Raw genomic sequence first — 144179 nt, 5'->3', positions numbered from 1 at the left:
TGGCTAAAAAACAGGATGAAGCCCACAGTGTAACACAAGACTCCGTGGCATTATACTTCCTGTTTACAGCCTCCAAATTAAGGAAAGTGTAGTTACAAAACTGATAGCATACTTTTCCCCAAAATAGAAGTTAGACAATGAATAAGAGTTACAAAATCCATAAATATTAACTTTTTTACATGTACCACTATCATATATTTGCCCAGTCGAAAACCAGCTCCAATAATCCACAAGCCTTCAACCAAAGACCACTGAAGACCAGCAGTCTGCTTACTCATTGATACTTGGGAGTTTAAAAAAATCAAATAACAATTAATAAGGTGATGGTAATTACTGATCCTGATATGTCTGCAAAATGGTGATATCGGCCGATATATCAGAACCAATTTGTCAGTCTAGCTCTAATAGGTCGGCAGAGGAGATTGGATGAAAACGAGTATTAAAAATGTTCTGTATCTGTATCTCTTGATACTTATTCGTTGCTAGTGCTTTTTAACCAGTCAAAGAACCAGTGCTTACTTGTATTTTCCTGGCCCCTCATAAGCACTATCAACAGATTATCAAGAATAAGGTAAGCCTATAAGTACTCACACAGTCCCATGAGTGTGAGCATTTCTGTGGAAACACAAACGAGTCTCTGTTCACTCAATTTGTTGACAGGCTGGAATGGAGGTGCATTTGATGAAGTGAAATAAGCTCCACCCGTGACCTGTCAGGAAGGGGGTCCGGTTAGACTGGGGCAAGACAGACAGGAGAACCCGTTTGATGTGTCCGCCATAGGGGCATGACGCCTGAAGGCCTGGGCCAAAACTGGAACTCTTGTTGTTTGTGTTTGTCAGTTTTTGATTCCCCACCCAAGGAGAAATGACCCTATGGGCAAGCTCAGGTTTCACAGTCAGAATTTAAACACTTCTGCCTGGGAGACTAGACGCCCTTGCTGCAGTAGTGCCAATTAGGATCAAATGTCAGTCCGTTGACATGTGAAGGATGGAATGTGCGAGTGGTTGGTCAAACAAGGACAGGGAGGTAGTGTTGGTGGTGACAAGCTTTGTCACAGACATGGAGGAAGGATTTAAAACACATGGCAGCTTTGCCACCACACGGAAACTTTCACTCCTGTCCATGCTGATTGGATAATGCAAATGCCTCAGGCTTTATCTATCTTTCTCTCCTTTTTTCTGTCTTGTATATTCTTTGGTTGTCTTTTGCTTCTTTCCTTCCTGGTTGATTTGTTGTTTGAGTTCATAGAGTAAAGTTATGACTCCTGCATGTTGTACTGCTGGAGTGCTATTTTGGGTAATGTCTCAGATTATCTTTGACACAAGTAATTAACTCCACGTTGAACCTGAACAAATATAGCTAAAGAAGGCTTCACCAGCTAAACTTTCTATGCTACCCAAACTGCATATAGTTGTATGCTCTATATTAATGAGAATTTTTAAGTTGCAGCTGGTAGAGATGGAGTTAATTATAACTAATTTTATATACTGTTGGGTTTTTTAAGCTACAATATAGCATTATGTCTTACTTGGTCATCCTATGTTTTGTATGAAAAATCCAAAATTAAGTAATAACTAAAGTACTTAGATAAATGTAATGGGGTAAAAAAAAAAGAAAGAAAGAAAGAAAGAAAAAGCGTAAAAATAGCAGAGATTTAAGATAAACAAGTAAGTTACAATTACCTCAACGTTGAACTTAACCACAGTACTTGGTTAAATGTACAATTCCACTACTGGAAAACAGCATTGCAGTATGTGATTAGCCAGGATTATCACCAAGCCCTTTGCCTTTTGCGCTTTGCAGTCAGTGTTTTTTTGTTTTTAGTAAACTTAGTGTTGGAGATGGGTTATATATCAGAGAGTATATGGAGTTCAAGTGATATAAAGGTACTTTTAATATTAATGGTACCCAACAAAAAATTTGAGAGTTTATGAAGAGTGCTAGATTGTCAATGCATTGTCCCTGCTTAAAATCACAATTAGAATTATCGGTAAATACCATTTGCAACTTTACTACAAGGCGTACTGTCTTTTGCCACCTGATTTTTGATTGATGTGCAAGTTAACTTCTTTTTAGGGTAATAGTGACTGTAAATCAAAATAGAAATTAGATTATTACATGGTGATAAATTATTTTTTAACCAAAACATGCAGAGGAGAAGGCAGTAGGTTTTTCAGCCCTAAACAGTGTCTGTGTCTCTTCCTGCTTGGCCCTGAACCAAGCCCCCACAAATGGCACTAGGATGTGAGGTGATTTTGGCATAGTGGCTGTAGGGGGTATTTCAACTTCTGTGTTTACCACATGTTGCACACTGGCCCAAAAAGCATTGTTCCCGCATATAATCATTTGAAAAGGAGCAGCTGTAAAACGGTGAATACATTTTTTAGAGCGTCACTAAGCCCCTGAAATTACTATTTTTATCATCAGAATTTGATTCATTCAGTTCATGTCATTGGAAAGTATAGAGAAGCTGTATGAATAAATTACTCTATCCCATTCATGTGCGGGGAGCCAACAGGATGTCAGCCGACTCAGATAGCGCAAGTCTAGGATGTGCATGTTCTTCGACTGAAGAAGGAATTTTCTGGGGCATGCTCTCTGAGCCAAAAAACAAGGAAGTGTGAGGAAGCCTGTGGAAGCCCGCGGAGGGTTTTTCAGCTTATGCGCTCAGCTAGCAACTTTCTGGGAAAGAATCAGCTACCGTCTTTGAACATGCCCCCCCCCAACTTGGACCCTGTGAAATCACTGCTTGGTCTGGTTACAGCTGCAACACAAAACTATTATAACAGTACCCAGCCACACACATCATTGCTGCTGAGAGTGGTCAGGGGTGAGACTGTTACTTAATGTTAGGTTATTGTGTAAGCTTATTTCTGTGAGCACATGTAACGATTGCCAGTGACCCACATAAGGATATCAATATTTTTATCAACAATTTGAAAAGTGAGAGGCATATGTTTCCCCCATCATAAGTGGAAATTCTGCCACAGTCACTGTGGATGCTGCAAACTTGCCATAAACACATCGTGTTAGCATCAAAACATTGTCAAAATTTAAACAGCAGCCATCTTGAGCATACCAGGAAACGACCCTTCAAGAATGCAGATTTGAATGGACACACCCATTCTGCGCATATTAATCTTGTGATTGGCCATTGGCGTAGTCAATATCGGCCTTCCCGGGCTTTGGCCAACCTTTGCTGCTGCCTGTGTGTGGATGTAGAGAGACTGAGGGAGTGGGCGGGGCTGGGTAGTGTCCTCTTGCGTACAAGCTCAGTCAGTCCTCTGCAGTCTTCTCTTGGCATGGATGACGTGCAAACAATGCTCCTTTTGCTCGGCTGTTGGGCTCACGCAGCAGCAGTAACAGCAAAAGGTAAGGTATAAACCACTCGTTTATTGTCTAATGTCAGCTAAGCAAACCCTAACTACTGTAATATCTGCTGGTGCAATCTGACATGTCGGAGAACGTCATCTCCAGCAACATTAAGGGCAATCCTCGATGTTATCAGTAACACCTGTAAGTCCTTCCTACTATGACAAGTTGAATTGTCTGCTGTGAAAAAAGTCTATGGAATGAAAAAGTAGTATCCATTGCATGGACTTTCCGCTAACCGTCCCAAAATGCAATCCATCACATTTTAAAGATGCAAAGATGTTTTGCAGATTTACAGATGTGCAACATGATACCTGTCTGTAACTGTGCAAATTAAAGATACGTGTCTGAATCACACTCTACTGCACACTGAAACTACTGTTTATTATATAGGCAGTAGTGAATGAGTGAACACAGCTTATATTTCTAAGCTTATAAGCTTTATGTATAAATAGCCTTATATAGTACTGCCATCAATAAACATGAAACAACATTCTTTCTAACATGAAATGGTAGCACCTTAAATTTTGGCCTTAAGTTTAGTTATGCTTCTTTACTGGCACTACTGCAGATGTGAAAGCAGACACTTGTGTTTGGCCATAAATGTGTCTTCACCACCCACACACTGTATTGTTCCCATAAATTTAGCGATACAATAGACAGACAACAGGGGTTTTATCTCTGGTTTCAAGCAGCTGCCTGGTGGTTAGGAGTCAGGTTAGGGACTGCTTTCTCTTGCATCCAGAGCAGCGGACAGCATTTTCCTCCTCAGCTGGGGAGTGCACCACAAGGCTGTCATATCTGATATGTATTGTAAAGGGCCTGTTTAAATAACTTAATCTAAATATTAAAGGTCTTTGCCTCTCAGTTTTACCGTTTTTTGACCTTGATTAACTCCTGGGACAAATTAAGGTGAAACAATGTTAAACTCTTGATTTAAATGTCACTGTAAAGTTAGTTCAGAGAAATTTGACTAGACTTAAAGTGGAATAAAAAGTTTTTAAGTTATGCCTTTTGTCCATACACAAGGATCTAGTGGGCCAATGAATGCAGTACTTACAGAGTAAGATAATAAATCAGTTCTGAAATTTACCTCAGTACTGTATGGATGATTCTGAAATGGTAATAGCTAGACTCTCAAAACTTTCATCTGCTGATTTTGAAAGAAATGTCAAAAGGTCTACATGCTATTTACAGACTAATATGACAAAGTCAAACATCCAGCATACAACCAGTGATTGCTCAACCAAGATAAGCTTAACCCTTCCGTACTCTTAACATTCTGTACTGTACACTCCCAAGGTCAAAAATGACCTGGCTTCTATAAACATCAAAATAATGCATCTTAATTGAATTTTAAACCCCAGATATATTTTGCATGAAGATACAACCTGTCGTTCATCACAAACTTTGTGTACTGTCTTGAACTTTTTTGGCAACATAGCATTACATTCTTACATACCGTACAATGAAGAATTCAACTAAAAAATACTACTCTTCTCCCATTTTTGAACCAGTACCCCCATCCACAAGATGTATAAACAAAATCAATAGATAAGAATAATAAAAATAGATAATATATAAGATAATAGATACAAAACAACACGTGATCCTGTCTTCAGGATCACTGATCTCAGCTGTTCATAAGAGGTAGGAAATTGTCGCGTGTGACATTGTGCCTCCTCAGTCCATCAGCTCAAGCACATCCTGCATCCCCTGGCTCTTCTCTGGGCCTCCACGGCTCGGCTTCCTTGTGTAGACTTGCATCTTTCAAGCATAGCTGGATTTTTTCATCACAGGCCGCCCATATCTTGATGACGTACTTTGCTAGCTTGCTGGGCATATACTGCTGGAAAGGACAGCAACCTTTGGACAAAAGAGATTACTATCAATATTTACTATCAGTTTCACAGAAAACAACAATCTCATAAATCAATGATATTACAGAATTACACAATAAAATTAAGACAGAAAATCCCTTGCATTACAGATATGAAAAGAAAAATTTACCTCCGGATGGAACTAGCTGCTCATCCACTTTCACCTCAGGCTGAGGGTTATAGAGTTATGGCAGATGCTCCACCCACTTCTTCCAGACCTCTCTTATAGCCACCAGTTTGTCTCTCACACTTCTTGCAGGGTTTGAGTCATGGTGATAAAATCGTAAAATCTTTGAGAAAGTGTAAAAGACTTTCAGTGGCATCTATCCACGTTCTGCATCTCAGAGACGAGATGTAACTTCACCTCGGGACCTAAACTCACCCGCTAAGATTAGAAGCCCTGTATAGTCTCATCCATCATTTACCAGTTGTCTCCATATTTATGGAAACCCTCCAACTTTGTCATCTCCATGATGATTTCTTCGATGACTGGTGGGTGAACATGTAGAATGTTGAGGCAATGTCCTAGGCATTGGCAAATGCTTGTCTTGTGGGCCCTGGGGTCATCCTAACGACATTTTGTGCTGCCATCCTGCCATGGTTGTCATATGTGGACAATTACCATGTTATTTCCCTGTCCTTTGACAAAAATGTCTCTTTCAGCTTGGGGGATTTCTTCTTCGTCTGAAGATGATGCATCATGTTATGGGTTGTATTCCTCCCCATCCTCTTCTTCAGATACCTGCTCCTCTAAATCATTGTTCTCTTTTTCCTCCTGGACATCTGAAAAAATCCGATCTACGACCTATAGGGCACTGAGGTGTGCATTCAGGGCTTCAGCAAAGAGAGAAATTGGGGTACTGTCATCTGCAGCACCTTTATAGCCTCTGAATGCATTCCCCATTAGTAAACAGTGCTTTCAAGAAATTTTTATTTTGTCTGAAATTGTTTTTATTTTGTCTGAGAACTAGAGTAGTGTGTGGGGTCATGGAAGGGAGATGCTGCACATGCACATGAAAGTTTTAGTTTAGTCTGAGCGGCAAACATAATCTCAATTTCTCATTGTTCCCCTTGTGTGTGTGTGTGTGTGTGTGTGTGTGCGTGTGTAAATTATTTTATAAATGCCGGGTCAAAAATGACCTTAGACAATCTTTGTAAGATGGTGGTGTACAGCTTTCACAGAAATATGAGCAAAGGCGATTTTTGACTTCTTCTGGTCTCACTCTAGAAAATATCATCAAAGTTGAAAAAAAGGTCATTTAAGGTTTTTTTTCTCCTGTTAAACATAGTGGTGGTTCATTTTTGACCATTAAGACAACACAAGGGTTAAAAGTTACAAGGTTTTCAAAGCCATGCATTTCCATTTGTTACACATGAGTACTCAAGGTTCATCAAAGAAAATGCAGTGCGCGAGCACACACCCTGACTTCGCCCCCAGATGGTTTGGGCTTAGCCACAGACCTTGTCAGCTCCTACAAACGCCCCTGTGATTTGTCCATTGTTAATGGTGGTGTTTCATTATGCGGAATACAACCTGCTGATGCTCTGGCTGGCCTCTCCTCCTTTGTCCCGGCATGTTTTTTCCTCTGTGCTCAAACTGTCGGCTGTATCATTTAATGAGATCAGACTTTATTAAAGAGAGCCCCTCAGAACCTTCCCCAGGTCTTTTAGCACAAACGCTTCAATTAGCCACAGCAAATGGCATATATGAGTTTTTAGGTACAGAAAGATAAGAGAATAAGAAAATAAGGGAGGAGGAGATCCTAATGAAGCTAGAGTGCTCTGAAAAATATGTGTTGAATAAATCTTTATTTGCACGTGTGAAACTGTCAACACCGTGAATGTACAGTAAGTGTGCATACTAGAATACATAAGGGTGTCTATGTACTGTATGTGTGTGTGAGTGTGTAGTGCTGCGTTGACTGTGTGTGTATATACATTAACATTAAAACTCATTAATAAAGTCAGTTGTCCAGGGGAGGCTTTTCTCGCTTTTGGCATATAAAGAAATGTTCTGTGCCTGAAAGGTTGTCATGGCAACAACATGAGGAAAATGTCTGCTATGTCACTATGGTGATGGATTCCATGAAGTCTCTGCCATGTTAACAGACACATCTGTGCAAAATAAATACTGTATAAAGGTCATGCACACAAATATACAGTATTTATCATTTCTAATCAGAAATAGTAAAATGTACAATAGGAGTATTTTTACTTTTCTATTTTTTACCTCAGAATCATGAAGCAGCATTTGTAAAGCCAGGCCTTGAAGGAAAATCAGCCTCAGTGCAGTCTGAATGCTGTGGTTTTAAGTACAGGATGACAAACACAGCCTCAAGGTGCTGCATTTTGAGTCAGATCAACAACCAAGCACGGTAGCTTGGAGATGAGTCAGAGAGAATCCAAATAACCTGTGTTGCTCATTTGAAAGAGGAGAGACAGCAGTGTTGATTTTGGCCTAGGGGACACTGTCCAAACACTGTTCAAACAGGGTTGTCCATTTGTAGTCTTGCTGTTTGGACAAAACTGTGGTCTGTTTTTAATCCTCTTAATCTTTTCAGAGCTGTGGCTTTCTAAAATGACTTGGCAGATTTTCCCTATTACAGTAGGGCCCCCTTCAACATGACATCACCAGTGTTACTTAAAGGGAAATACTGCAGAAATACAGCGCATGAGAGAGAGTTTTACAGTACTATGCTTACAATCCCTGATTATACATCCTTACTAATGATGATGATCAGTTTGAATACATAATAGATAATATAATAATGAATATCAAGTTTTTACTTTTTGTTTTTCTTGCAACAAGTGCCAAAAGTCATTCAGATTAGGCTGGGATGTATGGTTGTGGATACAAAGCAATTATTAAACCATTTTGTAGGGCAAACAAATGAAATATGTTGTCAGAGAATGCTTTGCTGACACCTTCAATATGTACATTTTACCTTGACAGTCAACATTTTGCAGACACAGGTAGGGCTTTCGTTATCAGTTAAGCTACCAATTATTTTCTTGATTAATTGTCTGATCTGTAAAATGTCAAAAAAGTCACAATTTCTCAGAGCCGAAGTGGTTTGTTTTGTAGTCACTCACAATACTATAATACAGTGAAACGCAGGAAATCTCATTGGAAAACATTACATTACATTAAGCAAATGACTTCAAATGATTGACTGATTATTCACATAGGTACCAAATATTTTTCTGTCAGTCCATTAATCATTTCATCATTTAAGCTGTAGATCTGTGTAACATTAACATTTGTTAAAAGAATAAAACAAATCCTGTATAAGCATGTAATGTAATGTTTTAGGTGATAGGGTTGTCACAGGGCATATTTTAATATAAGTATCAGAAAATAGTTTTACAAATAATATTTACTAAGGATTTCCATCTTTTCTCTACTTGCTGAATATTGCATTTGTCCATATTAAAAGCCTGGACTGAAATACAAACAAACTGGCTCAGCTAAAAAATGTGTTTGGGCTCATGTAATCAATATGTATTTTAAGGAGCTCATGATTATTAATACCAACTGACCAGTGCTGCAAAGGGAAGCCCACATCCTGGAATCCTGAATTTTGCAACATGACCATTACTACACTACAATACATTAGTATTGATGCAAAGGCTTCCTCAGACTATCCTTCAACTTGACCCTGAAATTTAATGTTTGGGAAAGCAGGTGAAAAACCTGCAGCAGTGTTTTATTTGACACACAGAGGGAAAGAGACTATAGCCAGGGAGATACAGAGAGACGGAGTGATTAGGCAACGTTCATCAATCTTCAGTAGTAGTTCAATAGAAAATGGAAAAACTTAAGTGACATCAGTACAGAATATTGAAGCACAGGCATGTAAGGCCACTTCATAGGACCTGTCCACTCAGCACTACAGCACAAGTCAACTTACTTTTCACACTATCATATCTGTTTCCCTGTGCATCCTCAAGCTTGAAATGATCTTTTTCCTGACTGTCAATGGCTGTAGCAGGTCAACTCTGGAGAGGCATGATTGTTTGATTTCTTTCTTTCTTTTTTAAATCTGTCTGAAGTTCCTATTTTTTTTAAATTGGAGTAGGCATACGAAATATCTCTCAAAATTTCAGCATAATGGCAATGGGTTTTTCGGCTTTCTTTATTGTATGTATCTGCCAAGACAGCCTAGATTGCCTCTCTGCGGTTTCGCTTTCCTTGTGAAATCTCAACTTGAGGGGGCGTGTGCCCCTTATAAATCCCTTTTTGTCTGTTTTTTCTTATTATCTAACTAACTAACTAGTATCTGGGGTACTTGTTTCTTTTGTTTGGAGTCATATGTATTATCGTCTGCAGTTGTACACAGTGTACCCAGGGAGTGTTGGGTATGAATGGACAACATGAAAACAGTATAACTTTTTAAACTAGACAACACTTAGCACTTTAGCACCTCTAGTTTTTCGGTCGGTTTTAACTAGTAGAAACCACATCTAATTAATGTTGGACCATAATTTTTCAGTCCTGAAATGGCATAATAAAACAAAAGACATGAAACAGACTTAAAAAACTGTGGACGGGTTAGAACAGACAGATTTTAAGACAGGACCACAAAACACTTGATGACATGAAACACTGTACTTACAGTGAACGTCTGGGACGCTGCAAGTTTATCGAGTTCATCAAATGCAAGATAAGCTGTAGTAAGTGTGTATGTATGTATATATGTTTTTTTGCAAATCAACGCGTGTAAGGGGGAAGATTAATAGGTTAGGACAAAAGAAAGAGAGACAAAGAATGAAAGAGAACAAAAACATTGGTTCTAATAAAATAAAAAATAGAAAAGGAACACTCTAAGACCAATGTGTCATAGACTTTAGTTTTGTTAGGGGCTTACTGTTCAAAAAACAGAAACACCCTCAACCACACATAAATTGGGTTTTTGACCCCTTCAAAACACTTATCAAGGTCCACTATTGTATTCCCCTCAGTTTTATTGACACAGACAACCTTAATTCACACAAATTAAATCATTATAGTGTTTAGGTCCTCCACTACCCGGATCAGTGTTAGTGTTTTTATCTTCATGATGTGGTAAAACTGTTCTTACCACGTGGTATTTGTACGTCATTGCGTACAAATAGCACATCCCTCTCAGGACTTTTAGTGCCGTTAGGGTTAGGGGTTAGTAAGTAGAGAAATGACGTGGCGTGAAATGACACGTGAAAAGCAAAAGATGACTTAAGGAAATTGGGTGAGACCAGACTTGTGTGAAAATGTGGATGCGTGATGCACAGTTTACACCAATTTTGCATATTCCTTCCTGATGCCCAGGCACCCGATCACAGCCTGCACCTATAGGCATACTTTATGAATAATTTACAGCGTGTGTGAAAGAAGGTCACCCATTTTTCTAAACTTTGTGTAGATTAAACCGCGTTAGCAAAAAACATATGAGGGTCATATCAGTGAAGAAAACCACCTATCCTCTTCCCTCTAACTGTCCATTTTGTCTGAAAGCCAGATGGCATACTACACTTCTCTAGCAGTGAACCGCCTATGTCCTCATGTGGAGAGCTCCTGGCCAGGGGCTCAGCACTCAAAGCACATTTCAAACCTCACTAAGTCCAATTTATGCTTGAGCGTGATCAGAAGGAGAGCGTTTCTACTATTGCACATGAGGAGTCCATCCTTGCATTTCTCCGACTGCTCCCTATCAAATATTAATATTTCTGTGAGTGCAGAGTAAATGTGGATTATAAAAAGAAAGGGCAACAGGACTTAGGAAATGTGCTTGAGAGGCGAGCTCAGAGAAATGCACACACTAATCGAAAGACCTCCAGGTCAGCGCAAATATCTCGGAGAAAATGAGGATTTCATTTTGGGTGTTTTTTTATGAAGCCCCACTCACAAAAACTATAAAAACATCTATCTTAAAGTGTCAAAGGAAAAGCACTGATGTTCACGTCTACTGTCTGAGGGGAAAGGCGGTTGTGAGTCAAAGATAAGCACTCAACCTGAACTTCAGTTATTCTTCTTTTTGTCTTTATTGGTTTCTTGTTGTTATTACTATTTTATGTTCTTTCATGGGATGTCCAGGGTTGCAAGTGGTCAGTGAACACAGCTAAAAAATAAATATTTGGATAGAAAAGTGACATTCATAAAACTTTAAGTATCCCATTTCGAGATTGCAATGGAACACAAATGAGAAAATGCAGGGCCATCAGTCTCTGGTCACTGGAAAATAACAAAAAAACCCCCCCCCAAAAAAAACAACTCAGCCTGAAATTTTGGGAGATGAGGGTGAGAAGACAGTGTCAGCGAAGCACACTAAAAAATCCTGAAGTGATGTCAACAGTCAGACAAACAACAGACGTTTATCCTGCTCAGCCGTATATACAGTATGTAATAAATAAACACGTGCAGAAGAGAAATCTGTTAAATCGTCAACAACAACTGTAAAAAAACAGACAAAAAAAACCCCCAAACATGTTAATCAGATCCAAATTTCTCTTACCTTTGTGTAAGCCTTTGAATCACAATTACAACCAACCCCGTGGGCCACGGTGTTAGTTTGCTTCACATCCACTTTGTGCATGAGGAGATAAGCCCGGCCTGTGCTTTTAAAAAACACAGCTCGAGCTGTTTGCATGTGGCTATCTGTGAGGCCCGTGTGCGGGAAAGCTTTGACTTTGTAAGCCATATTCAAACACAGAGGGGATTACATCTCTTCTTCCAGCGCCAGAGAAGCGTCCCGCTGAGCCCACGGGCTTATTTAACACAGGTTCGACACCACAGACACATCTGTAGACAGCAGAATGGACAGAGATAAGGGGCAGAATATACTGAGCTGATCAGATATGGAAATGGTGGGGACGTGTCGAAATGGTGATGAGATGAAGCGGGGCTGTGATTGACAGGATGGTGGGAAGACGAGGAAGAAAACGAGACAGAGGCAGATAAAGAGAGAGTGAAGAGGTGGTATAAAGAAGCACTGGTGTTATGTAGTAAAAATGTTTTCATCTTCATTAACTCTGTATATATAAACACATCAGCCATTTTCTCCTGGCAGGCAGTAGTTATCAGCTTGATACCCAATTTCCATTAAAGAATATTAAAGGAGGATATTCTCAGTTATTCACTCAATGAAAAGCAAACATTGAATTTTTGGAAGGATGGAGAATCATTCTGCACTTTTGTTATAAGACTCATGATATACTGTATATTTTGTGCATTTTTTATTCAATATCTTGCTCTGCAGGTTTGCAATTCTGCAGTTGTAGTTTTAATCTTAATTCTGCTGTTATTTTTTTAGTCTGCTGTAACATGACAATTTCCCTCATAGGATCAATAAAGTCTGTCGATCTATCTATCTATCGATTTTGATTCGCATCACACACTGTTGCCCATAGTGCCATGACAAGCAAATCACTCGTGGCCCATAGAAAATGAATGGGAACGATGCTTATCGACACAACAATTTCAGTACGTTGCCACTGCTGCTGGGCCAAACGAAGCCAAAATTAGCTGAAGAGAAGATAATGGTACTCTAGCTCAATTGAACAGCCACTTTTAACAGCAGCCTCACTTAAAGTTATAGCAACCGAAAACAGCTTTCACTACAAATGTGAGGTTAAGCAGTATCCTGCACAAGTGGGAGTGTGTCTGTTAGTTTCCCAGGTGGACACCTTTCCCTTTCTCAAATACAAAATTCCTTTGATCTACTAGAATCACAATGGTGCCATATTAGTGATTCAAAACAAGGGTTTTGGTTACATTTTTGACTGGCAGAAAAGTGCTGCAACCACTGCATTCAAATAAACATAGTGACATGGTATACAAAAAAAACACGCAAACCATCTCACAGTCGCAATACATAAAAATATGGGGTGGCTATGCCTTCCAAGCCCATACCATTAAAACACAGTTAAAACACCTAAATTCACATAACAAACAGTTTAAAATGTGTAGTTAATTTGCCCCATTGTTGAAACCTTCCCCCCAGGGTCTAAGCTTGGGAGGCTGCTCACTCCCCAGGGAAATGACTTTGGATTGTGAAAAGTGGACTCGGTCAGGCCTCAGTCTTGTGCCAAACATCAGGGAGCAACAGGGAGCAGTTGTAGGCACTGTGGTGGCCCTCAGTGTCTACAGGAGGCAGCAGGCCTCCGCTCGCAACGCTGGAACAACTAACCACCTATTATTGCTGCCATCAACAGCAGCAAACGACACCCTCCCTCCCAGAAGAGTGCCGAGCCGCAGCAACAAGATGCTCCAACTGTAAATACAGTGCCTGCTCTGTCTATTGTCTCTGTGACCCAGATTCCTTTGAGGCACTTGCACTTAGTCACACTTGTATTTAATTCAGTAAGTCAATTTGTATACCAGGTACCATAGAGATAATTATCTCAATTTAATCATTCTACAAAAATAACCAGTCTGTTAGACACTATAGCTTAGACACTGTGTGGTCTAGAACATCACATTCTCAATTGGTAAACAAATCTCACAAAGCTTTTAGCAAAACTTTTAGTATCTAAATGTATTTTTGAGGAAATAAGTTGGATTGGCAGGTTAAACTAAACACTTAAAAATAATTTTTGTATATCAGGATACTTGCCATGTATTACAACATGTTTTGGATCTGGCTAGTTGCCGTTTTGTTTTTAGGCAGACCAAAGGCGCGGCTCTGGGGATGGCTATGTTAATGTTGGATTACCAGGAAATTTGGAACAGACAATAAAACAGCCATGAACACAGGATGAACTATCATAATTTTAGGTGCAATTTGACCAGCACCTTGGTCTATGACCAAATAAATGCCATCAGCCCCCGCTGTACTTTGGTTTTGGTGCTAACTTACAAATGTTAGCATGCTAACACACTGAACTACAGTGAACATGGTAAACATTACTTGCTATTAACTTTGCCATTTAGAGCATGTTAGCACAACCACTACAATGCCAACTGTATAATTTTTTTTTACAGCGAGTATTACAGAGTCACAGAGTTGCTAGCATGGCCTTAGACTCTTGCTTGTTTGTACCTGTACGGATGAAAAAAAAATTAATATATGAATAAAAATCCAATGAGAAAATTGCAGTTAATGGCATATATACAAGCCAATCGGACAATTTATTTAGCTTTTCTTGTCTACCGATGAAAGTGGCAATCTTGAAGATTTTAATTTAAATGAATGTTGATTCAGCCAATGGCCCACTGATGAAAGTATTGCAATATTTATACATTTGCAGTGTTATGAATCAAGTGTCTGTGAAGACCTTCCCAGCAAAAATGTTGTATTAAGTTAGTGCTAATGGAAACCGAACATTTCTTACTGCTGCAGCTCCACAGTAAACTGGCAAAACGGGTGTTCACTTTTATTAAGAAGTAGTCACAGGAAATGCAATGTGTTTGTCGGTGGGATTAGCTTTTGCTCATAAAAAATGTGTCTACAAAACAAGTCAATGGTAATTTTAGGCATTTTTAGACAGCGGGTCAGTTTGAAATATTCAAGGGAGTGATAGAACAAGAAGGAGCAGCCACAGTGAGCTGGTAGATGAAGAGCTGCAGGCAACAGGCTGCACACCTCCAACCTCTCAGCCAGGTAACCAACTCCTTTCACTGTGCCCTGCTGGTCACAGACTCATGCCGTGTCCGGTATAAAATCAGATCACAGAATGATGGAAAAAAGGCCAATTATTGCCTGACTTCTTTATTAAAACGACCAGTTTGTTTTGCTTCCTCCAAGAAATCTGAGACCTGTAGTATTAAACCACAAGTGCCGCAAAATCAATGACGACTGAAATCTTTGAGACTCTCACTTTAACTCTAAGCTTTTAATGCAGTACAACTATTGAACTGACTCATAAACATTTCTATTTCAGCTGACTTTCAAGGCAGCAATTTACGGTGCCTTCATATTTTCAAAGAGGGAGATATAGCAGCCGAGAGCGTATATCTGTGTGTACATTAATGAATAAGCATTTAACAGCAAGAAGGAGACAAACTGAGGGAAGAAAAAAATCCCATTCAGTGAGCAGGGGCACCCAGAGGCATGAATCATTCCAAATGACAAGGAGACAAAGGTCTGAAACATGTAATAACTCAACTCTTTCCGGTTTGAATTTTATGCCTGTGTGCGTTTGTGTCTATGTGTGTGAGATGTTAAATTCTCCACTTAGATGAAGGGCACCTCTGTGGAAAGAGGGATGGGTAGATTTGGCCCCTGTGGGATGGAGGGATATTTGTCAGCGATGACGTCCTGGTCAAAATAATTCCAAGCCGATAGCGCTGGAGGAGATGTGAAGGAGAGAGAGAGAGGCGGGGCAAGAAAGTGGATGCAAGACAAAGGCAAAAAGAGAGAGTGAGAGACACAAAGGCAAGCCAGGAGGAGAGAAATCGAGACGGTGAAAAAAAAAAGGACTTGGATTGGGATTCTTACCTCAGCTTGCTACTCACCATGAGGCTGTGCCGCTCCAAAGGTGTCCTGTTGTATTAAATGCAATATGGCATCAGAAAGAATAGTCTATGCTTTGCAATTGAGTGTTGCATGTGTGTGCGTGTGTGAGTGTGTTCCACTCCTGCAAATGTGCATTAGGTTCAAACAGAATTCCCTTTTGGGCAAATGTATGTCTCCTTATCTCTATATGGATTTGTACACAAGTGCATGCGCTTGAGGGCATCCTAGCACATGTCAGCACAAACTGTAGTATGTTAACACACACACACACACACACACACGCATGCACACAACCCTTGACACTGACGGAAGAAATATCTCCCAAGACCTGCATCGGTCAGGAAAGGCTCAGAATTCCTGATGCAGTCACTGATACAACACACTGTGACCTTGAGAGCAGAGAGCAACACTTGTGCCGACGGCTCAGATTTTCAGGCCTGATTTAAGAGTCTGTGCATGTATTTGCACGTGTGTGTGTGTGTGTGTGTGTGTGTGTGTGTGTGTGTGTGTGTGTGTGTCTGTGTGTCTGTATCTGTGTGTTTGTGTCTCTGTCATGGGCTACTTTTGGGGACAAATTCAGACTAAAGACCAGTTAATTAGGGGGCGCCTTGTCCAACTAGGGACAAAAGCCATGAATCCAATTGGTTAAAAGCTTATTTTGGGGTGAGTGCTTAAGAGTTGGTTAAGGTTAAGGTTAGACAAGTAGTGGTTATGGTTACGGTTAGGGTAAGTCTGTGGGAAATGGATGTAAGTCTATGTAATGTCCCCAAATGTGTATGTTTCATATATGTGTGTGTTATGTGTGGCACATAAGGAGGGCAAGGTATTTTATTTACACCTCTGAGCATGGCATTCAGAGTTCAATGGTATAAATAAAGAAAGGATTCAAGGAAGAAAACAGATTTGTCCATTTACATTTAAAATCTACATTTTTTTTTTCATTTTTATAATAACAGTCCTTCTATGTATTTTGTGCAGTGATCACAGGCTAAGCAAAGTAACCAAGACACTGTTCTCCCTAGCTACTTCCTCCAGCTCCTCCAGGGAGATTCTGAGGTGATCCAGGGTCATATGGGATATATAATCCCTCCAGCATGTTCTGGATCTACCCGGGGTTTCCTCCCAGTTGGACGTACCTGAAATACCTCTAAAGGAAGGCAACCGAGGGGCATCCTAATCAGATGTCCAAACCATCTCAACAGGCTCCTCTAAATGCAAATGAGAAGGGGATCTACTCTGAGATGACGCGCAGCTCCCCCCCTCATGTTGTCTCCCGAGGTGAGCTCTGAGACCCTGCAGAAGAAACTAATTTCAGCTGCTCGTATCTGCTGGGTCATTCTTTCAGTCACTGCTACAGTGGGTTAAAACATCTGCTAAGAAATTTTAATAGACACACTGACATGCCGACTCATACGTGTGCAGACACTCAAAGCGTGAGCACATGCTATGCATTCACACACAAACACACTATGATGTCTCAGCCTCTTCTCTGCTAGTAGAGAAACACACCAACAGTGGCACTTCTGCTGTCTCAATTGATTTAAGCCCCATAACCGCAAAAGCAATTCTAAACTGGGGCTTGCCAAAAGTGGAGTGAAGTCCCAATTTATTTTGTGGTAAATGATATGTGTCCAGCAATTACTGTTTGTGATAAATGTTTTGCTGTTCAGCCAAAGGCCTCCTCAGCTCGGGTTGCATTTGATAATTTCATTCTGTCTGTCAGCAGAGCATCATCTTTTTCCCTGACACACTCAAGAATAGGCTTCATAAAGATTCTCTATTTTTGGCTACAAACTGAATGTTTCTTTCCTGTACAGGCGCTTACTTACATTTTATCTGCCTGTAGATAGCAAACATGTCTTACGAAGGGCTAATCACGGCTACAGATGTAGGAGGCATACTGTATGTCAGGTCTTTACATATTTTATGGACAATATCATACTCTGTCCAGGCCATGTTTCTGTATGTTAATAGACGGCAAGATTGAATTTTTCACAACCTCAAATGGTGAAAACATCAATATCTATCCCAGAAAAACAAATAGACACCACTCGTGCAAAAGAACAAAAAGGTCAAGAGGTACATCTGTTTAACATTTTCACCTTCTCCGATATCAGTCACTGTCAGGGGATTCAAACAATGATACCACTGTCAAAGAGGGAGTCAGGCAGGATGAAATACAGACAGGCTGTCTGACAGAGAGAGGACAAAAAGAAAAAGGCTGAGTGAGAGCGGAAGAAAGAGAAACGCAGCTAAAGTATAAACTGGTTACATCAGTCTTAGACTTGACACTGAGCATCCCTTGAGGCTATTTATCTGCTGCTGTTTACACGGGGAATTAGGTTGTACAGAAGCACTTCTGACACGTTTTTCCCTCTCTCTTAGAGTGACCCATTGTGATTCCAGTAAAGCCTAGATTTCATGTGTGCATGAAATCTACAAAAAAACAAAGACACATGCTGCTTAGAGAGGAAGTTCCAGGACCTAGATAATAATAAATGCTTTCCCACAATTACCCAGAGAGGCAGGGTTGTTGACAAATTGTCCTAGGAGAAATCAGATTTAGAGAACTGGCAGAAATATTGTCAGCTACTGATAAAATTAAAGGCCCAGAGAACAAATATTTCTTGATGACTTTGTTAATATGAGTGATGGGATGCTACATGCAAACAGTATTTTCTACCAAAGTTGGAGGAGTTTTGGTTATTTCACAAGAGTAAAGCTGCAATGAGTAGTCGAGAAAATTAATCAGCAACAATATGGACAATTGATAAATAGTTTTTTAAAGGCAAAAATGCAGAAATGCTCTGGTAGAGGCTTTTAGAATGTGAATATTCCATAATTGTAAAGTGAATTTTTTTAGGGTTTTGGATTTTAAAGGGTTTTTGTTGGTCAGACAAAACAAGACATTTGAAGATGTGACCTTGGGCTTTCGGAAAATCTGATTTTTTTCAGTTAATCGAGAAAATAATTGATTTATTAATTGATAATGAAATAATCCTTAGTTGCAGGCCTACAAGAGCGAAATGTCTTTTTAATTTGTACTGTGCTTTTCCCAGCGCTTTGAAGTGGGCGTGGCTCAATTGGACAAAGGTGATAAGGTCATATAGTTCCATCCACCAACTGGACACACTTAGTAGAGCCGAGGTGGGAAAATCGAATTTCTGTGACTGATGGCACGCCATGAAAAACGTATATGTTTCCTATGAGTTTATTCATTTCAGTTATAAAGAGCTTAAAGAGAAATTGTTAATTATGAGCATTATTAATTGAGAGGACAACTGGTCCTCAGATGCTATTAATAATGATTAACAGGCATAAGCAGGATAAAAATATGGTGTTTTGTATCGTAATATATGGTGGCGGAATGTATGAGTGGTTCAGAGTAAGTGAGTAAAAGAGGGAGTTTCAACAATGTAATTGACCTATTATTATTATATTTGACAAATTTATTTTGACAAAAATAAAATAATATGCAGCCAGGTAGTTCAGTGGTGGCATGAGCGTAATGTTAAGTGAGAGATGTGTGAAGGCAAAACACAAAATCTTCACTAAAAAAGCTGGTAGTAGGAAAAGAGAGAGACGTTAGAAAATCAAGCCACTCAAATATACTCATGTCCCTACTCCGCCTTTTGGTTCTTGAGCCAGGAAGCCAAACCAACCACACAAGCAGCACACAGATGGGAAAGGGATGTCTCACATGTTACCACATAATGTTTCAATATCATGAAGTTCACTTACATGCATTGAAGAGGAGATTATTTCCTTGTTATTTCCACAATCCTTAGATTGGCTTTCGACTAACGCAGCGCAGGTTGGAATGACACCTGTGAAGTCTCTAGAAAAACAACAATTTTATCACATTAGCTTCCTGAATCATCATCATGGCTACTGTACCATGACTAGTTCATTGTTAGGTCTGTGCTACGGGTGTAATCTGATGCACATCAAGTGTCTGATAAAACCCTCTCCCTGCTAGAATTGCCACAAGTTACAGTTGCCAGTTGCAAATTACACTGACCAACAAGTCAAATTTTCAGAATAGGAATGAATAAATTAATAAATAAGATGGTAAATTATAAAAATTCTAAACTGTAGAATATTAATAATACCCAGTAGTATGGTCATGTAGGACCACATCATGTCTTTCACTATGGAGTCACTGAAAAGAAAACAGACTAAGCAATGGAGACAGAAGTGGCAAGTATATGGCAAGTATGAGAAGAGTTTGTAAAAGCATAGACTGGAACAGTTGCTTCAAAGCTTTTTGCTTCAGTTGTCACCCCTTGCAAGCCCTGAAAAATGATCTCAGCGGAATGATTGGGTATGTTTTTATAACAGCAAATTTTGACTAAATAGGAAGAAAATCAAAAGATTGATTAAAAAAGTCCTTAATTATTATTTATTAAAAGTTAAACACTTAGAAACTCATCTAATCTTCCTCACCAAGATGATGGTAGTGTGGTTTTACTGAAAATGGCATCTACCTAACAGTAGAAGCAAAGAGCCAGACAACAGTCATCAGATTCAAATATAACAAAATTCTGATTGGTACACTGAACTACACGACATCATGTTTTTCTAAATGACCCCGCCCACTTTAAACTGTCATGAAAAGCACAGGGAAACAACAACAGCAGAAATCTCTGATGTGAAATAACCAAAACTGCTGGCAACTTTGGCAGAAAATGTTGTGATCATGTGGAATGATATCACTAAGGGTAAGAAGTTGATTGAGAAAATATGTTTTCAGGCCATCAAAACAAATCATTGTCCATTTGTAGCTCCTCTGCAGTATTTGACCAGAAAACTGCAAATATAAGTCCAAAATAGACATAGCTTAATCATCTTGCCACCCGTCAGTTGTATCTTGTGAATGTTTAAGAGGGTTTGCCCAAGCTGGGAACCACTGGACTGGAACATGGGTAAAGAAAGAATAAATCTAGTTTCTCCTCTGGATTGAGGCCAACGACTGAATAAGCAACACTGAGGCAGTATGTTGTATATGTCATCTCCCATAATTGCAAGCACTGTGAGGGCAACTGCTGTTGTGGTTGAGCTGATTCCTAATTAACCAAGAGTCTTTGCTTACATAGTTTTAAGTATTTTCCTATATTCCTATGTTTACTGTTTCGATTCTTTTGTCCAAATCTCTTGGGGTTCATGCAGTAGCTGCAGTGAATGATACAGCTGTGCATGATATACTGTAGTTAAACTGCATAGGCCTGGTTGAGGGTAAACACTAGAGGTAAAAGAATAATCTTGCATCTGAAAAAGCAGCAACATGCGATGAACCGATTAAATAAAAGTGTCACAATCCCTTAAGGTTAATATCTCTGTCTAACGCGTAACAAACACAAAATTTTGGACTTCTAAGTATTACTACAACCACACAATCCTCCTCTGTCAGCGGGATGCACACACTTGTGTCTCTAGGGAATAAAATTGATTTTTTTATTGGTGTTGTTGGAGAATTACATTTGAAATAGCTTCTTTGTTCTGTTTTTTTCTCTTTGCTGGAATGGGGGGGGGGTTGATGGTGATAGTGAGGCTGCAGAGACATTTGGGTGATGGAAGACTTGGTTCTTTTTGTTGTTTTTACCTCCCCCACTCTTTTGACAGAGCTTCTGTCTGCGGTATCACTTCAGATCTCGGTAGGGGACCCCAAACAGGCAATCTTTTCATTACCAATGTCTGAAAAGCGATTTGGATATTACAGTACCATTTTATAATAGATATCTATATGTACAACTGTTTGTGTGCGTTTGTGAAAGTCAATACCAGAATATTTACATTTCACATTCACTATTTAGACATTTAGCTTCGATTGGGTGCAGCATTAGAATATATTTCAGTTCCTAGACGACCATTATCATTAGTAAGCCATAATGTGGACTGAAGAGGATCCATAGAGGCATAATTCTCGTTTCTTGTCTTCAAAATAATTTAACTTATGAATTATGCCTGGTCCACAGAAAGGTCATTAATATAACTGCATGCAGTGCAGCCAATCTTTGTTCAGACCTTTCTAAACATTATGCTCTGGCCTAAGGGAATCTGGACATAAATTATGAAATTAAAGCCTAAAGTTGCCTTTTATCTTTCTGCATGCAGACAACCATCAACTCTCTTGGCCCATCTGTGGCCTGAATTGTGAAGTGAGATTAGCCAGATGTCTTTGGGCTTAACTCAGTTTTTCCACTATCACAAAGCTGGAGCAATCAAACTAGGTCCATTCACCTTTGTAATCTACACTGTATGGCTCTGAAAGCAGTTGGAAACATGTGAACTTCTGCCCATTTAGCTCACTGGGAAAATGTAGACATCATTACATCAGGATCCTGACATGAACAAAAGTACATAATTTACAAAACAAAGTGAAACAAAGTGACGAGTAAGTTTACTTGTCAGCTTCATAACTTTGCCTTCTATGACAATTATATTAGAAATACAAGAAGTGTTTGCTGAACAATCGTGGATCCACTTTGAAAGAACACTGACTGCCTCTAAAATGAATGAGGATTATACTGTGGTTGCATATTTATTGTGCCCAACTCCCAACCCTTTACATATTATTCATTTGCTACACAAGGTTTGAGGAAATCGCAATCTTTCAACAGAATATGTTCAGTGGCAACAGAAGTTCTAAAGAGGTGGTTAGGTTTAGGCAACAAATGCACTTTTAAACTTTTAAAAGGGAACTTTACATGTCAAAGTCTGTTGACAGTTCTTGGACAGTACTGTATATTTGAAAAAGGTTGTATAAAGCATTTTGTTACTCCAGTGGGAGCTGCATGACAGCAGATAAATTGCCTCAAGTGATGTCACGTCTGCTGGGTGTGAGGAAAACAAAAACAAAACAAAAAATAACAAAAGAAATCAAAAATCTGGGAGTGTGGAATTAGAAATAAGGCCTCTTGCTGTAGCACGTTCGTCATCTGTGCTTGAGGCTAGAGGTTCTAGTCTACATTAACCGCTGATGGCATAACACATCCCAATCTCAGAGAAAACTTGGGTGATCTACTTGCATTGTGGGTAATGTAGACCCGAGGTTTTGAGGAGGAAAAGGAATCGATGAAATAAAAAAGACAAAATCTCCGGTTTTGCTATATCTTTTAAGGTTACAGAAAAAGTTTCAGTTATATGTTAATAAAATAAACAGGAGTCTCAACAGGTGTTCCGCTTTAATATATAACTAAAACCATAATTTCCCTAGGGAAATTATGTTTTTTTATTTATGGTAGGGAAACAAATGAACTACTTTGTCAGGGGAAGTTTTGCTGATAAGGTTTTGCCAGAACATGGCAGGACTCACCACAACTGATGTGTATAAATGACAATTTGTGGCCTCTTTTTTGTGCAGATTAAACAAATGAGATATATCGTGTCAATTAATGAGCTTTAGAGATGCTAGTGGTTGGATTATAGCCTATTACTTTCGGACACAGATAAGCTAGCTGTTTCTTGCTGCTTTCAGTCTTCACGTTAAGCTAAGCCCGCCGTCTCCTAGTGGTAGCTTCATATTTAGCATACGACAACTGGTACATATTTGTTTATGTGCAGACTGAAAAGCACTCTTCCAGCCTTGAGTTGGAGTCACTTCTTGATACAGGCCCCTTATCACACAGTAATATAAGCTAATAGTGTTTTCATTGGTAGCCAGAGTGAGTGTGAAGCCTCAGAGTGGTCTCTGTCATCAGGTCTTTGTTTTTATCATCCATGGGCCAGTCAGCAGATGGAACACAACGCTGCAATCATTTGAATCAGTCAGTTAAATAAGACACCTCCTGCAAGTCTTCCACTATAAGAACACTACAAGCTGGTGAAATGTGATTTTAGGTTTGAATTTCTACTAAAGTGTATATATATAATATGCTAACATAGTGTTAGATAAAAGATAAAGATAAAGAAGACATGTTTGGTGTGGAATTTGTGGAAAAACAAATGTTAAAAAACTAAGAAGATGAAACTACAAAGGTCTTGTCCTAGAGTAGTTGCATGAGCGTATACTCATTTGCAATTAGATGTTAATGAATGTGTTCCTGTAGTCGTATTTCCATGTTATATCTTTATCACACTTGAAGACCCCATGTGGTGCTTCATCACTTAATCATATATGCATTTCCAAATACATGCTTTTCATCAACCTTGTATGCACCATACCTAATGGGGTGAGCATGTTTTCATGCATCATTTTTTTGCCAAGAAAATTACCTCTCTCTGTCTCTCGCTCTCTCTCTTTCTCTCTCTCTGTCACACACACACACACACACACACACACACACACACACACACACACACATGCACGCACACATTATAAGCAGCCTTTGTGTTTGTAGCTCGGTCAGGGGTATAAAATGCCAACATCCTCAAGCTACATCTTATGGATTAATGTATGTTACGTTTTCTTCAAACTTCCTCTTTGTCAATCAGCAGCTGATCATTTACATTATTTCCTCCTTCCTCCTCCATGTAAAAAGTAGTAGGGTTCATAACAACTGTGATGTTTTGAGCATGCAAGTTCATTGTTGATCTTGGGAACAGAATTTTTGAAAAATAATCTTATAAAATTAAACTTACCTGGTGAGTTCCCAACCACATTTAACATTCTGCATCACTGAATGGACCAAACTCAGGTGTCACCCTGTGAGCTGGGTGTGGAACTTGAATAACATGATAAGTTTTCAAGAGACTGAATGAACATTAGACACAGTTAACATCATCTCTCTTTGAACACAAAACCAAAACCAATCACAACAGCCACAAGGAAGGGGTCTGTCTTTGAACCAAGACAGAGGTTATGATCTCCTCCCATATACAACCACCTGTTATCATGTGATGACAACTGAACTATCTCTATTTGCAGAAAGTTCCCAAAAACTAGTAAATGGACCTTTGATCTTAAATTGTTTTTTTCACACTTGTCTTATTCGTAATTCTACTTTAGCGAAAAAAAAAAAAGAAGCAAAAATTAGTTATATTAACCTAAAGATCCCCTCCAGACGTGTTTAAAGATTTATAAAAATTCTCTGGAGGGGGCTGGACATTTGAAGGGTAGATACAGCATGAGGATAAATTCGTCAAAAATCATACTCTTTCTAACAGCCATAACTCAGTCAAATCTTAACACACATATTGGTATCATTCAGTGTGCCATACACTTTCTGAGGATAAAATTATTTATGAAGTCAACAGTGAATAAACTTCTAAATCCACTTAGAAATCGCAAAATTAAGACGCTTCAAAATTTGCCTGACAATCATCACGTTTTTAAGTTTTCTTCTGTATCAAATAATCCAGAGATACATTTGTGTACATTCATGGGAATATTACAGACAGGAACTGCTAATAGCTAATTCATCATACATTTAATGGTGCCAAAATGAAACAAATATACACTACAAAAATAGGGCTCAATTGAATGAGGTGACATTAAAAAAGCCCATTTCATCTCTTGACTTCTTTCTGTGGTCATACTGGTTCCCCATCAGGCCTATATTTTGGTGTTATCATGTTTCCATCTATCAGGTTACCAAAATTAGAAGGAAAGTAGAAAGTAGAAAAGTAGAAGGCTAAGTAGCTCTTCCCATGGAAAGAAACTCAGAGGACCAGTGAGAACACCAAAAAACAGTAGGTAATTGAGGTTTTAATTATGACTGGGGTGGGAGTGACTGCACTATGGACTGGGAAGAAGCTGTTGCAAAGCCTGGTAGAAGTCAGGATGCTGTCAGTGGTGCCTCTGTAAAATGTGGTGAGGACGGGTGGAGGGACGCTCACCTTCTTCAGTCAGTCCAGGAATCGGAGACACTGTTGTGCTCTCTTGGAGATGGCTGTCACGTGTGAGTTCCAGGAAATATTATATATACTGTAATACAAACTGTAACAACCAAAACAGAAAGTGAATATTCTGTACTATAAGTATATAAAACAGGTCTTTGTGATTCTTTAAAGAAAGACTGTCTCTAAAGAATCAACCAGACCAACTCAAGTCTGGTCTGCTTGTGTTATGGCTGAATGCGCTTCAACAGTGCCATTGACATGTGTATTACTGATGCACAAATGACATCCCACAGAGACTAAGATTGTGACAGCCTTCTCAGAATAACTCATTTAGATAGATGGATAACAATTCTGCTGCACGCTGAAGGAAGCAAATAAAGGGGGTTGGGTAAATAACTAAATTTAATTGCTATTTCTTTGTGGTTTTGGAGTGGCTGCATTGATTTGTCAAGAAGTCTGAGTGTGTGTGATTGCGATTGCTGGGGGGTAAAACAGTCCCAGCAGCCTATCATCAACTGTAGACAGAGTTGAAGGTGCAAATTATAAGGGCTAAAGAAAAAAAAGTAAAAAAAAATCTCAGGGCTATGAGTCCCAATCAGTCAGCCTATAGACATAAAATTACCTTCAACTGATGAGCTACCATAAGTGGAGAGGTATATGAAGGCCAGTGTCCCCTGCAAATGATAATAGCATATGCAGTAAACGTGATGGTAGAGCCTGCAGCTCCACACTCAACAGTCTGGCATCTCCCTGTAGGCTTTGTCATTGTAGGTCTTTCAAATAATGAAATACATAACCTGACCCTTTCTAATCGCTTCAACGCTTCCTACAATATAACATGTTCTAATGTGATGTGTAGATCTTGTGAATGAAGCAGTCACATACAGTAAGTTTAAGCTGCTTCATACACTGAAGGATATTTGTGGCTAAATCTTGAATTTCACTGAGACGCTTAGATTTTTACTTGTGCAGGTTTGATTATAATTAGAATACATTTTCAAAGATAATAATATGGCAAAAAAAAAAAAAGCGACATGGCAGATGGCTGGCTCTCGCAGCAAGTGGATTCTGAAACTAACAGTGTTTCACCTGCATTTTTTAGTCGTCTTTCTCATGTGCATCTGACGCAACAGATACGCTTATACTTTAATCAATCCATCTGTCTACACAGGCTGTGTAACAGCTCGCATTTTACTCACACTATACCCCCGCAAACACGACCTGAAGCATATTTTTACGCCTCAAGTCCATTTTCCTATATTTTATGTGCGTAACAGTGATTGTGTATTGGGCTTTGAACACTTCCAAAACACGGATGACCTACAGCTCAATGCAGTGCCTGAACGCCTTCTGCGTAGAAACCAGGGGCTGGTGCTGCCGTAATAATGTGCTGCTCACGCTACGCCTTCCCCGTGTAGACACTGTGTAATAAGTAAACCAGCTAATCTTATACACTTCCCAAAAAGCATAACCCAGTCATACTCAGCATACTCTGGCCTTTAGACAAGTGTCAGTAATGAGCTTGTAAGGGTCAGATCGAACCCTATCAAACACTAACCCATCACTCAAAGTAGAGATTTAAGGCTCTGTTTTTGTGGCAACAAACTGTTAAGTTGATATCATCTTCACCACATATTTTCTTCACCACATATCAATAAAAACAGCAGACGCACTAAAGGACACCAACACAGTCATACTCATTGAAGTTAGTGCTTTATGCAAGACTTGACTGGCTGTACTGAAATAAGGTCTCTGTCTTTGTAGATGGATACCTAACAGCATTTGAATTAATGCAAAACTAGGGGTTGCAATCATGAAACCAAAAAATATGACATATAAAATTCTCCATTTGTATTACAGATTTTTTTCTCAAAGGGGAACACAAGACACATGATCTACAGCAAATCTGAATGCTACAGCAGACAAAAAAAAAAAAAAACAAAGAAAAAGAAATGCAATTTAATTTCAGTTGGACTTTAAATAGGGCCCCTAGACCAAAGGCCTGTTCACACCAGCTTATAAAATGGCTAACGGTCGATTCAATTCTTTTCGTCGGAATCTCCGTGATTTTTGGGTTTGCTCACTAAGTAAATCTGCACGCAATTTTTTGCAAGGTCAAGTTCAGCAAAGCTGAATGACCTTTGAGGGGACAAAGAGCCAAAGAGTCCAAATTTGCAGATGTCTCCTAGCTTATTAGCTGTGTTGCACCATTCAGTTTCATTTTACCTCCCCGTCAGAGTGTGAACTGCTTAACAAAAGAGCAACGGTTTGCAGACAGTTATGAGAAAGGAGTCGAAAAAAAGTTAATGTAAACAGTATAAGAATGCAAAAGTTTGTCTTAAAGAGAACATCTAGGGGGAAAATATAAGAAATAGATGAAAATGCGTGTGGATAAGAGTTATTGTGGTGTTCCATTGGGCAGTAGGGTGAAGCGGCAAGGGCGTGTGTGTCTTGTTATGGCTGCCTTTCTGACAGCCATTTTGTCTGAGCACTGACGGTTTCCACGCTCTACCGACTGGCCTGAGCTGCACCCTGTTTGTTTAGGTCAAAGGTTGGATGCAGCTGCTACAGTTGTGTGGCAGAAATGAAGCTTGACGGTTTACTTACTACTGTGGAAGCATCGGACAGATTTTTTGTGTTTCATTTGTGTTTCATTAAGCAGTTCCGAAAAAAAGAAACACACTTGTGAGGACACTCCCTATTCCCTTTCCCTAACTTTAACCATCACAACTAAATGCGTAATCCCAACATTTACCTTAATCTAAACATAATTCTAACCTGATCCTTAAAACCAAGTCTTAACCCTCATACACCCATTTAAAATTGTTAGGACCAGCCAAAATGTCCTCACTTGTTTTCATTCCCAAGGGCTAAAACTCACAGTTTTTAATTTTTATTTTTTTTTCATTTCCTCTGTTTGAGCGTTGAATTGACCAAAAATAAAAAAAATAAAAACAGTCTTTCTCAGAATGTCTTTGCTCCAGTTCATCGCTAAACCATAATTTAGATTTGACCACATCACAGAAACAACAGTAAAAGAGCTGCAGATGTAAAACGAAAAATAAAATCAATGCTTGGCACCCAAGATTTGTCCAGAAACAAAGAAATGATAGCTCTCCCTGAGTGGTACCTAACCAAATACAAAATCATTATGATTAATATTTAGAGCCCCCTAATTAGAATGGAGTTACATGTTGAAAGACCTATCTGATGTGTCAGCAGCCCTGTAAGAGTATATCCTATTTCAGAGTGAGAAATTAAGTTAGTGACACACTGTCTGCATGAGCAGGATGGAGATCATTTAGCAAAAGGCCTCAAAGGTGAGACTATGTCCTGTGATGATGCCTTAGCAAGAACTTTGACATTTTTAGAAACGTTGGTTAAAGCTTTAAAGAATATGTTTGGATTATTTTAAGTTGTGTGACCAGCCATACACACATTCCATTGAAAGAGTTACTGCGGTCTTGTCCATACTGACTGTGAAGTGATCCCTTGCAATGACTTTTGCACTACAACACCACTGAAGGAGATGGGAGTCAAAATGCATTTGAAAGTTCAGCTCAAGCTAATAAGTGGCTTCAGCAGTCTGGGTTAGCCAGATCAAGTTGGTATTTTCTTAAGTTAGTCATTTTAGTCCAAATTGTCCTCTTCGTGTCTCTACCCACAAATGCTCTACTTTGTGGCATGTGAATCGACTGTACAATTAACCTTCATTATTTAGTTGGCATTGCCTTCACTTCCTCATTGTTTGGGTTCCCTCAGATTCCATAATGTATGTGTAAACTGTATGCGTAAAATCATCAAAATAATTTGTACATCAGCCTTGTTTGACCCTATGAAATTGTAAGTTTGTGGAAAATATGAGTGTTATTTAAGTCATAACACTTCCACATTTGAGAATGACATACATAGATTACCAAAAATAATAATTAGCATTCACCAAATAAAGACATATTTCATTAACTATTCATGGACAAATCTCAGACATAGAGCAATCTTTTTTATTTCACAGCGTTTTACTTCTCAGGTCTCTGATACCCCATTAGAACATATGTGTAATCTTATGTAGCAAACTTTTAAAAATTGTCATCAATTAAAAATAATGTTTTTTAGAAAGTTCTCACATAGTTAGTAAAAGTCATGAAAAACTGAGTATGAACATTAACATTATTAATTAACATTAAATTAACATTAATTAACATAACATTATATTAAGTATTAACATTGAGTATGTTTTTGCTATTAAATAAGGTGTGGGGCCCCTAGGACCCCAAACAGAACAGAAGAGTTCAGCCATGTGAATATAAAAAAGTCTGACATACATACAGACAAATGGATAAAAAGAACCAAGCTCCTTCTGAGCAACTAATACCAAAAAAATATACATTACGCTTCAGTCTGGTTCTGACCTTGACCATGGCTTTTCGCTGAGCTTTAAGAGGTCATGGGTCACTGGCACAATATAAGTGGACACAGCCAGCGGGAAGCTGGAATGTTGAGTTATCAGTCACAGGGAAGACACATTAAAATAAGAATAGAAGAAGTCAGCTGGCGATGAAAGAAAAGTGCAAAGCCAGATAACATGCAGCAAAGACACAGCAGACAAAACCTGTTCAAATACAGTCTTTAATAGCATTGCTTTTTTTAAATTGTAGATTTCCTGCAATTGCATCATTGTTTTTCCACCACGTCTGGGTGCCTTTGGAGTGTTGACATCTCAAGATCGACAAGTAGATAGTGGGAATAATAATGGAGTTAAATCACACAAACACATATTGTAGCTTTAAGTAAAAGTCTCATTAATTCACTTGTCCTTTCATTCCTAAAATCTTTGATCTGAAACAACACATTTCCATTGATTACTACCACTACACTGTCAATTATAATTGACATGTGATTATAATAATGGGTTTCACAGACAGCTCCAGATCTGATATCCTCAGCCCAACACCTGCCTAATGCATGTGCTGACAGCCCCATATTGTAATAGCCTTCAAAATTCATTAGGAGAGTGAGTATACCCAGATATTTCCAAGCTAGTAATTCTCTCTACTCATTCGTTTATGCTTTTAATGCGCTCTTGTACACATATTTACTTAATGATATTGTAGCAGCATTTTATTTGTCGGGATATATGGACACACTTGTTAACAAGGAAATTCAATTAGAATAAACCTAAAAAAAAAGTAAAGATAAAAAGCCAGTTTGGATATGAGCTATAAGAATGTGTGAAAATCATAAACTTTGTAGTTACAATGTGCTTTTTAAAGAAAATAAAGTGGTAAAGTCCTCTCAATAACCATTCATGGTGGTGGTTGTTCAAGATGAACATCAACCATAATGCATATAGTAAATGTCGACAATTGAGAATATAAAACAGACAGCAGACTTTCCACAACCTCTACATTAATTCAGTATCAGTGAGATCCTGTTGGTCTTGCAAATTCCCTTAATGTCAGGGGAAAAAAAAAAAAAAATCCATGTTATCCAAGTGCTGCTTCTTATCTAGCAAGTTTAAATTTAAATTTACTCTAAAATGTCCATTTCATATCTGTCATTGTCATATTTATATCTACCCAATTAAGATCTTAATTGGTTGTCTTTAGATGCCTAAAGACAACGTTGTTGCTTCATATAAATAATTAAATGCTTTATTTTTAATTACCCAGCTCACTCAAAGCTGTTTTTTTTTTTTTTTACAGGCAGTCAAACTATTACACTGCACTGGTGTAATAGTTTGACATTAAACATTAAATCCAAAGTTTCTGTTGGAGTCTTAAAAACTAGCCTGTAGTCATTTTTGAAATCATTTCTCTGGCTTTTAAAGCTGCACTAGCAAATATATTTAACTAAACAATGTACTGAATTGCTATGTGGAATGTGAAAGGTGATACTCATAGTGACAGGGCCATGGGAAATTATCACCCAAAAGACCAATGTACAGTACCTGTCCAGCACCAAACATCAAACAGTTATGGCAATTAGCTGGTGAACATAATGGAGCATTTAGCAGCTAAAGAGCAGGATATTTTTCTCAGGATGTGGTAGAGACTAAAAGCAGTGCAACAAAAGAGTTAATATTTGACATATACTGTGTATTCCTCAGGTGGTGCTAATGCTAATATTGCTCTTTGTCTCTGCTCTGTGTATGCTGGATATGTGAATACTTTCTTGCTAATACCTTGCTATAGCACCTTTATAAAGTGAAAATATACCAATGAAGTGTTTTCAATTTGTTCTGTCGCCTCCAAGTGGACAAAAAGTCATTTAATACAGCTTTAATATTTTTTTATACTTCTAGAAATTGTCATAGAAATTATTTTAGTGTTTTTGGTTATTATTATTTCATTTCTTTTCTTTTTATCTCTGTTTTCCTTTATGTCTGTTTTTGTATGCACCACCTACATTACAGGAACATTATGTTGTCAGAACTGTTAAATGATGCGTCTCACGGGGCTTGTCCTGTTAACAAAAGAAAAACAAAAATTGAAATATAACTAAACAGTAAGCCATAACTCAGTTAATGAAAGCTTCTTCCAGCTGGCTCTTTGAGGAAAAAAATCTACTGAGTTAGAGAATGTGATACTTTAAGTTTCTAAAAATTTTAACATTGTTTATTTAACTTTTAGTTGATGTTGAAGCAAGTTGCATTTTGAGGTAATGGTGAAAGAAAAAAATCAAACTCCACAAGTGGCGATACTCAGTCAGTCATGGACAGACATCGTTTACATGGCTGGTCCCTGCGGTTTTTAGATAGTAATGTAACGTGCGCCTTGGGTTCGAATAACTGGGCATTTAGTAATAAAATACTAACTGTGGCATAGAGATGTAATACAATGAACAGCAGCAACAACTTCTTCATTTTGCCCAACACACGTGTCACAAGTGGGACTCTCCAAAGTGTGGGATCATTTCGAGACGGTAAAGGACGACCCCAAGAAGGTGACCTGCAAACTGTAGGCAAACATTTTCCTATGATTCATCAACCTCAAACATGGCCCATCATTTGAAGCATGTTAGTAGCCTAACGTTAGCCACTTAGCATGGTTGTTCGCCCTAACATTCTCCTTGCTGGTTGTTTCAACAAATTCAGAATCATTTTGCCATTGCTGTTAACAGGTGGCTAGTGTCGCTCGCTTTGCGTGTGCGCTTGTAAAATTAATAATTTAAAGTCTCATTATAATGTTTCTGTATTTCTCTGTAATGCAGCCCAGTATTAACAATGTTATTCATAATATTCTCTCTCAGCCCTGGAACTCAAACCTTTTTCTGATGCCCCCCAAATATATTTCAAGAACTAAATCAATATCATAAACATGTGACGAATAGTTGACTAATGGCCTGAACTAATGACTACTAGTCGATTAGGAAAATCTTTGGGCTTGGGGAGCCCTACAATTGACTGACCTCCTTTGAGAATGCTTTCTTCTGTCTTCCGTTGTTCACACACAAATACACTCTTGGGCTGCACACACACACACACACACACCTCATTTCCTCTGCTCGTTACCCATGCATGTGAGTCAAACTACCAGTTAAGCCTCCTTGTTAAAAAGATACAAATCAGCATAATTGAGAGCAGATGGTGTGGAAGTATGTGTGTGTGCGGAGGGGGGCGCATTGCAGGACATTTGTACCTGAATGAGGCCTGTGTTAAGAGGTGAAGTGGGCACTCCACGGAGCCAGCTGGCGGCTGATAATAAGGCAGCCTGGACTGTTCCTAGCTGAGGTCTTCAATTAAACAGCCTTTGCACCAAGCACAGGTGGGGAAGAAGCCTGAGAGCTTCTATAAAGGCCCAACAATAATGAAGAGTGACATTCAGCCTACAAAAAGCTGTGTTGACACTGAGCCCTGCCAGTGAAGCAATACGTTGACAGTGTTAACAGGAAAGGGAATAAATAGCTGCCTTTCTTGGGTGCCAAGAATGCTGACAGTATTTTACTGTCATGATGAATGCAAAGCTGCGAATACTCACCAGGCCCAGACGTCCATAACCATTACCATAACCTATGAGCCATGGAGAAATCTGAAAGTCAAATGAGGTGGACTGGTTTATGATATGCTTTACAATGTATATCCTCTTTCTCAATGTGATACTTGCTGCCATCTCAGTCTGAGTAGCTTCTCTGAGTGTGAAATAGCCTACTAAAGGACGCACTAATGAGCATTTAGCAATTAAAACCACTGATTTATTTGGATATGCACTGTTACCTTCAGCCTTAAAGGAAGATTCCAGTTGATGTCAACCTGGTGTATTACCCATAAATGTGCCTGTTGTGGCTCTATTGGCCATACTAACTCTGCACTTGCTTCCTAGAGATTCGCAGAAATGACGACTCGCAGAAAAGGGCTCGCTGCGTTAGCCTCCTGAAACCTGATTTTGACATGAACCGTTTTAAACATGAGGATGATCATTCTCAACAGAGGTAGCAAACGCGTGACCTATAGAGTCACAAGAGCCAGATTAATGATAAATATGCCAGGTTGAAATAAGATTTAAGCAATGCCTCAGACTGTGTCAGAGGGGAATTAATGAGGCAATCAAAAGAATAAGATCATTATATTTTTTTCATCTGCATCTCCTATTTCAAATAGTTTCCTTTGCAGTTGTGATGATGTGAATGTCCAGCACCTGATTGTCATTTGCCTCCTCTTCAGTTGGGGACAAGGAAAGACTTATTTAGCCAGAGATGAAAGGTGAGGTAAGACCAGGGATACTTCAGAGGGCTCTCTGTGTGATGTGCTGTTTGAAGCGGATGCACGTGGACCATTTCAAAGACATCTGGAGACCGAATGACCAGTGGCACTGCGTTGCCATGGCAGCCACATGCTGCACTATCCTCCACTCTTTATCCAAGCAACCTCTGGTTAGAATATAATATAATATAATAAGAAAGCTAAAGCAGCTTCTACCCCAATATTGGATTGGGGTAGGAGATGGTGAAATTATGGTATGTTACCTCAAAAGGTCATGTCTCCAACTGTCTCACTTGCATTTGAATAACTGAATGGAAAAAATAGACCATTACATGGCAGGTATTTTACACTGGACGGTGCTCATGAATCTACATATACAATGATAGACACTATGACTACGTTTTTCCTATAGGTTTGTTGGTATAGAAACACAATAAATGGTTAAGTTCCTGAATCTTTTTGATTCTGATGACGCTGAAATTTAAATGTCTTCCCTCATTATGCACACGTGCTTGTCCTTGAGGCTATAGTTCAAGATTTGTGTTGTACGAAAAATGTTTGACAGTGTATAAAAACATGGCAGCCTTTTAGCATGTTATCAAGCTTTGGCAAAGCTTCGATAAGGAGATTTTTTATCTCTCGTGTTCTTAAATTCTAATCTGCTTTGTCATTTTTGCTTACCAGTCAAATGTCAAAGTCCCCCTCATTCATAATTCTGATGTCACAATATCTGACCAATGATTAGCAACACACCTGAAGGTTATATTGATAATTTTTTGTTGATTCTGTTTCAAAGAGGTGTGGATTCAACTGTATGATTATTTTGAAGGATGTGGTGCCAGCGAGAGGTGCTAGTATTGATGTTAATGTGGCCTACCATCATTGATATAAATGGAGTGGACAAAATAATAGAGGCACGGTCAGTATACAGCAACACAATTCAACAGCAAATTGGCAACTGAGTGTAGGTTCTTTACATTGATGGAGTCTAAAAAAACTTTTTCTGCTGCTAAGCTAAACAAATATTGTTGTACACTTTCAATTGTTCTCTTATTATTTGTAAGTAACTGTATATATTGAACGTATTTATCAAAGTTGCCACTCACATCTGCCACTTAAAAGAGGATAAATCATCAAATTTTTTAAATTGTATTTTGTATTTTGATATTGTAAATAAATAGGTACTGGACTCATTTCTTCCAAATTCAGTACATTTTACATTAAGATTTGAGGTTTAAATTTCAGTGTGTGCAGGTGGGAAAACAGTGAGGGATCATGTCCATGTGCAGGGGTCTCTGTTTGTTGAATTGAGTCTCTGACTTCTGTAAACCCTCTGATGTTTAACTAAGAGTTTTATGCCATTCAGTGTTTATCAAGAGACACTGTCAAACCATCCCCAGACCAAGAGCAGGAATGCAGTTGAAAGACAGATTCAAAACTACTTGGATTGCTATCAACACTCCTGTGTACTAGTGTGATGGACAGAGAACTTACTAGTGAACACTTTTGTCACAGATGCACACAAAACACAGTTGCGAATGCGAATGCTAAAAAAAAGCACTGGCATACTGCAGACATGCACACATCTCCTGTTACTGAGGAAAGCAGTTGTGAATTTGAACTCTGTCAGCAGCCTGACACAGACATGTCTTGACATGAAATCACAGACAGCCCTTCTGGAGCAGATGTTATTTATGTTTTCTATTGTTTCCTCCTGTGTAAGAATGCATACACGTTCAAATTTATATTTTTCTGACATAAAAAAAAAGCCATCATTCAACATGTCATGCACAAAAGACAGTGAAACGCTGCAAGGACACTAACACAGAGATCTTTCCTTTACTTAAATGCATACTTTGTGTCAAGGAGACTCTGCTCTTGATATTATAATTAGCTTGCACCCTCAGACTTGTGAATATTGCTAAGCTATTTCCTCATACACTTTTGAAAAATCATGACATAGCAGTGCCTCTAGCTTTGGAAGACATCCAATAATTATGATGTAGTGAGGAATAGACATCAGGTGGGGAAGCATCTTTACCAAGAATACTTTGACCAAAAGGCAACTTTCTTTTTCCTCTAGATGTATAGTAAGCTAAATAAGAGTAGAAGGTATAAAGAGGAAGGTATAAAGATCACACTAGTGAAACCAGCCCTTAGGAACTAAACGTAATCCAGAATTGGATCTAGCCACAGGCTGCTCTTCACTGGGTGTAGCAGTGATCAGAGATCAAAAGAGGGTAAATAAAGTAAAATAAAAGCTGAGAAATTCACAAAGACAAAGTAAAGTGCCTGAAGCTGAAAACAATCTCATGAGCTCCGTTCCACCGAGGACCACATATAAGGTCAGAGCTTTCATTCTGTCCTTTCATTTTGGAAGGAAAAAAAATGGACCGCCTGCTGTGACTGTTTGCCGCTGGAGATATTAGTTCTTGCCTGGTGTGATTTTTTTCCTTTTTGTGAGAAGACAGACACAGCTTAGGCACAGGAAAGTGACTTAAGAAACAGCTAAAGTTGCTGAAAACAACAACTGACCAGTGATCACTCAGAGACACAAACACATGCTCTTGACATCATCAGTAAGGCTGTGTCCCTTTTGTTAGACTCAAGTCTTTTCCAATTTTACACTTTTCAACATACTCAACAACAAACCTAAGGCAAAATGCAGTAAATGATTATGATAAACCACTGCTTTTCCACATGGGTCTAATTTGATAAGTGCCTTGATAAAAGAATCATGTCTTTCTCCTTTAGAACTCTTTCTACTTTAGAACTAAAGGATAATTATGGATAATTAAAACTTTGGACATATTTTCATAGCTTTAGCCTTAGTTTCTGTCTGTTATCATAACACTGTTCTCACCAAAAAGATTACTGAGAAAGCAGGACATGCAACATCACTGACAAAAAGACAAAAACAAGGGCTGAGTAGTCTGACAGGTTATAATCAGGCCAACATATAGCAAGATCATCAAGACCACTTAGTTGGAGGCATGAAAGTGAGCATGCACATAACATACACAACTATAGCATGTACAGTGAGTCAAAGTTGGACCAGGCCATCTGTAAACTGTGATGGATGTTTAAAGCAGACACTTTGGGTAATAATTTTGTTGTTGTCTCTTCCAAATAACTTTACATAGAGGTATGTTTAAAGCTGCACTAATCCATGTTTTTTATATTCACAATCAATCAAAGGACTGCACTTACTGTATTAGGAGCATCATAGTAATACTGGGTAGTTCCTCCCTTTGATCTCAAAACAGCCTCAACTCTTCTTCTTCGTGGCCTGGATTCCACAAGCTGTTGGAAACATTACTTTGAGATTCTGGTCAATTTGACATGACCGCATCACATCATTTCTGCAGATCTGTCCGCAGCACATTCACGCTGCTAATCTCCTGTTCCACCACATCCCAAAGGTGTTCTACTGGATTCAGATCTGGTGACTGGGGAGGCCATTGAAGTATACTACAGTAATTGTTATGTCCATGAAACCAGCTCAAGCTCTTGACCTGTATCTGCAGGATTTTATGCATTGCAATGCTGTCACATGATTTGCTAACGGGATAACTGAATGAATAAGCATGTGTAAAGTTGTTCTTAATAAAGTGCTCTGTGAGCGTATTTATAACATTATAAGTGCCACTTGCTGTGATGAACCCATAAAGAAATATCACCCCCCCCCCCCCCCCTTCTGCCGCAGCACGACTATTTTGAGCAAAAAAGCTCTAAAAACCCACCATACGCTACCTGCCCCGCATCAAACAGCAGACCTAGCAAATATTGGATTTACATGCAAATTAAGGATAATATTGCTACTGTCAACAGGATTTGTTAATGGGAAACTGTTACTAACACATTTGCCATAAGAACTTTATGAGATAATAGTAATTCAGATGTTGTGTGTTCAGCTTGTTCTGCTCTTCCAGAGTGGAAAAAATTAAATTACTGCGACTTTAATGTTTTTTATATATATAAATAATATAATATGAGGACTTGTCAAGACCCACTTGGAATCAAAATCTCAACCAGTTTATCTTGTAAAAAAATTAACAATTTCTTCAAATAGAACTAAATAGTTATATGAGTGAATATTAGACTTTTATTCATCAGGCTACTCCTCTGACTACTCATGTCCATGCCCTGTCTGACTTCTCTAGCAAAGTCGACCTTCTGAGATGTCAACATTTTTCTTGGTGAATACAGTTATTACTAATAGAAACAATGGTGGCCCAAACCGACACAAATAAGCTCCAAGATGTAAAAAAAACCCAACGAAACAAAAAAAACAAACAAAAAACAAACTGCAATTAACTTTTAATCCATACAAACACAAAGACTGGTACAGACACTTGATCCTTTTGGCATTTCTAAGCATTTACATACAGAAGGAAATTCTACCAGCAAACATTGTGAGGCTGATACATGCACAGTAAAAATCAACTATGAGAGTAAGAGGATCCATTTCATGTTTGCAGACCAATTCAGAGAAGGACTCCAGCCCCTCTCATAGGACTCTGCATGTCTGTCAGCCCAGTGGCCTCAGCACAAACACCAAAGAGGGCCGATGCAAATGGCTACATTGACCCAAGGTCAGTCAATCAGACTTCAGCACTGGCAGCCCAACCCTTAAGGGCCCACACCACACCATTATATCAATCTGTCTGCCTTCAAAAGCAATTCCAGCACATCAATAGCATGCTATTGTGGAGAACAGACGTGGCCAAGAGGGCCAATCGATGCTCATATATTCCTTCTGTAGATACTCTCTTTGTCTCTCACAAGAGTTGAGAGGAGTATTTACCAGGCTTCGGCTCTTCTCTGAGAGCAAGTCTAATTTTTTGGTAAGACTAGTGATGGGGACTAACATGAAAATTACAGAAAGCAGAGAATACATTGACTTTGAGAGAGGTGACTGGGGACTCTTGCAACGCAGAGAATATCTGGGAGCCAAATTAATACAACAAAAACACGCAGCAAGAGCATAAGAGATAAATCGTTTCTATGCTGCCTTTTTGTAAAAGCATGGGTGGCAAGTAGGAAACATCACTGCTTTGTTGAGAATGCTGATTGAAGTTCATAGGCAGTGGGTGATTTGTACAGATTTTAACAAGCATATTTGTGGGTGCAGAAATAATTATTGCTGTTTGTCCCTTTAGCGCAAATCTTTTCCTCAGCTCTGTAGTTGATGTGAGCAGCGTACTTGATCATTTCTGCCCACAAGGGGGATGGCCTTTATCCTGCTTCATATTCTCTTTTGCTTGTACATGAGTCATTGCAGGAAAATGTCATTTAATTTTCATCTCCATAAGAAAAGAACACATCAGAACAGCAAACAAGCAAAATAACAGCCAGCAGACATCCAATACTTTCAGTGGTGATGAACATTGTTGGCAAATTTACAGAAGGCAATTTGCTTTTTAGAATAACACATATTTGCATTTCTTCAGAGATTTTAGAGCACAAGTCACATCAGTTTATTTCTTTTCCCACTTGAGTAACAGAGCAATGCAGATAATAATACTAATGATAATGATAAAAATAATTCTTAATTATTCCCCACTTCAAAGCAGCTGTCAAGTCACTTCTTATCTTGGTCACCCTACTATGTTTTAAATAATGACAAAAAACAAAAACAAAAAGACACTGCTGTTCAAACCACATTCTGACCCACTGGATGGGTCAGAATCCAGTGTCAGCCCCATGTTGGCCGACTATTACATTCATGTTATGGCCTTATAAAGTTGAGTTAAACTGTTAGCAAATATGGGGAAACATTAAGCCCAGTTCATGCTTGCTGCATTCGTGTCCACTTGAGATCAGTTTTGTCATCTGCCCATGTCCATGAATATCCACATGCTGTCCAAAATCTGTGACTGTTCGGACTGTAGACACCACAAGCATGACAACTATGCATGCAATAGACAAGTACAGTGGATGTTTGTTTAGAAGAGATGCTTATCAATAATATTGCAGTAACCATTTAGGAATTACAGCCATTTTTATACATAGTCCCTCAATTTCAGATGCTCAAAAGTAATTGGACAATTGACTGACAATCAGTTTCATGCCAGTTGTGACCTGTTCCCTTGTTATTTCATGACAAATTAAGCAGATAAAAGGTCTGGAGTTTATTCCAAGTGTTGAATTTGCATTTGGTAGCTGTTCATGGGAATTCTCAGTATGGGGTCCAAAGAGGTGTCAATGCAAATGAAGGAGGCCATCATTAGACTGAAAAACGAAACAAACCTATCAGACAGATGGCAGAAACTTTAGCAGTGGCCAAATCAACAATTTGGTACATTCTTAAAAAGAAGGAACGCATTGGTGGGCTCAGCAACACCAAAAGGCCTTAAAGACCAGGGAAGACAACTATACTGGATGATCACAGAATTCTTTCTTTGATGAAGAAAAACCCTTCACAACTTCTAGCCAGGTCAAAAACACCCTGGAGGAGATAGGCACATCATTGTCAAAGTCTACAATCAAGAGACACCTTCATGAACGTAAACACAGAGGGTTTTACCACAAGGCTCAAACCACTGGTAACGCTCAAGAAAAAGAGAGAACAGATTAGACTTTGCCAGAAAACCTCTAAAAACACCTGCCAAGTTCCGGAACAAGATTCTTTAGAAAGAACCAAGATGAAGTTGAACCAGAGTGATGGGAAGAGAAGAGTATGGAGAAGGGAAGGAACAGCTCATGTTCCATAGCAACCACATCAGCTGTCAAACATTGGTAGAGGCAGTGTTATTGCATGGGCATGTATGACTGCCAGTGGAACCGGGTCACTGGTGTTTATTGATGATGTGAGTGCTGATAGAAGTAGCAGGATGAATTCTGAAGTGTACAGGGCTTTGCTATCTGATTCAGTCAAATGCTGCAAAACTGATGGGACGGTGCTTCACAGTACAGATGGATAATGACCCACAACATACTGTGAAAGAAACACAAGAGCGTCTCAAGGCAAAGAAATTGAATATTCTTTGATGGCCAAGACAGTCGGCTGATCTGAACCTAACTGAGAATGCTTTCCACTTCGTGAAGACAAAACTGAAGCAGAAAGACCTACAAACAAGCAACAACTGAAGGCACCTCCAGTACAGGCCTGGCAAAGCATCTCAAGGGAGGAAGCTCAGCATTTGGTGACATCCATGGGTTCCAGACTTCAGGCAGCCATTAACTGCAAAGGATTTTCATCAAAGTATTAAAAATAATCCTTGTATTTATAATTATGTTGGTTTGTCCAATTACTTTTGAAGATCTGAAAATGAGTGACTATGTATAAAAATGGCTGTAATTCCTAAACAGTTAATGTGATATTTATGTTAAACCCCTTGAATTAAAACTGACACGGTATACACTTCAATCACATCTTGATGGCTTCTTTTCGAATCCATTGTGGTGGTGTATGGCAGAAAAACTACAAAGAATTGCACCACTGTCAAAATATTTATGGACCCGACTTTATCATTTCAAAAAACAAGATAATAAAATCTGCCAATTTCAATGCTTGTCTCCATTGCATAGTAACAACAACCAACAAGAATGTCCTTGAATAGAGAGTTAGTTAGTTTTGTGATCTTCAGAACATTGAGAACTGTTTTTGCATCATAACATTGGCAGATTTTTTCACTTGTTATATTAAAGAGTTGTTAAGACAGATATTTCTGCTCTGTGGTAAACATGAATTTGACGGACTCAGCCTTGTCTCTTTACATGGCTACCCTCAGAATTGGTTCTTTTATCTGCACTCATTCCATCTGTGATGACCTCGGAGAGACATCATTTCATTCTCCATTACCTCACTGATACAGCGGCACTGAGGGCCACTCTCCTCTCACTTCCTGCCTCAAATCACTGGCCTTTTGATGCCCTGCCATGTGATGTTAATCACAAAATAACATTGTCCGATGAAGGCTTGACCACTACTCAAAGCTTTATGCAACTTTTAAAACCTTGACTATGTAAAGTCAGAGAAAACACTGTCAAAGAGTCAGTCTGTGCTTCTAACCATGACAGACAGTGATACATTAATGTTTTTTTTGTTTTGTTTTTTCTTTCAACAGAAATTTCTCAGTGGCAGGATAAAAAGATGTTAAGGTTTTACGATAAAATTATGCCTCCTAATCTAAAAATACATTCATTGAAAAACAATGGAATTTTTTAGAAACGAGCTTCATGAAGCCATACGTTTGTGAATATATCATTCCCCTAATTGTTTTTTTAGATGACAGCATGTGTAGCTAATCTAAGCATGTTGCCATGAATTGCCAGCTTTATGGTCTCAAGATAGCCACAACCAGCTTGTAACCCAACAAGTATCCAGCTCAGTTATAGTTGCTCAGTTTGCACTGTATTAGGTACACCAAGCTAAAACTAATGCAGTCTAATGTTCAGTGTTTGCTCAAACTGTGTTTGAGAAGATGCATTATAAAGCGAGGAGTTTCTGTTATTTAGCCTGCCATCACTGAAATACACGGGGTGAACAAAACAACAGCAACACAATACACATGTAGTGTGACTTGACTACAAAAAAATGCAAAACGATCATGAAGAGACGCAAAACAACCACAAATGGATACAAGACAAGAAAAAATGCAATTGAACTCTTTTGAAAGTCTCTTTCAGTCCTGGAGTCTTGCTCCTAAATAGGAGGGGTGGGGAGCCTTTTACATGTGTGTGTCCAAGCGCCGTTGTCTCATAATCTCTGATGTAACAGTAAAGCTTAAAAATAAAGACTGCCGCCCAGTGCTGAAGATGACGCTGCTAACCTGACAAGAGACATAGTGGTGGAAAGAGGAAAATTCACTCTGCTCTCACTGGCCAACACCTAACCAATACTAATACACTTTTTGAATCTCAAAAACCATGAAACTAAACATGGAAGGACACAATGTGCATCATCCTGTCCATGGGGCCGCTGAGAGTCTTGGTTCCACACTGCCACAATTTCGGCCAGTGCCATCTGAGGCGCTGTTCACACTGAGCAAGTTGATATGCATTGTGTGACTGCCCCACTGTTTCCCTCATTTCCTCTCCTAACAGCCTCCCCCTGCTGTGCTGCAGAGACCTCAGGCCAGCAGGCTCCATTCTATAGCCTAACATTGAAAACAGCAGCGACCAAGTGCTTTTAAGAAAATGTAATTTTCTACACAATAGCATTGTGTGTGTGTTGTATGTGACAGAGAAAGACATAGAGAGTGAAACAGTGCTGGGTGAAGCTAATCTGAAATAAATGGTTAGTATGAGGTTGCTGACAGATTTATTATGTATATACTGTACAGATAGATGACAAATTGAAGAAAAAATCGGAATAAATAGTTGTACAAACATATCGAATGCAGATACTTCTACACAGGATTTCAGGGCTCACTAATTGGTTTGGTGATTATAAAAATGATGTGTATCATTTACTATTGCTAAATAATTGCTAAATTTCAACCCAACTGAACACCTGCAGGAGATTTTGGACTGTCAGGACAAGGGTAAATCCCTGCACTAGAATTTGTGTCTGTCTCACAGAACACATACACTACACTTTTACAAATGTATCAACAGATGGAGAGAGATGTGCTTTAAGTCTGTCAAGATGTGACCTCTCCGTATTCGTTTACCTGGGTGGTCTATTTTATTTTGTGTGGTGTACTTGGGTAAGTGTAATCTCCATATACAGTCATTCAAATCACACAAATCTGCTAATGTCTGTAGATCGTGAGTTTATTAAATGTGTCCGAACAGCTCAGTATCACTAGGAATTACAACCATATTGGACAATTCCACACCTTGCGATGTATGCCCACTGGCATGGCATCATCAATGCAGGAAGCAGTGTTCCCTATATGTTGCAAAGCACAAAGTTGGAATGGAGTCACCTCTTGTCACAGGCCTGTAATTAATGGTCACCCTTTTCACAAATTCTACCAACAATTTAGTTACCAAACCCTAACAATACCTTGACCATAGATTATTTCCGATTACCACAATCTTTCAATAACCTTGAGAGAGAACACCGCCAATTTAGTATTGCACATCTGTAACGCTGTTGAACTCATAATGGACAGTTAAAAAAAAAGGATCACAACCAATGCACCAGAACTTTTTTATTCCAATCATTCTTTTTCATGTCAAAACCTGGTGCCGGAATTACCCACAATGCTTCTCCTGTATGTGACATCACATGAGGCAATTTATTTCACGTTGGTCCCTGTGGAGCAACATTTTATACTTGATACAACTTTCTTCATATATGTAGTAGTAGTTTCCAAGACCCATAGTTGCAAAGTCAATGTGTTGTAGAAATTGAGAATTTTAAGAACACTGCATAAGATGTAAATAACTGTTGTCTTTGAATGTAATCTAGGGTTTTTGCAGAATTATCTACTATTGACCTTCTTGTCTGGCCAAGGGGTAAATCTGTAATGACTGATTGAAACATCATTGCACTATGAGTTTCCACTATTTTTTGTTTAACTATTGGAAAGTTTGGCCAACTTCGCTTCAATGGGTAGAATTAATAGATAAAACGACAGCTTCTTGCTTCCTTCATACTTGTCATGTAGGCTACTTAAAAACTAATACCCCCACTGGACAGACTGATAGTTTTGATGATACTTTAGACATTATTCAGCCCAGTAAAGACACCGTGAACTGATGGATGCCTCTACAGTGCTTATGCTGACTTCTTACATCTGTATTTGGGGTTTAGATACAGCTCTTCACCAATATCAGCTAAATACTAAATTACCTCTTTCTAATAAGTTGTCCTTTAGAAAGCATATAGATTAATTATAAATCAATATTTAGAATAACATTTAGGTTGCCAGGTCGTGATGTTTATCCTCCTCTAGCAGGTCATGTATTTGTCTATTTAGCTCTTTAGTTGATTGGGTAGAACCCTCCAAAGAGACAGTTTGACATCTTACCTTCTGGAAAAGTGCCACAATACATCATTAAATATTTATCAATTATTACATTTGCAGACTTGATGAATTATTGTAAACACAATTTTCTAACGACTTACTTATAAATGTCCTATTATAAGTATATAGGTATATAAGCATAAGTTTGTCCAACCTGCAAAAAAGAATTTTCATATCCTGACAACACAAAAGTTAGTATAATTATGTAAGTTATTATAACTTTATTGATGGCTTATGACGAATCTATAAAGCATTAGTTAATGATTTATAAACTTTGATAAATTCTTTAGTTTTAACTTATAAGCTCCTTCTATAAAGGGTGCTTTATTAGAAAGTGGTCCCACCACCAATTAGAAGTTTCAGAATTAAGAATTAGAAGTAGAGAGTGTATATAAATAGAGAATATATATTGAGAATACATGGTATTTTCTGTATAGTATATAGAGAGATAATAATAAGCCATAGCCATAATGACACAGTTAGTTAGTGTCCAAACTGTTACAGATTGCCCGTAATCAGCAAAGAAAACAAGTCTATCAGACACATTCAACAGGCTGTTTTCTTTGGACTGTATGCCTTCAAGTTCACCATTACCAAAACTGAAAGTGAATGACTCACTACTCAGCTCTTCCGCTAAACATAATGGCAGACATAACATTCAAGGGTAACACATCCTTAAAGACTGAAGCATGGATTTGCTGGAATAGTCTGTTTGGATGAGGGAAGTTGTCCCCGTTTGTTCAAGAATGTATTTCTTCACAGGCATTTTCTGCCTTTGAGTGCTCTGGATATGTATACCTGCTAGGAATTTCCTAATTATTTGCTTTCATCTGCCAATCTCCCAATAGATGTGGCAACCTGTGTGCGGGGGAAAATAAGTCAGCTGTAATTGCATGTAATCAGGCGTGCTTGAGGCTAGGGAGACCAGAGTAGGTACAGGTTGAACACAAAAAGAAAAATATATTGTAGCTCTGCATCTTATGAAGTGTATCTGTGTATCTGAGCAGTCTTGTTACATAGAGACATAAATCCCCAGTCTTTTGCAACTTTTCTTTCTTTTGTCTCTTCTTTCTTTATGTTTCTTCCATCCCTCTATTTACATTTGGCAGCATGTACTACATATTATACAAGTCGTATTAGGAGAGGCAGAAAAAATGTACCAAAATATCTCAAGGTTTTACTGACTGTAACATTACAGAATGAAATGGTGGCTGAGCACAAGTCAGTACATAAATAAATCAACAAACATTAATGAAAAATAGCCCCTCCTTAACTAACAACAGTTTGGTGCCCTCTCAATCATTTTCCATTCTCAGACTGCAAAGGAACCTCTTAATCACAGGGAAAATAATAAAAGTAACAAAAAAGGCACAGTCCCTGAACTGTGGCCTGGCCATACAGTACATTAAATAAATTCTGCCCTAAATACAGAAGCACTGGCTTCCACATTTCAATAAATAATACATTTCATCAAACTAAAACCGGTAGTCAATTAAAAGCTGGGTCTCCAATAATGGCGGGGGGCATCGTCAACATGAACAAATGCCGGTCAGCCCCAAAATACAGACTGGGATAAAAACAGGGGTGGATAAACTCTTGGTGCCATTCATATATAGTGCATACCAGTTAAGCATAATGTACATTTCTGCCACTTTAATTTAATAAATTCAACAATTTAGTTTTACAGGGTTCAAACCGACACAGGGAGGTTGTTTGATTCAATTGCTTTGTCATCCTTTAATCCCGTCCGCCTCTTGTTGCGTATGGTGTGCTTGCAAATGTTTCACATTAAAAGCTAGAAGGCTTTTAAATTGAAACAGTTACAGAAAGTGTCGAGTTCGTATCAACAGTGTAATGCAATAACTTTAACAGTGCAAAGGTGATCAAAACAAGGCTTCATACAAAAATCTGACCAATTGTACTTATCAAACAGAGGGAATTAGAAAGAAAGGCCTGATACCTTCTGCAGTTGAGGTAAATAAAGGCCCTGGTCACTACTTGAGGAATGTACAGTATACAGTATATACAGTATATACCGTATATATCGTGTATATATATCTATCTCTATATAGATATAGAGATAGATATATATACACCATTCAGCTACAACATTAGAAACGGTAACAATGTTGTGGCTGATCATAAATTAATCTCTCTAATTGAAAAACTGCAAGAGTTTAGATATTATTTGATCCCATTTTGGAATTTAGGATCCGGGGAGTAACTGTTTACATTTAGGAAATAGGGGGAAACAAGCTGCTGACAACATTGTCCAATCAATCAGGTCACAACCTCTTCTATAGATTGGAACAGAATTTAAAAGAAGACTAAGGTCTTACTTTCCTTCAGGTGCAATGCCAGTGTTAGGCCAAACCCAGGTTTTATGCAGTTTTCCTCAGGCACAAGTCTACTTTTATGCGTCTGCGACTGTTACGGTAATTTCCTAAGCATTGAAGAAATGTGTTTGAGCTGATGGTGGAGTGCGTTACTTAGACTGTGTTTATGTTGATTAGGCAGCACGATGCAGTTATTGTGCTCATTTAGTTTTGCTCAATTGCATTTGTGTTAAAACTTGTCAAGACCATCTCTTGCAAATGCAAGGCAATTTTCGTGGCTTTCATGGTGCACGCACACACACGCTGTAGATTCATATATGCATCAAACTACGTATTTGAATGAGACTGAGAAAGATAACCAGCACCATCATCACCATGAGTGTAATCTGGTGTTTCGGAGTTTTGCAGAAACATCAATCCTGCTGTTCTATGTGATGAGTGAGCTGCCAACAATTTCTGTGTAGCTGAGTGAACACCTGTATTCATCACACAGCAGCAGAAATGATACATGTTTCATCAACAGTTTCAGATTTGAGAGCAGGGCTGTGCATAAATTTACACATGGATGGCACAGCAGCCTGACTTCATTAGTTATTTAAATCTCTGGACACAGAGACAGGATTGGTTAAGATCTAACAGTAATTTTTTTATTTTTTTTTAAATCTCCTTGTATTTATCAGTTGAAGACATTGGCAAGAGTGTTACAGAAAGCTTGCTTTGTTTATGTCAACTCTCCATTATTAGCTGATCTTATTAACTTAATCCTAAAAACAGACAACTGCAAATAATCCACCAAAAGGTTTTGTGATTGAGTGACAGTTGGCTCCTCTGAGCCTTTGACAGCCCAAAAATGGCAGCATACGGCTTCACTTCAATGTAATGCAGTGCCATTCTCTCCACATGCCAGTTGTGCCCATGATGTCTCTTCCTCTGCTCTCCTTTAGTGCTGTGTCTGTCCAAGCAAACTAAATAACTATGACTTAAAAAGCTACTATGCTGACAGGCCTTGAAAAGGCGCCGTCTGAACCTATGACACATAGCTCCTTTTGATCGCTTGCCGTCAAGACCAACACAGCTCCACTTGTCATAAAAACCTGCCTCAATGAACTTTTCTAAATTGCTTTTTTTATTCTTGAACACACACAGTCATTGTTCTCCTTCTCTCCTCTCCAATGCTCCATTGCATTTTTGCAATATTTCTCCCCTTCCTACCCAGATTTGTTTTTTTCCCTCTTTGCTCCTTATTGGTTTCTCTTGTCTGTGTCTCTTGATTTGGCTTAATGACAACATCTGAAACAGTAAAGTAATCAACTGAAATGATTCCCCCTGTGGCTCGTAACAGACGCAGAGAGGAAACTGGTATGAGCAGATGATGATTGGCAGCTTTTCCATTTGCATATCTTCTGTATAGCTCTCTGTGCCAGACTTTACAGCAGGGGAATATGTACACGCAGCGGGGGAACCATATTCTGAATATTTTGTCACCTGACTCTTGGCATCAGATTCTCCGATGCATAGTGCATTTATCCCTATGCTGCTTGAAAAAGTAAGTTGGCATTTCTTATGTAACTGATTGAAAAAGTAAACCATACTGTACTGTAAGTGATACTGAAGAAATACGTGGCAGAGCAAATCCATTAACAATTGGACTGTATGACACCCGGGAATTTTCTCTGCTTGTCGACATCAGCATAGACTTTCTCTCTTTATGACTTATTCATTTTACATGGTGGTAGAATACTATTGGAATGGAAAATACACTTCTTTATGTGAGGTATCCACTCTTCAAGGGGGACATGCAGGGATGGCTAAGCTATTTATATCAAATATATCTTCTTCACAACACAAGCAGCCCTCAGCAAGCGTCCACCTTGCTGAACAGTCTGTCAGCACAACACTGACTCTCCACTGGCTCCAGACTTGCTGTTCTGCAGCTAACTCTGACCTCCCAGTGAGTGAAAACAGTTGCTATACAGTAGCAATCATCGACAAGTAAACCTATTTCTGCAGTGCAAAGTTGACGTCACTTAAATTTGTGTGATTCTAAAGTATAAAACACTTTTTGTCACTCTGTCTTTCTGTCCTTTTACAGGCCTTTCTTGTGTTTCTTGCTGAACAGAAATAATGAATCCAACTGTCTTGATCTTGGACACTTGAGCTGTGTTGATGCTTGCTCCTGGGTTTGGTTGCTGGACTTTGCAGTAGCTGGATGGCATTATTCCCCACTATGATGTCCTTCTGCCCAGTATTGTAAATTAAGCTGAATTTAAGAATGAAGAAATGAGGAAAAGCATTATTTGAATCATTTTATGGAGAATATCTCCATATATTGGAAATATGAACCCTGTCATTACTTTGAATATTTTGTCTGCAGAAATAAGATAAGGCTTTGTCTAAAAAAATCAATCCATCTCTAAAATCCGTCTCTACAATACATACAGTATATTTCTCTAAACCATTCTGTTTGCGTTTTCAAATTATGAGTGTTGAATTTATGCATAATGCATGCATTTTTGCATAAATTGATAAATTGCCCTGAAAAATTCCCACAATGGAAATGAAAAAGAAGTGTCCTTGACATTTATACTTCTTGTTGCTTTAAATCCCATTTTATAAACGTAGTCGGTGTCATATGTTCATAATTGTTTCGAAATCTCAATTTACTACCCACTTCTGTTCACCCACTATTCCAAGGTGGGTGGCCCTAGTACTAAGCTTGTATTCACATCAGATAAATAAGCTAAATTAGCTAAATTAGCCACTAAGATTAATAAGCTGCTTTTGTTTTGATGTCTATTTGTAGCAGTTTGTCACAAAGTGAAACCAGATACAAATGGGTGAAAAATTAAAGGAAAAACCAACATACAGTGTCTTAGTAAGGTGTTGGGCCACCACGGGCCACCAGAACAGTTTCAGTGCACCTTGGCATTGATTCTCCAAGTCTCCTAAAGTCTACTGGAGGGATGGAACACCGTTCTTCCAAATGATATTCCATCATTTGGAGTTTTGATGATGTTGGTAGAGAGCAATGTTTAACACATTGTTCCAGAATCTCCAATAGGTGTTTAACTGGGTTGAGTTCTGGTTACTGGGAAGGCCACAGAATATGATTCACATCATTTTCACACTCATCAAACCATTCAGTGATCCCTCGTGCCATATGGATGGGGGCATTGTCATCCTGTTTCTCCACTCATTTTTCAGGTTTTTCCTTTAATTTATCACCCTTCTGTATAAACAAACAGTGTTTAGCTCCTCGATTGTACTAGTCTTATATTGGATTTTATTTTGATGTAACTACCAGCGGTTGTGCATTTGCAGCTATTCTACCAACAGTTTGTTGACATCTCTAGTTCTTTTCATCAAGTGGGAGATATCCTCAGAGTATGAAATTAACGATTTCAATGGCCGACGGGACTATTGTTTTCCAACTTGGCTGCTTGTAATTACGGTTTAAACAATATGATGTGCATTAGATATATAAGTGGTTTGAGCAAAATAAGTATGTTCACAATGACAATGAACATACTGAAGTTTAACAGGTATAATGTTTACCATGTTCACGATATTAGTTTAGTATGATAGCATGGAAACATTTGCTAATTAGCACTATACACAAAGCACAACTGAAACTTAAGTGATCACCAAAGTTACTATTATTCAACCAAATTTCACAGCCATCCTTGCAACAGTTTTTGAGACATTTCAGTTAAAATCACGAAATGTTAAAATGGTAGCACTAGAGTAAAGTCAGAGGATCACTAATGTTAACACAATTTATCTTATCAAATACAAAATCTAATAGCAATCCATCCAATATTTGACAGGGCTAAAATGGCTGACTGACCAACTGATACTGCCTAGCCCCAGCACTAGTGTGGCGGATTGTCTTGTACACAGGCTAGTCAGGGTTGGTTCAGTTGAAATAATTTTCTTCATTTAACCTACAATGAGCATGTTACAATAAAGGTGTACCATATAAGGTAGGTCAGGTAGTGTAAGTTAACTTCCACATGTGAATTTTAGATAAAGCGTCTGATGCTTTTGGCTAAACCCATTCAGGTTCTTCCTTTAATCTCACACTTGTCTGTATGTCTGCCAGAAGTTTGTTCTGGTGGCATACACAAAGTTCTTAGTTCTTTATGTCATTGTTGAAATTGATGCAGCCAAATCCTTCGGCAATCTTCCTTTTGATTCAGAGTGACAGGATCACGATAATGTCGCAATAAAGTGGTAAAACACTTTTCCAAAGGCAATAGCTGTGAGGTGTGATAGCGCTTTAATGCCATCCTTTTGACAGTCTGTACTTTTGCACCCTTTTTTTGATGAATCAGTCAATCTCCTACTTGCCCCTTTCCAACTTTTTTTCCCAAATTGTCTTTGAAATAAAAAAGAAAACATTTCTATTTTTGTCGTCAGCCATTGAGCAGGTTATTCAGGTTTTCAAGCACTATGATTGATGCCAGTTTCTGATGACAGTGCGGTCAAAATGCATGAAAGACTTTTATCTCACATTTTAAGACTGCAGCTTTGGAACTTATTCAGTACTCTCAGTGTGTGCTACTGTGTCTCTCATGCATACATTAGCCCTGTCTCTAATACACATGTGAATCCATGTGTACATCAGTGTGTATATTTATGGGTGGATTCTTAAGTTAGAGCATGTGTGGAATTTGGAGAACATATACAGAAAAGTGTACATGTCTTATTCCCAGTAAAATGCAGAATTTATCTTAGCAGTAGGCTACAGCGTTCTTTACAGCGCCTCCATCTTTGCCATGGGGGAGTAATGCTGCTGATTTAGCTCCTTTAACATTACACCATACATGACCAAGCAGACCTGATTTATTTCCTCTCCATTTTTCCCCTCTATTTCTCCCTCACTGCCTCGATACACCAGCTATCTGTCTTTCTGCTCCAACATTTCTCCCTTTTTTTCCACTGTACATAAAACGCTACACTTACCAAGATGTGATCCAAATGTTTGGCAGTTTTTCTCCTGGCTACTAATGTCAAGTCTACACATCTTTCCTAACTGGCCCACTACTTCAACCACAAACTGCTACAATCACAGGTTTCCAAATGCTTAGTGAGAATAGCAGCAGTTAAAGTTGTTTTATTAGCTCTGTCGTTGTGAGAAGCTCAGTAGTAAATTTGCCTGAGAACTCTACTTCAGTTGTTGACTTACACTCCCTCCACTGCTCCCTCTGTTTCTCCATCTCTGAATGCTCTTTGAGGCAACTAATTAGGCCCAAGTAACAGACTGCACACTGACCTCCGCTTCCTCCCCTTGTTTCCATCCCTCTCTTTTACTCACTACACTTTAGTTTTTATGTCTCACACTGCTACACCATATGCATGACATTATGCTGTCTTGGTGCCATCTGTCTCTTTTTCTCTGTGTGTGAAAACATTTTTGTGTACACAGAACAGATACAGAAACTTTTCACTTATACAACGATTAGGTCCAACCACTGGCTGGGTTTTTAGCCATGCTAGCAGCATGGCCCTAGGGATAGAAATGTTGGTCGGTTGATCGGTTGATCCACCACTTAATTTAACGCTGAAATATCTCAACAACAATGTGATGGATTGCCAGAAATTCTGTAAAAATATTCATGGTCCCCAGATGATTCCTTGACTTTTCATTTGTGCCACCATAAGGTTAACCATAAGGTTAACCATAAGGTTAACAGTTGTTTTTAGTAAATATCTTGACTACTACAGGAACTCTTGAAATTTCATTCACATATTCATGTTCTCCTCAGGATAAACTGTAATTTCTTTTATGATCCCCTGACTTTCATTACATCACAATTTATGACCAAATACCTGCCGAACTAATGACATTCCCTTGAGTACTCTGTGTTTAATGCTAACTAAACAATTTTAGCACTCAAACATGCAAACTAAGATTATGAACAGGGTTAAAGCTATACCTGCTGAACATCAGCATATTACCATTGTCATTAGCATGCTGAAGTAGGCACTTTTTTATCTCCAAACAACACAGTGTGTCACAGAGCTGCTAGCATGGCTGTACTCTTATGGCATGTCCCACATCCATACTACATACTAATTTTATACAGCATGTACTACATTCTAATTATCTCTGTGTACAATTTCAGTTCATTAAGGTCTTATACTAACAGGAAATTATACAGTACATGAGCCAATGCATGTAATAAAACTGTGACTTGGAATGCCACACTATTTTTTTGCAGCTATGAGTAGGTCTTCCGTTTCTTTTATGCATTGCATTTTGGGAGAATAGTGTCCATCAACAGCACATTCAAAAATATTTTTTGTGTTTGTACTACACTTAATTTTGTTTCTTTTCCAGCGCAAACACACCACATACTAAAAGTGAGTATGTAGTATGGATGTGAGACAAAGCTTAAGTCCTTCTCTAGTATTGCACAGTCCTGTATATTTTCAATTTATTTTTGAGTATCATTTTGACTCATTTGAAAATGAATTTAATTTATTGAATAGTATTAGAAAGATCAGTGATGGTTTGATTTTGAGTCTGCTCCAGTTTCTCCCCTACAGCTTGGTCATCTCTTATATATTACTTGAAATTAAAAGTCAATTTTTTGTTGCAAAATGTTGGTCAAGTAATAAAGATTAAAATTCTAACAACCTTGATGATTTTGTTTTGCACAGTATTTTTATTAATAAAACAAGGATTACAGACAGGAAACAAGAATATAATTTACCATATATGAAGAATAACAGTCCTTCCCACCCCACAAACAAACAAACCAAAGAGACAATAATGACCAGACTAGTCAAAAGAATGAAGGCACTTATTCTATGTTGAAAAATAAATAAGAAAAGGAGGTACAATGCACATCCAGCTTCCATATTTTCTACAAAACATAGAAATGGTTGCCCAGTTCAGTTAATATCTTTATAAATCCCTTCATAGAATAGTGGACATTCACAAATTGTACATGGTACATAACGTCTTTAATCCAATGTGCATAATGTATGTTGGAGGTGAAGAGTCTTTCCATTTAGATAAAATAAGCCTTCTGGCAAGAAGTGAGCAAAAGGCTACCCCAGTAGCTTGACATCTAGGGGGAACTTCAAATATTGCAATGTACATTGATGAAGCAGCTGATTTTCCAGAATTTTGGAGAAGGTTTCAAAGACCATATTCTAGGGGACCTGCTTACATCAATCACATGTAAGGTCTAGATCTCTTTTCAATTTAGCCAGATTGACTTTGGGCTAGTGAAGACAATGAGCAACTTCTAACTGAATAACTACGTGTATTAAAACGGACTGATGATGTGTATAATCGTTGAATTGCTTATGACCATAAATAATCTGGAATTTGTTCCCGTTCAAGTCTGCCTGATTATTGATACTGAGTAGTTCATAGATTTTGCTTATTCGTTTAACCTCTATTTTGCATTTAAGCACTAAATCCAGGCCATAAAACATCTGAGCTGCAAATATCTGTAGAAGTATGTATTAGGAATACCGAACCATTTAACTGTCTGTTCAAATGAGGCAAAATTGCCATCCATACAGAGGTCATTTAGTGAGATAGTGCCATGCTTTGACCATATATCAAAGGCTTCATCTACTGTTGAAGGGGTAAAAAGTTATAGTAGTTCTTCGATAATGGTACAGCAAACGAGAGATAATTAAGAGAGATGTGACAATGGCAACCTGGTACACAGTAATACAGTTAGAGAGGTAGAGTGAGCGAATGTCTTTTCCATAGTTACCCACCTAGGGCAGTCTTATTATCCCCTTAGCCAGTATAACACTGACCTTATGTATAAATCAAGAAATTTGGAAGTGCCATACCTCCCACTTTACATGGTCTTTGAAGTGCCCTCTCCCCCACCCTGGGGTGTATTTTGTTCCAGATAAGAGTTTAAATTTGACTGTTTAAGGTAATAAAAAATGACTTAGTAAGGAAGATTGGGAGGCACTGGAAAAAATACAAGAATTTAGGTAAGAAAGTCATTTTAATTACATTTATCCTTACATCAAGAGACAGAAAACATGAATCTTTGTTTCAGATGAGACAGTAGAGCTTGGTAATTGCCTTCCCTAAACATCCCTAAAATTATGTTAAATTTCATTCAGCTCATTCTAAAGGGGTTTGAAGAAAGACAGACACATGAAAACAGTCGTTTTCTGACAGTTAAAATTACAACCGGAAATTTTACAAAATTCAGTAAGCATTTCTAACAAATATGAAAGGATTGAGGCTGTGTCAGATATATAAAGCAGCATATCATCAGTTTATAGTGACACTTTGTGTGCCACAGTTCTCTGCTGTACACATTTAATCCTGTCATATGCCCTCAGGGCTATAGCAAGTAGCTCAGTTGTTACAGCAAAGACGGGAGAGAAAAGACATCTCCTTGTACCACTCGAAGAAGGGAGATACAGATGGGTGACAAATTAAAGGAAAATCAAACAGAAGTGTGTTAGTAAGGTGTGTGGAAGCCACCTGCTGTGACAACAGCTTCAATGCACCTTGGCATTGACCCTACAAGTCTCTGGAACCCTACTGGAAGGATGGCATGCCATTTTTCCGAAATATATTCCCTCATTGGTGTTTTGATGATGGTGGTGAAGAGCGCTGTCTTACATCACGGTCCAAGATCTCCCATGGGTGTTCAGTTGGGTTGAGATCTGGTGACTGCGAAGGCCATACCCTATGACTGACATAATTTTCATACTTAACACACCTTTCAGTGACCCCTCCTGTCCTGTGTGGAGTCATCTGCATTTGCTATGTTTCTCCACTCATTTATTGAGGTTTTTCCTTTAATTTTTCACCCGTATGTATATTGTTGTCGCACTCAGCAGCCAATGGGGATAGGCATAGCACCTTGATCTTTGATGTAAATTTAAGCTCAAAGTCTAATTTACCAAAGGGGGTGATCCGTATAAAGTGTTCACAAGACTTCTAATGTTGGAAAAAGAATATTGTTTTTTTATAAAACCCGTTTGGTTGGGTGAAATGACTGATGAGAGGATGTCTCAATTTAACAAGCCTGGATTTTTTCTAAGATTTTGGTTTCAGTCAAACAGAAATGGGGCAGTATGTTCTGCATTCCAGTGTTTTTTTTTTTTTTGTCTTTTTTAAAGATCAACGTAATAACTTCCTGACACATAGTGAAAGGAGGGGACGATGATATGAAAGATTCTTCAAAGACAGATAAAAGTAATGGTAAAACCCGTGGAATATCTGTTTGCACCCGAGGATTTGCCACTCTGCATGCTCCTAATCGCCACTTCCAGCTCTGAAACTCTGATTGGCTGCTCTAAGTCCTTAGCCATATCTGTATCTATGGATGGCATGTTAATTTTTTAAACAATACCTCCAGATCTGCTGATATGTATTTGTGCTTTATGCCTTGGGCGTTTTTCAGATTTCAAGAATACATTGATGAGCTATATTACAACGTAGCTAGCGAGCCAGGACTCTCCTGGCTTTTCACTGTGCTCGTCACTTTGCATCTGTATTTTCAGCTTGTCGGGTTGTGAAAACATTATATTCAATGTGTAATAATAAGTGTTGTTTAAGTGGCACTGGTGTGGGAGTTTGACTGTGTGATAATTCCAGCCTTAATATCTGATCTGTCAATTGTTTGGGGCGATCATTTCTCACTCTCCTCTGATTTGCCCAGCAAGAAATAATTTAGCCTTTTTAATATGCCTTAAGCACCTCCCACACAGTAGAAAGTGACATCTCTGGAGTTTGGTTGATTAGGTTGTGTAGTGAGTGTTAAGGTCAATGGGCTATGCTTAGATATCACTATGGCTTCATAGTCATAGTCATAGGAGAGAGAACACAGTTGAAGTAACCCCACAGAATAACTTGATATTTTACCATATTTGGCAATTTAGAAAAGAAGTTACATACACATTAGCTAGAATAACAAGTCAATACAATGATCCAACTACAACTAACAAAGCAACCAACAGCGTAAGATTAAACACTTTGTTGCTACAGACGGTATGTGTTTAGTAACAATTATGGCAGGCGTCCTGGCCTTACATTGGAAATTGGAATGAATGGCTGATCCCACGTGATCAGTAAAGTTAAAAAATATTTAGTTTAATTAAATTAAACATAATCTTCCCCATCACTCCACAAAAATAAATAAATACGTAAATAAATAAAAATATATAAATAGATAAAAAGTAGTTAATAAATATATTAAAAAGGTAAGTAAATAAATACAGAACATATACCGTAAATATACATACATACACACACACACAGACATATAAACCCCCCCACACACACACAAACACACACACACATATATGTATATCGTCCTCCTCTTCTAAAGGAGGGGGCGTGGGAGCCTGCTGGTGGAGGAGCCTCTGTACTTGCATTTTCGAAGATTTGTTGCCAGTATCTTGCATGAAAATTTACCAAACTAGCAACATCCCTAAGTAACTTAATTATCGTTTGTAATATAGTGCGATGAAGAGCGCTATCAAAAATAAAAAATAAAGCAGAAATTAGGCAGGAGCTTAGCTAAACTAGTCATACTCCATTGCCTGTGTCTATTGCTTGCTAGTGCCCCCAACCTTTGATGATCTTAAGGTTAAGATTAATTTACCTGGCTCCCAATTATTTAGATATGTCTAGGTAAAAAATTTAATCTCATCCATCCTTAAAGCGAACCCGCAGTGTCTGTCTACTGACTACTTTTAGAGAGAAGTGTATTATGAACAAAATTCTTCCAAACTACCAAACAAATTCTACAGAGCACATCAGATTCATTGAAAGATAACTCCTATAGATTTAAGGAAGTCTAGATGGTTGTGACTGGTATATTCACTTCAATTTCAATTCAATTTATTTATATAGCGCCAAAATCATAACAGAGGTTATCTCAGAGCACTTTTCATGTAGAGCAGGTCTAGACCGGATTCTTTATAGTTATATTTGCAGAAAACCAACATTTCCCCCATGAGCAAGCACTTGGCGACAGCAACAAAGAAAAATTCCCTTTTAACAGGTAGAAACCTTGAACAGAACCCGGCTCATGGTGGGCGGCCATCTGCCCCGACCGGCTGGGTTGAGAGAGAAAGAGAGGGGGGGGGCATAGCACGGTAGACGTATAACATAAAGATGTGTAACAATAATGAGACTAATAATAAAACTAATAATTATAATTATAATCATAATATTTGAAGCGGTGGGTGTTGAGCAGGATTATGGGGGCAGTAGGTGGTTTGCTGTCATATTATGTGGTCAGAGCTAGCTAGTTATTTGAGTATCAATAAAGCCACTGAAATGCAACTTAAAATAAATAGTGGAGCGTAATAAAATGAATCCCCACATGTCAAAGACCTGTTTAAAATGTAAATCCGAAGATGGGATATACATGTATCGCATGTTTGAATGTCACTATATATCTTATCTGGTCAGATATTCTTCAACACTTAGTCTTGCCCCAAGTGCCTGTATTTTAGGAATTCTCCAATCCCACCACTCCCTGTTAATTCTTTCAAGGTTTAGTTGCTCAGAATTCTTTATTTTCTCTGCTAGACATTGTATACAGGTGCAGTGGATATTCAAACACCCTTCTGTCATAACACAGTGGATCAGATCTACCAGGGAATTCATGCCTATGGAGACTTTAAGAGTGTTCTTGAAGGACAAGCCATTTCAGTTTTACAATAATATGGGCCCCTTTTCTTTCCTATCACGGAAACAACATGATCCTGACTCTAAAAAGATGACTTTGTGGACTTGCATTGGAATGACTACTTGGAGTAGAATGCTGTGGGCTGAGAATCTTTCATTTTTTAAATTTGTATTACTTACTTTCTGTAACTCTGTCACTCTACTTATTGACCAGCAGCAATCTTTATTCTGTTTGTTCTCTTGTTTATGGTTTAATGATGAACAAATGAGAAAAAAAATATATATAAAAAAAATACTTTAGAATTGTATCTAAGGGAAGATGTCTTTTTCCCATCATTAGGTATGTGCTAACAGAGTCACAGCATCTTATGTTAATAGTCATTTGGCAAAAAATGATGAATATATGTCCTGGATCCCACTACTAAATCTGTTGTATGCTAAAGCCTTGGAATTAAAACAGTGTTTGATGTACAGGATACATTTTGTGTAGATGAAATTGATTATATTATTTATATGTGTTATTTATATTCGGTAAGTTGGACTTCATTCAAAAACCATGTGCTGTTCACTAGAATAAATGATCAGACTACATTGTGAAAAGCCTTTCTGCATATAATCAGGAAAACTGCTATCAAGAAACTTCTTATCTATCTATCTATCTATCTATATGTTGTCTCACAGACTACTGTATTTTTTGTAGCAGAAAACAAACTGGCATGTACAGGAGAAAAAAATCACTGATTCCTCTCAGTAAAGTAAATGTAATATGTGATTTTAAAATCAACAACTTGTGAAAACCAAAGCCAGACCTTAAAAAGAGCAAGCAAAAACACCTTAGGTTAAATTAAAAAAACCTTATTTCACAAACTAAGCTACCATCTTTTGGTGGTGTGGTGGTGGTGACTGTCTTTGCACAATGAATACAACTTTGAATTCCAAGTGACATTTCTTTTCACAGTTGTAATCTCTGTAAAGCAGGGATCTAATAACTCTCAGTCTAAGTCAGTTTTAAACATGTTTTCAAGGGGCCTATAAATAAATATCTTCTAAAATGGAAAAAAAATGTCAATTTTTATTGTTTTTACTTGAAAATATAACAACTTAATAGCGATAGGCTACATTTAAATAAAGTGTTGTAATTTAATTGCCTAATCATTACATATGTACTTTACATATCCGGTCTTCAAGGGACTGAGGGGTTTTAACAACTCAGTTAATAAGAACAATATGAAGTGTCTGTGTGGTGCACTCAGAAGAATAAGTACTTGTAAAATACAACAATGAAATGTTTTAATATTAAACAAAGTCAAATTGTTTGCAGTGTGGTCTAATTAAAAGACAAAGATGAAAGGAAACTTGTCTTCAGTATTGCATTTGTCACTTTGAAACCCCATAACACTTCAACAAACTTGGCACCCTGAGCAAAGCTATCCTAAAAAAAAATATTTTGAAATTTGGAGGGAGGATGGATGGTTCCACCGTACTTGTGGACAAAAAAACTCAACAACAAAAGTCCAAAAACCAAACAACTCACTATTTTATAGCAACCCTAGTGCCATGGGTCTAGGGGTGGCCTGTCAGTCTGTCGGGCGACCACTTTGAGCAAGAAGAAAATATCTCAATAAGTATTGGATGAATTGCCATGAAAATTTGTATAGGCATTCATGAGGATGAATACTGATGGTGCTGGTGATCCCCTGACTTTTCCGCTGGCATCATCCTGAGGTTCACATTTGTGGTTTTGAGTGAAATGTCTCAACAACTATTGCCCATAAAATTTGATGCACCTTTTATGGTCCCCAGAGGATTAATGCTAATGACTTTGGTGATCCCCTGACTTTTCATGTTGGTGCAATAAAAGAGATAATTATAAGTTTTGCTATTGCTTCATAGCTACCATTAGCATTAACTGCTGTTTACTTAAAAGTCTAGAAGAAACGTTGCAAGTTCAGCTTCAAACTTCATTCTATTACCAAGAGCTGTCACTAGTGGTGGAAAGCAACGCCAATGTTAACTTTTGCTTCTATTTCTATCACTCCCTTTCTTCTACTGAATTTAGCATGCTAACCAGCTAGCCCAGGCCCGGCCGGCGGGCCATCTCGTCACTTTCCAATTGCGAGTCGCCGTAGCAGCCAGGCCACCCTGAAGAAGTAGTGCTGCTGAGAGGGAGCATTCTATCCTCTTGTATTGATGCAAGATACAAGAATGCAACAATGACTATAGCTCTTGGCAAGCGACCATCACCACCACCTGCTCCCAGCACGAAACCAGGTTCACCGGCAGAATAAATGTACAAATAGCCTCTTTAACAGATCAGAAATTCAATTTGTCCAATATTTTGGTGTGTTAATTTGTTAATTGCTATTTACTGAATGTATATGCTAAACTAAGATGTTTAACATGGTTACCAATTTTCTTGCTAGATTCAGCAACTTTTAAGACCCCTTTAGCAACTTTTTTTTCTTTAAAAGGACCAAGAGACAAATCCTGTGATTTTCCTTAAACTCCTCTCCCTTGAAGAGAGTCACCAATATTTCTCAGTGAATGTGCTCTCATGTGGCTGTGTTCATTGAGTCAGGAAGCACAGCAGCACTTTCAGTTGACCAACTAGCAGCCAGATAGAAACGTTTTTCTTTAATGTTTTTTTTCCCTCAGAATACACAGTTTAGCTTATTGATGTACGTCACTGGTGTGTGTTCCCCTTAAGCCTCAAGGGGAAAACCTGTTAGTCATCACCTGCACTGCTTAAATTAAACTAAATTTTCTCATAGTACTCCGGTCGAATTTTTTTGTACTTTTGGCAGTTAGCTTGTTAATATACAATAGAACAGTTGGTTGGAGAAGGCAGAAATTTTATCAATACTAGACTTTGATTGCAAGGCTATACTTTCCTGAAAGCAGTATGTATATTTTCTTTAATTTTTTTAGCAGAAAATATAACAACTAGATTACATATACTGTACAATCAATGGAAAAATGCTCCAAGCAATAAAAATTAAGATGATGGTCCATTCATGTGAGCTTAATATGTTTCAAGAACAAAGTTCGACTTATCCCAGACCTGAACCTGACATACGTTTTGAGATTTTGAGTGATTCAGAGATTCAGAGTGTGCCCAAGATCTGGGGCACACTGCTGCCTTTCAATTTACTTTGTGTGTCTTGGAACAAAATGGACCAAAATCTGACACAAGGAAGCCTTTTAATGTGTTTAATCCCAGTGCTGAAATCTGGTTGTAAATTAGCAGCTGGTACTGTATACACAGTGTGGCTGACCACACAGTATACATGAAAAATGATGAACATATGGAGGGAAACTAAGTGGTGAATTCAGTCTTCCTCAGGAAGGAAGTACAACAACACAAAGCAGGTGCACTTCACCACATTCGGACGGATCCATCTATGGGTGCCTTTGGGTGCAAATGAAAGCATTTTAGTGCAACTTCCTTACTGAAATACCTGATCTTCATACACAACGGCAGTTCTATTTTTTTCTTTCCTAAGTGCTGAAACAGTAAAAGAGGTCTATGGAGAATGAGAATCAATGCGGGGTATGTTTTCAGTATGTTAGGTTTACTGTCACCTCTTTTCCAGCCTGGCTGGAATTTATACAAAGGAAACAGCAAAACACAGGTGAATGTACGTATAAACATAGGCCAGTTCAGAGGGTTTTTTGGGGAGGGGTTTGACTGTAATGCAGGTCTTCAGTCCTCTCTCTCTCTCTCTCAAGCAAATAAATACCTTAGAGGTTCAATAGTTCAATCTTTGCTTTTCCACATGTAACCTGAAGGCTGGTCTTGATCGAGAGTATGACTAACTAAGAATAATTTATGTGTATAGCATGGTATGAGATTCATACCATTGGTTTCTTTGAATACGCTTTGAATACAATGAAATTGCGAGTCTTCTTCGATCCACAGATAACAAGAGGCAGAACCCAACCACAATGGCAGTGTGCAGATGCTGCACTTGACAGAAGCACAGAGAGCAACCATCAGACCTCATCTGGAACTAAATGAGAAATAACCCCCCTTTCCTGTCAGAGTCTCATTCTGTTTTACTTTTTGTCCTCTCTCTTTCCCTTTAGCTTTCTTGTTCTTTTTGTCTCTCTTCTCACTTTCAACAAGCTCTCTTTTCTCTGTCCTTTCTCCCCCCTGCTCTTTCATCTCTCTTTTTTTAACTCCTTTTCTACCTTGCTGTCTGTCTTTCTTTCACTGTGCTTTTATCTTTCTGCCCTCTTCTCTTTCCTCTTACTTTCATATTCCCTGTCTCCCTGGATCTATCTCTCTTTCTGTTGATCACATCCTGTCATCTCAGCAGACCTGACAGCTCAGTAGCTGCGGAGAATGGATGATGACTTACTTTCCCCTCTCTAATACACCCAGGGTGGGGAAGGCTGAAGCCAGGCCTTGAGCAGGAATTAGTGTCACCATGACAATGCAGTGCGGGTGTGTAATGGTACAATTTGGAAAGCTGACAGGATTCACAGCTTTAGTTCAGCTGGGGCAGAGCACAGAGAGGACACAGAGAACCTTGAATTGAGGGCAGGGAGGTTGGGGGATGACAACATTCTGTACCTCAAGTACCTTCCAAACAAAGACAAAACAACACAAAATTAATATTATTACCAGTGAGTTAGTGGGAGCACATGTACTGATTCTGTCATTCTTGGTATTTTAATTGCGACTAGTATGAAATGTAGGTATCAGAACTATAATATTCCAATAAAAAGAGGTAGTATGCTCTCTAAACCTGTAGGGGCTTTGCAGTGGAATCATAAATCTTTTTGTAACCTCTTCTGGTGCCATGATGACCGACCTGGCTGTGTGGAAATTACAGCTCCACACTGCATAACAAAAGGGCAGAAGGAGACATATACCTGGGAAACATTGTTGTCCTCAAGTTGGTCACAAGGTTGTGAAAAAAGAGCTTGATAAAGTACATTTTCAAAATGTTAGTTTGTTCCTAAGGTAGAAGATTTATTTCTTCATTTTATAGCTCCTTGGAGAACCTCTTAGAATTTATTAGAGTACAATTAGAGTAGAATTTACTCCACATGGATTTACACCATATGAACATATTCTAGTAGTTAGGCTTTGTTAGATACCCAACTACCCAACCAGCTAATTGATTAAAGCATCTCATGCAGGGGTGTACGGAAAGCTACACTCAACAGAGCTGACTGTGAGTTCAGGGGAGTTTGGTAGGAGTGAAAAAATAAAGGGTATGCCCTGTTTCCTTTTCTGATAATTTAAGTGAGAACATATTTTAGGATGTACGTACTGTACATACAGCATGTCTCTAGATTAGATTTACATTTTTAGAAACAATATTATTATCTATTCATTTACTTGGATATAAATCACATCTTTGTGTGAGAATAAAACTGAATATTGGCAAATGCCAAGGACACAACCTAAATGTCATCAGTAATAGAAACAGCCCTGAACTGCTTCTTCTGAATTCATTACAGCAGATATTAGATATGTTTGAAACAAGGCAGTAATGGGTAGATGATGATATAATATGCTTTCCTACCTATCAATTTGACAGTATTTAAACATGCAAAATAATTCAGCAACATGCTATAATGTCCAGTTTCCAAACGAACAAACAAAAGAAGCTTTCTTTAGAAGTTGAGCATTCAGAACTGAAGTAACACTGTATATTCGTCTGTTATTGTGACTTCTATCTATTCTGTTGTAAATGTTGGGCAGTAAAGCTTGGGTGAATAAAGGGGGAATTATGCTTCTGCCAAGTGGAAATATCTCTGTGAACCTATGCAGAGGAGGGTGTTGCGAGGGTGACGACACACACTTCCCAAATCTCAACAAGACATTGTGTGGACCGGAGCATAAAGCAGGCCATCTGGTTGATCCAACTCCTGTTGGGAGGCGGATTTGAAATTGAGAAGAAAAAAAATGGAAGTTATACTGTAAAAGTCATACAATGTACGAGTAAAGAAAACAGTTAATGTCTTTGAATGACCCCTGTGCATGTTTGCTTACTACTGCTGCCGCACAACTGGGCTACTTTTTCTTTCACAGGGCAGGTAAAAATTGATTTGCACAAGGTGTTATCATTTGGGCTACTTTTTGTACCGTTGCGGACGCATTCCAGAGTGACTTGCAGGAGGGAGAGATGTGAGGCAATGATAGTGCATGAGATGAGAGGGAAGGTAGTTAGAAAGTAGAAGGTAGTTATTGTAGTTTAGTGACACAAACAACAGCAGGCGGCAGTGGCAGTGATGTACAGCTCATGGAGGCAATCGAGGCACCCTTAGTGCCGAATGCCATATTTTTTTTGTCATAACTCTCTAAAATCTAAACACATGGAAACAATACAAATATTTTTAGATTAATTGTGATGTACTCTTTCTGAGGATGCCATTACTTCTAAGTTCCATTTAGAATCAATGTCCAGAAATCTGCTGAGAAATCAAAGAAAAAAGAGGCTCTTTATAACTCCAGAACTCGCCTTAGAATCATCAAGTTTTCTTAATTTCCAAAATGTAGAGAAATATCGGTTAGAAAAACGGGGCTCAGGATGTAGCCCACACCAGAACTCATGAGGTATGTCAGTTGGCAAGAACACGTAGCAGGGAACACGGAGAATGGAACTTTTTTATTGGTGCACCATTAGCGCCTGTGTATTGCTATGTTTCTTCTATTTCACACGGGATGGCAGACAGCCTACCTCTCGTCGTCAGCTCAAGACCAAACATGGAGAAGCTCTCGCTAGCTAGACACCAGGCCTTCTCATATGAGACATTACGGTTAGGGATAGGGTTGAAACCCAACATTCATTTCAACTATATCATTACGATTGATCATTTTCGCAGCGGAATAAAGTGAAAATCAACTCATCATCAAAACGAACAATATATTGTTTTAAAACGTAAGATTCACAACATCCTTTGTAGTTAGCTAGTTACAACTTTTCCGCTATTTTTAAATATCCTGCCATTGTCAGGGGAAAAGGAATTATGTATGTAACGTGTGTAGAAGGAATATCATTGCAATCTTTTGCATACTTATAAGGTTGAGTTAAACTGTTTTCGCCCTGGAACACAGCCACAACCATAGCTCAAACTCATCCATGGCAACATTATACTTCCTGTTTCTTGTAAAAATTTACATGTGTTCATATAAGTGCAGACTTTTAACATTTGTATAAGAAACAGTATGTACAGGTTCGAAAAAAAACCTGTCCCTAAGTGAAAAACTGGCTGCTTTTACAACAATTGGGCTTATTCTAGGATCTGATTAGGCTCCTTTTTCCACTGAAACCTACGTGCAGCCCAGGTAAGATGTTTATGGTGCTAGGCATTTTGTTGTTGTGATTATTATTATTATTATTATTATTATTATTATTTTATTATTTCAGTAAGAACAAGTACATTTTCAAACATAGTTATTACAGTACAGTTACCAAGCCCAGTAATGCGCTGGTCCATTCACATTTAATATATCATTAGGGAATGTCAAAGTTTTGTCTTATTGTTAAGTCTTATTTCCATGTTCTGCCTTCCTAGCTAGCAAGCTAACAAACCAAAATTAATTAGCCACAATATTTTGTCTTTCTATTTCTACACCTGTTTAATACAAAAGATGTGATGTGTGGGTTTTTAAAGCTTTGTTGCTCGGCTACTGACAGTAAGTAAACAAGTTACTAATAATTACCTCTGCTGGTGAGTAACAGTATTGCAATTACTTTTTAGATGAGCAATAAGTAGTGAGTAATTGATGACACTGATCATGTAGCTTGCCAAACTCTGCTCTTACATACGACACCTATTGTACCTAATTGGATTCTACCTGTTGTAATCACCATCAAAGCTAACAATTAGCTGCTGAGAGGGCTAATGTAGGGAGGTCTGTGACACGCTCCGTCCAAAGAAATATCATGACACTGCAGCTGCGTTCTGGTTATGTATTGTAGAGGATAAAAGACCTTACAAGAAGCTCAGTATGATGCGATATAAACTGTACAATATTAATAACCCACTGCTGCTGATTGACAGTGAGTTTTCAACTATAGAGCTAAACTTGACCAGCGTCCAGTGCTTACTCTTGCCCTGTGAAATGCTAGCAGCAATATGAAGACATTAGCTAAACAGCAGGTAACACCATCACAGCTAAAATGATGACATATCAGATGCTGTACACAACTGTATGCCTAGATAAAAAACATGCAGGGAGACTCTTATATGCCAGTTTTCACATTCTATCTTTCACCACCGAGCTGAGCGAATTTGGAGAATAACTCTGCGACCTTTCACAACCAAAACCAAAGTAAATAACACATTCCTTCCTTAAATATGACTTGGAATACCTCACTCTCAAAACTGGCCCTTTCTTTTTTACTGTGTTTGTGGAGAAGATAGGAATCAGTGCTGTATGCAGGGAATGTTCTATATGATCACTGACAGTGCAAATAAGCAGAAAAGCCATTTCAGTCAGGAAATGAGAAGGCAGCGACTTGTGGAGGCCCTCCAAAATGATACTTATCTGCCAATCAGAGAGGAAATCAGAGATAAGGAAAGGCGGATTGCAGGCGAAGAGACAAAAGGAAGTAAGGTGTTCGGTGAGAGGTGAGGGTGAGGAGGTGAAGGAGTGCGTGATGGTGAGGGATACAAGGGGGAACGAGAGAATGTGCAGTGTTCAGATTGCGGGATGTGAGGGAGAAAGATGTGGAGTAGGTAATAGATGATGAAAAAGCACATGTGGGTCACGAAAGAAACAGAGTGTGCAGGAGTGAAAGAAAGTGTGACTCAGACAAATAGAAAGTGGGTGAGTGAGAGGGGGTGGGGTAATAGACAGAGAACATCAGACTTTTTTTTTCACCTTATGCAGTTGGGGGAAGATACCAATTTCACCTCAAAGCGAACATGAGATGGAAATGTCATCTCCACACAGGTAATTTACTCTCCCCTGCCTAAAATGTGCTCTTCAAAACGGCAAAGGCCAGGAGAGAAGAGGCTGATGGCCGTATGTACGGTGTAGTAATGTGTGGCAAAAACATGCTAAAAAAATCCTCACTCTAAATAAAACAAAATGAAATATTCTAAAACATTAAATATTTTGGAGCACCAATTGTTCAATGTTAAATAAATCACTACATTATGAAATAAATAATCATTACAAATAAATAAATCAAACATATTACAAAACCAATAAAGTATGATTTGGATGGGTACATTTTAAAAACTTGATTTTTATAAAGTCCTTTCAATATTATTATTTTCATTTTAATAGTTTTAATTCAGGTCATTTTTATTTCAAAATTCAAAAAGTGGGATCAGTTAGCTGGCTCAGTTAGAAGTATTTGTAGCCTTGTTATGCTAAATAAAAGGAGACGTTTTTTATTGTACTGTATTTGTACACTGTGCTCATTTATAGCAGCGCCCTCTAGTTGGTTGATTCAGAACTACTTTTGGCATTACATTACGTTTGGAGGGCCTGCTAATATCAAGGTTGAGGGCATGTGTGATTGGCTGAAAGGTGAAGGGGAGCGCAATGGTGACAACTCCGCTGTCATACAATAGACTTGACTGTGACTATGACCGGGCAAAAATTATACTATGAACAAATAACAGACTTTTGACAAAGCCTGGTAAATCTAATAAATAAAATCTGATAAAAACCCAATACATCGGCTGGGCCAACCTATTGACCAATATTAGCTCATTGCAGATGTACTGGTATTAGTATGAAGTGTAAATGACAGATGATAAAATGACAAGAAACTGAAATATGCAAATTTGAAGATATGTTTTAAAACAGAGTCACCATTCAGTAGTTTGTCCACCAGAGAGTAGTGATAAGTGTATTAAAAAATTGTAAAATATCCTGTCTAGTACTTGGTTGTATTTATTTAAAAACAAAATTTAAGGGAACTTTATCAAAAACTTTTATTTTATGGCCTATAATCCTGTATTGGTGAGGCTATAAATTCTGTAATGAAATAAAAATGAAAGTTTCATAATAATGACTTTAGATTTGTTCATACTTAATTGAGTTGAATAATTGATTAATTTATTTAACTATGTATTGGTTCATTGATATATTTTTCTCAATTTTTTTCTACAGATTCTTTAAATCTAATTTGAATTTATTTATTTAATATTGAACTCTTCGGCTTTCCATAATATTTTATGATAATATTTTTTTTAAAAGTAGTTACATAAAAGGGTGATTTTCAGTTGAAAAGGAAATAGGAAACATCCATCCATCCAAGATGGCAATTTGCAGTCTTTATACAATTGTTGTTTTGTTTTGTTTTTTTTATACATGTGTCTCTCTGAATTCTCAGTTGGAAAACAAAAGTGTACAAATGTGTCTCGGCTCTCCAGTATGTACCAAGCCTTTATTGCCCTGCTGGAAACATTCTCCTCTGGCAAGCTGGGTGGCTCAGATAAGCAAATGTGTCGTCAACTCAGCACCTTGTCTCGGTGGTAGAAAACAGTCCAATCAATACATCATTAATCATTGGTTTAATGTGGCCAAGTCCGATGTGGACAGGCATTAAAACGGAGGGATTAGTGGGAGGAGAATTGAGCTTGACGGCTTGCATGTGAAGTAACAGAGCTTCAAAAAAGAATCCGGATAAATTATGAGAAAGAAATTTGTTCTGGGTTCTGAACCCAACCTGATGGATAGTAGCTACAGGCACTGAGTACGTGTATGTGTAGGTGGATATGTCTGGATAGGTCTGTTTGCAAAATGTGTCTGTATATGTTTCATACATGTCGGTTATGCTGTTCAACTTATGATTTTCTCATGTTAAAAGATAACTTCACCATTTGAGCGCGTTCAGTCGTTACTGCTTTGCCACAACCAGCATACTCAGCAAGCTATAAAACTGTGAGTCATAGCTCTGGCTCATCTGTGGCAACTTGTAACACAAGATTTATTTCTGTCACTCACATAAAAATTGACCAAGAGACAAAATCACCTAACAACCATTTTACCTTTGCTGATATGGTTAGTAAAGCAGATGAAGGCATAAGATAATTAATTACCATGTGGCATGGACAAACACTTACATTTGAATCTCACACAAAGCTGTGCCTGCCCTCCACACATACGTCGCATTCAGCTCAAAAGAAAAAAAATATATTGCATGAGCGTTTACTTTCTGATTGAATCTTGTGAACAAACTACATTTCTTCTTCACTACAGTATTACACTAAATAATGAATACTGAGCACTCAAAAGCCTTCCTGCCTGTCTGTCTCTGCCAGTGCTATGCTGTTTGTGCTCCTACTGGTGGACAGCGCGTAGCAGGCCAGTGCTCCGACAGTCACACTCGAGACATTTTCCCTCCACCATAAATTTTTCACCATTTTTTCAAAGCCCTTGGAACATGTTACATGACCTCCTATAATTTTCAAGTGGAACACCAAGAAGAAAAAGATGGGTTCAATAAGTGCTACCGGCAGCGAGCAGTAGTGGGAGCTATATCCTGAAGTTAGAAGAGAGGGGACCTCAAAATTGGCACCCTGAGGTGTAGGGGGCTTATGCATAGAATCAGTGTGACGTGATTCCCTCTCATTCACTGTTAAATATCATTATCACTGTGTACCACTCAGCAAAAACGGTATAAGAAAGTGTAGTTAAAAAAAAACAACTTTCAAATACTGTATGATTAAGATTGTATGAAAAGAAGAATGGAAAAAAAGAAATTAGCATAATAACGAAACATAGCTTTGTTTTTTCACGTTTCACAGTTAATGAATGTATACATAAATCTAGTTAATGTAAAGTAATCATTACTCTCATTTTTCATTTCAAACAAAAGAAATATGAACAAAGCCAATAACGGAGTGAAAGTTTTGCCCGGACTGCCTCTTTAACATTTGCCATATTTACTCGAGGCAAACTAACCCAGTGAACCTTGTGAAACATGCAGTGAATATGTGAAGGTTTTTTTTTTTTTTTTTTTTGGAATCATAATTTTATTGTGCACTTTAATGTGAACTCTGCATGAACCCTTCATGAGCAAAATATTAATGTGGGATAATGTTTTTTTTTCTACACGTTTAAGAATACAGATGGCCGAAAAATGCCATAAAATTGAGTCCAGAAGCTTATTATTATTATTGTTGACAAAATATGTTGAACTAAATCTGACAGTACTAAGTTGAGATTGACCCACAAACCTCTCGATGACCGATTTTGGCAGCCCTTTGTCAGCGCTTACTGCTTCGTTCCCTTTCGGCGAACTTTATGTCATGCGAGGCCTGTTCAGTGGGTAGACATCCTGCCAGCTGATGTTTACACCTCCCTCCTCATCAGTCTTTGGAAGTGAGGGTCAAGGATGTCATCCTTTTATCATTGAGGAATCATGTGCTCCCTATATCCATGCATGAAATAAAAGCTGATTAACCCATTGGCCGACAACCGTTAACCAGCAGAAAAGAATGGGACATGAAGGCATTTTGGTATGGCCTCTCCTATTGAGAGCTTGACAGATTAGTCCCCAAACAATTCTATCACCCTTCCACTAAAACTTAACCCCTTGATCTTTTCCAGGGGAAATGTGCCATGCACTTTAAATGACCCCCTCCAAAAACATCAGAGCTTTTCATTCCTGAATCCCCTGGCACCATCTCACCTTCGTGACTGTCCCATGATTCTGACAATGTGAGAGCTGATGAGAGATGGTGAAAGGGGAACAATTATTCATCAGCTACATCCTCTGGAGGAGTCCAGATCCAGCTCATCCAGGGAGCACATGCCTGACAAATTCCCTGATTTCCTCTTAAGTTGGGTTACATGAAACCTTTGAAGGACAGAACAACCTAAAGCTAAATGAGAAACACTCTTTTTACTATTTATTGGACCTGAAATGTCATACACATGCATGTTTAATGTTAAATTATGTATGTGTCAGCACCGGGAGAGGATACCTCTACAACTACGCTGACATGACGGTAATGAACTTAAATGAGTTGGTGCCAGCAACTGACAATCAAACAGTGATTTAATTCATGCATCCCTGCATGCAATTTATGTAATTACAGAAAAATAAAATACTGCAGGTTTTTATGTGCTGTTCACAATGATAATCACATAGTGTAGCCTGTACAAACTCAACATCAGGTCTGGGCTGTTTTTAATTTTCATTTATCTAACAGCTGGTTTTCTTTACAGTGCTCATCGAATCCTCATAGAGCTGCTAGTGTGGCTTCAAACTGTAATCTTGTTGTTAACTAGTTTCGTCTTAATATGTAAATCTTTCTTTTGTTTAAGGAAAGATCCTTCAGTCTGGAGCCATATTGTGTAACCCTGGCTGGAAACACAGTTTGTATAATTGCAAAATGTATGTTGACATCATGTTTAGAACAAACTCCCAACTGGTTGAAGTATTTCCAGTGAACTTTATGTCTTTCAAAGGCCATGAATGAAAGGTTGTTAAGCCATTACCACTTTCTTGACTAATGCATTTCTCAAGTTCCTGTGTTTATGACTTACACATTACAGTATAAGCCCCTTTGAGCCGCAACAGCAGCCAAGCGTTCGGGTGATCAACTTTCACAGGCGCCCGAGTTAATACAGGCTTTAGCAACAAACCTGATCTCGATAATTTTTCCAGTGTTTTGGCATTGTCCTGTGGTTTATAGGGGCTGTTATCATCAACTAATTAATATGTAATGAATGGGCTTTTTAAATAGAGAGCAGGATAACAAATGTGTTGGGGATGCTAGTGCCTCACTAATAAATCAAGCAAGTGATTGTAAACATGCAGGGCTCACACACACGCTCTGACTTTATGAATGAGCTGTCAGTACTGCTCTGTCCAGCTATGGCAGCTAAAGTTCAAAGCTCTGACCTTTGATGTGATGTTTCCATGTGTGTCTGAGGCAGTCGCTGAAAGGAAGCAAGAAAACATCTGACCCTTTCACTTCTTCTTCAGGGAGGAAGTTGTGATTAAGACCCAACGTTTGCAGTGTCTTGAGGAGGGGGGCGTCTCATCTGAATGGGAAATGGGGAACAAATGTTGTTGGTGACCGGCCAAAACAAAGTCATTGTCACTGCAAAACAAACACAGGTTAGCTGGTCGCAAAAAGCAGCAACAGGTAGAGTTTATCTATTGCTCTGGGCCACTGTTCTGCCTCCAATTAGTCAGCTAATGTTACAGCAATTAATGCAGCTGCTTCAATTACAGCACGTCAAACATCTCTCTGCCATTTTCCCTCTGTTTCATATACAATCCAAAGGAAAAAAATTAAAAAAAACAGGGCCCCCGGTCCTACCACCATCAGCTTCTGGCGAGAGAGACAGAGAGACAGACAAAAGAAGGAAATGGAGGAATCTGCACTGGAAAGCAAATGGGACCCATGAATCATATCCTCTCATCAAGTGTCATTTCACAGAGAGAGCCTGTTCACCAAAATGAGGCCGTTTGCTAGTCTCTCAGCGGGCCTCATCAGTGAGCTTGTACCGTGCTAATACATGTGAGACTCTCTGTCAACCCCCCTCTGCCACCAACCAGCCAACCCATTATTATAAACCCCACACACTGGCACACCACTGTTACACTGAATGGATGGTAGATTGAAGGAGGGAATTACTTTGTGCGGTGTGTGGTACTCAATCTGTGTGTGAAATGGGTGTCTGTGTATGTGTTCTTGTGCATGTACTTCATGTAACTGATGTGGGTAGATACTGTAAAATTATTCCGTCATTGTGTGTGTGTGTGTGTGTGTGTGTGTGTATGTGTCTACTTTTCTGCTTCTATCTGCTTTTATTATTTTTTAGAAATCAACACCTGCAGCACGTAAGTGAACAGTCTCCTCTTTACTTACCTGCCTCTCTGTAAAACAAGATTTCAGTAACGATCAGCCTGGCAGAATCTTGCCCCCCCCCCTCATTGTCAAGGGGTTGTTGCAAAATGCTAGCGTTCTTTTTTGTTTGTTCATTAAATGTCTCTGCAGATTTTTTGAACACATTAGCATGTAACACATTTAAATGTGTACATTCATGTAACACATGCTAATGTGAAGGCGATTAATTCAAAGCATAATATCAACAATTGCTGGTTAAGATGCAGAAGAATCTGTTGATCCATGTGATCTGTTGCACTGTCAGCCTAAGTTAATGTTAATACAAGCAGCGTAACATAAAGAAGAAAGTGTCGGAAATATTTTTCCACCAAGAAGGCAACCCAACAGTCAAGATTTAAGAGATGTTGCAGAGCGCGGAAGAGAGGCATCCTGGCTTTCAAGTCTCAGGCTTTCAACAAACAAGTAGGGTATGCACAAGCAAGAATGAAAAGGCAGCACTGTATCATCATTTTTTTCATAGTCCAGATCATATTAACCAGACTACAAGTGTGAGAGCTACCCTCTATTTACAACATGTTGAGACGAACAATAAATGTATAAGCTTAGCTACATTTAATGGTTTGCATATTAAATACAAATCAGGAAGTCAATTTAGGAGGCTTTAAGGCTTTGCACAACAAAAGCAATTGTAGAATTACCACAAATCTATATGGTGCACACTACAAGGTTCTACCTGATACAGAATGTCATGCGATCACACATTTGACTGGCTAATGATCTGCTGGATGTTGTTGCCCTGTGTTCTGTCATAATTACATTATAGTGAATAATGTGATTTAATTCCAGAAATTCCAGAACCTTGTAACTTAAACCAAATAATGTGTTGGCCAAAATAGTCTATTGCTCATCATCACAATTACTGAGAAGTTATATGAATTCTCTTATCACACAAAGCATGCTATCTAGTTGTGATTCCTCCTCTGAACTTTAGAAAAGAGGAATAAATTCCGTTTGAAATCATGTCGATCTTTTGGATGTTATAAACTGTTTGTTGTTCTCTGCTTGGTTTCTGCTTTGATTTGGTTCCAGTAGTCTTTTGGATATTTTCCTCTGTAGTATTTAGAATATTTTCCTCTGAGAATATCCTATTTATTTAGCTCTCACATGAAGTTTGAAATCTTTATTGAACTTTATTAACCTATGAATTACCTCTGAAAAAAAGGAGAAACATTAGAAGTTCACACTAGGGCTGCCCCACTTTTTTCTGTCACTTGACGACATTTAAGTTATTCAGTTAAAACTAAATTTGCTAAAGATAAATTTAATAAGCACTGAGACTATAAAAACTAGAATGGCACTCAGTAGAGTACATACCTCTGCCAAGGCCAATGTCAAATGATCCGGATCTGCCCCAAAATTTGAAGGGTTCTTCCCCGACCCATGCCCCATCCCTCCCGCATTTCAGTGCAAATCAGTTCAGTAGTTTTTGTTTAATCCTGCTGACAAATACACAAACAAATAAACCAAAAACAAACCAACAGACATGGGTGAAAATATAGCCCCCTTGGTTGAGGTGAAACTAAAAATACAAAAATAAGACATATAGTACATGTCGTAGATGCAAATGTAGTTTTTTATTTGTCATTGTAGCCTTCCTACATCAAGAAAAGATCGAAGAAAATAGTGATTGCAGCACAGGTATAACTTGCTATTTATACATGGATACAGCATGTGAACAAGTTTCGGTTGGTCTTTTTGTGAGACTGTATGATAAAGAAAGAATAATCCATAATAAAAGGTGGGTTTATCAGACCTTTCCTTTTAATTCAATTTAATGGAATTATGATTTTGGTAAAGCAGCTGCTATTTCTGTTGGAAATTGGGTTGATGACAGTGTTGAGATTGAACCATACAGTAAATGTGCTGCAAAGCTAAAACAATTAGCTAAAAGAGGCTAAAAAGGTCAGATTTGTTGAGTTGGATTTTAATCCATTGTGAGTTTGGCACCACAAAATTAAAATTACAGTGTCTCTTAATACTGAAGAAATATTAATTAAGATTCCAGTTCAGGTGTCTAAACAATTTTGGTAAGGTAAGGTACGTTTTGTTCACTGCTAAATAGGAGCTGACCATAGAAAACCTCCCCTCCATCTGTACTTGAGTTGTTAGAGTTTAAGGTAAATGTATCTACATCTGCACTCCTAACCTCCACAGCCCTACTTCCATTGTCAAGCCCATTATTTACTCCTTATAACATCATGTTCATTTAACAAATTTTCACGAGTCCAAGTAACTCAGTGTGGCCTGCGGATTGTGTCTTTGTCTGTGTGTGGGGAACTGAGATTGTACATGAGTTTTATATACAAAAATTGAATGCACATAATTCTGCAATGCTCACTAAAATGCCAGCTGTAATAAAGTTCCCCCATCCAGAGGGTCACTGGTGCTTGATGAGCTAAGAAATTACACTGTTCTTCATGTTGATGAATGGGCAGATTCCTGTCATCATTATGTTCTGCCGTATTAGGTATTTTCATCAAGTGGATCAAAGCTGATCCTTGCGTCTTCTCCATAATTTCTGTGTAAATGCCTACTTTTTGTCCCATATATTGTGTAGCGTGATAGTTAAAGATGATATAAGTTCAGAAGATGAGTTATGGTAAAGAAAATTATCAAACAACCTCTGATATTGTTGTTGAATGTTTGAGAAGCTTAATGACTCAATGTTATAAAGGACAAATATAGTTTTCTGATCACTCTTTATTTAGGTACTTGAAGGCTAAAACCTGATTTACTATCAAATGACTGTCACTTAAATGTTTCAAATGATAATGACTATTGTGTAAAAAAGTAATTGTATTCTTTTCTGGACATAGAATTGTGTTTGGAACTAAACTATGTTTGGAACAGAGTTAGGTAAAGATTGGGGTTAGAGATGCAGTAAATAAGCAGTTGACACCTATAACTTGAACTTTTGGTCATTTTAGCAACAAAAAAAAAAAAATTATAATAATTTAAAAAGAATGACAACAAAAAGGTCCAATTTTTTTTAAGCCATCTGAAAAATATCAATGCTGTTTGGCCCTCTTGTCTCAAAATTAATATAACCACGTGTGGTCTAACTGTAGCCACCCGACTTGTGTCTTAAACTGATGACGGTGAACTTGCAAAGGCAGCTGAAAACAGATATATTGAATAAACACAAGACTATATTTTTAATTTAACCATTCTTAATGGTTAAATACAGAAAAATACAGAGTGAGACACACAATTTGACAATTTTAAGTTTCCAAAATTCGATTTAAGTAATGATTATTCAACATTATTTAGTGTCATTATATAAATTATGATTCTAAATGCAGTTTTCTTTATTCTGGAACTAAACCCAGATCTTCTGTTCCCAGATGTTCTGGGTTCTGTTCCAGGTCTGATGTTTTATAACATTTGTAAATTTCTGTATAATAAAATGTAAGGAGCACATTTACACAAGTTCAATTGTCCCAAGGTGTACAATTCCATAGGAACAATAATTGCCTGGGGACACCCTTTAAATTTTTCTGTCATCAAGTTCCTTGTAAGGTGATATTAGGTAAATTTGCTGTGTTTTTGTTGAGTCTGCACATATACACATATCCTTTCTGTGTGGACTTACTGTGCTGACTTCAGCAGCAGCACTGTCATGGAAAAACCAAATCAGTATAAAACAATTTAAAAATAGACTGTAGAATGACATCTGTGCTGCAGATCGTGAAGCAATTCAAGAGGTCTAATCTAAATACGATGTCGTAAATGTCACGAGTAAAAGATTAATATTGACTGAGGGAAATCAAGGCTCTTGGAGGGGGGAAACTGAATGTATTAGACAGTTGAGAGTGAAAAGGCAAAGAGAATTCATTCAATTACCCATCTGCCACTCCAAGTTCCTCAATTTGATATATTTCAGTTTCTGTTGCAAAGGGTATCTTATTGGCAGGCCATTGGTAGATAAAGCCAAAACAAAAAATGACAAAAAAATTTACTACAGATTGTCATCAGGTAATGACAGCTAATACAGTATGCACTGTATTTACTGTGTTATCGTTGCCAGATTTCCTAAATTACAAATCTTCACTTCATCAAATCTGGAATTTTGGTTTAGTACAAGGGTTACTACTTATTCGCTTTTCTTCCTGCGACTCATCCTTGTATCTGCTATTTGTCTCTACCCTCTTGCTCTCACACATACTTTCCCATTTCACACATTAACCACTTACTAACACGAGGTAATCAAACCGGCCTTTTAAATCCACACCCTGGTCATCTGCCGAGCTAGAAGGATCGCATCAGTTCTCCCTCAGTGGTGATCTCCAGGCTTAAGTTTCTATTGCATTACAGGACTTGACTGGGGCAGGTCAATTAAATTTGCAGCTGCTGCTCAATGAATGGGTTTTAAAGGGTTTTTGTACATGTTGGTGTGATTGTTGTATGTTTGAGACTGTAAAGAGACTTCTATGTCTGCGTATGCCACCGTAAATGTATCTTTGACTCTCAAATAAACATGACATGATTCTCAGTGTCTTCTTCTTCGTGTGGTGGTTGGGTCAAGGGTTGCCAGATAAATGGAGCCAACAGGAAGCAACATCTGTTGTCTGATGTCTGACAAGGATGAATTGCATGACTGATACACATGGGGTGCATCCAGAGTTTCCAGGTCATGCAGCGCTTGCCTTGAGGTCGGCAGGGGTCAGAGCCCCTCTAGAACTTTCTCTCCCAGCAGACTCCAGGAAGCCAATCAACTTCAAACACCTGCTGATCATCTGAGGGGTAATTGCAAGTCAAATCGACCCATCATTCTGGTTGGAGTGCACCATCTTTCTTTTCACGCTAAACACGAGCCCAGATCCCTCTCTGCTCTCCTTTTCTCTTTGCAATCTGTCTTCCCCCCCTCTATTCGCATGCATTTATCCTGTAATTGTGATGGAGGATATTTCCCCTTGCGGGTGGAGAAACCAAGACGCAGCAGTGCAGGATGAATGGAGCGAACAGGACAACATGGTTTTCATCATGTGTGTGACTGTGCATGTATGGTACTTTTGAGTGCCAGCTGACAAACACACAAGCATAGACAGAGTCAGCTGCTTTTAGAGTACAGTGGCGGTCTTTGTAGAAACAGTGTAAGCCTGAGCCCAGTACATTTATCCTGCATCAGCACTGCAGCATTTTCCAAATAATTCCTTTTGCACATGGAGCAGCATGAGGTATGCCTGTAAAAAGCTGGACTCACATTCTATAGATGCTGGATTATAAATGGCATCTTGATGCATATAGTTTCAGAGTTTCACATTTTAAGTGGGGCCTTGTGTGTTTGTCAGTTGGTCTTCAGAATGACATGCAGCCACTTAAAGCCAGCTGCCTCTAGAGTGGTGTACTATATGGCGATCTGGGTGAGCTTGTTAAAGGACAGCCTCAAGGCTGGCTTTCTCAAATTACTCCTGTGTGGCAGGGGAAGGGAGAGCCAGCCACTCTCCTGTGTGGCTTTACTTAATTGCAAAAGGCGACGACGGAACCGTTCCTCCTAAATCTCAGCACTTATTGGGCACAATTTCATGGATGAGAAATACAAAGGAGCATTACCCTGTATTATGTACATAATGTTCTACATGTCAGGGGAGCGCTGATTGAACAGTCCAGAGTAGCTCTAGGTTTTTTCCTCGAATGAGCCATGCAGGGTGTCCTTACATGCTTCTGTCACTGCGTTTCTCAGGGGTATCAGTGTAAAAAATGAATATCCTATAATTTCTCCTCTTCGCTCCGGGCGCTCTTTCAATTACAGCCTTTCAATTTAAAATACTAAAGATCATTTTCCTCCATATCTCTGGCTGGGAAATGGGTGTGAATTTATGGAAAGGTCAAAATTAAATTAGAAAGGATGGGACCTGCAGAGAGCTGGCATCCAAATGACCATCACTTCATAAAAGTTATAGAGATATGTGGCATACACTGGGGTGGCTTTTGAATTTGGCCTATCAATTTCCATTAACAATAGTGTTATGGAGAGCATTACATGCATTTTCACAGGGCATGGGTAACTGATACACTATTTCCCTTATCCCATAAGTCCTCCTAGTGTTAGAGCATGTTAAAAAAAATCATGTCGATAATAAAAAAGCAATAGATTTTGGAACAGCTGTCAAATAAAAAGCCTTGACGACAGATTCCTTTTCAGCACAAGTGCAGCTGTGAATCTGAATAGTGTCTGAGTGCAACACAACACATCCTTTAACACAACTGATCCTGTTTCTGTGTGTGTGATTGTGTGAATGCATTTTTATATGAGTGTAAATGAATATATGTACAGTACTGTGGTTGATAATTACAATAGCTGTTACGGTACCTGCCTTCCATTAGGTAAGTTTATCAATTTCTGCACTGCGCTGAATATCGAAATACTGTATGTTGTGCATTGCTGCCACTTTCCACACATAACTGCATTCAAACTTCACGTATTTATTCATCAGCTTCACTTTACTTCATTGAAAGTTTCAGCATTCATTTGCTTTAAATTTCTTCAATCATCTGATGTCTAGTCACCTATATTTCTCTGCATTCTGTGTGCATGTAAACATTAAAGTAAACCCTAATACAACATTTGCATGCTCGTGTGTAGAGGCAAATAGTTATCGGTCACTGTCATTATTTTAGCTCTGAATACTGGTCATGACATGATGCCTTTGTAGCAGAACTACATGAGATGGGAAATGTTGCCAGATTTAATTGATACCAAACTGCTCAATCAGAGCCTTGAGAGGGGTTCTTTGTCCATCTCAAGTGGAATTGATTTTTAACATCTTGGGTGGCGTATGATGATAACACACACACACACACACATACACACATATAGAGCTTGGTTGCAAATAAAGAAAGTCTGCATCAAGATGGCACTTATCAGTGTTGGCTATTGGGTTTGCCCTCTGGTGACGGGGAGGAATTTTGTCCCTCAGATCCACACTGTTATGTTTGTCATCTTGAGTGCAATAAGGAAACGTAAAGTCCTCCAAAATGTGCCACCTGTACCATCATTTGAATCAATATGAAAAAGTTTCAGCCAAGTTGGATTAAGTGGAATGACATTTCTTGGCCATGTTGTTTCTGCATACTAAACTCTGTGCCCTGTCCTCCATCATTCTAATTGGAAGAACGGAAGGTCTGATCAATTGGAATATAGCTTAAATTCTCATCAAGGACACCAACCAAATGGCAAAACTCATGTGGGTATTTTCCAGAAGTTAAAGTCTTTTTAGTACAAAATTGCTGGACTGTTTATTTGCTGAGCATGGTAACATTAAGGTTTGATTGCAGGACACAGCATTAGTGATGTATCCACACAATGCTATCATGACAAAGAAGACTTGCTGGACTACAGAATTGGTCTATACATGTCAGCCCGATAATGGCCTGACTTAACAGATGTAGGGTATTCGGAAAGAAAAAAAAAAGAGAAACATGCTTCAAGTCTGATAGTTATTCTGTGACACATCCGTGACCTTGACCCAGAGACACAGAGCGCTTTTCGACAACTGTAACCATGGTGAAGCAAAAATAAAAGGTGTTCTTGATGGTTCCTGCCACTTTACCAATCACCTTTGTCAAGGTCCATGTGTAGCCTGCCATGTCACATTGCCAAGAAAACAGCAAGAATTTTAGACTATGACACCCAATCTGGCACAGTGACCATCTCAAAAGAACAAAAACATTGCGTTGTCTGATATTGACATAGAGCAGACTTCAGAAGCCTCATGTTAGCTTTGGCTGAACTTTAAAATGCACTTTTGCATAGAATGAGGACTGTGAATTTGCCTCGCTTCTCTTGCAGTATAGTCAATTTTGAAAAGGGATTCTTTCACAGCCAGTATGGACAGGAGGAATGTTTACAGTGACCAATAACTGATTTAAGGTACGCATGGCACGTGAATATTGTATGCAGAAACATTTGAACAAACCCAAACCCTGTTTTTATTATTGTGAAAATCCATGTATCTGTATATTATGTGAGTGTAAGTGTCTTTAAGTGTAATGGCAGCCTCTCCTCTGCTCGCTCTTTGTCTCTCACTGAGGCAAACGACACTAGGGAGCACACTTACTCCAGAAATGAGAAGAAGACAGAGAAAGAGAGAGAGAGTAAAGGAGGGAGCTCAGAGAGGAGGAGGTAGCTTATGTGCAGCAGGGTGATGGAATGAAAGAAGAGCGAGACAGAAAAAAGAGTGTAAAAGAGAGGAGCTGTGTTTTCAGCTTCGTATTGGGTTTTTGCAGGCTCGATGGAGAGCTAAAGGAAGGGAGATCAGAGGCACGGGGAACGGTGTGTACATAAGTGTGTGTGTGTGTGTGTATGTCTGTGTGTGTCTGTGTGTGTGTATGTGTTTGTGTAAAAGGGGAACCATGGTGTCAGGCTTGATTTCATTACCGGGTCTAATCAGGTCCATATACTTTAAGTGCTGCTTTAATTTGTCTAATCTCTGCAGGATATGGCCACTGCCCTCCAGCAACATGGCTGCTTTGCCTGGAAAAGCTATTAAAGAGCACATGGACACACACTGACTCTGACCTGGAAACATAAGATATCTCCTTCTCGCATTAACAGATAAATATTTTCATTAACATAGTGATTTACATGAACTTATAGGGATAGGGATAATTTCTAATCATATCTGTTTACAATTCAACTCTTATAATACAATTAGGAACAAACAGCAATGTAGACCAAAAAAATAACAATTCACATTGGTTTTAGTACACCCACCTTTTCCACTTGTTTTTAACACATTTTAGGTTACAGTATATGCCTCTGGAGGTTTGGCTGAACGTAGCCTTCTCTCTAAATACCATGAAGTTAACAATCTGGCTTCTTTTCAGTTTCGAATGTATAGATCTTTTGAGCTATTGCTAGTTAAGCAGAATTTCCTGGGCACCTGTCTCAGGTAAATGACATCAGACAAAGGAAATGTGGCCCATATATGAGGCTCAGCATTTGCCTAGTGTCTCATGTAAGGAGACAATTTGAAGAGATACTGACACAATAAAATGTCAGGTTTGTGTTTAATATGGAGCTGAATCGTCAGAATGCCAGATGGGCTTTCAATTTAAAGGCATATCACAAAAGGGAGATTTAAATGTGTTTGACAAATTCAGCAAAGCTCCCCTGAATTTGTATACACATGTATGTACTGCTGAAACAATTAGTCGATAAATGCCAGAGGTTCATATAGCCTGCTTAACGTCCATGGAGCTGTGAACTTGCACAACACTGTCATTTTCATTTCAGAAGGAATGATGCGCTATTTTTTCTTGATCAGAACCAAATAAACAGGTTGACTCGGTACACACAAGCCTGAGGAGCTGAGGGGTAGTGGATTAAACGAGGTGGCGGTGGTGTCAAAAGCCTAAGAACATACCCAACTGAACTTATCTAAAAGTGAACAAAAGTTAGCTAACTAATATAGCTACCCTTAGTCAGTCAGCTAACTCACTATCAATTCTGTAGATTATCTCCTAGATCGTTTTGTGCAAAGCTCTTGCTGAGTTCAATTCAGAGCTTTTGGTGTGTAATATTGTAATGGGAACCAATGTGGAGAAGGCCTGAGGGCACAGAAATTGAAATGAAATTGATCCACCAGATCAAGATTGTTCTGCATCATCATGATACTGTACAGCTAACAAGCATTTTGCCAGTTTCTAACATATTTTGGTCACACCACTTAAAATATCTTTGTGTGTATTTCAGTGGCTCAGAACCATAAACATTCAAATCATGTTTGCTTTTATGCTTTTTAAATGTGAAGGTGGCCACACTGCACGAGCCAAACAGATCATGTCAAAATGTTAAATTATTCATTGAACTTTAAACAACAAACTATATAGTTAATGTTGCTGAGTGTTATCGAGTTTTTGAACTGGTATATTAGTATCATATAAAGTGAGAGTAGAGTTTGCTTTACAGCTGGACCTTATTCATACTAGGGCTGTAGTCTCATGGTCGACTGGTCGTATAGTTGGTCGATATGCTCTTATCTGACAAAATTCTCATTGGTTGGAGAAATGCCGGTTATTTTCATAAGGAGAAAGGCACTACTAGGGTTTGGCTCTAAACTGACACCATGTCAAAGAAGTTGTCGCTGTGGTTGCATTTCGTTAAAACAGATGACCAAAAAATCAAGTGTAAACTTTGCAGACAGCGGTTTGCATATGACAGCTCAACAACCGACATGACATATCATCTGAAAACAAAAGGCTAACTTGTCTGTGTTAGGAAGCTCCATCAACTTTCATATTTAAGGCTTAAGGCTTTGAGTGTATATTCCTCAATTGTTCTTGTGCTGGGATCACAAGTTGACATAGTTCTATTTTCGGGTATCACATGAATATGGGCAGGTGCACGCTGGTCGGCCCTGAGTCTATTGTTACCATTTCAGTATAAAATAATAAGTTAAAATGATTTAATATGCTGCAAGTACTAGCTTTTTATGTTTACTTATAATTTGTTTAGGCTAATAAGGCTACCAGGTAGACTGCACTCAGAGCTCTGTGGCTGATTTAATTAATCTAGAGATAACGTGCAGATTTTTTTTCCCCCCACGACCGATCATTGGTTGAAGAATAGCTATGATTTCAGTCACCCAAGATTTTCTTTGGTTGACTGCAGCCCTGGTTCATTTATGGAGGTTTTGAAGAATTTTAGTAATTTAAAACTCCGCTAAGAACTAGCACTTGTTACAGATATTGATACAGGACTGTATCAATGTCAAGATCCATTAATAACTTAAATTGTGCAAAAGGAGAGAGACCCCTTTGCATCCTTTAGTTCAGATGTATCCCCAGAATAAAACTTTGTGAAATAAAGCGATTTCTCTTCACCATCAGAAAGCTTAAAGTGTTTTGAGGACACAAGATGTTCTTAAAAAACACTATTCTCAAATTACTAAAAAGTATAGACAGTAATATGCCAAAGTTTTGGGCACTTGTGATAAAATGCTGTGAAGTGAGGATGTGTGTGACCACCCTTGGCCTTTAGAACAGCACAAATTCTCCTTGGTACACTGGAACACAGTACTGCAAGGTGCTGGCAGGTAGGTTGTTCCAAGCATCTTGGAGAACTTCAGTGTTTTCTGTCTCTTCATGTAATCCCAGACTGACTCCATGATGTTAAGATCGGGGCTCTGCTCAGGGCCGGACCATCTTCTGCAAGACTCCTTGTTCCTCTCGTCGCTAAAGATAGTCTTTATGACTCTGGCTGTATGCTTTGGGTTGTTGTCGTGCTGCAGAAGGAATCTGGGACCAATCAGACACCACTCTGATGGCATTGTGTGATGGATAAGAATCTAAAACCTCTGCCTTTGCACAATACTGTGTATATATCATTGATGTGATAATAAATTTTGGAGATAAATTGACCTCTGGTACATGCTCTGCATCTTTGTAAAAAATTACAATTTCATCGCTTTTATCTGCACTCTGTTCTGATGTGCTCTAAACTATAGCACATTGAAACCAACTGTACTTGAAAAAATAATCATGCATATTCAAAACAGGATGCAGATTCAAATGCATTGTAAATTGTATATAACCTAGTCATTAATGTTCTTTTGAAATCAACCTATCAAAACAGCAAAAAAGAGGTAATTCACCGGGCCTATTTTAAAGGGAATAGTTAATGGGAATAGTCCAGGTATTGCAGTGCTTACTGTTTTGAACAATTTAAAAATATGCGTTTTAATGTCAGATAAAAGTGATGTGCTTTTGTGTGTTTGGTGTTTGGTCAGACTGTAAGAAATTTTTAAAACAATGAAATGAAATTGATTTGATTTTGAAACCCACACATCATATAAAACCACAAAGATGTGTGTGATTGGATTTGTTTACATTCCCAAATGATGTGGTTGAGTTCTAATTTTCCTCCTGATTTACCAATATCATGCTAACAATCCAATGTGACCTAAGATATCACTTCAGATTCAGTATATGGGGTTTTTGTCAGTTTTTTTTAATGTATGTGTGCCTATGTCTTGCATAACCAATGCTTTTTTGCCCATCAGACATAACTACTCCAGTGTGCCATTTACCAGCCTGAAGTCATGTTGTTACCTTCACCCTGCCTCCTCCTGTCTTGTCAGAGTTGTCAGCAGCACCTCTGGTAAAAGCTAATCCTCATGTTCTCACTTGCACATAACATCAAGCATTTATGGCCACTGCTGTCAGAAGATATGACAATGAGGTGTGTGTGTGTGTGTGTGTGTGTGTATGTGTGCATCATTTGGAGTACATACTGTGCATCACACATTTCAAATATCTCTCCTCTTTTCAACAACATTTTTGTTTTCCACTTTACACATTTGGGTCTTTGAAGTAGTTAACCTTTGTTAATTAAAAAAAAATACATTTCATTATTAAAGAATGATATACTGGCAAAAAAAAGCTCTTCATCTTTATGACAAAAGATTGAATTTAATTTTAAGGAATTACAGCCTTTTATTACAACTATATGATGATGATGATTAACGAAAAAAACATAATCCACAGATAATAATCAGATGCTTAGTTTTAGTATGATGCTCCTGATGGTGGGTCACAGTGGGAAATTTCTTCTCATTTTGTGTTATGCTCACATTAAGTTTAGCATACCCGTAAAATAGATTTTGTTTTCCTTTCCAATACTTTTTGCATTCCCTTTGACCCATATTTTCAGAGGAAGCCTGAGCTCCAACAGTAGCTACAGTTACTTGCTGTGACCACAGCTGTGGCTGGCTATGCTTGGCTGAGGGCTGCGCCCTGAAACACCATTTGTGGCAACAGCTAACGTTATGGTAGAAACTATGGCTAGGGCTGTGACTGTGTCTACAATTATGTTTACTGTTACAGGCACAGTATACTGCTGTAGCTGAGGATGTGGCTATTTCTCTATATACAGTACAGTACATTGGCATGACTATAGCTATGGCTATTGCTGTTGCTATGGCTGTGGCTGTTGGTCTAGCAACTGTTGTTACCAAGAAAGCTTTGTAAAGCCAGACACTATCACCAGCTTCCATCACCTATAGATGTGTTATCAATGTAGGCCACAGGAATTAAGGAATATGGAGGTCTAAATCACAAATCACTTCATTTCTTTTATTTCAAAGATTTGTAGTCTCCGACCATGTAGTTTATTTTTTTTCCTAAGCTAAGTGAAAGCATCACTGTTCAAATGCACTTCAGTTCATACAAAAGTAAGTTAATACATCACCGTTCATATGACCCAATGTTCAGCTCAGATTCTGTCTCCAGTTCAGTAATACGTTCAGTCTACTGCTAGTTCAAGCTGTTCTGTCTGGTTCAGTACAAAATTAGCCTATATTATATTATGTTATATCAATATTAAACAATATAATCAATTTCTCAGTCACTCAGAACGAATGTGAACAGATGCTTTGTCAATTTTCAAATAAATATTTAACTTAAATAACTATTATATAGACTAATATGTACAATGTATCTCCTTAATTTATTTTTAACGCCAGATTAAGACTACACACTATTGTTGTCTGATAAAATGGTCATTGTGTCAAATTAGGTGATTATAGAGTCATTAATTCATGTTGTGTTTTAGATCAGAGATATGACAGGCTACACATTGGTACCCAACTGGCTGTCTTGTGTCTCAATGACATATCAAAAAGGCAAACACCCATCTTTGTTTCAGAGTTCCAACCTGTAGCATGAGTAGCAACAACATTAGAAATTGTCTTTTACTTCGCCATGTTTACAGTTGTGTGCAGAAGAGCACTCTGTGGTCCTATTGGTCAACTTCACCCCACAGTTTGGAGGTTGCAAGAGGTTGCCTCTCTTCGTGTTGGGACGTCATGAGGCGTTGGCATCGGTTGCTGTCCGCTATAGTACTCTGTATGAGATAAAACGATCAAATTTCTCCTCTGACGCCCATTTTTGATCCCGCAGCCCTATGTCTGTCAGGTCGGGCTATTACAGGGCTTATATTTTGACTTGTTGGGTATTGCCCAAACCGACTGAAACAAATAATAATACTTTCAGGAAATAATGATGGAACAAAAATACGGGTGGCCTTTATGAAATTCATTTTGGTTATATCTAGTTTTTTATGGTTTTTTTTGTTCTGTTTTTTTTGTTTGTGATCCTTTACATGAACAAGGAACGCACACAAAGCACAAAGCTCACCTACTTTGGGAATGCTAAAATACTTTAATGATTAAATCATACCCATCCTTGACCCGAAACTCAATACGTGAGTATAGAAAATGAATGGCCAAATATATAAAAATACATTATGTTTTGAGCGTACCACATACATGACATTTTTACCACATTAACTTTTTATATTTAAAATGCACGTGGTAATTAAGTATGATCTTTTTTGGCCTGGGTGAGCTGTGTGCATGCAAACAGCCTTGACACTAGAGCGCACACTGACTGTGCATTCCTACCTTTGTATATGTGCTACTAAATAACTACATTTTGTTTATATCTGTATAATATTTAACGGATAGCTATTACTGTTAATTGTTTCTACCAGTGGCGGACCAAGGGTTTTTATGGTTAGGTAAATAACAAAGGTAACGTTACATATACACATTCTGTAGTTCTAACATGCTAAAGCAATCATGCAAACTTTGTGTCACTGGACGATGTCGGTCTATCAAAAGTCAATGGCAAGAATCTGTTCCTGGGTGATCAGGCACAGTTACACATCAAAACACTGAATCAAAAGTCACAGTCATGTTCTTTCTACGTTAATTACAATTTCAGATATCTAAAACTGCATTCTGGAACAGGAAAAATTACAATTATGGATATCACAGTATTTATACAGATGTCCACAATTGCAATTTTTCCTCGTAAAATTGCAGTTTTACATATCCAAAATGACATTTTCACTTGTCACAATGTATTTTTGGGTATTCAAAATTACATAATGGATATCTGGAATGGTTTTTATTTTGGATATCTGAAATTGAGATTATGACCAGAAACAATTGGATCATAGATATCTGAAATGGGAGTTTTTCCTAGTAAGAATTTATTCGCAGTTATCCAGAATGTTCCTTCTGGATATTAAAAATGTAAATCTGAAATGTAAAGCCCAATACACATGAATGGCAAAAGTCATGTCATTTGTCGTTGGAAGAATGACATTGTGCTTATCTAAAATGACAATTGTGGATAGGAAAGAATCTCATTGTTGATATCTGAAATGCTAATTCTGGCTAGGAAGAATTGAATTACAGGTATCTGCAAACCATATCTAGTCTAGCAATTAAATGTTAAAATGACCATTTATAGTTTTTATGGATTTAAAGATATCTTAAACTGAATTTCGCCTTGGAGGAATAAAGTTTTAGATATCTTGAAATACAATTTCTACTAGTAAGAATGTGATTTTGGATCACTGTTATTGCCATTCTGACTAGCAAGAATTTAATTTTGACTAGAAGAAATGCTGTTATGTATACATAAAATATAATTGTGGATAGTCAATGAACCCTTTTTATGTTAAAACAATGTCCTTTCTACTTGTCAATAGATATTCGAAATAGATTGGTGGATTGTCATTGTCATAGTTCTAATTGTAGATATCTGAAACTGCATTTTATTAGTCATAACGCCAGTGGATATCCCTGATGACATTTTTACTAGTCACAATGTATGTTTGGATATTTAAAATTACATAATGGATATTTGGAATGTTTTTCATTTTGGATATCAGAAATTAAAATTATGACTTATAACAACTGGATTGTAGATATCTGAAATGGGAGTTTTTCCTAGTAAAAATTCTATTGCAGATACCCAGAATGTTCATTCTGGACATCAAAAATGCAACTGAGGATATCTGAAATGGAAAGCCCAACACACACGAATGGAAAAAGTGAAATCATTTTTCCTCGGACGAATGACGTTGTGGATATCTGAAATGTTCTTTTTGGCTAGGAAGAATTGAATTACAGATATCAGAAATACATATCAAGTCCAGCTATTAAATGTTTAAACGTCTGATCATACTTTTTAAGAATTTTTATATATCTTTGATTTAGTTTTGTGTTTGCAGATATCCTGAAATACTATTTTATTAGTGAAAATATTATGTGGATACAGTTTTGACTAGGAGAAATGCTGTTATGGATATCTAAAATATATACTCCTATAGGTAGGAGTGTGGTTTGATTGATTGTCAAAACAGCTTGCTGTACAACAATCGCCTATATATATATATATATATATATATATATATATACACACACACACACACACACACACACATTTTACAGCTGTAGAAAAAATTAAGAGACCACTGTAAATTTTTCTGAAATCAGTATCTCTACATGTATGACCGCCATTCCATTCCAGTGTCTGTTGAATTCCAACACAAGCACACCTCATTCTACATAAAGAGCTACTGATTAGGTGATCACCTGAACCAAATCTTATTTAATGAGGAAAAGTATAAAAACCACTGGTCATCACTACCCTTTTGCAATAGGACCAGCTGGATGTTAAAAACAGTGCTAGTAGTACCTAAACAGTAATTGGAATCATAAAATAACTATTGACCATGCCAAAAGAAAAGTTTTGAGTGAGGAAAAGAAGGGTTCAATTCTGGCTTTACTGGCAGAGGGATACAGTGAGCGTCAGGTTGTTTCCATCCTTAAAATTTCTAAGATGGCGGTTCATAAGAACAAGGTCAACCTACAGACATTGGGGACAACAAAGCTACAGACCGGCAGAGGGCAAAAACGACTCCACTGACCAGGATGACTGACAAGTCATTCGAATGTCACTCAGCAACCGTAGGATGACATCAAGTGACCTCAAAGAATCGCAAATGGCAGCTGGGGGTGAAGTGCATGGCGTGAACGGTTCGAAACAGGCTCCTAGGGGCAGGGCTCAAGTCGTGTAAAGCTAGAAAAATCCCTTCATCAATGAGAAGCAAAGAAAAGCCATGCTGAGGTTTGCAAAAGACCATAAGGATTGGACCATAGAGGACTGGAGTAATGTCATCTTCTCTGATGAGTCCATTTTTCAACTTTGCCCAACACCTCGTCATCTAATTGTTAAACGGAGACCTGTAGAGGCCTACAAGCCACAGTGTCTCGCACCCAATGGGAAATTTGGTAGAGGATTGGTGATGATCTGGGGGTGCTTCAGCAAGGCTGGAATCGGGTAGATGCGTCTTTGCGAAGAACGCATGAATCAAGCCACGTACAAGGTTATCCTGGAAGAAAACTTCCTTTCTTCTGCTCTGACAATATTCCCCAACTCTGAGGATTGGTTTTTCCAGCAGGACAATGCTCCTCGCCACACAGCTAAGGTCAATCAAGGTGTGAATGAAGGACCACCAGATCGAGACCCTGTCATGTCCAGCCATAACTGCAGGCCTGAACCCCATTGAAAACCTCTGGAATGTGATCAAGAGGAAGATGAATGGTCACAAGCCATCAAACAAAGCTGAGCTGCTTGAATTTTTGCGCCAGGAGTGGCATAAAATCACCCAAAAGCAATGTGAAAGACGTGTGGAGAGCATGCCAAGATGCATGAAAGCTGTGAAAATCAGGGTTATTCCACCAAATATTGATTTCTGAACTCTTCCTTAGTTAAAACATTAGTATTGTTGTTTAAAAATGAATATGAACTTGTTTTCTTTGCACTATTTGAGGTCTGAAAACACTGCATCTTTTTTGTTATTTTGACCATTTGTCATTTTCTGCAAATAAATGCTCTAAAGGACAATAATTTTATTTGGAATTTGGGAGAAATGTTGTCCGTAGTTTATAGAATAAAACAAAAATGTTCATTTTACTCAAACACATACCTATAAATGGTAAAATCAGAGAAACTGATAATTTTGCAGTGGTCTCTTAATTTTTTCCAGAGCTGTATATATGTATATTTAACATTATGGCTGTTCGGTGTAAATGCCATCAGTTTTCTTGAGAGGACAGTCTTACTGCTGCCCAGGTCTGAACAAGGAAGGCGGGGAAAAGCCTGGTCACTCTTGACAACACTGGATTTCTAATAATGAACCAAAATGTAATAATGCAATACTAAGCAAGCACAGATAAGACACAGTACATTTCATAATGAACTTCAGAATTTTGCCACATTGTTGTTGGTGCAAAGTTGCACCTTGCGCTCACCTTCCCCTCTTCTCTATTGCACTGTGCACAGGTTGTTAAGGCTGGACTCATGGTGATGATGACCAATTCATGATGAATGATTGTATTTGCAACTTGATGAATAATTACAAACAGCAACTGGATAAATGGTGATACCTGACATGACATCATTCACAACTTGCCTGATGGCTTGTTCAGCGCTTCATTTGGGAGATTCATGAGTCACCAAGGCAAAACATTCCTCCAGATTAACTAAAAAGATTAAAGAATGAATCAAAAGGAAGGAGCTGTTCACATGTAACAAATCACTATGTGGAACACATTTTCTCACACAAACAGAGACACAGTAGTGCCAAAGTAGTCATTTACAACAGTGAAGTTGGACAACAAGTAAGGAAATAACAACTCTAAGCAGGCTATTTTCAGACACATAATTCTCTAAAATGTCAGGCAGATAAATATATTAACGTTTCACCAACTAATATCTGTAATATCAAACATAGACCATCTTATAATTTGGCAACAAAAGCATTCAGCACACAGCTTTTTGCCTCTTTTTTGTAGTACTTTAAGTGTGGGTCGATTAATTTCACAAGTGTCATTTCGTCCTTTTCCCTCCTCTCGGTGAGAAGCCTCTGGGGTGAGCTGCAACCTTGAGCCACTTTGGAGAGTTGAAGACTTTGTCTGTCACCTTCAAACTCCACCTCCCACTGCAAATATATATGGGGCTACGGATGCCCTTAGCCCTCCTTACTGCATGGAGGCCCAAGGGAAGGAATATCAAGCTGGGGAGTTGTTAGTGGGTAGGGTGATGTATTTCTAAATGGTTGTGAGGGTGTTCAGGTCACTCTGCAAGTACAACTGTTATTGATCACTTTCTGTACAGGGCTCACACTCACACAGGAGGCACACCATTATAGGGAAGGGAAATTTCCTTTGAGTCTCCCTCCTGTCACCCTGCTTCCTGTGACGGACATTGTGATTTTTTCAGGAGACTGACGAATGCTGCCATCTTGTACTTGTCTGTTTTATCTCTTAACTCTTAACTCTAATTTGTATTTCTTCCTTTTAACATTCTATGTACTAGCAGATATTCTTGCTGCCCTTTTAGCTTAGCTCCTAGCCTATCCTACCAGCTTAGCCTCTAGATACCCACTACCTCTCTTATTGTGTTGCGATATATTGCGTTAGCTGTTCCAGTTTTGCAGACTCTGCTACAGAGACGTGTCAATCGGGTAGAACAGCTCTTCTCTTATAACGTTACCTTAAATGTGATGTGGACTCCAGATACTGTCAGCCACAGGCTTAATAGTCTTTTAGTGTTAGCACTGGCATAGTCTCATCTATAGATGGTGCAGCGTTTGTGCATGTTTGCTGGCATATAAAGGCTCCCAAGAGCAAACAACCAGTTGAGTGGCCTGGTCTGCAATCTCCCCTCCTGACAGCAAACCAGTTTTCGACCCTTGCTAACCCCGCTGATAGTCCTGTCAGCCTGTATGTCTCCACCTCTTTAACAGGGTTGAGCATCGCACGCTTGTAAAAGGGAAATCCATCACGTGCAATGTTAGATTTGCATCAGCACCCATTGTTTACTGTCCACCTGGGGCCACAGCTTCTGACAGGGAGCCTAATCTTAATGTGCTGGCATCACATAGAGAAAAACAGGGAACCAAGGCACACTCCACCACTAGCTTTAGCAACACCGTAATCCATGTCTGCACCAATAACATTAGGATGAAAAAGTCTAAGATCACAAAAGAAAGCCTAGCCAGGATGTTTAAGTTTGCGAGAAAGATCATTCAGCATTGATTAATTGTCTCTAGTCCCTTACCATATGGGGTAATGATGAAATGTATAATAGGCTTACTTCACTGAATGGCTGGCTGGTTTGTCTCTGTATTGAAGAGGGATTTGGTTTTGTTGATAACTGGCCTTCTTTTTGGGGCTGCAGCGACTTCCTGAAAACAGATGGCCTGAGGTTAAATGCAATGGTATCTCCAAACAGCCATGTACACAGGCCACTAGAAATTTCCACTAAAAATACAAGATCAACTACTAGTAGCTCTACAGACTGAACTTTTATTGAAAGTTGCAGCCTCAACAAGACCCTCAAATTTGGTTTTATGATATCAGATTAGTATCTACAAAAGCCTGGTGATTTGTGATGATTTGATTCTTCAGTATAATTTGGATATGGCTGGTGTATGTGAAACATGGCTTAAAACAAATGTTTTCTCAACATTAAATTAAGCTTCCCCTTAGTGATCAGGCCACTTAGCAAGGTTGGGTTGTTGCATTAATCTACAAGTCTATTTTCCAATTAACCTCCAAACTTGATATTATATTAAATTCTTTTAAAGCTGTTGTATTAAATCCATCTCCATCAGTTATAAATTTCTTTGTCCAAGGCAACACTGACTACAACCATTCCACCTTGTAGTACTCTATAGACCATCTGGCCTTTACTCACCATTTTTAGAAGATTTTATCTCAGGCCTTGTTCACCTGAATAAGGCCTGTGAACCTGTAAGTAAAGCCTTTCTAGCTCTTATCGATACCTTTGGTATCACCCAGTTTATGCGTGGACCATGTCACTGCAGCGGTAACACCCTTGAACTGATTCTATCCTGCAGGATAGTGGTTTCTGATCTGACTCTCCCCATCACATCCATTATGTCTGGTCATTTTCATATCAGATTTGAAGCTATACTAGTCTGCCTAGTTTTCGAGATACATTGAAAATGTATTTACCGCTCGACACATTGGTCCGTAAACTTTAACTGGTCTTGGTGAGCGATTCCTGGTGATCCTGGCTCCTTTCACTGCAGCAACAGGCCCTGGTGAAAATTGCACCAGTGACTAAAACACATCTCTGTCTAGTTACCTTGATTTCTATTATCACCTCTTACTACCAAAACTATGGTCATAGAGGTCTACACCCTGGTTTACTGAAGAAACGCATGCTCTCAAGCAGTCCTGCAGGAGATTGGAGAGCAAATGGGGGAAATTTATACTGTAAATCTTCTTCCTCCAATGAGTGTGTACTGAGTTCTAAGCATGGTCTGCTAAAGCAGTATATTTCTTTCACTTACTCAGTCATTAATTAATTAATTAATTAATTTTTGACACTGTGTCTAAACTTTTTCAGATTTTCAGACTTTCCTCAGTAAAATAGATCTCGTACAAAATTAGTTCATCTCCAGTTTCTTCTGCAGAAACAGTTGCACATTATGTTGAATCCCAGATAGTCTCTGTTTTAATGTTGAGACTGTATTCCTTGAATCATTGTCTGGGCTGGTGTTGGCTTCTAAACTTACTACCTGCCTCCTCCTCAATCCTCTACCGCTTGACTTTCCAAAGATCCTTGGGAGCTACAGTGCTAGATATTGTTAATTTCCTATACTTTTCCTATTATGTTTTCCTATAATAATACTACATATGTATTTTCTGATGTAATATATAGGGTACCTCAAGGATCTGTTCTTGGCCTTCTGCTTTTCACCTTGTCACCAATTCACACATGACCATAAAATTAATTTCCACTCCCACACTAATGATACTCAGCTGTATACTGATAAGCCATTGAAACCAGTCACAAGTTTTAATGTTATGGCTGATCGGTGTATGTGTCTGTAAAGGCACGTGATCATTCTCAAAGTCCAGCTTGACTGCTGTGAAAAGCTTGGTGTGACAAAATTTCCTGCTCCTTAACTCAGATAAAACTGAGATGTTGGTCAATAACCCAGCCCAAAATAGTCATTAACATTCGTTTCATCAAGTAACAGTAACTCTTGACAATAGTGTGATTTCTCAAAGTCTGACAGCTGAGAACCTTGGTATTACATTTGATCCTACCCTCTCTTTTGATCAGCACATTAAAGACATCACCAAGACTGCCTTTTTCCACCTACGTAATACAGCAAAAATTCTGTCTTTTCTGTCCATGGCAGATGCTGAGGCCCTAAGTTACACCTTTGTGTCATCCAGATTAGATATTTGTAACATTTTATATTCAGACCTGCCATGTGCTAGCACTAAAAGTCTTTGGATGGTTCAGAATGCAGAATAACCCTTTAACTAAGTACAGAAAATCTGACCACATTACACCAATTTTAGCTTTCCTCCATTGGCTCCCTATCCATGTCAGATCAGACTTTAATGTTCTTCTAATGACATACAAAATCCTAAATGGGCTGGTCTCTTCATACCTGTCTGATCTCCTTAAACCGTATGTTCCATCCCGTGCTCTTCGCTCTCAGAATGCAGGACGCATGTCTGTCCCCAGAGTTAAAAAGAAGTCAGCAGGTTGCAGGGCCCTTTCCTATTATGCTCCCTTCCGCTGCAATGATCTCAATACTGACATCAGACTGTTTGACGTCTTTGAGGCTTTTAAATCCAAACTTAAGACTCATCTTTATGCCTTTACTTTCAGTTAGGGGCTTATTCTTTAATTATTTCCTTCCTTGTACCTGTTACCATTCTCCCAATGGTGGGTCAGTCTCAGTCTCGATGAATCTATTAAACCTAGTACATACAGTCTTTGGTTTTTCTGAGATTCTCAAACCCTTCAGAGCTCTCTAAAAACCTCTGTTTGTTCATTGTGCTCCAGGCTATGTGCATCTCTCTCTCTCTCTCTATTTTCTCCTCTCTGTCCTCACTTTTGACTCAGGCTGGACCATTGGCTGTCTTGGGACTTCTTTCTCTCCCATGGCTGTCTCATTCCAGATGTTTTTCCTTTCTCCTATGCGTGTGAATGGTGTACTTGAGTTTGCGTCTTGTGTGTTATGTGGTCTGTCCTCTTTCCAGGTCTTCACAGTGGAGAGAAGGTATGGCTCAGGTCTGTTTGGTGGCACCAGAAAGTTGCTTGATGTTTTCCTGGATCATTTTCTCAGTATATGTTTACAGTCTATAATTTTGTTATCCCAATTGTCCCTTCTGTAAATCAGCTATGTACTCTATTCCCTGCACACAAAATCTAAATATCTAAATTGAATACAAAAACTTCATCATGCTAATGACACCAACGATGCTAACATGCTCACATTAACAATATAATCCTGATGTTAAACAAGTGTAATCCTTAACATGATGACCATCTTAATCTAGCGTTTTACCTTGCTAACGGGATAAAGGCCTGCAGAGTTCACGCTTACAAATTTTGGGTGACGATTTGTTCCTGTAATGTGCAAAATATTTTGCCATACAACTTAATTGTCAACTGCAGTTTTATTGTGAAAAGTAAGAAAAACCAGCTGAGAGTGAAAATTGATCAGTTATATTACTATAATAACAGCATTTTAAGGTCGGATTCTATCTACTAACAACTATGTGAAAGCGTTAATATGGCTTGGAGAAAGTGTCTGTTCTCAGAACATATGATATTCTTCAGTTTACAACCACACCAGTGATCAGAGACACGAGGCACACACAGTAAAAATTCTGGCATCCAACAGGTACTTCTTTGGCGAGAATATCAGGGGAATATCAGGATGTCAATTCCTCATACTCAAACCCACTACTGTCATGGAGAGGGGGGAAAGACACACTGAATCATACAAATGCATATAATAGCATCAAATTATGGCTAGTCTGTCCTTAAAGTCATTAATATTGTTCACATTGTCACCACCAAACAGCTGGTCATTCACAGTGTTGAGTAGGTGTAGTTTTCAGGTTTTCGGTTTTGAAAGGTTGCAAAATTGTCTGACGTGGGACAGTTGTGGGGCGAGGGGGTTTCAGATGTTGTTAAATTATCCAAAAAGTTCTTCGTTTGAAGCATACTGAGGGCCCTAGCTAGCTGGCTAGTGAAATAAACGAAATAAAATGAAAAATTAAGTAGTCCACAGCTTACTATCAACTATGGTAGATGCAATTTTTCTTCAAATATCATTTGATATATTTGTATTTTCAGCAGCTTAGAATCAAGGTTTTAGTATATGGGAAAGCTTTGACTGGGTCCAGTCAGCTCTTCTGAATGTCTGTCAGGGTATAACTGCTGGTCATGACAAATAAAATCTAGATGACATGAAAACAAGGAAATGCAAAATTTGTGAAATGAAAACAAACAGTGATGGAGTGATGCTTATCTATAAGGAATCACAACCAAATAACATACATACTGGTTTTTAATGTTGTGGCTGATCAATGTAATTGACTAACACGCTTCTTCATTCTGAGTCCAGCATGTTTTTTTTGTCCAGCATGTTTGTTTTTTTCTCCTCTGGAAATATGCTATTTCAATTAATCTTTTCAGCAAGTAGACTGACCTTTCTAGAAACTCTTTCTTTAATATTTACCAAGTCAAACTCATACCAAATGTCAGCCAGTAACCCTGAAAACATTTTTTTCCCCCTTGAGAACAGAAGTGACTTCAGAATGTAGAAGTAATCTCAAGTAATTGTGTAGGATGAAATTTTAATGATCACTACCAAGAAATTGGGCCATCACTGCAGCAGTCACAGTGGACCCCACAATATAGTAAAAACATGTACACAGCTCACACACACAGCTCATTTACACATGCTTCACGACCACACACAACTTAAAAACAGACACACACACACACACACACACACACACACACACACACACACACACACACACTGACTCGCACTTTTGTACACACACAAATCAATATTCATGACAGCCCACAGCTAAAGTGTGTAGTCAGTGCACGCTCATATTACCATGTATGAACTCAAACACCCCTTAGCCATGTCTTACTCTGTAATCACACTGTTTCGGTGCATCAGGAGGCCTGTTCACACTCACTGCTGATGGAATTCACCGCTGGCTACAACTACATGTCATCCCAAGAGACCCTGAACTACTGACTTTACCTAAACACCTTGACTGATATTTCTACCCCGATCATGGCTTTCTCTCAGTGCATTTCATTTTTTGTGATCAATTTTTTTATTGGCATTTAAACATAATCATAGAAGGGATAAAAATGGATAAATCACAAATAAAGTAGATGAATATAATCACAAATGTCCATGCATTAATCAGCAAAAAATTGACAAGCAGTCGAAGAAAGGAAAAAAAGAAAAAGAAATAGGAGAAATAAGAGTATTTGTTTTGTAATAACTAACCCCCCTCCTATATCCCTCCCTTTGGCATTCTCCCACCCTAACCAACCCAGACATTATGGTAAGAGAACAGTAGTATTAAGGACTCTAATATAGTAATTGCTTGTTTCCAGTGTGAAATGTTTTCTGTTTCTGCCTGGAGCATGTTGGCGACCAGCGTTTCATGCTGGCTATCTCTATGAAGTCAAGAAGCCATCTTTGTATATTGACAGAATGAGAAGCTTTCCATCTACAAGCTATTAGTCACTTGGCAGCTGTAAGGCCACCTATGTCTCTGCTTAACACAGAGTTCCAAGTTGGAGCTGTCATTAAGTAATAGGAATTCTGGCAAGTAAGGAATTGTTTCAGACAATATGCCTGATAGCATATCTTAAACCCTCTCCCAGAACTCTGCAACTCTTGGCCACTCCTACACCATATGAAAAAATGTGCTGAACGCATTTTTAGTACATATGCTGCAGTTTGGTGATGATAAAGCTGTCATTTTATGCAATGTGCAGGGAATGAAGTATGTTCTGTGTATGAAATTAAAATGAATAGCTTGATGGTTGGGGTTCCTGGAAGATAGTTGCATGTTCTGCCAGATTAGCTTCCAATTTGGGTTGGAGCTATTTGAGGAGCGGTTCGCCTTCCACAGTCTGTCAATAGAAAGGGTCTTACAGATGGCCTTATGCAATGTGGAATATGTTGTCGAGACCAGTCCGCTTTGGCTGGTCAGATATGTGTGAAATGGATTTGTGGAGAGCGGTACTGTATATGTGAAGTATATACAGAGCATTCGAAAAGTATTCAGACCCTTTCACTTTTTTAACAATCTGTTATGTTGTAGCCTTATGATAAAATCATTAAACAGCCCAACATTAAAACCGGTAATTGGTCTAGGTTCCAAGACACAACATATCTGAATAGGTCTACCCTGGTGACCAATTAAAGGAAAAAACATGAATGGAGAAACAGGATGACAATGTCCCTATGAGGGGTCACTGAATGGCTTGATGAGTAAGAAAATTATGTGAATCATATGCTATGGCCTTCGCAGTCACCAGATCTCAACCCAGTTGAACACCTATGGGAGATTTTGGACCAACGTGTTAGCGCTCTCCGTCACAATCATCAAAACACCCAATGAGGGAATATTTTTTGGAAGAATGGTGTTCTATCCCTCCAGAAGAGTTCCAGAGATTTGTAGAATAAGATGCCAAGTCCCATTGAAGCTGAACCATCTTTGTAAATCTGTTTCTACCTCTGTCATAAGTCCCTTGTAGTTGTCTTTTACAATGGATACAATTGAAGGATGGATTGATACTCCTAAGTATTTGATGTTCTGAACCACAGGAATATTTGACATTGTCTTGCTGATGAATTGAGTGGCAGTAAAGCAGATTTACCCCTGTTGAATTTAAATCTGGCTAAAAGTATTGAATATGTTTAGAAGTAAGTAGCAGTGGTTAGCACTGTCACCTCACAGCAAGAAGGTTCTGGGTTCGAACCCCGGTTCAGCCAGGGCCTTTCTGTGTTGAGCTTGCATGTTTCCCTGAGCCCGGGTGGGTTTTATCCAGATACCCAGGCTTCCTCCCACACATGTTAGATTAACTGGCGTGAATGTGAGTGTGACTGGTTGTTTGTCTCTATGTGTCAGCCCTGTGACCTGTGGCAACTTGTCCAGGGTGTACTTCTCACCCTATGTCAGATGGGATTGGCTTGCAACCCTCAAAGGATAAGCTGTATAGCTAATGGATGGATGAATGTTTAGAAGGTGGGGAAGAAACTGAGGGACATCCTGGATAAAAAGCAATATATCATTAGCATATAGAGAAATAAAGCATGGTGTTATGCACTATAATAGGTTCATGACCAACTGATTGGACAGCCTGGGCCACAGGCTTGAGAGAAAAAGCAAATAACAAAGGGGAAAGAGGGCAGCCCTGGTGGGAGCTACGAAATGAAGGGAATTGAGATTTTCCCTGTTAGCAACAATAGCAGTGGGCGTTGGATAAAGAACTTGAGTCACAGCAATGAAATGATTACCAAAACCCATGCGGCATAATACTACCTGTAGAAAATGCCACTCAGGGTGATCAAAAGCCTTCTCTGAGTCGATAGAAAGGACAGCTGGCGAGGAGTCAGTCTTATTAGAAAATTCAATGATATGAAGAAGTCAGCATACATTGTCTGAGGCAAAGTGGATTTTGTTAAAACCTCTTTGGTCCTCATGAATTAGAAAATGTATATATGATTCCAACCGAGAGGCTAGAACTTTGGCATATAGCTTTACATCCGCATTCAGCAATTAAAGTTGTCGATAATTTGAACAGTCCTGTGGATCCTTACCTTTATTTATAAGTAGAGAGATAATGGTTAGGTTACTGTTTTTAGAGAATGAACCCTTTGCAATTGCAGAAATAATACTAACCAGCAAGAGAGGTCCTACCTGGGGCACGAAGACAAAATAAAATTCTGGAGGTAAACTATCTAAGCCTGGTAACTTGCTTTTATTCAATGACAGAAGAGTTTTATGGAGTTCAGATAAAAGATAAAGGAACATCGGGATTAATGAGATTTATCCTGGGAAAGCAACGGAAACTGCAGTGGATTTAAAAAGTTGGAGTAGGATTGGGCATCAGAACTTATCTCTGATCTCTTATCTCTCTGTATATAGAGAAGAGTAGAATTCACCAAAGTTATCATTGACTTCGATTGGGCCTGTACACAAAAAGAGGTCATATTTGCTGATCTTTTGCTGGTTTTCAGTTTCAGAGAAAGCAAGGGACTTAGTTCTGCATTATTTAGAAAATAATTGTGCCTTGCACTATGCATGAAAAAGTCTGCTCTGTGTGAGTAAAGGACGGAGGTCTTTGCTGAGGAACTTCCTTCCTAAGTATTAGCTCAGGTGTAATATTCAAGGCCATAATATTTTCTACTTTAGAGATGTCTTTTTTTCTACTTTCTGAATATGCTGCATTTATTTAGGTTGAAAGCAAACCCATTTGTTGTATCCCTGGTGCATCCTTTCAATGCCTCCCATAGAATACCAGGATCATTCACTGATGGTTTATTTATTGCAATAAATTAATCTAATTGTACTTTAATTTCTTTTTATTAAGGTTTTTCTTTCTGCAGTACTGTGTACTTGAAATGCCAGCGTTCTGCACATTTTAGACTAGAGAGAGTTTTTACCTTTTACAGCTCTGTGATTTGAGAGAGACATGGGGAGCAATTAAAGATCTGAAATCTTATCATACAGCTTTGTACAGACAAAAATTAGTCAATATGAAAAAAAGATTAATGTCGTGAAGAGAAACAAGTAAGTTCTCTGCATGAAGGGTGTACAATCCACCAAGCATCTACAACAGAACAATCTAGAGCCCATTTTCCTTAATGCACAAGATTCCAGATTTTCTCTTGACTCAGTGATCCCAGTTCTGTCCAAATTAAAATCACCACCCTATCACTAGAGCAAATCTGGATAATTAAAGTATTGTTTCAGTTAATTAGTTATAGAATTCAGCATCAAATACATTTGGTGCATATACAGAGAGAAATGCCATTTTTGTCCCATTTACTGCTGCTCTTATGAAAGCAACTCTCCCTTCATTATCTCTCCCAGATCCCAGATTCATATATTGAAAAGTACATTTGGCAAGGATTACTACACCTATATATATATATTTTTTTGTATTTGAAGATGCAATAAAATGTTAGAATCTATTCTATACAAATACGGGCAAAACCACCAGCTTCAAAACATAAGAATAAATTAGAAACAAACTAAAATAACCTACAATCATTGTTAATACTCAGATGAGGTATGAACAAAATCATAAATAAATCTAAGATTGGTGTATTATGCATGCTGGCTCTTTTGAAAATCTACGAAGGAAAACTGGAACTGAGATCCTGAAAAAAAGGCTTTACCCATCTACTGGATAAACTGAGCGACTGTCTGTCGCAACTTGTAATCATCTCAGGCCCCATTCCAACTTTAGGGAAAGGAACTGAATCGTTTAGCAGACTCATTGGCCTAAATACATGGCTGAAATCAGCATGCCTCACCCAAAGGATAAAGTTTATTGACAATTTCAATACCTTTTCAAACTCTAAAGACTTGCCAACCTACGTCATGCTCTCGGAAAGCCATACCCGAACAAGAAATACGCGGATAAGCGAGAAGGACAGCGCACACAGGCAGACAGGCTGTGTCTCTCCACCCTCACCTGGCCCTCTGGTCTAAATCACCCAAGGTATCACCCAAGGCTGTTCTGAAGGCATCTTCTCAGATGCCTTTGAAGGCATCTTCTCAGTTGTCTTCTGTCTCTCAGGGGACAATTGGACCCAAACCATGCCAGGAAAATGCACTTTCCAGTCATCAAATTTGCTCTTTCAACCACAGTTTCCAACCCTATTTACTGATATTTTTCCCATAGATATAAATGCAGATGTCACTTTAGTCACGGTTCCTATTGAAACACTAACCAGTTGAGCAGTCTTTGTGACTGAAGTTCCTACCATCCATGCCCCAACAATGAACCCCCTTTCAAAGTCACTTAGATCTTCTCCTTTTGCCATCTTGAGACAAATCAGAATAAACTGGCCTGCTCAGCAGTTTTATTCCTGCCACAGAGCATTATTGGATGTTAATTGCTTAATTGTTCAATGTATTGTACCTGTGTGAAAGCATCTGCATTTTTTAGGTTTCTCCACTCATTTATTCAGGTTTTTCTTTGATTTTTGACCCATCTGTGCATCAACGGGAGAAAGTTTTATGTCACTCTTGGAGATCATGTGTCTTAAAAACATGACACCTGCATTAGGATTGCACGAGGGAGCTGTCTTAGTCCATTATTATTCTTATTATACATGCTGCCACTTGGTGACATCATTAGATACCAAAATGTTTCCTTAGTCATGCAGATTACATACAACTGTATATGTCTTCTGAACCAAATGATGTTCCAGCTACAAACTCCATTACTACCTGTCTTCTGGAAATAAATAAATGAATGAGCAATAATTTCTTAAAGTTAAATGAGGACAAAACTGAAATCCTACTAGTTGACCCTAAAACAAAAAAGAAAAATGCTGTTTAAGGATCTGGGGAAATTAACTCCCTAGATTCAACCTGAGGTCACAAGTCTTGGTGTTCTCATAGATTCAGATCTAAGCTTCAAGTCCCACATTAACAAGGTGATGAAAACATAATTTTTCCACCTTACAAACATAGCTAAAGTATGACTATTCATAAATCAAAAAGATGCTGAAAAACTGGTTTGTGCTTTTATTTCAAGCCAGCTCGATCACTGCAATGCACTTTTTACTGGCCTCCCTGAAAAAACCACTGAGAGACTTCAGTTCGTTGAAAACCAGAAACAAGGGGAGAGAGCACATTAGTCCAGTTTTAGCTGCTCTGCGCTGGCTTCGTGTAACATTTAGAATTGATTTTGAGGTCCTCCTCCTTGTTAACTATTTGCCTTCAAGAACACTGTGAGCATCTGCTGCTGGTTTACTGGAGTTTCCCAGCAACAGCTGAAAGAAAATCGGGCATTCAGCCTTTGTAAATTACGCCCCAAAGCTATGGAACACATTATCTGTTGAAATCAGGGAAGCCAGCTCACAAAATAATTTTAAAAGAAAGCTAAAAACTTATCTCTTCACTTTAACCTTTAACTAGCTATGACTTTCCTGATACAGGCCTGAAATTCTTTTTTGCACTTTGCTCTAATGTACTGCTACACTTCCTTAAAAATGTTGTATTTTACTTGATTTTAGGCATTCTATATATATTCTATTTTTTAACTTTATTTTATTATTATTATTATTTGATGGGTTTTATTTTCCATTTTATATGAAGCAGTCTATGTATTCTATTTTCATCTTTATTTTAATCTCATTTTATTATTTTGAAGTGGGTTTTATTTTCCATCTTATGTTACATTGATAATGACATTCTGTCCCTGTTTTTATGTTCATTGTTCATATATTCATGTCTATTTTCATGTGAAGCACTCGGTGCATCTAGGCTAGCTGACTGGCTACTGTCGCTAACGGTTATTTAAATAACTGAGGTGATTACCGAAATGATCAAAAGTTCTCGAAAAACTATATACAGTAACGAACACAAAATACTATTACCAATATGTACAAATTATCTTTCAGAAAATGAACTAACTGTAAGGTGGAGGCGAGGGTAAGTTACTGTAGAGTTGACAGTAGGTTGACCGGAAGTAAAAAGATGTTCAGTTTTTAATATAATAAATCTACTACATTGTGCAAGTGGAGAATTGCTGCTCACACTAACTTACATTAACTATTAACTAAGGCTAAGTTATGCTAACTTGCTATGATAACACCGTACTAAAATTACTTGTCCCTTTGTCTATTTTAAGTAATAGGTGAAGGTGAAGATATTTTGACATGTTACAGTAGGTAGCAGGTGTAAGTAATACAATTAATGATGGCTGAATTCCATTTAGCTGCTTAAGTTTCAAGCTCCTGGTATTCTCATGGTGGCTCACTGTCACACTGTCATGGCTTATTGGGACACTTCAATAGAACAGGGTCATTATTAATGTTAATTAGTAACACCTACTTCTACTATGACACTTTAAATGTCTGTTGTGGAAAAGGCCTGTAGTTACAATGTAGCACCAATCATACAGTGCAAGTAAGTGTCACATTGCGCTCCCAATATAGATATCGAAACTTCTTTCCTCTGGCTTTTCTAAAGTCAGGCTCTCCCATCACTATGGCAACAGGTAATAAGGAATGGCAGTTGGGGACAGTGTGAATTTCAAGTTCCTAATTTACAACTGTAAGTTGTAAACATTAAGGTGCCACACATTATACCATCCATATACTACACTACATGTAAACTAAGCTGTGTTTGAACATAGCTAGCCTTCTATCACAACTCTGCTGTAATTACAGACCCTATCTGATTCCAGTAAAACAAGAATAAGTCTACACCCCTGCTAGTGGCTCTGTGAGTCTGTACTTTGAACTAAATGTTCACCAACTTGGTTCACTGTGTTAGCATACTAATATTTCCAAATTAGTGCTTAACACTAAGTACAGCTGAAACTGATGGCAATGCCATTAGTTTTGCAGGTATTTTAAACCAATATATTAGACCTGATAATAAATTTTGATCCGATGATGGTGCTAGTGGGTCAAGTCACTACAAGTAATTCTATTAAGCCCAATGTAATGGCAATCCATCCAACAGTTATTTCAGACAGAATGATTGACAAACAAACCAACATCCTCATTCTTAAAGCCATGCCGTTTGTGGTGAAAAATTTGAAAATGTTTAAGTCCATTACAGGTCACGGTACCTCAAATGGAGTCACAATCAGGTGGAGGATGCACCAGGGGCGTGTCAAGGTTGTTGTAAAGCTCGGTCATCACCAACTGAAGCTCACAATCTTTCATACATACTTACATAATACCTCATGACTGTGCAACACCTCCTTTTGATTTATAGCTTTACTACATCTTTCTAATTTTAACTGTCTAATTTATGCTTCAAGTGCACAAGCAAAATATTCAAATTCTCCCAAAGAAGGTTCATTGTGGAAATACTGTAGACTTAATGGTATCTGGTTTGTCTTTCTTCATAAATTCAGAACTGTCGCCATTCAGGTATAGACTCCTGTCTAACATGGCCTAAATTATTGGTTACACAGTTTTCTGTTTCCTCAGTGGCTGGATGTGCGGTGCCCCTGGGACATGTTGTAGGCTCTCACACAGAGGGATTTTACATGCCGGAACAGATGGCTGTTGGAGGACTTGTGCATGACAACTAGTCACTCTCTCTGCTGTATCTTGTTCCACTCATGCTTCAGTGATCATGAGCGCCTGCAGTAGCTTATGAGCTAATCATCTGAGCAAAACACTGGACAGTGATCTAATTTAAGCTGTTGTTAGGCAACAAAAGCCTGGAGGAAACAAAGAGAAAGAAAGAGAGAGACTGGGAGTGGAATTCATGGATTGTGCACATGTTGGCAGAAGATAATGGCAACATCTGTTCACTTCCTCACAGTCATGGTTTATTGGTATGGTATGTTTTAAGATTTTCGGTCAGGATTTAGAGTACATCATAGCACAGAAACTGCACTGGTTAAAGTTACCAAAGATCTAGGTGGCTGTGGTTCAGGAGGTAGAGTGGGTCATGAGTGGGTTAGTCATGGACCAATACTTTTCACCATATATAATTTAGAGGGAATTACCTCGGCCTCCGGTTCTACCGTAAGGAACCTGGGAGTCATTTTTGACCAGGACATATCTTTTGCCTCAAACATTAAAAAAAAGTCTCTAGGACACCCTTCTTTCACCTACGCAATATTGTGAAAATTAGAAACATCCTGTCTCCAAAGGACACCGACACTGCTTTTGTTACCTCTAGACTGGACTACTGTAATTCCTTATTATCAGGATGTCCAAGTAACTCTGTGAAAAGCCTTAAATTGATCCAAAATGGTGCAGCGCAAGTACCGACAGGAACTAGAAAAAGAGATCAAATTTCTCCCATATTAGCTTCTCTTCATTGGCTCCCTGTAAAATCCAGGATAGAATTTAAAATCCCCCTCCTAACCTACAAAGCCCTTAATGACCAAGCACCATCATATCTTAAAGAGCTCATAGTACCATATTACTCCACTACACACTTTGCTCAGAGAATGCAGGTTTACTTGTGGTTCTTAGAGTTTCCATGAGTAGGTTGGGAGGCAGAGCCTTCAGCTGTCAAGCTCCTCTCCTGTGGAACCAGCTCCCAGTTTGGATTCGGGGGGCAGACACCCTCTGCACATTTAAGATTAGGCTTAAAACTTTCGTCTTTGATAAGCTTATAGTTAGGGCTGGCTCAGGTGAGCCCTGAATCATCCCTTAGTTGTGCTGCTATAGCCGAAGCTGGTGGGGAAACTCCCATAATGCACTGAGCACTTCTTCTCTCTTCTTCTCTCTCTCTCGCTATGCATTTACATCAGACTAATGCATGTTATTAACTTTGTATCTTATCCCTCCTGTAGTTTGTGCTTTTCTTCTCTGTCCTCTCTCTCCCTGCCCTCATTCTGCAGGTATCTCTGACTTCAGACCTGCATGATCTGGATTTGCTACTCAACACTCTTTATATCATCATTATTATTATTATTATGAATTGCTGCTGCTATCATTGCTGCTGTTGTTGTTAAAAACATTATCAGACCTATACATATCACTGTTATTATTATAACAACCGGTCTAAGAGAGCTTAAATACAACAGGATATACAGCTGTTCCTGGTCTCTCTCTCTCTTCTCTCTCCCCTTCTCTCTGTGACAAGCATCATCATTGGTCTTGGTGCTATATAAATAAATTTGAATTGAACTGCATGGGCCATCACTGAATACCAAAGAATTCTACTTGCTACTTGAAGTTGTTAAGGGTAATATAAATCATTATGGCAGTCACACACTTCTTACAAAAGACTGTTATTCTGCAGAAAGCATCCCACATCAGAGCAAACAACAGACAGAATTCATCAGCATTGTGAAAATCGACACGAGAGTGTGAGTAAATTTCTCTTGAGATTTTCTGTTCGATTATTCACATTCCTCCTTCCTTCACTGTTGGTCAGTAGCTTTAAAGGGCAGAAAAATATCACCAATAGAGGTTAGTGGAACAGAGACAAAGTTAATAAGCCCTCAGAGGCCGGTGTATAAGTGATGCACTTGCCCCCTAATCACAAGGAGACATTCATCTCGGCCTCTCCCTTCTGTGTGATCTCTTAATGACAATGGAACAGGCCTGCAAGAATTCAAGCAATTTTAAAATAGATTTTTAAATAGATTCTTTTTAGCCCTGAACGATCATTCATAACTTACAGGGGATTTAACACAAGCCTTTCTGTGGGAGTCTGTCTAACTTTGTAACAGTGTGAGTTGCACACTTGGTCTTCTAGGGAAATACAAGAGCATATATGCAGTACTTTAGCTGTTTTTTTCACGTGTAGCTCAACATTGGTTTCATTTTGTGGAGTATGCTCAGAAATATGACATATCCCCCTAACTGTACGTCTGTGCAGTCCTACATACAGGGTCATCACAGGCATGTGAGGGTTGTGAAGTTCAGCTTGGAACTTCTGTGGTAAGGAGCCATTTACTTTCTCCATCCCTAACAACTATGATGCATGTGCATTGCCTGGAACTTTCCCTTCCACAAATTGCATACTCTATACAATCTGACATACTGTACAGTATGTGTGTGTGCATGTATAGGTATGTGTGTGTTTTCTCTTGCAAGTTTCTGGACATGCACAGTGTGTGTGTGTGTGTGTGTGTGTGTGTGTGTGTGTGTGTGCCGGTTTGTAACGGCACAAGATAGGTTGTCTGACGTGCTTTCAGAAACTAGCTTCCCAAACATGAAGACAAATGGGGTGCAGTAGAAACAGGCTGGCAGGCTTACTGACGGCTGGGCTGCTCAATAAAAAGAAAGATGAGGAGACGCTGTTCAATAAAGCAGCCAGGCCCCGCCAGGCTACAATCTCCCCACAGGGATTGCCAGAGATGAGAGAAAGAGAGAGCAGAGACCAGCAGGGAGGTATGGAGGTGTGAGGTGGCAAACGAAAGAGAGGAGCGAGAGTGATTGCTTGGAGAAAAAGGCCACAAAACCTGAGCGAGGTGGAGAGGGGTTTGTGGTAGGGTTGCAGGAAAGAGAGAAGAGATTCTAGATGTGGGGATAGAGGCAGGCATACATTTCAGATTCTGTATCACCAGTATCTCTTCAATAGCCTGCCTCCTGTTGCAGCTGAAGTCTATTACAGATTAGGCTCCACTGATTTCATTCTACATCTATACGTGATAACTCGGGAGAAGGATTTGAAAGTGGTCATCATTAGCTCGACTAAAATGTCAGCCCTAACACCAAACTCTGATCAATATCTGTTCCCTGAGCTGTGACAAACTCCACAGGGTTTTGTGCTTGTTCTGCCCCCATAAACCTATTTATTGAATTTCGATGGTAAGCATAAAGTTGTCTTTTTTTCATGATGCTTGTCAAACCCCAAAGACAGGAATCAAACAAAGGAGAGATAGAAGAAAAGCTTCCAAAGATTGAATGGAATTCTCAGGCTATGTTGGCTGAAGGGCTTTCCTTATAAATGCTATGTTTTGGCTCTGGTTAGTCAGGTGTAATTAGGGTTAAATCCCAAGCTGTCAGTCAGCGTGTCATTTATGGCCACTAAACGGGCCATCTCCGGCGCTGAGGAGCGCAGGTCTGCCACTGCAATCAGCTTTATGATGCTGGGGCATGTCAGATAAGCAGAGGCCAGGCAGAAGCTCATAATGTGTAGAGGAGAAAGAGGATGATCTGTTTTTTTAAATGAGCCAATCAATGTAGGATGGAGGATGCAGTGTCATGGGGCTATGGAAACACCTATTATTGTTAAAGAACAGGACTGATTGAGTATTAAATCCCGTGTGATGGGTAATACTGGGAATTACAAATGCCAATATGAAGTAGCTGTATGTATTAAGGCAGTCACTTTTTATTCAATATTCAAACTGTAGTTCAATTGTGGTAAACAATTATATATTCTATCTCTAATGATTTGTTCAAATTTTAAATTCACCGTGTATAAGCATAACAGTTTGTATCTTGTACTCCAACAGTGGTGTTTGTAAAATCAGGTTCCAGGAAGTCTGATCTATTGTATTCCCTGTTGTAAACTAGGCTCCTGTTCTCTTTGCGAACACAAAATATAGAAAATAAGCACCTCACACTGGAGGATTAATCATGACATCAAACCATTGGGAAGTAATCTGAAAAACTGGAAAAAATTGTGGCTCAATACTGTTTGCTAACTTAGTAAAATGCAACTTTCTCACGATAATGTTAGCTTCTCATTCCGTTTAGGGAGTGGAGGCCAGTGCCACCAGATTGGACTACTTTTTATTTGTTTGTGTTGTGTTTTTGAGTTTTCTGTGATTTTTTGTACCACTTGGGCAGTTTTTCCTAAATGAAAAGTTGGACTACATTCTAATGAATCGGCACCTCCTCGCCACTAAGATTGTCAATGCGAAAGTGGGTTTGCACAGTGACTGATAATTGATTTCCAACAACACTTAATGATATTGCAACTCATAACAACTAGGCTGAACCTTTTTTCTCTTATTCAAATTATCATTCCATCATAAGTTTGTAATAAAAGCCATGCAAAAACTGTCACACCTGTGAATATAAGTATAAAGTTTTTGCATTTAATCCAAGGCTATTTACAAGACATAGAAGCGATCTTTTTTGTTTCTGTAATTCTAATTTTGGGGATGCCTTAATTGATACTGCTAAATCAACACCAACCGCACATTTTTGGGGACCAATCACTTTTTTATTGTAGTTGTACTCTTTTGAGCCGATTGGGCAGGTTTGATGCTTTGATTGAGCTAGTTGGTGACAAATCTGGCAACACGGACAAGGAGGTGTAAATTATGAATCATCTTGCTGATTTGAATAATTTTGTTCAGTTAAGTGCAAAGATTTGTACTTGCTAACTGTGTAGTACATTAACGCTTTTCTAGGCTAAGCTATCACATCACCGTTTAAATGCACTTCACTTCTGTAAGTGAACACATCAACCATTTACACAGCCTGACATTTAGTGATGATTCTGATCGTCTTCAGTTCACGAGTACAGACTGATGCAGACCAGCAAAGAATATCATTCTGTTTCCTGTTTTTTTTACTCAGCATCACATCCAAATCACAAAATTTGCCTTAAGATCTCATCTCTGTACCCCACACAGTGCCACAGGCTAGTGACACAGCCCTGTCTGTACACCTCAATGGGGAAAAACCCAGCAACCTGATAATCTTCTGCTGCCCTCATCCTGAAATCCTGAATCTTGTTAGATGTTCTGTCACAAGATCCGCTGCTGCAAGAACTAAAGAAGCAATAAAACATGAATCATAATACTACAAGCCAGGGGAGAGAGTGCCAATGGCTTTTCCTCTAATGATGGCTTTAGTCCCAGCTCAAACAGCCAACATCCTTAACAGGCCGTTACAGTAATGGTAGGGTCTGATTCGTCACCAGAGCTACAAGATAATTAGACAAATGTCATTTGTTCCTCTCCTCTGGCAGAAAACAGCCTGGCCCTCCTGCTGCAAAATAATATTGTTAACCAATGAAAATGCCTGACCTCATTAATTTCGTCTCTTGTCATCAGCTCCAGGTTGTGCCAGACCACAGACTGCTGCTTACACTTTTTCTTCATTTGATGCAGAGGTACAACCAGAAAAAAAACTCTGGAAACTTCTGATACGCAACCTCAAGTGTCACATCCAAGGTAGCCCCTTTTCCTAAGTCTACTTTCCCCCTGTCATGACTCAGTGTCTGCCCATGTGAAAAGCTGTTGCTGTTCTTTGCCGTAACTGACCACATTGTCTGTGGACTGTCTGACATTTTCTACTAACCTACAGTGGTTTGAAGTTTGCACCGGTGGAGTTTAATTTGTTTAATTAGACCCGATAAACATTTTCAAAGTAACTGTATAAAAGTAAGAATAGGGGAAAGGCCCACTAATTATGCACAAATATTAAAATTAACCAACTCCATAAATCCTTATGTATTGATTGAGGATTAGTCATGAACTCAAATCTATTATTAAAGGATAATATAATGTAATATTTTGCTTATCTCTTACTGTCAATAAATTACACAAAAAGACCAAGACCAACCATGAATGAATCCTACTAACAAGTATTTTGTATTTATCCAATCCTGATTCAGTATATCTTATTCTTCTATGCCATAGAGTTACATTGTTGTCCAAAAATAATGAACACATAAATGAGCTCTGTCTTACTGGGTGACATGTTCCTTCGTTACCATGAGCACACACGTTGTAGTTTGTTTTGTTTTTTTAGTCAGTCCCACATACACTGTCTTGCTACTGTAAATACACTACAGCACCAAATAAGTATTAATTCGTGACTGAAGATGGACAGACACAAATCCTCCATTTACTGATTGAGTAACATTTGCTAACAAACTTTTTTAAGACTACATTAATTGATTCTTTTGCCCACTTAGGGGCAGTAGATCAAGCAGAAAACACTGACGTACCAACTTATAAAGTTATTATAGCTAATGTGTTTAGCAGACATGGAGTAACATTTGTGTTCACTTGGACTTGTGTTTCTGTCCACTAGATGAATGAAAATCTGATATTTACTCTCCTTTTAGTTGCGTTTTTAGTCTCCACCAACTCCTGAAAAAAATATTTATTTCTTTAGTTGCTAAATGCTCCATTAAATTTACTAGCTACTTGCTAAATTTGTCTGTAGTTTGGTACTTTTTCCCTAAAAACAACTAAAACAAAGCTTTGTAGAGCTGAGGGAGTTTGTTGATAATTTTCTGCCGATTTGACACTGCAAGTCAGCCCCTTTTGCATTACCACTGGATTCTTATTTATTTATTTATTTGAATACCATTTCAATAGTCTGATACTAGCCTAACTGTCTACATGACTGGAAAATTGTGGGGATAATACAAGCACCTGTTTTCACACCATAAGGTTTATTATGGATGGGTTCAGTGCAGACTGCAGCAGAATGGTGGAAATCTGAACAGTTTGCTCACTGATAGAGGACTTAAGGAGTCACCGAGGTGTGTAAAACTCACCTTACATAGCATCTGGTCTCCGTGTACAGCAGAGAACTCATAAAGTGGATCTTTTGTCCAATGGCCCTGCCCTGCCCCAATGAAAAGGGAGCCCTCGCACTGCTGTGCAAATGAGTAATGTAATTCAATCTGGACGCCACAAAAGCTTTTATGTCTGGAAGCTGACAGTGAACACATCTGTAGGTTCCATCTTCACGTAGCCTGTCCTAATTTGTTTGTCATTACTGGCTTGACTTTCATCTGTGGGTTCTGTGCGAGGGTTTCTGGCAGCTTCAGCTTTTGCGTTAATTGACTGTTCACAGCCTCTTCTCCAGATGCCACCCTGATCCTGTGACCCCGTCCAGTGGGCAACTGTCCTCTCTGATGTTATCCCGGGATAATTATGGAGAAAAAATAAACACAATGTCCTTCATTATGTCTGAATCCAGACATTTCTCTGAGTCAGGATATTTTTTCAAGTAAGGGAGGGGGAAATGTGATGTGTCTGAGATTTTAATGATGTGGACTTGTGTCAACATTCATTAAACTAATTAGATATGGGACCTAGCAGGAAACACTTATTCCCTTATTATTAAGATCTACTGTTGCACAGTGTACTTACACATAGTCAGAATTTATTTCATTTTAGGTTTTAGACAATTTTATGAAACATCACTTTTTAAACATTTTTTTTCTTTTTAATTAAGGACACACATATGCTTTCACATTTTTGTTCTAATTTCCCTATAAGTGGAGAGAATCAGTCAATTGGAATTTATTTTTTGAGATTATACCCAATTATGCTAGAATCTTGTTATGCTTCAAAGACTTTCACTCATTTTTTTATTAAGAAAGCCCATCGACACCGGAAAAAAAAAACTATACTGTGATTTCATGGAAATTTAAAACAAAATGATTAAAAAACTTTTCAAGTAACAATTGCTACAGATCTAAAACAAACATTCCTAAGAATGAAATGATGTGAAATGTGCAGAATATATTCTTTATATCAACACCCAAACTGTAACAGTAAAGTCATTGCAGAAGTATATAGTGACAATTTAAACATGTAGTAGTGTTTAATGGTGGAGTCAATGGTGAATTGGAAACTCTAAATTAAACATAGGAGTGACATACTGGCATGCTGTTCAGGGTGCACTATACCCCGCTTCTTATCTGATGCATGTTCGCATACGCTTCAGCCCTCCACAACCCTGAACACAAAAGACAGGTATAGAAAAAAAATGAAATAGAAATCTGCAAGTCAGCTCTGTAACATGCAGTTTCCCCCTTCGCTTTACTCTTTTAAAATGACCCGATGTTTTGAGTGCACCATTCCATAAAAAGGAATATTCTAAATGTCTTGTGCACCATTTTATACACATCCTAAAAGTAAAGCTCTATGACTTTTGTACAGTGTTCAGCTGTACAGTGTGTTTGTAATGAATGACCCACTGGCAGGTAAGAGGGCTTTAAAGACACGATGAAATGGACACATCAGCTTTGTGACAAACTGTTACCTCCTGGAAAACACTGAGTCTTAAATGTTTACCTAATCCAGCGCTACCAGCCATGAACATCAAATCTAACCATAAAGTAATCAGAATTTTTTACGAATTACTCCTATCATGTCAACAGCGATTCTTCCTCAACTGATATTACATGGTATTGAAAATCTTACCTCACTGCGTTATGTCCTATGCTTACATGATATTAAGGGAGCACAAATGCCAATTTCATTGTGTCTTTAAAGCAAGACTTTTACCCAAAAGCAGCCACTGTGACTGCACTAAAGAGTGACAGGATAATGACATCATCATTAGATGACTTGACTGAGAACAAGTGGAACAGGACCACAACCAGAAAACAACGACGTGATACGTTGTATTTACTTGCTTTACTTTTTTCATAAAGGCATTGAAATATTAATTTGTGCATTTATGCAACTTGACGGTAAGTGGGTTTCCATCCACCTATTTTTATACACAAAATCAGATCTGTGTTGAATGATGAGGGGACTTTCACATTTCTGAATTTAATACATGAAAGAAACATAGATGCCATATTCCCATCACAATCTCTACTTGGTTTTTCACCCTATCTGGTTTGACTGGCGTTCTTTGACTTAAGTCATCTTGTTGCGGTCTCTTCTTCTGCTATGGTTAAATGGCACCTTACTGGAAAATTAGCACCACCTACTGTTAATCTCAACAAACCAACTTCTAATATTTGTGTAACAGTATAAAACTTAAACACACAATCATTTGCATTTTCTTTTACAGAATTTTTGGAAATGGGTTTAAAATGTTATGCTACAGTTTTACTGAAGCCTAGCTACTGGCACAAGAAGAAAAGAGTCATATGCTCAGCAGACCAACTAAGGCTGTCCCTTAGCAGAAAAATCCTGAAGTGTATTGAATTGTGCAAGGTAGTGTTTTATTGGTAATGAGCTAAAATTGTAATTTTCTTTAGAGGAAGAAAGTGTTATTTCTACTTTAAAACATTAAATCATCTCACTTCAAGAGGCAAAATTAACCTTCCTAATTAGCTGAGAAATCCTCCCTTTGTTGTAGTTACGAGAAGGATAGGATCAAAAACTAAAAAGACAGGGACACCAAACAAACAGGCAGGATAGAATGTTTTCCTTCAAACATCTGAGGCCAGTGTGGTCATATCTTCACACCAAAGAATTTTTTGCCTCTGTAAACAGCTGCTTTGTGGCCCACCAGTTGTGCTGAGCAGCTAAATGTCCAATATTTACTCAATCATGCTTTTAAACCCTCTTGGCCCATTTTTTCCCATAGTGTGCCAAGAGTCAGTCAGTAAGCAAATAGGCTTTTTGTCTGGCAGTGTGGCATTAAACAGGCCTATAGTTTTAGCTGTATGATGTATAGCAACACATTGGAATAATGTAACGTAGGATGTCTGCATGAAAAGCGTAACGGTCCAAAAGCTTAACATCACAGATATGCGATTAGTTATTACACATTGTAAACCAATGTCAGAATGATACAATCTAAATAAATTTAAGTGGTAAGAGACCAACATGAGATAATAAAGTAATAACACCCTACATTTTGTTTAATGGTAAATGACTAAAACATTATATGTTAGGAAAAAAAACAAAAAGTAAAATCTTCATTTGCAATTTATTTTGAACAGGCAATTCCTTAGAGTTCAAAAGCTCCATTTTTCAGAAGACCCCCTTATGAAGTGCTATACTTAGGCTCATAAGAAATAAATTAGACTTTAATCAAAACAGTAAAAGCAATATGGAAATAACTGCCGTCATGGTGCCAGGACCTCTAATTGTAATCTACTCTGCAAGCAGTTTAAAGAACACAGACCAAAGCATCACTGCCAAGAGACAGGCAAGAATGATGGACGTTTAAAATGAGCTGCATCTGTAATTCAAAACACAGTAAAGCTTTAGAAATTCTGTTAGACAACAGGGGAGTCTTTTGAAGAGAGACTTTACATAGAAAAATGAGCTGATGATATAACTTTCCATTATGCAGCAAACTAAGGGTATCTGGAAATTTGGTAGATGTTACAGCCATGGGTTATAAATCTGTCACCAGTAATGAAACACTGGGTGGTGAAATAAATTGCTTTAAGGGGCCTTATGGAAATAGTGGAAACACACATATTTGTGCTACCCTATATGGGAAAAATTCACCAAAGGAAAGGCGAAGAAAACTGATGATTCTTACAATATGAATTACTATACAATGCACAGCATATAGGCTGGGTAGCAGATTTGTTTTTAAACTGATCTGATCTGCCTGAATGTCATCATTGTAATTTACAAGAGTGCTTGCTACATTTCTGTGCAACAGCTCTGGGAGCAGAGACAAGCAAGTATGATGTGTGTTTCGCCCCTGTTTATGCTGGCTGCTTTCACAGTGGCATTTTCTATTTGCAGAACAATCATCATGAAACTGTACATGCCACGAAGAGATCGGCAGAAGTGAAGTTAAGTTGAGCTGCTTTAAATTGCAAACCCTCTACGAATGAGTTTATTTTTTTTCACAACTTTTCAACTAAGTATCTCTAAACCACAACAGGTTTTCACCCAACAGACACTGTTCTGTCCATGTGTTTTGAAGAAGAACACACAAATGTTATATGTGGTGTAGTTGTGTTTTGGTAGGTGGATATACTTTAGCTTCAATGGACGTAACTCCCTGACCCCCCACTCTCCGTGGCCACCTTGAATTACATAACTGGCTTAATTTAAAGGTAATTTAATACAATTTGGAAAGTAACTATGCACATTTACTTTGGCACTATACTGAAGCATACATTTAAGGGTAGGCTACTTGTACTTTACTTGAGTGTTTCCTATTTGGCCAACTCTATACCTCTGCCTCACAACAATTCAGAAGGAAATCCTATAATTCTTACTCCAATATATTTATTTGAAAGCTATTGTTTATATATACTCTTCACAGATTAATGTTTCATATGCAAAAGAAATGATGAGCTGATAAAATATGATTTACTCATATACAGCTCTGGAAAAAGTAAGAGACCACTGCAAAATGATCAGTTTCTCTGATTTTACTATTTATAGGTATGTGTTTGAGTAAAATTAACATGTTTGTTTTATTCTATAAACTACAGACAACATTTCTTCCAAATTCCAAATAAAAATATTGTCTTTTAGAGCATTTATTTGCAGAAAATGACAAATGGTCAAAATAACAAAAAAGCCACTCCTGGCGCAAAAATTCAAGCAGCTCAGCTTTGTTTGATGGCTTGTGACCATCCATATTCCTCTTGATCACATTCCAGAGGGTTTCAATGGGGTTCAGGCCTGGAGATTGGGCTGGACATGACAGGGTCTTGATCTGGTGGTCCTTCATCCACACCTGGATTGACCTAGCTGTGTGGCATGGAGCATTGTCCTGTTGGAAAAACCAATCCTCAGAGTTGGGGAACATTGTCAGAGCAGAGGAAAGCAAGTTTTCTTCCAGGATAACCTTGTACGTGGCTTGATTCATGTGTTCTTCGCAAAGACGACTCTACCCGATTCCAGCCTTGCTTGAAGTACCCCCAGATCATCACCAATCCTCTACCAAATTTCAAAGTGGATGTGAGACACTGTGGCTTGTAGGCCTCTCCAGGTCTCCGTTTAACAATTAGATGACGAGATGTTGGGCAAAGCTGAAAATTGGACTCATCAGAGAAGATGACCTTACTCCAGTCCTCTATGGTCCAATCCTCATGGTCTTTTGCAAATCTCAGCCTGTCTCTTCTTTGCTTCTCATTGATGAAGGGCTTTTTCTAGCTTTACACGACTTGAGCCCTGCTCCTAGGAGCCTGTTTCGAACCGTTCTCACCGTGCACGTCACCCCAGCTGCCATTTGCCATTCTTTTTGTAGGTCATCCTACGGTTGCTGAGTAACATTCGAATGAGTTGACAGTCATCCCGGTCAGTGGAGAGTCGTTTTTGCCCTCTGCCAGTCTGTAGCTTTGTTGTCCCCAATGTCTGTTGCTTGTCCTTATGAACTGCCATCTTAGAAATTTTGAGGATGGAAGCAACCTGACGCTCACTGTATCCCTCTGCCAGTCAAGCCAGAATTGATATCTTCCTCTCACTCAAAACTTTTGTTTTGGCATGGTCAATAGTTATTTTATTGCAAGAGGCTAGTGATGACCACAGCAGTGGTTTTTATACGTTTCCTCGTTAAAAAGGATTTGGTTCAGGTGATCGCCTAATTAGTACCTCATTAAGTAGAATGAGGTGTGCTTGCGTTGGAATTCAACAGGCACTGGAGTGGAATGGTGGTCATACATGTAGAGATGCTGATTTCAGAAAAATTTGCCGTGGTCTCTTAATTTTCCAGAGCTGTAGATTACACTGCCCAACAGTATATCAAACTATTCAAAATTAAAACTAGCTCCAACCAGACCAACTGCATGCTCATCAGTAGCATAATCTCAGCCATCAAATTGTTCTAAAAGGCTGCCTGTTCTGCTCCATTTGTCCGCAAGTTTCCTTCGCAAAACTAGGGCAGCTGTGGCCCAGGAGGTAAAGCGGGTCATCATCTGCTAATCGTACGGTTCGATCCCCGGCTCCGTCAGTCCGCATGTGTAACTGTCCTTGGGCAAATTGCCTCTGATGTGTCATCATTATGTGGAGGGTGTGTGTGAATGGGTGAACATGGCAGTGGTATAAAGTGCTTTGAGTGGTCGATAAGACTAGAAAGCGCTATATAAGTGCAGTCCATCCATTTACCACTTATTACGTTGTTATCTAACATTATTTTCGTCTCATTGTCTCTTTCTGGGGATACTTCTCCTTCAAAGTCCTAACTGTCATCAGTGTAATTGTTCTTTTATGGGTTTTACTTGCTTGCTTCATATTTGTAGTTGTGTGAGCTGCGGAGCAAGCGAGTAATTCATTCCCCAAGTTTGTCCTTCAAGTGCTTCTCCCGCGGCTTGGTGCAGATTTGACAGGGTACTTATGTTGCCTGTTGGGAGGCACTGCTCTAAAGACTAAAGTCAGGGAACAGAAGTCTCCAGTTCACAGTAAATGCCACAGATTACTGTACATGAAAGACTGTAACTTGATTACCTGTAGTCTGCAAGATGTGAACTGATAAGTATCTGTAGCTCTTTTCAGAGTTGTGTATATGCCGTATACCTGTTTATACGCATCACTAAAACTCTGCCATTACATCCTTTTTATAAAGAGAGGCGACAAAGTTGTAGTGTACTTTTTTTATCTAAATTTAAGGCTTAAGGTTGAAATCAAATCAGAGGCTAAGATATCTTTATTTTTGGTCCCCAGTATGTGTCAAGCTCCTAAATTTCATATTTATAGTTGCTAAGTCGAAACTGAGATAACCCTGATGACATCTGTAAGGGTTATCTTCTCAGACTTAACCAAGTTCCTCCAGACCCACCAATGACATCATGCAACTGTTTTCACATTGTGAGTAGTATTCCCTATAACTAGAAAACTGACTTGTGAAGTAGGTGGCATGTTCCTTTAAAAAAAAAACCCAAAAGGACAAATGTGAAAATAAAACTTGTTAAAAAGAACTGTATTGAGAGAGGGAGAGAAGCAAAGAGAGTGCAGTCATGCAATGTGAGACCCCACTGAGCCCATGAGGCTGATCTAAAAACATTATGGTGCACCTGGTTCTCCTTATCGCTAAACCAGAGTTCTTTCAATTCATTACCAGCTCATATGTGCACAAGCTAATACAGAAAATTGCATCAATTACCCAGGTGGATAGATGTACGTTTGCATTTGTTTTTTCATATTAGTTTTTATTTTTGCATTAGCAAAAGCATATATGCGTCTCCAGCAGTCTACTGTATGTTCAAATCAAGCAGGTATATCCTGGTAGTCAGTGAAAGTTTATTGTGGGTGTTTTGTCCTGGCATTCCCAACAAACCTTTATGTAGCTACCAGGGTGTATTCCTCCTCAGCAAGACTACAAAACTAATTTGTGAAATAAAAAGAGAGAATTTACATTGTAACTTTGGGAAAAACCACTTGACTTTGGCCTGTGTAGACTGCTGAAGCCAATAATTGGCTTCAGCAGTAATATCTGAACCTCTCCTTTGATGTAGCTTTCTCCAGTGTCACATCAACTAGAATAACGTGATATTGCAACTATCTTCACATGGAACCTATTTGTTGATGAGAAATGTATAAAACACAAAATGAAACACTTGGCTATTTATCTCTCCCCCAATTTTTTTAGTTTAATTTAAGTAGTAGCTTGCTAACAAACACAATGGTGACTCCCAGCAGGTAAATCCATACTGTTCAGACAGTGACAAGTCTTTGCATCTCCAACGCAACTGCTATGCATATGTACTGTACATACCCAGAAATTAATCTGGCATGTTAAATTGTTAATTATACAATTACAATTATAACTTTTTTTAAAAATAGTTATCTAATTACAACAAGTTCAAAAACTTTTGCCTGGAAAAGTGGAACAAATATGTGGGAAACCATGTTAACTACTTAAAAACTTACTTAAAAAAGTCCACACCAGCAGAGTTCTATTAACAATTTTATAGCATGTAACACACAAGTTCTGTGACAAACATATTAGCATTTCATTAAGAACTTATATAGGTCACTGGAAAATCAACATCCAAATATTCCAAATAAAAATGAAAAGCTCATTACATCATGAAAAATTTAGGCCTGTTTCATGTTTCATCACTAACTTGTTTCACAATTCATTGAGTGTAAAAATCAGTTCGGTAGGGTGTTTCCTACACTTAGTCTAATCCAAAATCTTATTTTTTGTGGCTGACATGAAGGAAAAACCTGCTTTACAAAGGTGTGTGATCTGGAAGGGCATAAAGTCTCGCATGCTGAGTGACAGAATACTCAGTTTTAATGCACAACAGAAATGATGAGAAAGAAGCTCCTGAATTTAATGCGCTGTCAGGAGTTGTACTCCAGTAGCCGACCATTGAGAATGGCTGATCTGACACCCAGTCCATGCACAAATATTGTGCCTAGGCGCACAAAACAACACATGAAAGCAGCCCATGAGGCGTGATTAATTAAAAAAAAAAAACAACATTCTGATCGACTGGAAGTACTGACAGCTGATAAAGTCCGTTGCACTGACTGGAGCAGAGCTGCACACATACATTTGAAATAAATGATGACAGGTCATAAGATTTAATTAGACTTTGTGAATTTCTTGTTTCCTTCATTGTAACTTTAGAAATATTAATGGTTATTTATCACCCCCCCCCCCGAAAAAAAAAAAAAATTTAAAAAACTCCAAATTTTATTTCTTTTGGGGGAGCTAAGCCAAACTCATGCTTGTAGGTACACATCTTAAACTGGCCTTAAAGATTTAATGTAAGCACAGAGAAACTTGCCCCCTTCAAAGAATGTGTATGTGAAAACAGTGGCCTAGTTTTAAACTCTGCACACGCATCATTCTGCACAGTGAAAGCCAAACATCCAAGTGAAGTAACAATAAAGAAAACACAGTTTGGAGTGGAGAAGGACTTTAAGATGCTAAAACTAGCTGTTGAAACAGATCCCTTCTACATGACATGGCTTCCAAAATTGGTAAAAATTGGGCCTTTGGAGCCCTTGAGGATCTGTGCCTGGGGTAATTCAGCCTTGGCCAGAGACGGTGGATATCCAGGTATTACATACTGTCTGGCAGTCATTCAGAGAAATGTAAAGTATGTGACTGATGCTGTTTGAATCAGGCAAGAAAAGTATCTTGAACACCGTTTACGTGGCAATGAAAGTCACTATTCAATAGTAGCCGAGCCCAGATGGAGTCATGATTTAAAGAAAGTGCTTGTGATACCAAATTCAAGATGTGAAAAAAATGGCCTTAAAGGCCATGCTCTAGACAGTAACCAGACTTGCTACAGCCTTTCCAAAATAATGATATTTTTCCCTTTTTGCAGAATGTTGACAGGCCACAATGACAGAGCAACAAAAATAAAATATTCTGTAGATGTTTACATTGGCTGACCAAAAATATAAATATATTTAATTTCGCTGGAAACTAAAATGCACAACACAAGGAGGTTAAGATTATTTTTTCTTTCATTGTTGGTTCGTTTATTTGCTTGGCCTCACTTGTATCTGTAAATAGAGACAGAAAGAGCAGAAGCACATACAGTGGACTGCTCTCATGAGAGTCTTAAGCAAATTGCTATCTGCTGCTGCAATGAAGTTGTTTATTTCTGAACAGAATAATGCTGTCTTTAGACTGGGCGACCTCAAGATTTAAATATTTACATTTTTATAGCTCCCCCCTTCCTAACTATTTCCTCAGGATGTCACCATAAATAAGAAGTTCTCCAGAAATTAGAAGATATCGTCCCTGTCATAGCTATAAAACATATTGATTTGAAAGACAACAGTGGTAGGTAGAAACAGGATAGCTAAAAACATCAACAAAACTAGGTCAAATTTAGTATGTGGCTGGACCGCCCTTTATGTTTGCCTCTCTACTACTCTCTGAGCTCACATATAAACTATTTTTATACAGCTGAATTCCCAATAAAACTGTTCTCTTTTAAATGTTTTTCTGTTTCTGTTGACAGACAACGCAACAAGTATGAAATAGTGACTGAAACGCAGCCCATTAAGACTACATGTTAACCAGCAGTCACTTCCAAGCCATTTCCAAGCTGTTGCTCTGCACTGTTAAAATCCTGATTTCATAACTGCAATATCATCTGTCAAAATCACCAGACGCATAAGTTAAAGACAACGGCTCTGCTGGGATTTCTGCTATATTTACAATTATTATTACATATTATATTCATGTCTGTGTCACCTGCAGTGCAGTCAATTGAATGAGACACAGAGAGAAGTGTCGCACCTGCAGGCCAATACTGGCGACTCTCTGCTACGGAAAGTAGCTAAGGTTTGTCCAAAAAGTCTGATTAGATTAGTCTCTAGGTGCTTTTGTGAATAACACTCGCTAAAAGGGTGTGAAAAGTCAGTAAATCTAACGACAAAGGCTCTAAAGTGGCAACACTGCCTGTGAACACCCATGACACAATAGAAACTGTTTGTACCAATTCATTTTAAAAGCGCAACGGCCAATGGCGTAACTTCTTAATCACGCGCCATTCGGTTACACAGTCACACAAAAGTTGGAAAACTACTGAAAACTGTAAAAATGTATCTAAGTACCTGGTTGAACATTTCACCCAAGTATTTGCTTGATCACATGAGCCAATCAGTTTACTGTGAGGACACAACTTGTTTGAGGGAAGAGACAGTCATGTCCGGGCCCTCTTCCAAGGAAGGACCTAAAAATAGCCTGTTGGTGTTGTACAGCGTAGTGATCACAGCCCACAACACATTTACCAGACCAATGGTATGTGACAACTGCCCCCCTGTACATTAAAGCGAAGCTACGTAACTTTGGACCAAAGAAACAACACATTCTCCCACTTAAAAATTTAAAGTTTTTAAACATTAAAACACACCATGCTGAATTCATTAAACTTAGGGGTTTTGCTGCTACAGCTTTACTTGGTACACGAGACATACAACCTTAAAGTTACAGTTTCAAACATTAGGAAAAAATAAATTAAAAAAAGGCTAGGTTAGGTAGGTTGGTAAAGTTTAGTACTTTAGTTGTTTTTTGCATATATAACTTTGTACAGGCTTGTAAGTGTGTAATGATGATGGCACAGTAAACATGATGACTGCTAATAATATTAACTCACCAAGTAACCAACCAACCTTAGTACGGTAATTGCTGATATCAGGGTAGTGGTGATTTAATTAAAAATAAAGTGGGATGGGGCAAAAACAACAGCAGCAACAACAACAGCCTCCAGGTTAGCAGTGAGCAATAATCTTATTACTCAAACTGTTGTGAACATTCATCACAGTTTTTTCCATTCATGTGTTAGATTTGTAATGATTCGGTCCTTGTTATCCCTGCTGGATCACTGCCATCTTGAAGAATTACAGAGGCACAGTTAAGAGTTTTGAGAGTTTTTTTTATTATTATTTTAAAGGGGTGAGATATATATTTATGATGTCTTTAAACTTTTATTGTGCTACTGTACATAAGTCAGGGTGGAAATCAGTTGTTTTCATTCTGTATTCTCCACCGCAAGTCCTGCCAACAAGCGCTTTCTCTCTGTCAGCAAAGTGTCCATTAAAGAACAGCACTGCCTTATTTGGCTTTTTACAATGCTACTGCCATGGTTTAGAACAGTAAGGCTTTTACTCGTGAAAGTGTTTGTTTCCAGAGGTCAAAAACTAACTTTACCTTCTATTCTGTCCTTTGATATCACACTAATATTCCATGCCTTGAGTATAAATTGGTAATGCAAGTATGATGCAGATTGCGTGTTTTCCGGTTTGTCCTTGACAGCAGTGGTATGACCCAGAGCTTGTATGGTTGCATGTGTTGACATTAAACTTGAAAAAACTGACAGCAGATCTCCCTCTCTGTCACTGAATGACCTGTATGACATTGCAGTCTTGTTTTTTTTTTTTTTTTCTACAGGGGGAGGAATTGGAACACATTAATGCAATATTAGCTGAGTACATACATTTACCAAATTTTCCTTGGCTGTGAGGATGGCAATGTTGGTTAGTAAACTGGTCCACCAGACACCAGGACTCCCCGCAAACGTATGCATTTTTGTACAACCGTACTTGGTATTTGTGTACAGCATGCGGTAGTGTTTCACACATTGTAGGTGGGCAGCTTGTAGACACACACACACACACACACACCAATCAGACACAACATTAAAACCAGTTAACACTTTAATGTTGTGGCTGAATGGTGTATATATATACAGTATATATATATATACATATATATATGTTGTTGCTGATTGGTGTACAGTCATGTAATTCAAGCAGCGCACGACTCAGGATGCTCACAGATACGAGAAGATGAGAAAATTTACATTATTCTGATCCTAGCAGACCCTTGCTGCTTCATGGTACCGAAAGCCAGTTGGCAATAAACATGTATCTTATGCATGTTATCATGCAAGATTTTCACATCTTTTGTGCCAAGTTTTTGCATCTTAACAAAATCTGGCATTTTAAGACATTAAAAGCATGTTTACATGTTAATTTTCAATGTCTTAATGCATTCAAAAAGACAACTTTTGTCACACTCTGTCTTCTACTTCCTGTAAAGCCTTTTTCCAAGGATTACTTGAATATAAAGTTTATTTCGCAAATTCAATTTTCTCCTACTTTTAGTGCTTCTTAATAGATTCCATAATTAAATGTTAAAGAATGAAAAAAACATGAAAGGCAGTGCACAATGCTTTACTTGCTGTTTAAAGTTAAAACTTAAGGCCATTTTCTTTCTGTGAGTTTTTTTTTTTTTTTATAATCTAGCACACACTTTTGTATGCATTTCTATTTGAGTATGAAAGGTGCAGGTACGATGATGCTTGTGGGCAATTTTCGGATGCCTAAAGCGCTGGGTTTGCGCTGCTTCTTCAGTTGGCAGTTATCTAGTCACTGAGGGCCAGCCAACTCATCCTTTATATTTTTCATTCATTCTTTCAGGTGGGTCAAAGTCACAAATCCCCTCACATCTTACTAATTTAGCTGGAATGTCTGTGTAGAAGTGCACCATATTTAGTGCGGTTACATTGTTTCAGTAAGGCTACCTTAACTGTTGTAAGATGTGACAGTGTTGTGACAGCACCCTGGTTGAGGTCTTTAAAAGTTTGCCTGTTAGTGTTGATAGTTGTTTTTATTTAGAAATGTTGTATGGTAACTGTATTGTTCTTTGTTAATATGTAGATTAAGCCTCGCTAACGTTAGCTATGAAATCGGCATCTATTGCCATGGCGACGGTAAACGTTCATGTTATGGGCTGGGGGAATGAAAGCAGGGTCCAGGATTTTATACATTGTACATAGATATATGGTCAGTAGACCAGATTTCATACCCATCTAACCTGTGAAGAGATAACTTGTTTCATTTGTTTTACTTACCATTGCCTTTATTGTAATCATTTGGTCCATTTGTCGTTTTCAGTATGCAGTTATCGTCATTAGTCCTGTACAGCCACTGAGGGGCAGCCAAATCATCCCTTTTATGTTTCATTTATTCTTTCTGAATAATCCTCTTTTCTAAAATATGACACTGAGTCTAACAAATGAGTTCATGAGAGTAATATTAACAGTGTTACTATTAATCTACATTGTGGACATACATACATGTCAAACAGTGCTTACATTGCGTTGCATTGCTTACGTAATTATAATGTCTTAAGACACCCGATTGGCTTGTCATAACACAGATGCAGAAAGCAGTAATACCTAAATAAGACCAGGTTTTGGTCTGTTCTTGTTTTGGTAGGCCCACTGAAAAGAATAACTACTGGCGCATGGCTGGGTGATTTTGAAGGCCTCAGGTAAGTAAACCAAAACTACCAAAATCAGATCATTGGCACTTACCTACAGTAAAATCAAACACTTCTTGTACTTGCAGACAGTGTTGTGTGCTGTATTCAATTGCATTATTAATTTAATAGTGATTAAATATTGCTGAAAGACCAGGCTGAACATGCTGTAAGTCAGAGACAAAAAAAATAACTGGTGCATTGATTGCTGAATGCCTCTGCTGAGAGTGAGTTCATTTCATTGTGCAACATTTCAGTCTGGCACTGTTGAATCTTCTTTTTCTTGCTTCTCGTTCTTAAAAAAGGAAACCACAGTGGGCATTTCTTGCATTGCGGTGCAACAACCTATAATTATGTATGACCATTCATTCCACAACAATTGCTCTACAGAACATTGGCAAGTATCAAGTTTAGAGCCAATGAAGAAACTGCTTCTGTCGGCTAACTTTGTTGAAATAACACTCTTTCATGTATTGATGCTATTCCAAAAGTATGAAAACCTAGGGTAACGAACTAAGATGTTTCTTGGTCATAACATACTCATTTCGTTAATGTGATTTTCATGCAATTACTGTGAATCAAATAGAAAATTCAGTTAGCCTACACCTCAGTTAGTCAGGTGGTGTTTTCATAGATAGTGCAAAGTGAATTTTACATGAGGTGCAATACAAAGCAGTAAAAAAGATGTTTCAAATCCTATCCATTGCCTAATACACATATACATAGGTATTCTGTATTACTCTCTTTGAAAAAAAATCTAATAATACGCATTCCTTTTCCAGTTTGTACCTTGTGCCTAATTTGGACAAGACATATTTTGCTTGCAGGAATGACTACAGCCAAATGGATAGCGCTATGTTTGAAACTTCAGCTCTCAATGGGTTTCCACTTTTCTTGACATTTTTAACTTGACGGTATAAGTGGCAAGGATGCATTGACTATAAATTAAAACCATTCTAGCCCTACCATTTATCTATATTAAGTGTATATAATTATCTCAGCTTCACTTTTATTATTTCATTGTACTTGGATCCATTGTATCTTTTAGCTTTTGATGAAATCCTACATGGATTCTTGGTTTGTGGGAGGGCGTTTGGTAGTTGGGGGTCAACATGGAAGCACATTTTTTTTCTACATTTGTGTATATCTGTGTATATTCCAAAGTATAATATATACTGAATACTGAATAAATCATCTTGGCTCCTTTTTTTCAAATTGTACTGTTTATTTATACTAATGCATAATGAATAAAAAGGGTGATTACAACAAAATTAAACACAACAACTTACTTGCTCATGGTAATGCTAAAAATATATGCCTACGCCAACATGCGTATATGAATATAATTTAAATGAAAAAAAACCATGACAGCATTTTTTTGTCCTGGCAACTTTGTTTTTACACACAAATGAGCTGCAGTAAAAACAGTCTAACTGAAAATGAACAGGATTGGGCTACAATCTGCCTTTAGTCCTATGCTCCATTAAAACCAGTAAATTTGCAGATGTTTTGATGACAGCCTTTAGATAAAGCAAGCTCTTTAGATATTAGTTTGAACACTTGTATTTGTTGTATGCTTTTAATTGCACAGAACATTACTTGGCAGCCAATCTGTTACTCATTGTCACTGAAGCTGCAGTATGCCATTACAAATTATACTCTCTGCCTCGTCGATTTCAGTTCTTAGAAGACACTGTTAACATTTATAAAATACCTGCTGTGGTGTCCCATGCAAAGAGAACATATTTGTTTTCAAAACTGTAGCCGAAATTGTGGCATGAGGTACGGTAGGTATGTATGAAGGATTTTGAACATATAGTGCTATAATACAAATGATCTGGAACATTGCATATTGTGCACGCTGTTTCATACAATCTGATGGGGTGGGGGGGCTGGAGCAGGTAAGTTGTTGTGTATTCGGTGCTGAATCCATTTTGGGATGAAGTTTTCCTTTACTTTATGCAGTATTTTCCTAAATTTGTATTCTGTAAGTCTTACCCTCCCTATTCAGAGACCTTCTCGCACTGCGTTTCTGTCTGGTTGGCTGTCACACAAAGTTCACTTAAACTTCAAACCACAGAATGTGCACTCCAGACTACAAACTGACAAAGAGAGAGCTGCATTTTCCTAAATTAAAGAATTAAACTGATTTTTTTCAGATTTAAATTCCTTAAAGTTAAGGAATTCATAAAAGAGGGAGCCAGAGCGGGGCTTTAGGAAAAGGTGGAAGGTCAGGTCTAACAACCCAATTTTGATTGTACAGCTTCCCCCATTTAATCTCATTAAATATTTCAGTGTAGCCTGCTCAGATTAGAGTATATAAGGATATTATGTGAATGAGTAACACCAGTAAATGAAACACATTTCAACTAATGAAAGGTTTTTGAAGTAATAACACAATGCGTCACTGAGGCGTCTGAAATATCACTGTTTCAGAGCAGTGGGGAATTTCAGGCTGAACTGTTAAACTGTCTATAAGCCATAAACAGAGCGCTAGTCGAAATATGCGGTATTTTCCTGGATCACTCTCACCAGCTGAGCCTGGAAACTGTGATGTTTGTGGCTGGAAATTCAGAGGCTGCGGTGTATCACTTCCAACAGCGGGACTTGGGGTGTGATTAGTGTCTGACTGGGACTTCTGGGCAAACCCAATCTCTGTTCCCCACCATTCAGATTGGCAACCAGCGGACAACTGGAACCTAATTGCTCCAACACATTTGAAGCTGCACACTATATCACTTGGCCTTTTCACTGGATCACTTTAAAGGGATAGGTGATTATGTCATATGATCTGTTTTGTAAAATGGCGTTTTTAAGGTCAAGAATTATTTCTGAAAATAAACTTCTAAGCCAACATGGATAAGTGGTCCTTAAAGTGCTCTTAAAAGCATGGCGCTTCAAACCTACAATTTAAATCTACAATTCTATGACAACTGAGTAAACGCCATCTACTGATGAAGAACACATCATAAGGTCCATTTTGTAGTTCCAGAACAGCTACAAAATGGACCTTGAGATGAGAATGTTTTGTCAATTCAATTATATTTGTTTGAACATTAAGCAAAAGTGGCATCAGCAGAGGTTTTGTGCTCCCATGGAATGTATTCAATTACTATCTCAATTACTTGCATATTGTATTACTGTTGCTGATAAAATCAATACGCTGCTTAATGAGGGGGATTATTTACGGGCTGTTTTATTCCATGTGTTTGCTAATCAGGTGTTATTATTAAAATGTGATTTGTGTGTGAGGTAATGGTCGCAAAAATGTATGTGGCAGTACTCTTACAGGGCTGCAACAGGGAATAGCAAATCCAAATGTTATCTTTGTATAAAAGTAGGTAAAGTTCATTTGCCAACTTCTTTAAATGGGGCTCTGTGTGTAAATGTGTGTGTGTATCCTCTTTGGAAAGTACACTTATGAAACCTTTCTTGCACATTCAGTAGGATAACACCCACCCGTATCAGATGACTTTGAGCCCACCACAAAATATGTACCTTGGCTCAGAAAAACTAATTTATTGATTCACCAGCTCCATTTATTACATGCTCTAAGCCCACCGGCAGACAATGACAGGAAATTATAATAAATAACTGAGACTATTGCCTTGAAGAACTTTAAGGTTTAGTTTCATTGCTTTTAAATTGTTTTTTGAAATGAAATTTTTAAGGGATTTTTTTTTTTTTTTGCAGTTCCATTATCTAATGATTGATATCGATGAAATGATGAATGGACTTATCTACATTGTGGATGGGTCTTGTGCCCAAGCATATTACAATAATATACAACTGATTTGCAAACAGAAAATACACGTTGAAGGGAACATGATGCTGTATTAACATCTATTAACACAATTAGGTGTTAGCATAATGAGTATGGTTATGTTTCATCATTCTCAGGTTAAATAGTGGTTAAATATAAAAAAGTCAGAAGTGACTTGAAGCATGAGTATATTGTATACTGAATATGACATATACATTGCATTATCATTACTATTTTTTACCGTAATTATAATACAGTATTATTGTAGTGTGACCACTAAAATGAACTACAAGAACATGAACAACATGTATCTCTGTGATTTCATTTTTTCAGTTTCTAGTTTCCAGATGAAAAATTCTAAATAAAACTTTGACTTGTCACAGCAGGTAAAGCACAGGTGGAGCTTATAACAATGATGACAGCTTCATTACAGAAACGACTGTTATGTGGCAATTAATACTGTCATTAGTTACACTCAGTTTGGCAAGTCAAGATGTCAGCTGTAATAATTAACTTTAGTTTCACATCGTATTTTTTATCTGTTTCCCCAGGATATCTATCTATCTATCTATCTATCTATCTATCTATCTATCTATCTATCTATCTATCTATCTATCTATCTATCTATCTATTTATCTATCTGAGATAGGTAGCAATTAATACAAGCTACCAGTAAAAGTAATATGCCTGCTTTAAAAAGACAAAGCAAAATCCAGAGTAATCAAGAAAGCAAAAGCATGGCATGTAAGTAAATAAAATCAGGGAGTGAAGCTGGAATATTTCTATACCCGAACAATTTTACTAAGGTAGAAATTAGCTTGCATTGCCTCAGGCTTTCAAGCAACCAGCCAGAAGACATAAGTAACAGAGGCTGGCTCTTCTAAATGAGAAGTGAAAAAAAGTTTCAGCCCTTATATCAAGCCTTTATTAGCCTTTATATTAAGTCCAGTCTAAGCTGTAAATTGAGTTGCTACTGGAAAAATGTCCGTAAATTTGGACTTGTGAGTTAGTATCTACTCTAAGCTGTCATCTGTAAGTGAAGTCAAAATTCTAACTCTATTGTCATCTTACACACAGAGTAATGTTCCCATATTTCCCCCTGCTGCATTTTGTTCATGATCTCAAGTCACTAATTTCATATGACCCATGTATTTGTGTGTGTGTATTGTGTATACGCCCGAGTTTGTGTGTACTGTATATTCACTACACGCTTTTACTGTAGGTACAGTACCTGTGTGCTCATTTGTATGCCAGGGAGTCCAACATATTGTTGTTGTGTCTGCAGGTCACCTCAAAGTCACATTACTTCCACTCCGACACCTGCAGATCTGTAAGGTCACTATGCAGTGGTTGGACGTGCCGGGTCACATGACCACTCTCCCGCCAACCTCGCCCCACCTTCCCTCTCCTTGGCCTTTTTGTAAAGCTCTCCTCCCTCCTACCTACAGGGTAGAAGTGAGCTGATGGATGGGGAACGACAGCTTGCAACCCACAACTCAACGCTCTAATGTGTAGCAATTCCAACCATGGGGACTTCCCATCAGCCCCACAACAAGCCAAAACTCCATCTCACGCACACAAACACACAAACACAAACACAAACACACACACACACACACACACACACACACACACACACACACACACACACACACACACACACACACACACACACACACACACACACCAGCCTGCTCATGTGACATGGCAACTTTGTGCTGCTGTTCTAGGAACACTGTCACTCTGAATATGGAGCCCCACCATGCTTTCAAGTAAATGGCAAATTCTTTAAAGAAAAAATGCAGGGGACTTCCACCTTTAGTTCCTTTTCATAACTTTATTTTACAGTACATTAATAAACAATAATATTGTTGATCCTGCTCTTAACGGGTTGCTTTAAGAAACACATTTTTACATAGAGCAATTATTTCATTTTCAAACAGAATGCCGGTGTTTTCTTTTGGATGAATCCTTAAATGCATGCCTTGGGACTTTTTTTAATTTTTAATGTTAAAGTGCTAATTTTGCATCAGACATCATGGAATCAATGACACAAGGATGAAAAAATTTATTTATATTGGTGTACTACCATAGTAATATGATGAATCAGTACTGGTATATCAGGTAAACTACAGAGTAGCACAGCCTTTGATAATGAAGGCACATTAATTGTTGTGTGTAATGCTGAATCTAAATCATGTTACAATAACCACAAGACAGTGACAGACTAATTTGTGTTTGTATAGTGTCAGTAACTGAGCAGTTACAGTAGCCTTTGTATTACACAGCATAATATGCATACAAATATCAAATATTATAGGCTATGTTGCAAGATATGAATACATTTAAAAAGAAAATAATTTTGGCATTGATAAGTAGTAACTGGGAAATATAAATATATATATATATATATATATATATATAAATATATATATATATATATATATATATTCATATTGTATGTTGTGATAAATTTACAAGCAATCATTTTAATTAGTGTTATGGATACTAACAATGAAAATGCACAAAAAGAAATAAGATGTAATGCTTTAAAACTGAAAAAATCACAGGTACCTTGGCTTTGTACTGGAACGTAGAACTGCACTTTGAGATATGAGCAGATGAGATGTTCAGATATGAAACAAAACTGAACTTCAACAAAGTACTCATAGTTTTGCCTCTCAGCTCTGTCCAATAATACTACCTCCAATAACTTAGGTGCAGCACAATATTCGTCTTCTAGGCTTTATACACGTTTTTCCACAGATTGTCCATAAAGTGTCTGCCACTGGGCCTTTACAATATGTTTGCAGTTATTGCTGTCAGTCTATAATCATAGAATCGTCAACTGTAAAAAGATTGTAAAAAGTTGGATTTTAAATTTTGTATTTTTACATGCGTTACTAAAGAATACAGAACAGATAAAAAGTAAAGAAAGTCATTTGAGTTATGTAATTATGTAAAAACCCTTGATATCATTTTAAATACAAAAAAATTGCTTCTTACATTCATACATATTTAAATTATACATTTAAAGGTTACATTCTAAAGATGATGGTGGATAATAATGTTCATATTGTAAATTACAACTCTTTTTTTTCCCTTTACTCATCTGCTACTCGTAGCCTGTAATATAGCCTTGTAATATGTAGCCTGCAATAGTCATAGTGGCAAGTAACATTTAAAAACTTTTTCATGAGAGACAATTCTTAGCTTTTAACACTTTTATAAAATCCTGAAGAAAAATAATTTAGACGTTCAGTTTGTTTATAAGATAATTAGAAATTACACAGGTTTTTTCTTGTCATATTGCAGCACAGTTTTCATGTAAGACAAATGTTGGTATTTATGTGAGATGCTGCAAAGCATCACTGTATAAAATTAGTGATGAGACGATTTGAAGATGAGATGAACTTTTGTTTGAATGTCGCGGTTGCCTAACACACACTTCAGTAATAAAGAGAGATGTGATTCCTCTTCAACTAAGCTAACCAGTGCACAGCACCATATCAGAGTCAGATGTAAATTCAAATTATTTTTGACATCATAAATATAGAAGCCAAAATTGAAAACAATATCATAAACATAATCATGTTTTAGTAAACTGTTCACTTTAAGCTCTGCGTAGACCTTTCTACATTACTCTGCTGCTTTGGGCAAATTGCTCAAATCTGTATATAAATATCAGAAAACTCAGGAGGGACTCCCACATTTTTCACAACAAAATCCTGTCAAAATCCATTTCAGAAGTCTTTGATGCTCTGTGAGTTATGTAAACTTGAAAAGCTGACTTTGAAAACTCGGAAAGCGGAGATCACAAATCCATTTCTTGATTTATACTAAAGCCAAACCTCAAATGTCCTTTTTTGCCCATATTTATAGATGAACAGGATTGGCTTTGGAATGAACAAATACAAATACACTCTCCTCAGCTATTATGGAACTATAAAAACAGCTTTCTATGTTTCATGGCCTGAATTTAATCAGAAAAACCCTCCCCTTCTTTCATATACCTAATTTGATAAATTATTAGCAATCCTTTAGAAAAAGTCAAATCAATGACATACCACCAAAGTCAAGTAACCGTGAGCAGTACATCTTTCTGTTGTCTTTTTTCCCTTGCTCCTGAATATATATCAAATGCATGTTTATTGCATGCAGTATAAATAAAATTCACCCTAAGTGGTTGTGCCAGGTCATGGATGCTGGCACACTCGTTTGGCTCTGTACGGCCTTAATTCCTTCTGTCAGGCAGTAATCAGGTCTGTTTCACATAACGGGCCATTAGTTTAAAGAGCAAATCTGCTTTGGGCGCTGCTGACAATGGACAATGTGTGTATGTGTGTGTGCTGCAGGAGAGAGAGAGGGGGGGTGTCTCTGTATGCCAAACCTGACCTGGCAGGGCTAGGATAGAGGGAGGGAGAGGAGGAATGGGATGGAGATGTGGAAATAGAAAAAGAGTTAGAGGAAAAGAAAGAGGGATGGGCGTTGTAAGTATAGCACAGCCGTACTCATCGGATCCACTCGAGGAAAATGAGGCTGACAGGTCAGAGTGTGCCCTGAAGATGTTTCCATTTTAGCTCAGTTCAAAACTGTAATCACTGCCCTCTGCATGAACCCGCTCCTCTTTACCACATGGAGAAAAAAATACAAGAAAAAGATACAAACCTTAAAAAGGAAGTTGCTTGTATTTGCGTCGCCCCCGGTGGCCATGGACTTCAGACCACGTCCTGCATGTCATGCTCTTTGTCATCCTCTGCGCTGTCCGAGGCCTGTTCTGCCAAACTCAGGGGTTTGTTCCAAAATAAGTGTATGCAGGAGTGTGCAAGTGTTGACAAGAAGATGACAACTCTATGCTGTCATCCCCCCAGCCCAGCAGAGCCCGTGGAGATGCCACCGTCTTGTTCGATCAGCCCTGGCCACCACAGTCCAGCGAGCACATAATTGGAAACACAGAAGGGCAAAAGTCACAAAAATACCTAACATTGCAGTTTCACAGAGCCTGACTGAAAGTTAATTCTCTCAAGTGAGAAGGGCAGCTTTGTGCAAGGCAGTATTTTCTGTCCATCCATGTCTGGCAGAGAGGGGGTGGTTAGGCCAAACACCACTCCTTACCCTAATAGCTTAAGACACATCCAGCATTTGCTTTCATCTCTCAGGGGGAGCACTGACACAAACGATTTTCGTTTCTTCCTGGCCGATCCACGCATGTACGCTTCACTTTTTGATTCATTTTCTCCTATGGAAAAGAATTGAGAAACAGATAGGTGCGTTAAACATCATTTAAAACAATAATGCTGTTAAGAGGTGGGTTTTGTATCACATCTCATCTCAGGCTCAGCGATAAATGATATTCAAGAGGGCACAGTGCTTCTTAATAAGGCAGCTCATTAATGCTAAAACTACATTGTTTAGTTGAAACATTTAATTAGACACATAATATTTGTCAAAAGGCCAATTTAGTGTTGAAAGCTGTCTAAGTAAGGGTGAAATTGTTTCAAATAGTAAATTATTGCCATACTCTGTAAAAATAATGACCGAAAAGTCTGGATTTTTGTTTGTTTCTGTCCTCTTTTAGGCTTGGACGTTAGCAATATGTGCTCGATGAGGCACATTTTATTTTATGTTTTCCTCCGTTGGCCTACGCCTCGAGGCGAACTGTACTTTCCGGAAGCTCTTTTTCCTCATCCTGCCCCCTAATCCTCCACCCCATCAGGCTCAGTCAGCAAGACCCCACATCCCTCCCCCTCCTTCTCCTGAAACAGCGACATGGCATTTGCACTGCTGAGGAGAATGTGAGCTAATGAAAGTGTAAAGCCTGTGTTCACTAGAGTATAAAATTCACATTTGGCCAAGACCGGCTGTGCAATCTGATATTATGAGCCCCACCGCAGAGAGAGCGCGGGCTTGAAATAGCACTCAAAAAAGAATGAGCAAGGCAAACAGAGGAGAGGGACACACATTCGAAGTGTGTTTTTATTATATGATTTTATGTTATCAACAGCAGGACTAGATTCATATTCACCTTTATGGCGGAATAGTTAAAGACCCACGGAGAAATGTCTGCCATCCTATAACCATGTGGAGTTACTGTCAAATCAAGGCGGCACAGTTCTGACAGAAACCTCATCAAGATGGCTCAGTCTTTGTTTAAAAGAAAGAAGAGACGCAAGTGATGAGTGAGACACAAGGTACTGTACGCCGCCATCTTGTTTCTTGCGTACACGGAGCAGCCGCTTGCCCTTATTAAATGGAGGTTTGCTGCAGACAGAAATGAGGTCAGAGTTGGCGTAAAGACATGACGCAAACAGCCATGAAAAAAAGAGGGAAAAAAGTATAAGCCTCTTTCTGTTGTAACAGAGCAGGCAGCGCTGTAGATGGAGAGATTTCACTACAATTAAAAAATAAAAGAAATCTAATTAGATCTTGGTTGTACCTCTAACAGCTCCTCCGCAGTAAAAATAAATTATCCTGCATGCTCTTCATAGATTCATCTTTTATCATCTCCACACTCAGCAGTCCAATTTGCCTTATTGTTTTTGAAGTAGTTATTCAAAAGTCATAGAAGTGAAGTAAAGAAAGACAGGAATAAGTTATTGGCAGAAAGCGTGGGTCTTTTGTTGAAACAGTAGTTCCACTTCATCCAGGTCAAAAGTTCAGTCACATTAAGACCGGCTGACCTATTTTCTCCACTGAAACTTGGGAATCCAGCTTTCTTCAGTTTGTCCTCTAGCCTCTGTCCATTCAAATTAATCACTGATGTTTTTTGTTTTTTTTTCCAGTGGAGAAATACTCGTTTAATTTCAGTGATGTAAAGAAGCTCATAGAATCATATAATATGCAATATTCATTCTATATTTATGACCTGTATTCTTGTTATTGCCACCAATATACAAAATATAATAGTCGTATAATATATATAATATAAGTATACCTATACATCTCTACTAACTACTGTTGCAATGTTTTGGATTACTACTCCTACTTCCTCATGCTACCGCTGCTAGTGCTGACTCTATTTTCTTGCCAACTAATAGTTAGTACCGTTAATACAACTGATACTACTACTACCATTGAACCGCTACTAACAACCACTATTATCGCCAATTCATACTTATTTACCTCCAAGCGTGGCTTTCATTTTGGCCATGCTATAATTTTGTTAATGATATGCTTTTTGATGTGTGTATTGCTTACTCTGTGTATTGAAGGATCTTCTACTGCATGTTTAAATTAATACCCTATAATTATCGTAATGTTGTTTTGTTAGTAATGTTGTTTAGTTCATATATTATTACCATTAATAATAAAATATTAGTATTTCTCATTTTCTTGCTTTTCACGTGTATTGTATTGTTTGGTGTTGTGTGTTTTAGTAGAACCCAATAATGTAGTCTAATGATGTCCAGTATGATATGTTTATTAACATTAATATTCTCGTTTTACTGTTGTTCTGTTTCAATAATGTGAATATGAAATATCTATCTTTGGATTACAGATGTTACATACAGTTAGTCACCCTAAAAACAGGGTCTTACTTTTCATATATATTTTGTACATATACAGTACGGTACAGATTATACCCAGCAGTATGAATCTTCAAATAAGCGCCAACATTAACATATTTTCTTACATGTTAACGCATCAGTAATCATGATAAAATAATATCATATACAGTATATTACTGTAAAACTGTGAGGGGCCACGTTCCCACACTATTAGTACGTTCACTTTTGATACTTTAAGTACAGTTGATTATAGTTCTGTACTTTTATTCGAGTAAGATGAAGAGATGAGACGCCCTGATGAAGGTCTTAAGCTTCGATAATAAATTGGTTGTTTCCAATTGAAATGGATGAGAGGATGTTCTCAAATGTTTTCATTGCTGTTTTCTGCATCCAGCAGCTTTTTGTTTTGTGGTAGTGTGCAGGACTGTAAATAAATGGTGGTGTTGTTACTTCGACTTAAGTAAAGAATGTGAGTACTTCCTTGACTACTGCTGGCCTCATTGCAGCCATACACATACAGTACTACTACTACTATTAAACAAATTCTCATCAAAATGTTATTATCAAGGTGCATTAATAAAATCTGGCCGTGCTTTTATTGTTATAACATTACCAAGGCCTTCATCTTGAGTACAGACCTTGACTCACTAACATGGAACTGATCGTGGGAGAAGCACTCATGATCTTTTGAATTTCCTTCTTTCTCAGGCTATTGAGATGATTCATCATTACTCACTATCATCAGCTGCAACCGCAGCCCTTTGTTTTAATTGTTTGCTCAGAGGATGAGAGATTGCTAAAAGATAGGGTCAAAAGTCATGGAGGCACAACGGTGGTTTTTCTCCAGCAGAACAGGATCTGTGTGCAGGGCGAGCCGGTGAAGCATCCTGAAGAGCCAAGCTGGCAATTATCATCAGGCAGGAGCAGAAATTACAGCCATACCTATATGATTGCACACTATCGCATTTCAGCAGTGCCTGGTTCATACAGCCTGGAAAATACTACTCGCCCTTGGTCTGGAGCCTTTCTTTATTGTACAAAGTGTATTATATTCTACTTACACACACTCAACTGTACATATGATACACAGAGAACAGGAGGATCTGAAAGGCAGCACTCTTTTACCAAGTTCAGTCAGGGTGTATGTAGGCCAGCTTGTGCCAGAGAGTGCAGTGGCCCTTCAGCTATAGGCCATATTATTATGGGCATGCCTCTACCTCTCTCTCTCTCTCTCTCTCTCTCTCTCTCTCTCTCGCTGTCATGCAACAGAGTCGTACAATCTCCCGTATTTCCTATTTAACCAGCTAAAGCTGTGTTTGTGTTTGCTGTTCATGTCTCAGGTGGGCAGTGATTCCAGACATTTGGCCTCATTCGTTCAGTGCTCAGCCCATTTTAACATAAGGTGCACTAAGATACATAACATGAGTGAGACAAATGACATAATGTGATGGCGAATTATGGGAAAAGAAGCTGATGAAACCACTGCCCTAAAGAAATGCAATGTTTCACAGGCAACCATGTATACTCAGAATGACTGAACAATTTTAAGTTATCTACATCTAAAATGTCTCTGAAGATTACAGTCCTCATCTAGGTTACCAAATGTTCCACATTTCCACTATTTTAAATGTATGGAATATTTAAGTAAAGTTGTAGGTTGAATCTTTTTTATATAAAATATAAATAATAATATAATAATTTTTATATAAAAATTTTGACTATAGCAAAAATGTCTGATAAATTAATTACAAGTATTTAGACAAAAGCAAAAATCAAAACCAATCTGTATATGTATATATATTCATAAAATCATATTTTTCATTCATTTAAATGTCCGTTTACAATTACTTTCTGTAATTAGGAACATAATTGCATATTTATTGTCTATGATTTTTAAATGTTGCATTATTTACACATGGGTTCGTTCCATTCAATTAACATCGCAGTTAGACTACAAAAAGTGGAAGTCTTTTATTGCCCAGCAAACCCTTTAACTTTTTAATGATTTTGTGTGTTAGTTATGCTCAAATAAGAGTAAATTACCATATAAGGAACCTCTGTTTTTTTACATTTTTATATATTTTTTTTAATATTTGGTCACGGTTACAGTTTGATTTGTCAGAATAAAATAAAAGCTGTGTATCCTTGGAGAGTTTTTTTTTACAGCCTCTCAGTTTCATATTTTGACTGCCCATAATAGCTTTCATAAACTAGACTATAAAATAGAATTCTCCTTTTAATCAGTTCAATATTAAAATCATACTATGTACCAAATTCTGATATTTTCAGCATAATTTCTATTTTTCTTATTTGACTATTAATTTCAGCTTGAAATACTGATTATTTTCTTGAGTTTATATTTAAAAAAAAAAAGTTTTGCTCATAAGAAACTAAGTGTAGGACACCTAGAAAGTATCTTTGATTTTCTCATGCATATATTCAGTTAAAGCCTGGCTATATTATTATTATTGTTTTTTTAAAATTTGTATATTTCCCCCCTCCTCATGAACACTGGGCATCGTCATCATTGGAATAGAACTTGTGGGGAGTTATTTTGACATGGAATATACTGTAGGAATATAGCGTTCAAGTAGCTGAATTGACATTGCATTTTTTTCCTGGTTAAATGTAATACTTGCACACGCTTTGAGCTTGAATGTCACCTCGCATTAAACATTCATCTTCACGATGAAAGTAAAACATTTTCACATGAAAAAAAAGACCTATTTCTGCTTTTCCCCACTGAGTGGAGATGTTTCAGGGTGGCTCGTCCTTCGGTGTTTGAGTGAGTGAGAGAAGCTGGTCACTGAGAGGTCACTCAGAGAGAGAGGGAGACAGATTCAGAGAAAGAGAAAAGTTGTGTTCAACGGAAATACTGAGAAATGGAGGGGACATTGGAAATCACACTCAAATGCACACAAATCAAACTCACCCCTTGTTATATTTTCGTAACATTGCAGCATTGGGGTTTTGGAAAGAGTTGAAAAGCCTGTGTGGAAAAAAGGTAATGCACTTTCACAGTGCGATGTGTATGTGGCATTTCAGCCGACAATTGCCAAAGAGAGAGCTGCTCTGCCCTTTTCCACCACAGCTTTAAGTCCACACTTCAATCACAGGGCTGGAGTAGTATTTTCTCTGACATGGTGGCCCCTGGTGCTTTTCCATGTCCTGGCCTCTTACGAAGGAAAGTTCACACTTTATACCAATGACAGCCCCAGGCTCTTAACCTTGTTCAGAGGAGAGATTCAACAGGTGAACACCTTGGACTCCTTTAATTTGCCTTTGGTATTCATTTTTCCCCCATGAGGAGGGAGTGAAGTTTCAGAGGCGTAGTGACCTTAAATCGTGTGGAATGTAGTGTGAAAAGAAACTGAACTGCCCAGCCTGTTCTCACCAAATGGTGTATGAACAACACACCAATTTCCTTAAGTCATTTCACGTGTTACAATGCATTTTTTGCTATCTGCTTGTCATTTCTCGCCACGTCATTTCTTTATTGAGTAACCCCTAACCCTAACCCTAACCCTAGCCCTTTAACCAAGCGTTAAATGACACACGAAAGGTTTAGAATGTGTAGACATGACATGCGAAATGTCCCCGATAGTGGCATGCTATTCCCATGAGATTCCATAGAACAGTCCTCATGCCTTTACAAAGTCAACTTTAAAAAGTACCATTCCTGTTAAATGAAGTCAGTAAATTCCTGAGAGACAATTTAAACACAATCAGAAAAAAAGACAGTGGGAATAAATGCAAATGGGATAAAAGCGATTGTTTATATTTGTCCATTTTGCAAAGGTTTCTAAAATTAACAAATCATCTACTGTTAAAAGTCATTTTCATCACTTAAATCAGATTTTTTTCATACAAAGAGTTGAATTGTATAAAGTCGAACGGTTCAATACTTTCAGTTTTTTTTGTTGTGAAAACCAAAATTATATTTTATTTTGAAAAAAAAACAAACAAAAAATTCTACCAAACTAAAAGTCTTATGTTATTTAACTAGAATCAGGTTATAATTCCAATTTTTGAATCTTAAAATTAGGCAATTTTAATATTCACTCCATATGAACTGATAAAAATTGAGATTTCACAAACACAAATTAAAATTATGGTTTATTGTGAAAAAAAAAGCAAACAAATAATAAAACAGAACTTTACCATCCATAAAATTGGATGTAATTCAACCATATTTGTATCCTGAAACAAATTGAAAATCTAATAAACATTTCTACATATGAAGAGTTGAACTGTATACATTTTGACGTTAATGTATTTTCAAAAGTAAGCCTTATTTTAAAAGAAAAAAAACTGTATAAATAACAATGTTTTAGCTTTCAAAATGAAAGTTTTGTTTTGAAGGAAAAAATACCTTTAGCAAATTTAAAATCTTATGTGATTCAACCGTATGTGTTTTGTAATTTAAATATCTATTAAAGTGTTTTCTACATATGAGGAGTTGAACTGTTTAATGTTTAAAGACTCTCAAAATTAAGCTTTATTGTGAAAAAAAAACTTTGACATACATATGTAATTTAACCGTAATTCTATTTTTGTTCAAATTTAGAATATATTAAATAAGTGAGACTTTAAAGAGAAATGGCGTGCATTATGAACTTTAATCAGCTATTTTGACAACAGATAAGTGGATAAATTGCTTCTGTACATAAAATCACGGCCTAGACTCAAACTTGTATTTTTCAGTCTAAAATGTCTGTTTTATCAAAGCAAATAGAGCACTTCAAAATTTCTGGCATTTCATGTAAACCATGTAGTGCAGGCATGTCATATACTAATTAATCCCATGTCACGGATTAATGATGACAGTGTCAATTAGTCTGACTGAAAGTATGACTGGATGTGTGGCCTTCCTGGAGGTATACGCTGCAGCGCGTGGGTTCAGCTAGCGGTTTTCCATCGGTGCCCAGTTTGTACGGTAGACGGCACACTCGCTCCACATTAGATCAGCAGAGGCCTAATGGCTGCTCTTGGATGTGACACAACTGTGGCAGTGTGTGGGCTGTACAGACGCGCTGACCGAGCACTCACCTCTCTCTAAACACTTTATTTATTTATTTCCGCTCGTGGATTAAAGCGCTTTTGTGGACCTAACCTACATAACAGCTTGGTGCTGTGGCAAGCTCGGCGACCAGGCTCCTTGATACAGATATGATGAGGGTGCTTAGAAATGAAGACAATGGAAGCTCAATCAGTCCCATTGGCCCAGATCATTACTGAAATATCACACGGACCCTTGATTGCGCTGTATTGAGTTTAGCCACTGAAGCACATTATGCTATA

Source organism: Xiphias gladius, chromosome 16, assembly GCF_016859285.1.
Source record: "Xiphias gladius isolate SHS-SW01 ecotype Sanya breed wild chromosome 16, ASM1685928v1, whole genome shotgun sequence".
Lineage (NCBI taxonomy): Eukaryota > Metazoa > Chordata > Actinopteri > Istiophoriformes > Xiphiidae > Xiphias > Xiphias gladius.
This window is presented reverse-complemented; position numbering follows the sequence as displayed.